This window comes from Diabrotica undecimpunctata, chromosome 9 (assembly GCF_040954645.1).
Source record: "Diabrotica undecimpunctata isolate CICGRU chromosome 9, icDiaUnde3, whole genome shotgun sequence".
NCBI classification, from domain to species: Eukaryota; Metazoa; Arthropoda; class Insecta; order Coleoptera; family Chrysomelidae; genus Diabrotica; species Diabrotica undecimpunctata.
In genome coordinates this window covers 118,567,182-118,711,360 of record NC_092811.1, presented here as the reverse complement: position 1 = coordinate 118,711,360, position 144,179 = coordinate 118,567,182, and the positions used below count along the sequence as shown (strand labels likewise).

General features: G+C 33.3%; 4 protein-coding genes and 1 long non-coding RNA gene across 10 annotated transcripts in view; 2 read left to right on the top strand and 3 right to left on the bottom strand.

Annotated features, from left to right (window-relative positions):
• Rcc1 (Regulator of chromosome condensation 1) overlaps positions 1–30,280 on the bottom strand; it is a 42,265-nt gene extending 11,985 nt beyond the window's left edge. Inside the window, exons 1-7 of one of the 2 annotated variants that reach the window (XM_072544825.1) lie at positions 30,105–30,280; positions 29,961–30,048; positions 28,426–28,625; positions 24,954–25,136; positions 9,656–9,872; positions 383–532; positions 9–281 (exon numbers count right to left, since the gene is read on the bottom strand). In XM_072544825.1, the coding sequence (XP_072400926.1) occupies positions 9–281; positions 383–532; positions 9,656–9,872; positions 24,954–25,136; positions 28,426–28,625; positions 29,961–30,033 (1,096 nt within the window). In that variant the 5' untranslated portion in view covers positions 30,034–30,048; positions 30,105–30,280. Of the gene's footprint in view, positions 1–8; positions 282–382; positions 533–9,640; positions 9,873–24,953; positions 25,137–28,425; positions 28,626–29,960; positions 30,049–30,104 lie in introns of both variants that reach the window. The other variant, XM_072544824.1, reaches the window with a different exon arrangement.
• LOC140449929 (uncharacterized) lies at positions 23,272–24,769 on the bottom strand. Its single transcript, XR_011951926.1, has 3 exons — positions 24,468–24,769; positions 23,969–24,077; positions 23,272–23,916 (listed from the first exon to the last, which is right to left on the bottom strand). It is a non-coding gene; the product is annotated as an uncharacterized lncRNA (long non-coding RNA).
• A 3,660-nt stretch (positions 30,281–33,940) lies between the features above and the next one.
• Positions 33,941–46,571, top strand: LOC140451077 (uncharacterized). Of its 4 annotated transcripts, none has more exons than XM_072544799.1 (2): positions 33,941–34,369; positions 44,187–46,571. In XM_072544799.1, exons 1-2 carry the CDS (start codon positions 34,129–34,131, stop codon positions 45,674–45,676), a joined length of 1,731 nt encoding a protein of 576 aa, XP_072400900.1. In that variant the 5' UTR covers positions 33,941–34,128; the 3' UTR covers positions 45,677–46,571. The 4 variants fall into 4 exon arrangements, with proteins under 4 accessions (XP_072400900.1, XP_072400896.1, XP_072400897.1 ...); XM_072544795.1 differs by lacking the exon at positions 44,187–46,571 and adding an exon at positions 40,146–43,724; XM_072544796.1 differs by lacking the exons at positions 33,941–34,369; positions 44,187–46,571 and adding exons at positions 34,400–34,467; positions 40,146–43,724.
• Positions 46,572–64,491: 17,920 nt separating this feature from the next.
• Positions 64,492–136,909, bottom strand: LOC140451068 (glycerol kinase 3-like). Of its 2 annotated transcripts, none has more exons than XM_072544787.1 (10): positions 136,305–136,909; positions 115,430–115,522; positions 101,929–102,146; positions 100,066–100,281; positions 99,775–99,885; positions 89,231–89,487; positions 78,173–78,353; positions 77,862–78,030; positions 73,437–73,523; positions 64,492–64,805 (listed from the first exon to the last, which is right to left on the bottom strand). In XM_072544787.1, the coding sequence occupies exons 1-10, from the start codon at positions 136,534–136,536 to the stop codon at positions 64,714–64,716; spliced, it is 1,656 nt and encodes a 551-aa protein (XP_072400888.1). In that variant the 5' UTR covers positions 136,537–136,909; the 3' UTR covers positions 64,492–64,713. The 2 variants fall into 2 exon arrangements, with proteins under 2 accessions (XP_072400888.1, XP_072400887.1); XM_072544786.1 differs by having other exon boundaries at positions 115,430–115,525; positions 136,305–136,907.
• Positions 136,910–141,525: 4,616 nt separating this feature from the next.
• On the top strand, positions 141,526–142,248 carry LOC140449928 (uncharacterized). The gene is made up of 2 exons (XM_072543344.1): positions 141,526–141,788; positions 141,985–142,248. Exons 1-2 carry the CDS (start codon positions 141,660–141,662, stop codon positions 142,099–142,101), a joined length of 246 nt encoding a protein of 81 aa, XP_072399445.1. The 5' UTR covers positions 141,526–141,659; the 3' UTR covers positions 142,102–142,248.
• The last annotated feature ends 1,931 nt before the right edge of the window (positions 142,249–144,179 follow it).

The following is a 144,179-nucleotide window of genomic DNA, read 5'->3' as shown; positions in this document are numbered from 1 at the left end:
TCTCTTACCTTCTTCAGTCACAGCAAATGATGTCGCGGATCCACAAGCAACGTTTACCACCTTCTTTCCTTCCAGAGTGTCAACAGGTTTCAACTCAACAGCATCTTCACAGTCCTTTCCTAAACCTAATCGTCCATAGTCTTTTCTACCTATTGCATGAACCTTACCATCTAAATCCAAAGCTATGGTATGGTGCTGCCCACTGCTGATTGTATGCCAGTTGTATTTGGAAAAGTCTTTTGAAAGTGTCGGCATAAAATAAGGATTGAGTTCCTTTAGTCCTGAAAGAGTAAAATACTCATTCAATATACTGTATATAAATAGGAATGAAACTGACCTATATAATTAAAAGAATAAATACGAACATTTCTTTAACTCTTACCTAATTGGTTGTAATTGTTGAGTCCAAATACATACATATCTTCACTGTTGGCTACTTTACAGAAGGTCCCATAATTTGATGCCCAAATGTTATCAAAATGTAATCGTAAACTTGCTTTCAGACTAATAGGTTGTGGTTTTAGAAGTTTTTCTGAAAAAATACTCTTCTTTCTCATAAAAGGTGTAAAAATCATAGTTTAGTTAAAGCAAAAATTAAAAATACATGCAAATAGAAGAAAAAATGCCCATAATATGGTTAGTAAAGCCCGTTCTACATTGATCCCATTTATGGTGTATTACTTATTAGGCATAAAAAGTGTAAATAAAAAATAGAATGCATTCGATACAAATTCAGATTTAGCGTTGATACAAAAGAGGACAGGATAAAAATTGTTCGCAAACACTGCCCAATTTTTATGAATGTTAAATGACTCAACCAGATATGCACATACAAAGATGTGAGAATAAACAAACATACAGGTTGTATCAATACAAAAGCTCTACAAAAGCTGACAAATAAAAATACAAAAAATAAGATTCCTGGGTGTAGATTACAGTATTGTGCGAATTAATGGAATCATTGTGACATTTTTCAATATTCACAGTTGGCAATACTGTCCACACGTTTAAACCTGACCAAGCATTAAAAACATAACCTTACTTTTCTCTGCCTTTTATTTGAGGGTGTTTTAGGACATTCCCCACTAAGTTTGTGTTGTTTTGTACTATTTCGTGTTGTTTTCGGTAATTAGTGAATTTGTTTCGTTTAATTCCATCATGGATATTACGCCTACAAAGCGTAAAAAGATTATCACTTTAAGTGAACACACTTCTATGTCACAAAGAGAAATCGCAAGAACGCGTGGAGTGAGTTAGGGGGTAGTAAGCAAGATTTTGAAGCGTAAACGAGAAACAGGATCAATGGATGTGAAAAGGTTAGGAAAATGCGGAAGAAAGAGAAAAACAACACCAACAGATGAAAGATTTTTACTTCGAACGAGCAAATTGGACCCAAGAAAAACAAGCCACGAGCTCCAACAAGATCTAGCAGCATCAGGTGATTCATGACTCAACTGTTCGAAACATACTTTTAAAGAATGGTAGAAGAAGAAAAATACTCTTAACTGGTCTGGCGAAAAGTAATATTTACAGATGAAACTCACTTTATAATTCAGCGACAGCGGTCGAAATTTGTCAGGAAGTCTGACAATAAAAACCAAAATGTTTTGGGGACGTTTTTCATACATAGGGGTTGGATCTTTGGTACCAATCGAAGCCATAATCATAATGAACAGCCAAAAATACAAATCCATGTTGGAACAGCGTTTGGACACAGAACTCCAAAAAATGGGAGCCCCAATGAGAGTCACAAGTCAAAGCAAATGATGGAATTTGGAAATGGAAAAATAAAAAGATTAATATTTTAGATCGGCCTAGTAATCGGCCAATCTTAATTTTAAATTCCTCTGATTTTATCTCAACAAGAAATTATATATATATATATATATATATATATATATATATATATATATATATATATATATATATATATATACACTCGCGATCATAAAATCCGGGTCATCTTGAAAATTTCAAGTTTCTTAAATATTTTTGCCTCTGGTGCAGTAATAACCTTTTTTTTTGGCTAATGTATTTATTATTTGTCATCAATGTTTGTTTTGAAAGAAAAAAAATGGTTTTTTATTGTTTTTATTGAAAAAAACAGAAAACAAATCAAATTGTTGATAAAACAGACATACGAAAAAAATGGAAAATACAGAACGTGGTAAAAAATCAATGAAATTTCAATGACCAATATCGTGTATTGCCTCCCCTTGCTCTAATAACCTCTTGCAGACGATGGGGCATACTCTCAATTTTTCTCCGGATTACATGTGGTCTGTTATTCCACTCTCTCACTAACAGATCCTTAAGCTCCTGTGCGTTGATAGGAGGAGGTGTATGGGTTTGAATACGTTTCTTCAAATCGTCCCAGAGATGTTCGATGGAATTCAGGTCCGAAGACCTAGTTGGCCAGGGTACCCTCGTAATTCCAACTTCTTCCAAGTATTACATACTGATCCTGGCAACGTGCGGTCGCACGTTGTCCTGCATAAAAACGGCATTTTCTCCAAGCCCTGCCATACCTTCGTGCAGTTAGGGACCCATTTTCGATGAAGGTAATTCTGTGTGGAAGTCGGAAGATATACCTCCCCAAGCTATGACCGAGCCTCCACCAAATGGCATTCTTGGGGCATTGCAAGCTTGTGAAAATCGTTCACCGGTTCTCCTCCAAACTCTTAACCGTTCATCGGATCCAGTTAGGCAGAAACGGGATTCATCTGAGAATAACACTTTGCTACAATCGTTAATTCCCCAATGCGCGTATTGTCGAGCAAAAGCTAGTCGTGCAACTCGAGGCACCCGGCGAAGTGGCGGTCCTCTAGCCATTACCCGAGAAGATAGTCAAGAAGAACGAAGTCTTCTTCTGACTGTTGCAACACTAAAATTGCGATTTCGTACTTCCTCTAGGCGATTTTGTTGCATAACCGCAGTTGAGGTCCGGTTTCGTAAAGCCTGAAACACAAGGAAACGGTCTTCTAGTGCCTTGGTCGTTCTTCTTCGTCCAGAGCCAGGTCGCCTGGTTAGCAAACTTGCCTCCTGAAAGCGTTGAAGCACTCGTTGAACCGTAGAAAGGCTTACGCCAACAGTTCTTGCGACTTGCCGTTGAGTGTGACCGTCTTCCACAAGTGCAACAATTTGTGCCGTTTCAACAACAGTCAAAGGCATTTTTGTCAAAAAATAAACACAAATAATGGCACTAATAAACACTAATGGTGGCAATAATAAACGTTTGTCCGTTGCATTTGAACAGAATGTCGAAGTACAAAAGAGACATTTAAAACAAGCGGAGTTACAGGTAGCGTTCATTTTGGGAAGTGTGCACTTTGCCGCGAAATCGGCACTATTGGAATTCTTTGTTACAAAGGAAATCGCAACAAGTATCAGAAACATGCATTACTTTGTATTTGTGTTATTATTATTTACGATAAAGCTCGTTAAAAATGAAATATCGGTGATTTTCAAGGTGACCCGGATTTTATGATCGCGAGTGTATATATATATATATATATATATATATATATATATATATATATATATATATATATATATATATATACTAGATATACTAAATTATTATACAAAATATACCTGCAGGCAACAACCACTGTCAGATTACATACTAACAGTAATCGCATAAAAATAGAACGGGGGGTTAGACAAGGAGACCCAATCTCACCTAAACTTTTTAATACGGTGCTAGAACATGCTTTTAAGAATTTGGATTGGATGACAAAGGGAATAAAAATAGATGGAGAATATCTAAACAACTTACGTTTCGCCGATGATATACTTATAATAGCTGAAGATCTAGGTATGGCAAGAGAGATGGTACAGGAACTCGTGGCTACAGAAAGTGTAGGTTTAAATATAAATATCTCGAAAACAAAAATCATGACCAATTTGGTACCCAACCAGAACATCAGTATTGGTGGGAAAGAAATAGAACTCGTAGATATATATCAATACCTGGGACATGAAATTATGATTGGCAGGGATAACCAGACTCATGAACTGAAGAGAAGAATCGGCCTTGGGTGGGCAGCATTTGGAAAACTGAGAGAAACTTTTAAAAGTGAGCTGCCCACGTGCCTAAAGAGAAAGGTATTTGATCAGTGCGTCCTCCCAGTCTTGACGTACGGAGCAGAAACACTTACCTTAACAAAATCAGCACCTACCAAACTGAGAGTCACGCAGAGAAGAATGGAGCGGTCCATGTTAGGAATAACTCTGTGAGACAGAATAACCAACGAAGACATCAGGAGAAGAACCGGAGTGACTGACATCATCGAGAAGATAGCCAGACTAAAATGAAGATGGGCAGGACACATAGCCAGAATGACAGATGGGCGATGGACAAAGAGGTTATTGGAATGGAGGCCAAGGGAAGACAAGAGAAGCGTCGGTCGACCACCTACAAGATGGACTGACGATTTAAGACGACTCAATAAAAACTGGACGAGAGCGGCGCAAGATAGATGGGGTTGGAAACATAAGGAAGAGGCCTATGTTCAGCAGTGGACTCTTGAGGCTGGATGATGGATATATATATATATATATATATATATATATATATATATATATATATATATATATATATATATATATATATATATATATAATTTAACATTAAACTCCGCCTTAATAACAAAAATAGGAGCAGCTTTCACGCTTGATTTCCTGAAGTTGCTGATGAGTTCAAATTGAATAAATAACATAATTTTAATAACATGACAAAAAATTTACCCAATAATTGTTATTATATATAATTATAATTCTTTATTTTTTAGAATTATTATTATTTGTTGAAAAAGACATGTTCTATGAGGCACTAGACCGAGAGTACGATGAGTGCCCAAAAAATAATAGCAGGAGACTTTAATGCCAAAGTCGGAAGAGAGAATATATTTTCGCCCACCATCGGAAAAGAGAGCCTACACGTAGACTATAATGATAACGGTCTCAGAATCATAAACTTTGCGATGTCCAAGAACATGGTAATAGCTGGGACACGATTTCCCCATAAAGATATACATAAGGGAACTTGGAAATCTCCTGATAATGAAGCGATTAACCAAACAGATCATATAATCATCGAATCAGACACTGCTCTAACTTATTAGATGTTAGATCTTTTAGGGGAGCAAACATAAATAGTGATCACTAGTTAGTTAAAGCATGATTTAAAGAGAGAATATCCAATTTAAAAAAGGAGATCGGGAGAAGGAGAGAAAAAATCGGCATTAATAAACTAAAAGATCCTGACATTGCAAATGTATACAGACAGCAAATAGAAGATCAAATAAGGACAGAAGACTTAGAAGAAGAAGACATTAACCAACTATGGGCAAATATACGAGATATTCTGTTACAGAAATCGGTTGAAATATTGGGCAAAACCAAGTCAGAAAAAAGAAATCATTGGTTTGATCATGAGTGCGAAATGGCTACAAATAGAACGAACGCAGCATATGAAAAAACCATCGATGCAGATTGTACAAGGAGAAAGAAGAAGAGTATAGACGTCTTAGAAGAGGGAGAAAACGTATCCATCGACATAAGAAGAGAGAATACGATCAAAACACTCTCAATGAGATACAAAGTTTATTCGATAAAACTGAAACGAGGAAATACTACAAATCCTTAAATAATAGCCACCGAGAATTTAAACCACGATTAAAAATTTTAAAGGCACTAACGGTGAAATTCTACAAGATAAAAACTCAGTTCTTTAGAGATGGGCACAACATTTCAGCGAACATCTAAATATAAACGATATTGAAGAAGGTTACAACATATACAATCAACAAAATCTACAACGTCAACTACACAGTGAAGACCCAACAAGAGAAGAAGTGTCAAATGCCATCCTAAAACACTTTTTTCCGCAATCCATAAACTAATAGTACTTATATGGCAGAATGAATTGGTACCAGAAGAGTGGCTAAAGGGAATAATATGTCCGTTGCATAAAAAGGGTGGTCAACTGGAGTGTAAGAACTATAGAGGCATTACTCTGTTAGCATCTGCGTATAAAATCTTCGGAAATGTATTGTTTGAAAGACTTGAAACATTTTACAAAGGATATTGTTGGTCAATATCAATGCGGATTTACTGCTGGAAAGTCAACTACACATCAAATTCAAGCACATTGTCACTACAATATAACATAGATACACACCATCTCTTCGTCGACTTCAAAGTAACCTATGATATGAAAACGACAGTAAAGATTCCATTTCACGTACAAATCGTCTATGTATCTGTTTATGCGTATTTCGCTTTAATAAAGCTCATCAGAACAGTTATTCATAGGCGTTCTCAACGTGAAAAATAGATCATTTCTGTCTTTGGGAAGCAACGATAAAATGGCTTCGAAACGGACGCAATAGCGACATCTGATATTAAATCCGTAAAATAGTTTCGAAACACAATTCAGATTTCTGCTTTAATCTGAACCTTCTATAAATGCAAGGTATAACAGACGTTGATAAAGATGTTAATAGTGACCTATGATAATAGTATAAAAAGAACTGCATTATATAATGCAATGATAGACTTTGGGATCCCACTTAAGTTAGTTAAGTTGACCCAACTAACAATGCAAAACGTAAGCTCATGCGTTAGAATTGAAGGAGAAAAGTCTACGTTCTTTGACATTAATAATGGTCTAATGCGCTGGCGTGTCTCCTCTTTAATATTGCCGTGGAAAAAGCAACCAGACAATTAAATATTAGAATGAATGGAACTATTTTTAATAGATCGACGCAAATTCTCGAATTCGCTGACGATATAGTTATAGTGGGCAGAAGTATGAGAGACATGGTGCAGTGTTTTACCAGGCTTGCGGACGCAGCAAGTGAATTAGGACTTGTGGTAAACGAGGAAAAAACCAAATTTATGTTGGTTTCTAAAACCCCCCGAAATATCCAACAGAGAATTAAGCATATTATATCATAATTATATCATACCTTTGAGCAAGTCAAAGAATATATAAAATCTTAATAAGACCGGTTTTGATGGGGCTGAAACGTGGACTCTCAAAATAATGAAATACAGGGTGTCTCAGAGTAGATTTTAGTATTTAAACTTACCTTACGCTGACCCTGTTCGAAATTCCATGTAAACGATGTGTCAGCCGTGTAGTCGACGAGTGCGGATTTCAGTTACCATGGAACAGTGGACGAAAACGCAGCATGCCTACGTGAAAACGTGATGCACCAGCCGCGATGTTAGTGCAAGCATGGGTAAAGAAATTTAGAGAAATTGTTACAAATGTGAAACATCTAGGCAAACCAAAAACTATTCGAACTCAAGAACTGTCAATATTGCAAGAATTCGACGTGCTGTAAATGGTAATCCTTGACGTTCACTTCGCAAACATGCACAATCGCTAAATTTGTCTCGTGCTAGTATCCAGCGTATTTTAAAGAAAGATTTAAGTTTTCACCCTTACAAAATTCAGTTAGGCCAATATTTGAAAGAAACTGATCACTTTCGACTCACTTTCACCTTAATGGATATGTCAATAAGCACAATGCTCGCTACTGGTATCCTCACGGTTTGGTATGGCATGTCTGCGTCAGGGATCATCGGACCCTACTTTTTTGAAGATTCTAGGGGACGCACGCTAACTGGCAACGGTGCACGATACGCTTCCATATTTTGGAATTGGCTACGTCCAGAATTGAATAATTCTACAGGGTATAATCCAGGCAATAGATGGTTCCAACTTCAATAAACACCCTAAGAGAAATGTTTCCAGGCACACTGATTTAACAAAATTGTGATATTCGCTTTCCTCCAAGATCTCCTGACCTTACCCCTTAAGATTTTTTTCTGTGGGGGTATCCACCAGCCATAATCAAAGATCTGAAGCAAAATATTCGCAACGCTATTAACAGCATTCCAGTGAATATGTGTGAGAGCGTCTTTCCCAATTTGCGATCCAGATTGCAAGAGTGCTACGAGCGAGATGGTCAACATCTAACCGACGTGTTATCTAAGAAATAAAATCCGCATGTTCTGTCTGTCTATTTTCGTAATAAATGTTTTTCTAACAGGTTCTGAAACAGAGTTTTATTGATTTAAAAACTAAAATCTACTCTGAGACACCCTGTACTTCTTGGTATTTTTGAGAGAAAAATTCTTAGAAAGATTTTTGGGGCCGTAAGTGTAAATGAACTATGGCGTCGAAGATACAACTTTGAACTATATCAGTTATACACCGATCCAGATATTGTGAAATTCGTTAAAGTGCAGAGACTTAGTTGAGTTGGACATATTGCTAGGATGTCAAATCACGAATACACGAAGAGATCAACATTTTCAAGACCAGAGGGCACAAGAAGTAGACGACCACGAAGGAGATGGATTGATGATGTGGAAGAAGACCTACAGATTCCAAGGGTGAGAAGATGGAGGGAAGTTGCCAGGAATCGACAGGGGTGGCGACTTCTTTGTGAGCAGGCCAAGATCCACAACGGATTATCGTGCCACTTATGATAATGACTTCTTTAAAATAACTTTTTATACCATAAAAGTGTAGTATTAATAATACAATAAACCAATAAAAGTAATTTACATAGATATAAAATGGATTAAATCTATTAAAAAAACGACAAGTTGATGGCGACTTCCGCTCTTACCGGAAGTAATAACGAGCCATTATTTGAAACGTGTAGATCTATACAGCGTTCCACGTTAAGAAAATAACATTAGGCTTATGGAGATCAGTGTTGCCAAAACTCTCAGGCATGCGGTTTACTAGATTGTCGATATATTTTTCGAATTTCCATTTTCAATTAACATTTAACTGTAAAGTCAGAATAACAACTGAAGAACCACAAAGCCTTATTATCATTGTGTACTCTCAGAGAACGACATAAAATCGCTGACATACGTACACCGTATTATTTTAAGTTGCAATTAGTAATTAGATATATGCATTCCAAGCGGTCCGTTTATTTGCTTTTGAATCTTTAATAGCCGGCAAAGTGGATGATTTAACTAAGCAATATTTTCTACTGATTTCTATGATTCATGGTATATGATATTCTTACCGAAAAACAAATAAACTGTCGTTACTATAATTAAAATAAGATAAAATAAAATTATCTTTTGTAAATACTATTTATTTAATTAAAATCATTTTCCCTACTTTTCATCTCTTGTTTCGAATGGGCACTTTTGGTTAATTACGTTAAAAAACATTAATTTAATAATTCATGTTTGTGAAAACGAAAATACAAATTATATACAACCTTGAATCGTGCTTGTGTTCGTTCATCGTGGCATCGCTGCGCTTCTATCGTCCATAAGAAATACATGGCCCTATCTCCGCAATGTTATTTTCTTAACGTGAAACGCTCTATAGAAAGTCTAAAGGTGTATTTAAACAATCAGCATATTCGATATCCTCAAATGTGAAAAATCCTCAAATTACAACATTAAAACACGAGAGACTGTGTCAATCAGCATATCAATGAATATAGAAAAATAGACAGTCTATTACTACAATCGTTGCTAAAATAAAAGTAAAGTAAAAAAGTAAAAGTAAAGTTCCCAAAAACCGTATCCAAAAAAAAACAAAATAGCCACCACCTAAAGAAAAAAAAATGTCCTTTCTCTTCCGTACCTATTTGCCCCTTACCAATTCCGCTCCTAGCATTTCTACTACTTCCTCTTTCAGTAGTCCTGCCCAATTGGCCTTGTTCTGCACACCCACAAGTGTACACATCACCATGATTTGTCAGAAATACAATATGATCCGCACCCGAGGCTATTTTTTTAATAAAGACATCTTTAATGATTTCATATGGTGACTTCTTGTTGCCGTTCAACGTCATGCCCATATTTCCATGAGAATCCTGAAAAAAAATGCTAAAAGTGATATCTACATATCGACGGTGAAGGATCAATATGTCCTATCTAAAAAAACGCTACTTGTCAGGAGAGCGAAAAAATTATTTTATAGATATAGTTTTAATGGACGAGGTACGAAAAAAAACACGTCAATTTTATTTTTTTAATATGGTTTTTTTGTAAAAAGGACAGTTTAAAAAAAATATTTCTTGTAATACTTTTAAAAGATAGGATAAATTGAAATAAAAGTTTGTGATACGTAGGACATATTACAATTCATAATTGTACCATCTAATATTATAAAAAATAGTTCCAGAGTGAAACTATTTGGCGCATAGGATATTTGGCGCATATTCTTGTATCTAATTGTTCTTATATTAAGAACAGAATCTATCTACCTATTAAAAAAACTCAACATTTTGCAGTAAATAACGAAAAACTAAAACATAACATTGTATTTTTTAAACTAAATAGGTACAAGTCAAAAATAAAATAGAAATTTCACATAGGCAGAATTATAAATTTCAGTATTATGACACTTCACGGCCAATACGGAATCCATCTTTGTTACGAAAGTTTTACTCTGAATATGACAAATTGTCGTAAAAACTGTGACAATCTTCTGGAATTACCGATTTTAATTCCTGTAGGTGTTGCCATTTCGATTTAGGAATTTTACACCTTTGCGTGTACAGCGGAGGATAATTTTCAATTGGAGGATACTTTTTAGACCTTATTGGTAATTCAGTGAATTCTGAGCTAGAATGATCCAGTTTTACCTTGATAACGCCCTGTGGATCATAATTGATAACCCTGATATCCATAAGTACCGGATCTTTTGCTACTCTACCTGGTCGTATCGATGAATATCTCAGAGGGTTTGTATAATTTTTAAAGAAACTGAACTTACAGTTTATTGCTTCATACGGAGATGGGTTTTTTCTGGCTTCTCTAGTAATACCAATATAATCGCTTGGAAGCTTAATTTCCCGGTTTTTTAATTTTCGTTCAATACAGGCATGCACTGAATCGACTTCCATCTGGGTATGCCCAACTTCCAAAAACTTTTGAATAATTTGTACATTATGCATTATGCTAAAGTTTAGCAAAGCGTTGGACATAACACAATTTCTATTTTGCGCCGTACATCCGTCCGAATATATGATTATCGGTTTTCTATCATCAGTGAGACAGTATTTGGTAAGGTAGTCTATAAGGCAAGACGTGAATGTAGAGGCTACCAGTTGATTGTTCTGGTCCTCAGAAAACCAGTAACAAGTAGCGTGTTTTGTAGCTACGTTATATACTGTGATGTTATGGCAGCACAATTTTGTTTTATAATAAAAGGCATTTGCCTGGGTAAATGGTGCAAGTTTTACAGCCTGAACATCGAGTTCCAGGGTGATTTGACTGCCAATTGCTGCTTCGTTTTTATCTTTGTCTTTTGCAGCTCTAGCTGTATCCTTTTTGTTAATATGATCCTGCCAAATATTCTCCATAATATTTCCACTTCTGTAGCTTGCACACGTATTACATTGATCCTTTTTCGTGGGCAAAATTGAAATATTTTTCCATAGGTTCCAAATACAATTTGGAGGAGCATTTTCTAGCATAGTGTGAAGGCATTTTTGGGAGGGCATTTAAAAAATTGTCTAGAAAGTCTATGTTGTCTAGTAGTTTCTGATCAGTTTTGTACTGTTTACCACCTGGAGCATGAGGCATTTCAAAAGAACTTTGTTTAACCCAATATTGTACCATCCGATACTTAATTCCAAGCGTGTCTAAAAACATTTGTCGGCAAGCCTGTAACTGTTCTTGTCCATTATTTAAATGGTACTGTAAAGTTTTGGTACGTCTGGAGTCATCTCGATGAACAGTATTTTTTATTTTATTAATATGCTTTACATGTGCTGCAACAAAAGCATGTCTTTGTTCCCAAGTTATTTTCTAAAAATGCTCGAAAATTCTTTTTCTAACGTCTTCTGAAAACTCGGAACAATACCTAAATTTTGATTTTCTACACACTTCTTTGTCACAAGTGGGTTGCATGTGACGAGCATCTTTTTGTTTCAACTGTTCATACTTTCCTGTTTGCCCTTTCATGAATCCCAAATAAGGTTTCCCTTCCATTCGGAGTTTCTTATTTTTGTTTCTTTTCCATTGGCTAGGATCAGCAACATTTCTTCTTTTACGCCCTTCATTAATATTGTGATTATTGGGATCAAGCTCTGCTTCAGAACTGTCTGTAGAATTTTCATCAGATCCTTCGCTATGGCTATTATAAACAGGATCATATTCTGAACCATCATTTGATGAACTTCTGTTTACAAATATTTGATTATCCCTTAGATTTGTATTTGAAGTTGACGGTCCTTCAATACTTAACTGCTGATCAGCTGTGGGACCTTGAACGTCATTTGACAAATCAGTATTTGTACTTGATGGTTTTACTGCACTTAAATGTTGATCAGTTGCGAGACCTGCTTTTTGATTGTCAGTAGTAGTTTCATCAAGTTGGTCAAGAGCTGGATTATTTTCTGCACCGTCTGTAGCTTTGTTTGACGAATCTGTTTTTGAAGTTAATGGCATTGTTTAAATAGGACTAGTTAGCCAACGCAATGTATAAATTTGTTTGATTCTAATTGAGACAGTCACTAGATGTCACCACTCTTTCTGTCTCAATAGATTTTAATATACCATTGTTTGTTTGATATACATTATACTAGATGGTGCTATGTGAAAAAGTTAAGGACTAAACTAAACGTCCATTTTTGATCCACTGAATTAAATTCACCAGCGTTGCAATATTTTACTGACATAGTAGCAGCAGGTTTACTTTAGTACAGTTTACAAATAAAAATGTTACAAAAAACAGACCGTGAATCACAACGTATTCATTTAAAATAGAGTTATTACTATCAACTAGTAAATATCGTGTCGACTAAAATTGTACATAAACGTACTGTGGCTTCTAAATCTTCCTATATCTAAATAAGTTTAAAGAATTTAAATATTTTATTTTATTTGGAAGTGTATTACAAAAATTTGGTCCGAGGTAAGTAAAACATTTTAATTACATGTGTTTAAAACATAAAAAAACATTGTATGAGAAATGAACAAATTAGGTATTTAGAAATAAATTTTACCGGATAATACATACATTCGATAATATTTGAAAAAAGTGATTTTAAATTAAAATAATGTTACTTCCATAATAAATAAATGGTTTTTTACAGATGGCCGGAAATATTTGTTGTTATTACAAATGTGGTTTATCACCATACAAAATTCATGGATTAAGAATGTTCAGATTTCCGACAAAAATCCTTCGCCTTGTCAAAGATGGATATTACACTCTGGTAAGAAAATAGAAACTTTTTATATATTCTGTTATTTTACACCGTTTCAGTTACGTAATTAACTTGAAAAAATGTTTATTTTTTTTTTCATTCATCATTTTTTATTATCGCCAGGGTGCACTCGTCATATTCGAGATGCATTAATTTGAATTTTACGTTTTCGTTGGTATTATAATTATGATATAATAAACTTCGGAAAAACAAATTAGTGAGTAAAATCAAGTTAATAAACATAAACAAAGTATTAGATATTTAAATATGTATTTATTTAGCTATCTTTAGTTATTGTATTGAAAAGTAGAAATAAGTTCATCTTTATCATAGAACTAATTTATACAAAGGTCCATCTGGGAAAAAATTATTCGCTTCACGTAAAAATTTTATACAGATATTTGAAGGTTCTAAAAGATATATGAGGGTTAGTTAATAATAAATCTGTGAAGACATACAGGTGATTTTGGCTATAAACGTTTTTTATCCAGTTTAGAGAAAAATAGTTAAAATAAAAATTGTAGATTCAAAAAGTTCTTCCATTTGTGAGTTTCTAAATTAAAATATATAAAGAATTCACCAAAATAATTGCAAAAAACCCTTGATTTTGCAGAAATTTATAAATTTTGTTTGTTTATCGTAGAAAGCGATTATGTAAACAACTTTTTGTTGACCTATCCCAGTTTAAAAAAAAATATGTTTTACAGAAGCCAAGATATTGCAAATTTTGCAATCGCGCTTCATTTTGAAAAAGTTCAAATCTAAAAAAAACCGAGCTCAAATGGTTCTCTATTCTACTTTTCCGAAGCGGTATTTTACGAATACCATCATTTTAACGGGTTATAAATTTTTACTTCTTTACCGCATATGCCATATGTAAGTTGGAACGCACAATTCAGATCTTCATTTAGGGCCCCTTCAATTTTCAGCTCTTACTGTTAATAGACAATGGAAGTATGATTTTAAGAATAAAATGCTTTGGTTTTAAATAAAATGCTCTCTTGCCTAGTAATGGTCATAGAAGATTCTGTTTTTTTAGAAAGTGTGTTTTTCACCAGTTTTTCATAAGCCTCTAAATAAGTTTGTTGCATAAACGATATCAACGTTATTATAAATGTTTATAAACAGAATAAATAACCTATAAACTATTTGCTCTGATTGATATTTAGCGCACTTTATTAGTTATTATAATTTATAAATAACTGCAAAAATAAGGTTTTTTTTGCAACTATTTCGGTTAATAGTTTCATGTATTTTAATTTGAATACTCTCAAAAATTACATAACTTTTTATGATCTACAACTCTAAAAAAGCTGAAAAAATCTTAAACAGGTATTTAAAGTCTCTAAAAGGTATATGAGGGGTAGCTGATGACAATTATGTAAAGACTCCAGCTAATTTTGCTTTGCTTTTTTATTAAACAATCGTAAAAAGTGAAAAAAGTTTATGCGCATAAAACGTTTCTTATTCATGTTAGAGATATATGGTTAAAATAAAAGTTATAGATCATAAAATGTTCTCTAATATTGAGATTTTTATAATTAAAATACATAAAGAATTGACCGAGATAATTTAAAAACCCTTATTTTTAAAGTAAAATTTATAAATGTTAATATAAATATAAATAATATAAATATAAATAACTTTCTTTTTTGCATAACGATATGTAATACAACTATTTAAAATTATGGCAGTTAATGAGTTTTTAAAGTATGCTAAATATCATATAGAACGACCATACAGTTTATTATGAGTTATTCAATTTGTTTATCCAGGAGACCGATTATTTAAACAACTGTACTTGTCCAAACAGTCACTCTAGGGTTATTTTGTAAATAGATATCGATTTTTATGTCTTCGTTTTAAATTATTAAAAAAAAAAACATCAAGGTTATATTAAATTTGTTTTTAAACATCAGTTTGAAGAATAACAAATTTTTAGCATATAAAAATTTCTAATAACTTTGACTTTTTTATGTCATACACTTGTATGTAGGCTCAATATAAAGCAAATAAAAAAAAACATTTAAAAAAAATCCAAAACCTTCTATGGCCCAGAGGAAATCAAATAGCATTTTTTTTCTTGTTTAAGAAATTGCAAATATTTTCATTGTTTATTAACATTAAAAGCTGAAAATTAAACACATTGTAAAAGAATATCTAAATTTTATAATTCGATTTATAAATGGCATACACAGTGAAGAAGTAAATTAGTTTTGAAACATTAAAATAATGGTACTCGTAAAATATCGCCACAGAAAAATGCAAGGGAGATCTGTCCGCTGCAATATCTCAGCTTGTTTCTTGTTATTGGTTATGGACATTTCTGTTTTTTTTTTCATTGTGCTTTTACACCAGCTTTTTATTGAGCCTACGTACAGCCGTATGACATGAAAAATATCAAAAGTAGTATAAATATTTAGAAGCTAAAAAGCACTTTTTCAAACTGCATTTTTAATAAAATGTTGAAGTTTATAAATAAAGCTTCAAATAATCGATTCAAAAAACGTCAAATAACTGTCAAAGGTTAAACACCCTTTTTAAAGTTCCTCACGGATTTTAAAGATTTAAACAGTGTTAAACAGATAAAGTAATTCATCGACGAGTTAACAATACGAAGCGAAGTTCTTTAATCACAATGTGATAAGAAGACGAGTATCAAATTTGGTTTTATATTTCAATAGTCGAATTTAATTGCGGCTATATTGGTGTAATTAAAGAAAACCAGTGAAAATCCCAAGAAATAGGTGAGATCCTTTTTTTCTTTCTTTCCAGTTTGGGAGAGGGTCCATTAGGTACTCACATTTAGGTATTGTGTTACGGTCTGGGTAACCAGGACTACACATCATGAACAGCAATTAAATATTTACATTTACACAAAACAACTTCAATTCCATCCCAAAATCATATGTCGTTGCCGCAGTCTCTAGACCTCCTTCCCGTTCGTTTTCTAAAAGGGGACAAGTTATTGTCATGCACTCCATTTTGAATACTGTTTTATTTAAATATATTAAAGAAATTGCTGAAATAGTTTATCCAAAAAATATTACTTTTACATCTCGCATTTCGAATAATCGAATTTGCATTTTCCTCACTTCTACCGCCATCGTTGATCAACTAATACACCGAACGTCATAATTAATTCCACCGTCATCTTTATCTGCAGGCTTCTTTCTGCGACCAAAAGAATCCTTATTTCAAATGTATCTTCTTCCATCCCGCATTCACTAATCGAGCAGTCCCTAAAAAATACGGAACATCAGATGATCAATAGGCATATATTATGAGTTTTACTAGGGTAACATTTGTAATAGCTGACAAGGTGAACTTAGAAATACAATCTTCTCTGTTAATTAACCATGAAAATACATCCTTTAAAATATTTTTATTCTCTGACAGACTAAAGTGTTTTCTTTGTAAGCTTACGGGTCGTACCGTGGAGTCTGATTGCAAAGTCTCCAGTTGACCAGATCACACACTCATTGCAGCTAATGCTCCTCTCTCTTCTTCATTTTCAGCTGACTCTAAGGAGTCCTTAATCCTGAATCCTTACCTTCATCAAAAGAATTTCTATCTTCGGAAATTGAGTCCATCTCCGTTAACTACATACCCATCCTGGCTGCCATTATGGATTTATCCATCTCTCGTCGTACTAATTCAAAGCGCATGTTGGCAGTAGGACAAAAAAGGGGACACTTTAATGACAGTCCTCCTGATACTCCTACCATTCTATCGTCATCCGGTATTCTTGCTCTATTAAGTTCTTTTCCTCCGTCGACATTTTCGATGCCACCCAAACCAGCCAAAAAATGTCCAAATCTAATCTTTGATTGGATTACTCGATGAAACCTTATTATATTTCCGCTATAGAAATGATTTACAAAGATAATCCGACTAATTTTACACTCAATTCCACGCAACTTATTACATTTCTTGAGAACTCTTTTGTATGTATCACCCCACTATAAGAAGCTTAAAAATTCTCCAACATAGATGGTATTCAAAAGGACTTATTGCAGCTCTACATAGGTACAAGGAAAAGGTCACTAAAAAACCGTATCACTAGAATCTTAAAAAAGTTAAAAGAACAGCCTACCTCCGACTTACAAGAGTATATATAAGTGCATCCTCTGATAAATCTTCTGATGTCAAATCTAATCACAGCATACATGATAAATAGAATTTTTCTCTTTCTCTCACATTTATTCATTTTTTCTGCTCTCTGTATATTTTTACTTCATCTTTTGCCAAATTTAGACACGATTTTATTTAATTAAGTAAGAAAACTTTATGTACTTCAAATACTAGCCTAAGTCCAGTTTGGAAAAAAAAATGTTAATAAAAAAAAGAGACAGCCAAGATTCTGGCAGAAAATTTAAAATAAAAGTTTTGCAACAAATCTGGACCTAACCATATATACTCTTTTATTCCTTCGCCCTTTCATTATTCATCCTCAGTTTCACAAGATACCAATTATCCGAACTCTCGTATAAACTATTTCGAACTAAAAGCTGCACTCAAATCCTATAAAAACAGAAAAATTAGGGTTTTCTAGAATTATATTGAAAAATTTCTCGAAAATTCCTTAGGCACCAACGACCCTCTAAAGTCTAAATGAAGCCAGTAAATTTACCACTGACATACCGCTGACAATCGTTAATGAAAGATCTTGCCCTAATCTATACTAAGATAAAAGAAAGATCATTACAAAAAAAATTTGTTCAAATCCTTTATAAAAGGTACATAAATTAAAAAACCCAAACGGGCTATGTCATGAAGACAAATCGTTTTCGGAATCCATATTCCATCATCAGTGTCTAGGTGTACATTTTTTGAGCCACTAAATATCTGAGTAAAAACCCGTTAAAAGTTATATGTTACAATTTAGTTTACTTTATTTTGTCTTATATATTAGGATGTTAAAGTTACCAGTGGATATGATAACTCTACTCTCATTTATAAAAAAAACTGTTTCACAAATCCAAGGCAATAAAACTAACCTTCATCCTATGAATTTAGTCATCCTTCATTCCTATATCCTAACTATTTCTCCTATCATCTTCAACAACACAGTTATCTCTGACAGTCAATTCATTTCCGCCACACTCGCTAATAGGGTTGAAGACAGATTCAATCAAAGTAATATGGCTTTTACTCCCAGTTCTTTACGCGCTCAATCTTTCTCCACCATCTCGTCAACTCCACACGATGTCAAGTTTATGAACGCCTTGTTTACCCTAAATAAACTAAAATTTACCTTGTTTTCATGTACAAAATCTGCTGATGATCTCGATGATATCTCTTATATATTTTAAAAAAATCTCTCTAATACATCTCTCTCCAAACTTCTCGAAATTTATAACCTTATCTAGAACACACAAAAATTCCCAGATGTTTGGCGCAATTCTATAATCATTCCAATTAAAAAACCTGACCAGCCCTCTATAACTCCAATATCTTTCGTCTGGTTTCTCTTACTTGTATTACCTGCAAACTTCTTGAAACAATGATCAATGAAATACTCACGTGGTTCGTTAAACAGTATAATATTATTCCCGACGCTCAATCCGGCGTCCGACGTAATCGGTCTACTATTGATAACTTTTTATTTTTCAAACACACATTTCTTAAGCAATCTATAATCAACAAGATGTCGTAGCAACTATATTTAACGTTGAATGGGCATTTTATTCAATCTCCAGAAAAGCAATCATTGACAAAATCTTCCACTATAATTTAAATGGTAATATTTTCTCATTTGTAAAAAAATATCCAATTGAAAGAATCTTTAAAGTCCTTGCCAAGGGTAAACTTTTTCGATCTCTTTCTCAAAATTAAGGTGTCCCTTTAGAATCTGCATTAAGTTTAATTTTATTCATTCTTGCCATCAACGAAATTTGCCTCCCATCAAATATGTTCAATACGCTGATGACCTAATCATTTACTGCCATCTTAAATCTGTCCCATCCTCATATAAACTTATACAAAGTGTAGTAAAACTACTTCAAGATAGATCTAACGAACTTTCCACTCCCTTACCCCAAATTTTATTTAACAATTCTCTACTTTCTGGTGTTAATTATTGTAAAATTCTCGGTTTTATGTTTGACTCCAGATTAAATTGAAAAAATCAAATCTCTGAACTTAAAATCAATTGTTTTAAAAGGTTGAACATTTTTAAAACCCTCAGTCATCTTCAATGGGGTGCCAATAAAACTACTTCTAGGTCTGAGCGCTTTTCGCTTTAGTCCTATTGAGAGTGTATACCGTGAATCTAATGAACTTTCTCCTACCCTAAGACGATAATCACTTCTACTTTCGTATGCTGTATCAACATCTGCAAATCCATTTAATCCCTTTCATTCCCTAATTGCCACAATGCCGTCTTCTTCCACTAACAATAACCAACACCTTATCATAAAACCTATACCTCAATTAATTTGTCCACTACTTAAAAATATTGACCTTTTTCTGACTAGTTCATTTCCTCTACCTTTACTTCCCCTCTGGGCTAAAGATCTCCCTTCAATATATACCTCACTCACTATTTTTAACAATCTTGAATTTTCTAACCTTCTTATAAAGAAAGCATTTTTAGAATTTAATTCTCTGTACAGATGCTTCTAAAACTACCACTGGTATTGATTGTGCAGTAACCACTAAACATGAACTTGTAAGATCATCTCGGTTACCCTTAATATGCAACGTTTGCACAGGTGAACTATATAGTATTGTGGGCTTTTAAATGCATCTCACATCAAAACAGACATATTGTAATTTGTTCAGATTAACTTTCATATATCCATTTAGTCAATACAATTTTCACTGAGCACCTATTAGTTCAAAACATTCATGACATATACCAAAATCTCTCTGCTTACGATGTAACAGTCTCTCTCATATGGCTGCCTTCTCACACCGGAATTACTGGTAATAAAACAGCAGATCATTTTGCCAAAGAAGCTACCAACCATGGGGTGACTGAAGTCACTCCAATTCAACTAGCTAACGAATTTTGAAATTCGTTTTTAAAAAGTCGGTAGAGGATACTTGACAAAACTTAGAGCAAAAGAGCAAAACAACTTTTCATAAACTTCAATCTTTTATTGGTCATCTCTCCCTAGACTTCATAACTAGAAGAGAAGCATCGACTATTACAAGACTACGAATCAACCATACCAAACTTACCAACTGCAAACAATTCACCAACCTGTATAAAGCACTGGACTTGAAACCTACTCTAAGGAACTAGAGAATTGTCTACCTCTACCTCAACTGTAAATTGTATATGTTGATTAAGATACTTGAAAATGTTGACTATTTCAATAATTTTGTGTTTAGGAAGTGCCAAAACTAAATCATCTACATATCTTTAAAAAAAGGAATGAAAAATGTGCAATTGTTGATACAATCACTGATAACATCATCTATGACATAGCTACTTAGAATAGGTGAAAGACTAAATTCCATAGAAAGACTACCAAAAATTTGTTTTTGACAAAACACTCTTTTGACTTTTGGTCAAGCTTTCGGAATTCTTTTATTCCTTCTTCAAGACACTGTAATTAGAAGAAAGTGTAAATATTTACAACATATCTCAAATTGTCATTACCACTTACTAGTCGTTGAGATTATTTTTGTAAAGCTACGACACTCAACATTAAAAACACACATATAAAATATAACATTTAAAATAATGGACAATATACATTTTAAAATTTAGTTGGAAAGTTAAAATTTTGTTAGTAACATCTTTTCATGGTGTGTTTTGACTGATCCATAGAGAACAGAAAAAAAAACAAAAATAGTGTGATTAAAAAGTAATTAGGAGTTCTTGCTACTACTACTACTTCCATTAATATAATAGCAAGAACTCCTAATTACTTTTTAATCACTGTATTTTTGTTTTTTTTTTCTGTTCTCTATGGGTCAGTCAAAACACACCATGAAAAGATGTGAACAAAATTTTAACTTTCCAACTAAATTTTAAAATGTATATTGTCCATTATTTTAAATGTTATATTTTATATGTGTGTTTTTAATGTTGAGTGTCGTAGCTTTACAAAAATAATCTCAACGACTAGTAAGTTGTAATGACAATTTGAGATATGTTGTAAATATTTACACTTTCTTCTAATTACAGTGTCTTGAAGAAGGAATAAAAGAATTCCGAAAGCTCGACCAAAAGTCAAAAGAGTGTTTCTATAACATCCCGACCAAACCTACTGACTGCAGCCCTAATAAACTGTGTTGTTTGTATATATATATATATATATATATATATATATATATATATATATATATATATATATATATATAAAAGAGGTTAGTCTTTGTATGTGGGTATATTTTATTTTATAAAAACCCTTAAAAGGGCAACATTACAAGCACGAACGTTTTCGGAACAACTGTTCCATCATCAGGTTAAAATGCAGGTTAACATGCCTGAGCCACCAAAATATTTGGGTAAAAACCCTTTAAATTGAAAAATGTTACCGAAGAATGTACATGATGTTTATAATATTATATGATGTTTAATATTTTAATTAGATTTTACTTCAGGTAACATACACCCATGCTTAAGTGAGTTCCAGTGTCCGGAGAGTAAACCTCTTCAAACGGACTACGGTTGGCAACTCTAACGTAGTCCGTTTGAAGAGGTTTACTCTCCGGACACTGGAACTCACTTAAGCATGGGTGTATGTTACCTGAAGTAAAATCTAATTAAAATATTAAACATCATATAATATTATAAACATCATGTACATTCTTCGGTAACATTTTTCAATTTAAAGGGTTTTTACCCAAATATTTTGGTGGCTCAGGCATGTTAACCTGCATTTTAACCTGATGATGGAACAGTTGTTCCGAAAACGTTCGTGCTTGTAATGTTGCCCTTTTAAGGGTTTTTATAAAATAAAATATACCCACATACAAAGACTAACCTCTTTTGTTATACGTGGTATACATAATAGCTTGAGCCGACTTGACGTACAGGAATTATTTTCCTTGTGGATATATATATATATATATATATATATATATATATATATATATATATATATATATATATATATGTTTAAACATATATTGGCATAACTGCCAAGTTATTTATATTTTGAATACAGAACTTAAATTGTCTTTTTACTTTATTGTGCAGAAAGTTGCTTTTTTTCCAGTTGTGTTAATAATAATATTGTTGTAGGTAATGCTGCATTGGAAAGTCTGGAGCTACCCGATTAAAAAAAAATTTCTATGCAGTAAGCATTTTGACCAAAAATATCTAAATGCAAACCAAAAAAATATATTGAGGTAGAAGAGGAAGGTTTGTTAACGACACCACGCGTTTTTCATACGTATTCGATAGCAAAACAACCATCAACCAGTGCCAATAGTGTTTCGCACTACATACATTGCTTATTTTAGTTCATGAAAACAATGTTACAATCAATTTCTATAACTATTAATGTAAACAATTTTGTTTTGTTTTTTTACCTAGAATTATTATTTCGTTAATATTGTCTATGTGTAGATATTAGAACTTTGATTAGTGGTATATAACTATTAAAATAATGCGAATTTAATTTTTGCAATATCTATCACTTTGTAATTTAAAATTATTTCATTAATAAACAGCTCAGATCGGCGAGTTGATTGAAAAAAACATTCTTATTTATGTAAACAGAAATACAAAAATTGTGTTTATATTATAAAATACATAAATAAATAAAATAAAGGATACTATTTATTAAAGTGTTGTTAATTATTATTCCTTTTATCCCAATACATAGATTAATTTGTCCCTAAATATGTGTTGCCTCTTGTTGTGGTATATCGATGTGTTTATTTGTTTCAAAACCATTATCAAAAAACCATACCCATAAATTTACTATATTTTCAAACGTCATTTTAAAGATTAAAAGATTGAAAATTTAATTTTCTCAAAACATACATAAAACCATTGTTTAAAAATATTTTCTTTTTTAAACAATTATAAAACTTAAGTCTTGACTAAAAAATAAACCTCCGCATGAGTGTTCTAAGACGATAGTAATCGAGTGAATTTCAATTAAATATTTAATCCTTTTCTAGCAAATCATATAACCAAATTAAATGTCTGGTAAACTAATAAAAATTAAAAAAAAAGTCAGCATTTACCTACTTCATTTAAATAGATTACTAACCGATTTAGATTTAGCAAGTCTCAAAGTACAAAAACAATTTGAAATATTCGCTCGAAATAGTTATCTTTCACCAGACGTATACAACGATAATAACAATAAGCATTTTATTAAAGTCTTATATTTTCTTCACAATCTGGCATCCGTGTACAGGTTTGCATTAATTATGAGACAGGTAAAAATATACTCGAATAGAATCCTGCACTGAATTAAGTTTCTGTTAATAGTTTTTTAAATTTATGACTAGAGGCCGCCATATGACGGCAGAATCAAAGTCAAACGTTTGTTCCATAAGGATTGTCTAACTAGTCCTATTTAAACAATGTTAATGGTTCTACAATAACTGAATACTGATCTAAATCTTTTCCGACTTTAGGACTGTTAGTAACGTCTTGAAGGATAATATTGTGTCCTGTTATAATCGGATCAACTGTAATAGGTACATCCCGACTTGTTACAGATTCCCCCAAAATAGTTATTAAAGTGATCGTTTCAGTAACGTTGATTTCATCAGTTGCCTAAAAAATTAATTAAGATATAATCAAGAATTGCTTTGAAGAGTATTAGTACCTTAGTCACAGTTTTGGCTAATTGATCGCTTGATGCTATCTGTAACTCTCTTGCCATTTCAATAATTTTTTTTCCTCTCCCTGATGGATGCATTCTTTTAGTAATCACCCTGTAAATAATTACTTATTATAAATCAAAAACCCTTACGTACTATTGTACAACAAATAGAGTGGTAATTATTTATTAATTTACAGTAGAGTATTTTTTAACTGTAATATACATACAGCCAGATTTGTCCCAGATTAATTTTACCTAGGTTTGTTTTATAAGATTACAATACATAATTAAATTTTATATGGACAAAAAGCATAAAGTCCTATCTGGCAATGTTCTTATGAGTGAATTATTAGCAGATATAGTTTCTGATAAAACGAAATGTCCTATCTATCTCTAACCTAACCTAATATATCTCTTAATATAGCTAATATTTAGAATTTTAACGGTAAATCAATACTACAAGTATACTATTTGCTTCATACTATTTTTATTAACAACTTACCAATATCGTGAACAAAAATAAACGTAAAAATAAACGTTTTTCTACAGAAAACTTCGACAAATCACCAGCATGTACTTTAGTTTATGGAGAGAAGACACTAAATGCTTAGATAGGATTATTTACTTGCAGATCTGTTGACGCTAGAGATAGTACAACTTGAAATTAGATGGTACGATGCGATGTTGCCTATTTCTCGAAAAAATATAAACTTTGTAAGACATCATTATCCTTTTTAATAACTTTGCGCCAAAAATCTCAATTTTGAAAAAAAAGGAAGATAGGACATATTGATCCTTCACCGTCGATATGTTAGTTGTATATGAGGACTAGAACTAGTATAAGACTCTGCTTCAAGAATATGTATTTTCAACATCATAATTGCTTCTATAGTCTCGTACAGATGCCAGGATTTGTATAAAACTATAAAATCACTCAAAATCAATACAAAAATATAGTAATAAAAAAAAACATGAGAATTAAACATACCCTAAAAGTACCCCAGGCGAATACCCGCCCATCATCTAAAAGTGCAGCCGTGTGTGAATCTCCAGCCGATATCTGAATTACTTTTCCAGGCAATTCCACCTCTCCGGCTTCAAATTCTGCATCCTCCTTACCTTCTGTAACTCTACCCAGAGCTCCTTCATCATTACACCCAAAAGTAAAAACCTGAAAAAGAATGTGACACTTAAGAACTGTAAACAACAAGGTTTTCGTGAGACATAATTTTTTTGGCCATTCAGCCAGTTATAACAAGTCTAGTATAAATCTAAAAAGAATTCCAAAAGTTGGTCTAGTATATGCTTTAATGAATATGTTACAGATATTGATGCTCAATTGAAAGATATTCCTAAATCATTTTGGAAATATGTTAATGATAAACGTTCTAGTCACAGTTTACCAAATGCCTATGTTTTGCAGGGATCAGTCTGCTTCTAATAAGCAACAAATTGCTAATTGATTCATGGACTTCTTTCAAACTGGCTATTACCCTGTGATTAATAACCTTCAGATTCAAAATATCCTCATCAATAACAATGTTGGCACAAATTATAATGTCTCTAAAGTCCCTCTCATTGATATTTTTGATTGCATAAGTTCTGTTCCAAATAAGAAACTACCTCTGGATCTGACATTGTTCGAAATTGTCTTTTAAAAAAGTGTTTAAACTGTTACCAGGCCATTACATACTTTATTTAATAGCTCATTACAGTCATCTTTATTTTCTGATATTTGGAAGGAGAGTTTTGTTGTACCAATATTCAAATGTGGTTAAAAAAAAAAAAAACATTGAAAATTATCGGAGTATATGCAGTCTGAGTCTGCAATATCTAAATTATTCGATAGTTTGATAGATAAACAGATATCTTGGTTTTGTAGTGGACTTATCTCGGGAGTCTCAGCATAGTTTTTGTGCAAAAAAATCTACAATTTAATATAGAGGAAGAAGAGGAAGACAACCAGATACTTAATATAGAGGAAGAAGAAGAAAACTCGGAAGACGAAAGCTATGAGGTAAGCGGAGCAGACGAGAGGGAGGAGGATCCACCAACGATCCTGGAAGTTAAAGACGCTATAAACAAACTAGCCAGAAACAAATCACCCAGAATAGATTATATAAAGAAGGTGGCCACAATACCATAATAGCACTACAGCAGCTTATAAAAGAAATATGGATACAGAAGTCCCTTCCCAATGATTGGAATATTGGAATACTTTGCACCATACACAAAAAGGGAGATATCTTTGAATGCTCTTACCATCGAGGAATTACGCTCCTAAATGCAGCGTATAAAATATTCTCCAATATACTATGCCATCGTATGGCACCATATGCAGAGCGAATAATAGGACAATACCAGGCTGGTTTCAGAGGTGGTAAATCAACAATTCATCAGATTTCAACCCTGAGAATTCTAGAGAAAACACTGGAATACGGTGTAGACACGCACCACATATTTATAGACTACAAGGCAGCCTACGACTCTGTAAATAGACGAGAATTGTTTAGAGCAATTATAGACCTAGGAGTACCAAATCAGTTGGTTAGTCTAACCAAACTAACCCTTGAAAAAGTTCAATGCAGAGTACGAATCCAGGGGGAACTCTCTGAACCTTTTAAAACAAATAGCGGGCTACGTCAGGAAGACCCACTCTCCTGTATACTATTCAATCTAGCTCTGGAAAAAGTAATACGTACGTCACAAATCACAACTACCGGTTTAATATATAACAAATCTGTGCAAATCCTAGCACTAAAGGAAGCGGCTACAAAAATGGGTTTAATAATAAACACCAATAAAACGAAATACATGAAAATAGGTACGCAACCACAAATACTACGGCCACTTGTTATAGAAAACGACGTCATCGAAGCAGTTAACGAATTTGTATACCTGGGAACGCTCGTCAATACTGAAAATGACACTACCGCAGAGATGAACCGCAGAATTTGCACGGCTAATAGATGCTATTTTGGGCTTAATCTCCTTTTTAAATCTACAGTTATATCAAGAAATACAAAAGTAAAACTCTACAAAACAATAATACGCCCAGTCCTAACATATGGTTCAGAAACCTGGACTTTAACAAAAAGCAATGAAAACATGTTGGGATGTTTCAAAAGAAAAATACTAAGGTGAATCTATGGAGCAGTAAATGAAAATGGTGTCTGGAGAAGACGATACAACTCCGAACTCTATAGAATATACCAGGAACAAGATATCGTAAAACACATTAAGATAGGACGTCTGATTTGGGTAGACCATGTAATGCGGATGGAGCAAACTGACTCAGCTAGAAAAATGCTCCTTGATAGACCTATTGGTCAAAGAAGAAGAGGAAGACCCAGAACAAGATTCCTAGATAACATAGATCAAGATATGAGAAATATGGAAATATGTGCTTGGCGGAGGAAGGCGATGGATAGGGACAACTGGAAAAAAATTCTTGGGGAGGCTAGGACCCACACAGGGTTGTAAATGATGATGATGAAATCTACAACTACTAATTTACTTTGTTGTCATTCTGAGCTTATGAAGCAAATCGAGAGTCGAAAATAGGTGGATGCTATATATACTGATTTCAGTAAAGCATTTGGTTATGTTGATCATCAAACTCTTCTTACAGAATTGCTTTCTGTGGGATTTAATATCCATAAAGAAGGTAATTGAATAGTACTTTCTTTTCTGTCCTTCTATTTATTCCATGAAGTGATAGATTGCTGTTATTTCCCCCTGGAAAATTGTGACAATAGAAAGATGAATGTCTGGAAGAAATGTTTGGAATACAATCTGTGGTATGATGTTAAAGAACACTAATACAGATGTTGGTGAAATAGAAAGTAATGAGAGCTACATTTATTATTCACAGCTTGACAGTTCTTAATAATTTCATTCAATATATAATTAAAATTAATAGAATTTAAATTATAACTACATGATAGGTCAAAATTAACCTTTCCAAAGTTTGGCTAACTAAATTTTTATGTTTTCTAAAATTACCAGTTCTGATATCATTATTTCTAAATGTATTGATATTTATTATTAAATCCTCACTAATCTTTGGACTAGAAGGTATATCAGCATTAAAATAAGTTTGATTCGCTCTGTATACTCTAAACATCACTTGGGAAGATTGAATCAGGTGCATGTGACATTGCCAACTGTACCCAAAGAAGTGAATGGTGGCTTTATTATGCTTTTCATATAATTATAAAGTAATTAACAGGTACCACTGTGCTACTGACAGAGTAAGTAATTATGTCAACAATGTGCTGGAGTTAAATTAGTGAAAATGGATGTCCTGAGCTGGATCTTTATAGCCGGTGCTACAATCATTAATTCTAGTATGACATAAAAGTTATCATTAAAAGAATGGAAATTAAAATTGCTGATCATCATAAATGTTAGTTTTAAAATTATCCACTAACTAAAACCAATTATAAGCAACTACTTACTTTTCCATCTTTAGTTAAACAAACTGTGTGCATACCGCCAGCACAAATGTCAACAACTTTATGATCTAAGGGCACTGCAGCTGGTCGACTTTTTTCTAGTATATCTGGTCCTAGTCCTAATTGTCCCACATCTCCTGCTCCTGTGACTAATACTGTGCCCTCCACATCAAGTTCTGGCAAATGTACACTTTCTAAGGTAACTGAAATATGAACAGATTAACTATCATTCAGAAAATTACTGTCTCCTAAATTTTTGCAAAATATAAACCAACTAACAAATTCATTGATGTTGACTCACATGTATTATAGAAATAACAGAATATAACTAAAAAACAATCCATTTTGTAAGAGGAATAATAGAAACATTCATAAATTTCCTCCAAATTAGATTGTTAAAACTATAATAGAACTAATCAACAAAATTGTAATGACTTAATTGGCATATTCTATATTCTAACTACAGAAATAGGTAAATATCATATTAAATTGTAAGTAGTTATGGTTTTATCAACAAAATCATTCACAAAAATCTGTGGGCAAACTTACAAATATGACTACCCAGTCATTTTATTATTTTTATTGGGAATAAGCCACAATTTTACTTTAAAATAAGTATATTTCATCATCAAGACCTTTCATTCCTGGTGCAATGTTTGCGGCTCTTACTTAAAGCTCTTTATTTGCTTATTGTGGTGAATCACACCACATTCTTCTTGTGAATTGTCAGAGTGTATTGGATGACTTGGCTTTTGTTACAATTTTCTTCTACTCGTTTCGATCTGTGCATAGTTCCCTACAGTTTCTCACTTTCAAAAGCTGTTGTATTAACTACTACAAAAATAATAAAATAGATAATCAGTCTCATCTAGTTTTTAATATGAGAAAGGCAAATGTATTCTAATCTATCATTATTTTTCGTTTGTATATTAACTTTCATTTGAAGAAATATACTTTCTAACGCCACACAAAAAATAAGTATGTATCTTTAAAAATAATTAATTAATATTTTGTAATTTGAGAATTATTTCCAAAGTGAAAATCGAAACATCGAAATAAACTTATCTTGAAGTAAAATTGTGGCTTATTCTCAATAAAAATAGTGTAAATTTTATTAAAATGCCAGAACAAAATCGCTTCAGAACAATACAAGGTTACTAATCAAATGTGACCATAAGGTAATTATAGGAATTAGTAGGAAATATGCCTGTTTAGTTTGTTCAAAACATTTGCAATTGCGTATTTCCATTTAAAACTTATTTACACCGATTTAAAACAAGCACAAAAATATCGCATAGGCTTTAACTTCTAGTTTCTGGCAGAAACAGTATGACTTTTGATTAACTACATTTGCTGAGTAAATTGTTAATCTTCTATACCGCCTTTTATTTGAAATTAAGGTAAAATGCATTGCAATTAATGAACCAAAATATTTCATCGAAAAATATGTGTACTATAAAAAAATACCCTAGAGAGTTAACACTAAGGGGGTACTTAACCTAAAAATATATATACCCATATAAAATACTAGTACTCACATTTAGCTCTTTTGCTTTTGGTATGATGATCATTTTTGTCTCCGGAGGGCTGACGACGTCTTTTATTTGCCATATTTGTGTAAAAATGCTACAATATCGTAAAGTTTAAAGCATGTAAAATGTTAGGTTAATTAAAGAACTCACCTAACTAAAAAATGAAAAACAACAGGAACAATGGTACTTCTGGCCACAAAAAATTGCAATTAGTACAAATTATGGAAACAAATATATGTTACAGGAATAAAATCCATATAACCAATTTGTACTAACCGGTTTTTATGAGACGTCAAAAACCGTTACGTATTTTGACATCTGTCAAAATTTTTCTTCTCACTTATGTTTTAAGGTACTGGATTTGTGCTCCGATGTATGCTCCGTGCATCGAGCATTGTCTTTTTGCTCGATGGCTCCGTGCTCCATCATGATACTGTTTATGGACCGTGGAAGTGATGACGTAGATTTGATTGACATCTGTCAGTTTCACTTTCCAAACAAACCTTGTTTAGTGTGGATAATTTGTATTTTTCGTTATTTTTTCATTTTTTTTACAGAATCTTTCCGCTTTTTGCAATATCTAAGTATTCTAATAGTTACTACAACAAGTTTACAATGTTGTGTAAATAATAAAGCATGTTGTTTTATAAAAATAGCAATAAAATGCATGTATCAATAAAGTAAGGTTAGAATGTCTTTAATTTAAACTTTTAAACTATATTTCATAGAAATAGAACACTGAATTATAATGGTATTATCGTAAAAAACACTATACTTAAAAGAAAAAGCAGCAGAGGAAGCAACATGTTAACTTTATAGAAATTAAAAAGTCTTGAGATTGGACATTCCAACGTGTTCCAACTTTTGTTTGGAAAGGTATTGACAGTTGTGACGTCACACTTCCACTGTCCATTTCAATATATTATGGTGTTGGTTGCTGGTGCTGGTCATAGACAGCATAGATAAAATAATATAATATGGTATACTCGGTTCGCTATTCCCAGTCCGAACTGTCTAGTGAATTTAGTAATTATTTTGAAGTTATACTTCTATACGTGCGCTCCACGTTGGAAATTTGTATGGGAGTGAATCTGTGAAATCATTACATATGTAAGATAATGAGTAAGAGAGAGACAGAAGACATATTTTCTCTCTCTTCCTCTCTCGAATATAAAAATGTTCCTTTTGTATATATATTTAATATTATATATATATTATATAAAGATATATATACATATAATAAAATATTTATTAATATTATTATGTATGTGATATGTTTTGTATTATTTATTAAATGTTCATAATTATATTATTCTTTTGTATTTCAAAATAATAATCTCAATAAATCACTGTATGATCCAGAACTGTCAATTTTGAAATACATTTGTGTTATGTCATCGGTAGTGTAGTAGTCAGTATCCCCGCCTGTCACGCGGGAGACCGGGGTTCGATTCCCAGTCGGGGATGACTTTTTTATTAATATTATTACATTATTGTCATTTTTAAATACTTATGAATATTGCAGTTTAATTTGTATTGTATTATTATATTAATAACAAAATAAACAATGAATTTTACTGTAGAGTATGTGTAAAAAAAAAATTGCATTCAACTCCTTTCATACAATAAGTTGTTATTAATTCTGTTTCTCTTTCTGCTATGTCTTACCTATAGAATTACATATGTAATGATTGTGCAGATTGACTCCCAAATAAATTCGTAACGGCGAATGCGTGTATAGAAGTGTAACTTCCACCGGCAGTCCCACTGGATTGCCACGCCACACCCGTTTGTTTTTACTATTTAAATGGGAATAAGCCACAATTAAAGGTTAAAGTACGTTTATTGACGTTTCAATTTCCATTTTCAATTTTCCACATTTTTTTGCGAAGGTAGTTGCTTTTTGGCAGACAAAAAGTGGCTGAAAATTACTATGCAACCAAGCACACGTACTCATAGCCAATATTAATAGTAAACAAACTAAATAGTAAATAAAATAGAACTTTGCGAATTACCGAAAATCAATATTTATTTAACTGCACTATATAATAAATAGATATGTTAAATTGTAACAACTAAAATATATTTTTTAAATATATACCATACTACCCAAAATTTGATGGGTTTAGTATACACTTCCACTATTTAGAATAATTCTTCTTTCTTCTTAAGAAAGAAGTCTGCAATAGTAGGATACCTGAGCTATTAATACTGAGAAGTAGGAATTGTTGTGTTGTATGTGTTGTGTTGTATGTCAAAATATGCCCGAGCTAAGCCTAAGCGAATGGACACTATACTGTGGAATGGAGTTTAATAAACTCAGTCCGAACGGTCCGAACTGCTAGTCAATTTAGTAATTATTTTTTTGCGAAGTTAGTTACTTTTTGACGTACTAAAAGTGGCTGGAAATTAATATACAACCAAGCACATGTACTCATAGCCAATATTAATAGTAAACAAACTAAATAGTATATAAAATAGAACTTTACGAATTACCGACAATCAATATTTATTTATCTGCACCATATAATAAATATTTATGTTAAATTATAACAAGTAAAATATATTTTTTAAATATATACTATAGAGTACTACAGCTGATCGTTCAAGGGAAAATAGACAGCAGAAGGGGTCCAGGGAGGAGAAGACACTCGTGGCTCCAAAACTTGCGGCAATGGTTCGGATTGTCATCTGCTGAACTATTCAGATCTGCCGTAAACAGGGTCAGAATAGCCATGTTGATTGCCAACGTTCGGAACGGACAAGGCACATGAAGAAGATACTGCCAAAAAATTTGATGGGTTTAGTATGCACTTCCACTATTTAGAATAATTCATCTTTTTTTAAAGATTTTTAAAGAAAGAAGTTTGCAATAGTAGGATACTTGAGCTATTAATACTGAGAAGATAGGAATTGTTGTGTTGTAGGTTTCCGACAGCGACAATGAATAATGAATCTGTCAAATTATGCCCGAGCTAAGCGAATGGAGTTCAAGAATGGAGTTTATATATCACAGAATAGGGAGTATTCTGTGACATCTGTGAATATATTATAATATGGTGATATATGGTGCTGCTGATGGTGTGACGTGGTGTGACGGTGTGGGGTGCAATGAATACACTCATAGCACACTACCGTGTATTCATTCAATTTTCAATTGTACCATGTTGTGGTTCCACCATGGGTTCCACAGTTTAACCACAAATATGATGATGATGATATAATATGTATTCATTGTACCATGGCACACTACCACCGAACAACGTGTATTCATTCAATTTTCAATTGTACCATGGTGTGATTCCACTATGGGTTCCACAGTTTAACCACAAATATAATATGATGATGATGATATAATATAAATCGTCCTATAGACGATTATATAAGGTTTGTTCCAACACAACAAAAAACCGTCACGTAACAGTTACGCTCCTGCGCACTAAACAAAAATATGATCGTTCATCTCATCGTCCTTCCGACCGTTCCAACAAAAATTATGATCGCCCAGTGACGGTTTCGTGACGATAATTTCAGTAATCTGGCAAATGCATGTACTGGTTGGGATCGTGGTTGGGATGACTTGCGCACTAGGATTTTATTCTATTTCTTTAAATTTGTTGGGCCTAGATTAACTTAGATTTTGTATTAAAACAGCAAATTTGTTCAGAAAAAAGAAGTTAGGTTAATGATTTTATCACATGCTTATGATAGACTTATTATTTATTTATATATAATTTGTTTCTCGTTATTTATAACTTTATAAATATAACTGACGATGAAGGAATTAGTGATTTTTCTGATTATTATAGTAGTGAGGATGATTTGGAGCTATTACCCGAACCTAGGGTGAAAAACCAGAATTATTTAGGTAGATTGGTCTTTATTTTAAATTTGTGTAAACTACTGATTAATAATTAAATAAATAAAATAAAAAAATAAATTGTCACCAAATTATGTCAGTTGTCAGAAAATCGTTCAAACATCAGTTTACAAATTACCGTCATCAGACGATACAAATGATGAACATGCGCATTAAAAACGGTACAAGTAGTTTCGTGACGGTTTTCGGACCGTACAAAAATTGCGTGTTGGAACAAACCTATAGGTTTGCTCTTAAATTTATTGTAGTGATTTTTTTGTGTAAACATAAAACTGAAAAATTGAATGTAATAAAATGGAAATGAAAGAAGAAGCTACTGAGAAAACTTGTAAAATAGAAACAGATAATGAAACGCCTGATGGTCCTTTGGATTTGGATGGCTTCAAAATTGAAATTGAGGAAGAAATTAAGACTGAAAGTGCATACGACGCGTTTGATTATATAGACTCAAATGTGTTCTCAGTAAAAGCTGAAATAGAACAAGATGAACATAAATTTACACTATTTGAAGAAACGCAAACAACAAATGAAGAAAGTAAGTAAATAATATTAATTATTACAATAACATGATAACAAATTAAGATGAACATAAATTTACACTATTTGAAGAAACGCAAACAACAAATGAAGAAAGTAAGTAAATAATATTAATTATTACAATAACATGATAACAAATTAAGTTGGGTAAGTGCGTTATTACCTTAGGTTACAAAGTACATAATATACTACAGTATGAGAATATTTGTAGCTGATTTTAAACATTTAATGAAATAAAAATTAATGGAGTTAGATATGATTAACGACACAGAGTTGGTCTGTGTCGTTTTAACTGACAAGAACCACATGTTCAAGTCGAGCAAAGAAACATGCTCTTTACGTACTAAATTTTATCCAATTTCATTGACCTAGAGTCTCATTAGAATTTAAATTTGGAACAATGTAAAACCGTATATTGATGTCACAGCTACAATTTTAGTGTTAGTTTCAACTACAAAAGAAGGCACTGCAGATGATCTGATCTAGATCGAAAATGTCACGTTATGCTACTTTATAAATTTTGACAACACTTTTTAAAAGTTTTAATTCTATTTTGGGTGGACATTGAGTAGTATTGCTGGATCTGGATTGTCCAATGTAGTAGCAAAGAATATGGAGGCATTAATTAATTTAATTATAATTCTTTGGTAGTAGAGCATAGTATATAGAATAGAATATTAGATAAAGCTGAAATAATGAAAATGTAATGTTATTATTAGCACTTTGCGTTTCAAGGATCTACATTATCTGATAATTCAGTTGTTTTTTGAAGAACTTCTTGGTGTTTAATTGTGTTTATATAGTGGTACTTTATTTTTATGAATTTAGAAATCCAGTACTTGCATTAGTAGGTTATTGATAAATTGGGGAAATGGCTAAAGGTAGTGATGTAAAGTACTTAATATTTCCAAAAAATGAAGATTTCAGGGCAAAAGTCAAATAAAATATGTATTTGTTTTATTAACAAACTTGTGTGTGGGAGAAACATTCTTGTATTCACATAGTATCAATTAGAGTTGGCCAAACGCAGTATATTGATGAAGTAAGACAAATTATATTACTTTAATTTAATTGTTCCTTGTGAGTTTTTATTGTTTGAAACCAAGTAGTAGTTTTTATGGAAGGTATGGACAAACTCAGTGGAACTTTCAAGAATTTTGAATAAGATTCAGAATACATTTATAAAATTATTGAAAAAGTATTGCTAGGACATATTTACAACAGAATTCTATTTCTAATCCAAAAATGTCATGGAGGCCTCCTGTAACAAAGAGTTTTTATCCTCCCTTAATAAGAGTAATAAGTTTTTACGATATCGCTGTTTCCTGTATCACCACCATATTGTATATTAGTAAGTAGCAGCGTAGGTTCAGTAATAAATCACAAAAAACACTTATTGTTTGTACTGATAGTTATGTGACATAATAATGAATAATTAATTAAATAATTAAAGGAAATTTATGTAAAATGTGATTTTAAACAAATGTTATTTTACAATAATTACTGAAAACTCTGACAATAGGTTGATATCACTAATGAGGAGACTGTAGCTTTTTATCATAAGAAAAAAACAGTTGTGGAAATTGACAATTCATCATTATTCTGTTTGGTTTTTGACAACCTGTTGCTCTATCCTGATTTTTAATATCCCTAAGTCAGACAGTTTAGAAATTATGTTGTTTTCGTTCATAGTTGTCCAGCCTAAGTTGCTGTGTTTTAATGAATGTTAAAAATTCAAGTCCATTAAAGCATTGGTATAATTCGAAGTTATATCTTTTGTGCATATCCCTTAGTTGTTTATAGCTCCAAATATTTTGTGGAGAATTTTACTTTTGAATATTCCCAAAAGCATCCTTCTATGTTAGAGTCCATGTTTTAGTCCTATATGTGAGGACCAGCCTCAGCAGTGTTTTTTATATAATAATTTTGTTCTTTGGATGTTTCTTCAGTGAAATAGTTTTTGGAGTCCATAGTATGTCCTATTTGTAAGGTTTATTCATCTGTTTAATTTCGCTTGTTTTGTTGGTAGTAGTCACCAGCGAGTCAAACTATTTGAAGCTGTCTACACATTCAAAGATATAACTTCCAAAGACTGCTTTTTTGTTCCTCATTTGCTATAGGATTCTTAGTAACCAACTTTGTTTGGTCTTCAGTGATGAGTAGCCTGTGCCTAGAATGAGTAGTCTTGCCACCTTTTCCAATACTATACTCTGTTTTTTAACCAGGCGGAGTAAACTAAAAAGACAGATTCACACCCAAAAAAGTTACTAGAAGAGTTACCAAATACATCTTCTTTTTTTGTTGATTATCTCTGCCTTGCGGTAATCCAGTAATCAGTATCGGACACCTTCACACATTGATTCCAATCTAACTTTGATTGTTTATGTTTGAATAATAATTTTTCGAATTAACTTCCAATATATATTATTTAGTATTTCTAAATACAATAAAAAAATGTTGGACTGTTATGAAGAAGTTGAAGAATTTTTAGAGTTTATTTATCACATTATAGAAGAAAATCGTCCGGAACGTATATGAAAGCGATATATTCGTGATAAAATGATATCTAAAATCCAATGGAATTTTACAATATTACTGTTCCAGTCTGCTTATATTCTAATACATGTTAAAGTAATGTGCTAATAAAATTAGCACATTACTTTAGTAAGTCTTGATTTTAACAATAACTATTCTGCAAAACTAACCTGTTGCCTGTTTTATTTTTGCTACCGTGGCTGTTATTTTCATTCCAGAATTATCAATTTTGATTTATTTATACATGGTTATAATGCATTGTTTCTCATTTGAAGATAAATGACCCAAATGTACACGGCGTTTTTTAAGTGGAGAGGAATAATTACCACTAGTACTAGGCATCAAATCCATTAGTTATCTTAATAACACTAATATATCGCTAAATAGTTCTGAAAAGAACTGTTTTTATATAAATACAAACGAAATATCTAAAAATGTAAGGAATAACGCAGAAAACACAAAAAATCGTCGATATAAATTTTGAATTTTAAAATTTCACAAATGTCATTAGTGTCAAAATGTCATAATTTAGTGGAGTAAACTTGCCTGCGGTTGGACCAATTACAAACAAGCATTACGGCGCGGAAAATTTGAATTACTCCTCCTGGTTAAAAAACAGACCATAGGAAATATTGCTCAACATCTCACTTGCTACTTCCTATTATGTCAGTGTCATCAGCATATGCTAAGATTTGTATTGATCTATTGTAAATAGTGTCACTGTCTTTAATTCGTGTGTCTAGGTCTGCCTTTTTCAATGCAATATTAAATAGGAGGCCAGCCATGTTATCCCATAGGTCTCAATCCGCCTGTTATCTCAAAGGTTCTAGAATTCTGTTCCTGTATTGTAACACTTGCTTTTAAGCTAGACATTGTCATTCTCATTAATAGGAAAAATCATGCTGGTATACCAAACTCATGCATTGACTGGTATAGTACCATTCCTTGACATTGTCATACTTGGCCTTGAAGTCGATGAATAGGTGATTGGTTTCAATGTTTTTTTTAAGAATCTGTCTTTATGAATGAATCTGGTCAATTGTTGATTTTTCTGGAGTGAATCCAGACTATTGCCGACTGGTGTTAAGCTATAAGGAATTGGATCAGATAGAGGAATAAGCCTAAGGAGGTCAAGGAAGGGTCAACTTAGGCTGTGAATGTACTTTATTCATTACATTCCTTTGTCTGTTCCAATAAAATGTTTATAGTTGGTGTGTATTTTAGGTTGTTCCCAGGAGGAGAAAAAAATGAAAATTGTGGAAAGGTTACAATTATTATCTCATAAAGGAAAATATTATACAGCTTAATATGCTGAAGGAAAAATATTAAATAAAAATATGAAAGTTAGGGGTGGACAGTGTGAAATTTGTTCAAAACAATTTACCACTATAGGTAATTTAAATATACATTTGAGAAACACACTGCAGAAAAACTTCACAAGTGTGAAATTTGTTTTAAACAGTTTAGTGAGGTAAATATTGTGAAAATACATTGGAGAGTACACACTGGAGAAAAACCATACAAGTGTGAAATTTGTTTTAAGAGGTTTGGTACAAGAGGTAATTTAAAAACACATTTGAGAGTACACAGAGGAGAAACACCTTACAAGTGTGATACTTGCTTAGAACAGTTTAGTTCTACAACTCAATTGAAAAGACATTTAAGAACGCACACTGGAGAAAAAACTTACAAGTGTAGAATTTGTTTAAAACAGTTTACTACAATAATTTATTTAAAAACACATTTGTGAATACACAGCGGAGAAGAACTTTACAAGTGTGAAACTTGCTTAAAGCAGATTGTTACTATAAGTGATTTGAAAAGACATTTAAGAATGCACACTGGAGGAAAATCTTACAAGTGTGAAATTTGTTTAAAACAGTTTACTACAACAATTCATTTAAAAACACATTTGGGAACACACAGCGGAGAAGAACTTTAATTTACTTGTTTAAAACAGTTTACTACAATAATTCCTTTAAAAACACATTTGGCAATATACAGCAGAAAAGAACTTTACAAGTGTGAAACTTGCTTAAAGCAGATTGTTACTATAAGTGATTTGAAAAGACATTTAAGAATGCACACTGGAGGAAAATCTTACAAGTGTGAAATTTGTTTAAATCAGTTTACTACAACAATTCATTTAAAAACACATTTGAGAACACACAGTGGAGAAGAACTTTACAAGTGTGAGACTTGTTTGAAGCAGTTTACTACTACAATTTACTTGAAAAGACATTTGAGAGTGCACACTGGAGAAAAGCCATACAAGTGTGAGATTTGTTTTAAGAGGTTTGGTACAGGAAATAATTTAAAAATACATTTGAGGAGAACACAGGAGAAACACCTTACAAGTGTGAAACTTGTTTAAACCAGTTTGTTACTTTAAGTCATTTGAAAAGACATTTAAGAATACATACTGGAGGACAACCCTACAAGTGTGAAACATGTTTAAAGCAATTCACCACTACAAGTCATTTGAAAAGACATTTGAGAACGCACACTAGAGAAAAACGTCATAGCTGTGAAATTTGTTTTCGGCAGATTACTGCAACAATTAATTTAAAAACACATTTGAAAAGACATTTGAGGGTGCACACTGGAGAAAAACCATATAAATGTGAAATTTGTTTTAAGAGGTTCAGTACAGCAAGTTATTTAAAAACACATTTGAGGAAACACACTGGAGAAACAACCTTGGAGATGCTCAATGGGCTAATGATCAAAATGGGGTTTATTCATCTACAAAGATATATACTATACAAAGTTCCAAATATCTTTTATGTATTTGTGGACTGCAAAATCTGACAATAGCAGCCACCTTCATATAACAGCAAGTAGTTCTTTCATTGTTATGCTGTTATTGACAGTTTTTACTGTAGATCTGAATATTCCCTTTGTTGCAAAATACATGGTTGCGAAAAAGTAAACAAAGGACATTTTTCAAAGTGTAATTTTATACAAACGTTTAAAATTACTAATATCTCTAAGAAGGTTATACCTCTAATTAATGGCATAGTAGGTACTATGTAGTAATATCAGCTTTTTAACATAATAGCAAAACAGTAGTAGCAATTGGGGTTGCCAATTAGCATTAAGCAGTAAGGAATAAGATCTAATGTAGAAATAAGCATTGAAAGGTCAACTTGGGCTAGAATTTTACTTTATTATATTCCTTTATTTTTGCAATAATTTCTTCGTCCTACGAAAATTTTCATAGTTGGTTTGTATTTTAGGTTGTCCCCACGAAGAAAATAAAATGAAAATTATGGAAACGATACATTCATCACCTAAAGAAAAATATACAGGTCAATACGCTGAAGGAAAAATATTAAATACAAATATGGCAGTTCAAAGTGGACAAATACCTAACAAATATGACATTTGTTTCAAGCAATGTTCTCAACAAAACTTAAATCGACATTTGATGGTACATGCCGAAGAAAAACGTTATAAGTGTGAAATTTGCTTTAAACAGTTTCCTACTACAAGTTATTTGAAAAGTCATTTGAGAACGCACACTGGAGAAAAGCTTCACAAGTGTGAAATTTGTTTTAAACAGTTTTGTACAGCAGGTAGTCTGAAAATACATTTGAGACTGCACAATGAAGAAAAGCCATACAAGTGTGAAACTTGCTTAAAACACTTTCTTACTACGAGTTGTTTGAAAAGACATTTGAGAATGCACACTGGAAAAAAGCTTGATCAGTGTGATATTTGTTTAAAACAGTTTAGTGGGGCAGGTCAATTGAAAAGACATTTGAGAGTGCACACTGGAGAAAAACCATACAAGTGTGAAATTTGTTTTAAACAGTTTACTGAAGCAAGTACTTTGAAAACACATTTGAGAGTGCACACTGGAGAAAAACCATACAAGTGTGAAATTTGCTTTAAGCAGTTTAGTATGGCAAGTCATTTGAAAACACATTTTTTAAGAATGCACACTGGAGAAAAACATCACAAGTGTGAAATTTGTTTTAAACAGTTTACTGAAGCAAGTACTTTGAAAACACATTTGAGAGTGCACACTGGAGAAAAACCATACAAGTGTGAAATTTGCTTTAAGCAGTTTAGTATGGCAAGTAATTTGAAAACACATTTTTTAAGAATGCACACTGGAGAAAAACATCACAAGTGTGAAATTTGTTTTAAACAGTTTAGTGAAGCATATAGTTTGAAAATACATTTGAGAGTTCACACTGGAGAAAAACCATACAAGTGTGAAATTTGCTTTAAGCAGTTTAGTATGTCAAGTAATTTGAAAACACATTTTTTAAAAATGCACACTGGAGAAAAACATCACAAGTGTGAAATTTGTTTTAAACAGTTTACTGAAGCAAGTACTTTGAAAACACATTTGAGAGTGCACACTGGAGAAAAACCATACAAGTGTGAAATTTGCTTTAAGCAGTTTAGTATGGCAAGTAATTTGAAAACACATTTTTTAAGAATGCACACTGGAGAAAAACATCACAAGTGTGAAATTTGTTTTAAACAGTTTAGTGAAGCATATAGTTTGAAAATACATTTGAGAGTGCACACTGGAGAAAAACCATACAAGTGTGAAATTTGTTTTAAACAGTTTAGTGAAGCATATAGTTTGAAAATACATTTGAGAGTTCACACTGGAGAAAAACCATACAAGTGTGAAATTTGCTTTAAGCAGTTTAGTATGTCAAGTAATTTGAAAACACATTTTTTAAAAATGCACACTGGAGAAAAACATCACAAGTGTGAAATTTGTTTTAAACAGTTTACTGAAGCAAGTACTTTGAAAACACATTTGAGAGTGCACACTGGAGAAAAACCATACAAGTGTGAAATTTGCTTTAAGCAGTTTAGTATGGCAAGTAATTTGAAAACACATTTTTTAAGAATGCACACTGGAGAAAAACATCACAAGTGTGAAATTTGTTTTAAACAGTTTAGTGAAGCATATAGTTTGAAAATACATTTGAGAGTGCACACTGGAGAAAAACCATACAAGTGTGAAATTTGTTTTAAACAGTTTAGTGAAGCAAATAGTTTGAAAATACATTTGAGAGTTCACACTGGAGAAAAACCATACAAGTGTGAAATTTGCTTTAAGCAGTTTAGTATGTCAAGTAATTTGAAAACACATTTTTTAAAAATGCACACTGGAGAAAAACATCACAAGTGTGAAATTTGTTTTAAACAGTTTACTGAAGCAAGTACTTTGAAAACACATTTGAGAGTGCACACTGGAGAAAAACCATACAAGTGTGAAATTTGCTTTAAGCAGTTTAGTATGGCAAGTAATTTGAAAACACATTTTTTAAGAATGCACACTGGAGAAAAACATCACAAGTGTGAAATTTGTTTTAAACAGTTTAGTGAAGCATATAGTTTGAAAATACATTTGAGAGTGCACACTGGAGAAAAACCATACAAGTGTGAAATTTGTTTTAAACAGTTTAGTGAAGCATATAGTTTGAAAATACATTTGAGAGTTCACACTGGAGAAAAACCATACAAGTGTGAAATTTGCTTAAAACACTTTTGTACTTCTAGTGATTTGAAAAGACATTTGAGAATGCACACCGGAGAAAATCTTCACCGTTGTGAGATCTGTTTTAAACAGTTTAGTAAAGCAGGTAATTTGAAAATGCATTTGAGAGTGCACACCGGTGAAAAACTTCACAGTTGTGAGATCTGTTTTAAACAGTTTAGTAATGCAGGTAATTTGAAAATGCATTTGAGAGTGCACACCGGTGAAAAACTTCACAGTTGTGAGATCTGTTTTAAACAGTTTAGGAAAGCAGGTCAATTGAAAAGACATTTGAGAGTGCACACTGAAGAAAAACCTTATAACTGCGAGGTTTGTTTTAAGCAGTTTTCTCAGAGTAGTAATTTGAAACGCCATTTAAAAGTACATACAGGAAAAGATCGTAACCGTTAGAATGCGGCGTTATGCGATAGCGCTGCATTCGTTAGTAGCCAAAATGTGATGAACTGTCACGTGTGTATGGCAAGAAAAAAAAAACAAAATAGAAAAGTGCTTCTTTACCTGGATAATTTCACGTCACGTTCTAAAGTTTCAGTAAAAGTGTTAAAATAGTTATCGTGGCACCTAAAACTACTTCACATTGCCAGCCCTTAGATCAAGGAATAATTCAGAATTTCAAATTGATTAACCGAAATTTCATTAAAAGTGTTCTAGCGTTTATTGGTAGTTGATGTGATTTCGAGAATTGCGAAAAAACATAAATTGATCCAGTGCACTTATATGGATTACAGGTGCTTGGAAAAAAGTATCCTCTGCTACAGTTAAAAAATGTTTTTCCAAAACCAACTTCTCTGATGTTATCCAAGAAGATCCACACTTTGATGAAGAGGACAATATACCCCTTGCCAGAAGATCTTCCTACAGTCCGTAACGAAGTTTAAATTTAGATGAATTTGCCTTTATTGACAGTGATATACCTAAGAGAGCCCTAACTTTAGTATTCCGGACATTGTTGAAGAACTGCGCAATAATGAAGAAAAAGATAATTCTGCCAATAGTAACTTGAACGAATGCGAAACTCCAAAATCCAGTTTTTTAATATGAACGAAGTGCGTGCAAAATTGAGAGACTTAGAAAATTATTTATTGTGCAATAACATTGGTAAAATTTTTACGGATGCGTCACAAATTTTACTTAAATGTGAAGCTGAGGTTCTTGATTAAAAACTAAAAAATGTAAAACAAACAAAAATTGACACATACTTTAAAAAAGCTTAACATCTATTTGTTTCCTAGTGTAGTATAGAATTATGTTTTGCTTTAGTTAATAAAATATACAAAGTTTCAAATATCTTTTATGTATTTGTGAAATGCAAAATCTGACAATAGCGGCCACCTTCATATAACGGCAAGTAGTTCTTTCATTTTTATGCCGTTATTGAGAGTTTTTAGTGTAGATCTGAATATTCGCTTTGTTGGAAAATACATGGTTGCGAAAAAGTAAACAAGGGACATATTTCAAAGTGTAATTTTATACAAACGTTTAAAATTACTAATATCTCTAAGAAGGTTATACCTCTAATTAATGGCATAGTAGGTACTATGTAGTAATATCAGCTTTTTAACATAATAGCAAAACAGTAGTAGCGATTGGGGTTGCCAATTAGCATTAAGCAGTAAGGAATAAGATCTAATGTAGAAATAAGCATTGAAAGGTCAACTTGGGCTAGAATTTTACTTTATTATATTCCTTTATTTTTGCAATAATTTCTTCGTCCTACGAAAATTTTCATAGTTGGTTTGTATTTTAGGTTGTCCCCACGAGGAAAATAAAATGAAAATTATGGAAACGATACATTCATCACCTAAAGAAAAATATACAGGTCAATACGCTGAAGGAAAAATATTAAATACAAATATGGCAGTTCAAAGTGGACAAAGACCTAACAAATATGACATTTGTTTCAAGCAATGTTCTCAACAAAACTTAAATCGACATTTGATGGTACATGCCGAAGAAAAACGTTATAAGTGTGAAATTTGCTTTAAACAGTTTCCTACTACAAGTTATTTGAAAAGTCATTTGAGAACGCACACTGGAGAAAAGCTTCACAAGTGTGAAATTTGTTTTAAACAGTTTTGTACAGCAGGTAGTCTGAAAATACATTTGAGACTGCACAATGAAGAAAAGCCATACAAGTGTGAAACTTGCTTAAAACACTTTCTTACTACGAGTTGTTTGAAAAGACATTTGAGAATGCACACTGGAAAAAAGCTTGATCAGTGTGATATTTGTTTAAAACAGTTTAGTGAGGCAGGTCAATTGAAAAGACATTTGAGAGTGCACACTGGAGAAAAACCATACAAGTGTGAAATTTGTTTTAAACAGTTTACTGAAGCAAGTACTTTGAAAACACATTTGAGAGTACACACTGGAGAAAAACCATACAAGTGTGAAATTTGCTTTAAGCAGTTTAGTATGGCAAGTAATTTGAAAACACATTTTTTAAGAATGCACACTGGAGAAAAACATCACAAGTGTGAAATTTGTTTTAAACAGTTTACTGAAGCAAGTACTTTGAAAACACATTTGAGAGTGCACACTGGAGAAAAACCATACAAGTGTGAAATTTGCTTTAAGCAGTTTAGTATGGCAAGTAATTTGAAAACACATTTTTTAAGAATGCACACTGGAGAAAAACATCACAAGTGTGAAATTTGTTTTAAACAGTTTAGTGAAGCATATAGTTTGAAAATACATTTGAGAGTGCACACTGGAGAAAAACCATACAAGTGTGAAATTTGTTTTAAACAGTTTAGTGAAGCATATAGTTTGAAAATACATTTGAGAGTTCACACTGGAGAAAAACCATACAAGTGTGAAATTTGCTTAAAACACTTTTGTACTTCTAGTGATTTGAAAAGACATTTGAGAATGCACACCGGAGAAAATCTTCACCGTTGTGAGATCTGTTTTAAACAGTTTAGTAAAGCAGGTAATTTGAAAATGCATTTGAGAGTGCACACCGGTGAAAAACTTCACAGTTGTGAGATCTGTTTTAAACAGTTTAGTAAAGCAGGTAATTTGAAAATGCATTTGAGAGTGCACACCGGTGAAAAACTTCACAGTTGTGAGATCTGTTTTAAACAGTTTAGGAAAGCAGGTCAATTGAAAAGACATTTGAGAGTGCACACTGAAGAAAAACCTTATAACTGCGAGGTTTGTTTTAAGCAGTTTTCTCAGAGTAGTAATTTGAAACGCCATTTAAAAGTACATACAGGAAAAGATCGTAACCGTTAGAATGCGGCGTTATGCGATAGCGCTGCATTCGTTAGTAGCCAAAATGTGATGAACTGTCACGTGTGTATGGCAAGAAAAAAAAAACAAAATAGAAAAGTGCTTCTTTACCTGGATAATTTCACGTCACGTTCTAAAGTTTCATTAAAAGTGTTAAAATAGTTATCGTGGCACCTAAAACTACTTCACATTGCCAGCCCTTAGATCAAGGAATAATTCAGAATTTCAAATTGATTAACCGAAATTTTATTAAAAGTGTTCTAGCGTTTATTGGTAGTTGATGTGATTTCGAGAATTGCGAAAAAACATAAATTGATCCAGTGCACTTATATGGATTACAGGTGCTTGGAAAAAAGTATCCTCTGCTACAGTTAAAAAATGTTTTTCCAAAACCAACTTCTCTGATGTTATCCAAGAAGATCCACACTTTGATGAAGAGGACAATATACCCCTTGCCAGAAGATCTTCCTACAGTCCGTAACGAAGTTTAAATTTAGATGAATTTGCCTTTATTGACAGTGATATACCTAAGAGAGCCCTAACTTTAGTATTCCGGACATTGTTGAAGAACTGCGCAATAATGAAGAAAAAGATAATTCTGACAATAGTAACTTGAACGAATGCGAAACTCCAAAATCCAGTTTTTTAATATGAAAGAAGTGCGTGCAAAATTGAGAGACTTAGAAAATTATTTATTGTGCAATAACATTGGTAAAATTTTTACGGATGCGTCACAAATTTTACTTAAATGTGAAGCTGAGGTTCTTGATTAAAAACTAAAAAATGTAAAACAAACAAAAATTGACACATACTTTAAAAAAGCTTAACATCTATTTGTTTCCTAGTGTAGTATAGAATTATGTTTTGCTTTAGTTAATAAAATATACAAAGTTTCAAATATCTTTTATGTAATTGTGGACTGCAAAATCTGACAATAGCAGCCACCTTCATATAACGGCAAGTAGTTCTTTCATTTTTATGCCGTTATTGAGAGTTTTTAGTGTAGATCTGAATATTCGCTTTGTTGGAAAATACATGGTTGCGAAAAAGTAAACAAGGGACATATTTCAAAGTGTAATTTTATACAAACGTTTAAAATTACTAATATCTCTAAGAAGGTTATACCTCTAATTAATGGCATAGTAGGTACTATGTAGTAATATCAGCTTTTTAACATAAGAGCAAAACAGCAGTAGCGATTGGGGTTGCCAATTGGCATTAAGCAGTAAGGAATAAGATCTAATGTAGAAATAAGCATAGAAAGGTCAACTTGGGCTAGAATTTTACTTTATTACATTCCTTTATTCTTGCAATAATTTCTTCGTCCTACAAAAATTTTCATAGTTGGTTTGTATTTTAGGTTGTCCCCACGAGGAAAATAAAATGAAAATTATGGAAACGATACATTCATCACCTAAAGAAAAATATACAGGTCAATACGCCGAAGGAAAAATATTAAATACAAATATGGCAGTTGAAAGTGGACAAAGACCTAACAAATATGAAATTTGTTTCAAGCAATGTTCTCAACAAAGCTTAAATCGACATTTGATGGTACATGCCGAAGAAAAACGTTATAAGTGTGAAATTTGTTTTAAACAGTTTTGTACAGCAGGTAGTTTGAAAATACATTTGAGACTGCACAATGAAGAAAGGCCATACAAGTGTGAAACTTGCTTAAAACACTTTCTTACTACGAGTTGTTTGAAAAGACATTTGAGAACGCACACTGGAAAAAAACCATACAAGTGTGATATTTGTTTAAAACAGTTTAGTGAGGCAGGTCAATTGAAAAGACATTTGAGAGTGCACACTGGAGAAAAACCATACAAGTGTGAAATTTGTTTTAAACAGTTTACTGAAGCAAGTACTTTGAAAACACATTTGAGAGTGCACACTGGAGAAAAACCATACAAGTGTGAAATTTGCTTTAAGCAGTTTAGTATGGCAAGTAATTTGAAAACACATTTTTTAAGAATGCACACTGGAGAAAAACATCACAAGTGTGAAATTTGTTTTAAACAGTTTTGTACAGCAGGTAGTTTGAAAATACATTTGAGAGTGCACACTGGAGAAAAACCATACAAGTGTGAAATTTGTTTTAAACAGTTTAGTGAAGCATATAGTTTGAAAATACATTTGAGAGTTCACACTGGAGAAAAACCATACAAGTGTGAAATTTGCTTAAAACACTTTTGTACTTTTAGTGATTTGAAAAGACATTTGAGAATGCACACCGGAGAAAAACTTCACCGTTGTGAGATCTGTTTTAAACAGTTTAGTAAAGCAGGTAATTTGAAAATGCATTTGAGAGTGCACACCGGTGAAAAACTTCACAGTTGTGAGATCTGTTTTAAACAGTTTAGGAAAGCAGGTCATTTGAAAAGACATTTGAGAGTGCACACTGGAGAAAAACCTTATAACTGCGAGGTTTGTTTTAAGCAGTTTTCTCAGAGTAGTAATTTGAAACGCCATTTAAAAGTACATACAGGAAAAGATCGTAACCGTTAGAATGCGGCATTATGCGATAGCGCTGCATTCGTTAGTAGCCAAAATGTGATGAACTGTCACGTGTGTATGGCAAGAAAAAAAAACAAAATAGAAAAGTGCTTCTTTACCTGGATAATTTCACGTCACGTTCTAAAGTTTCATTAAAAGTGTTAAAATAGTTATCGTGGCACCTAAAACTACTTCACATTGCCAGCCCTTAGATCAAGGAATAATTCAGAATTTCAAATTGATTAACCGAAATTTCATTAAAAGTGTTCTAGCGTTTATTGGTAGTTGATGTGATTTCGAGAATTGCGAAAAAACATAAATTGATCCAGTGCACTTATATGGATTACAGGTGCTTGGAAAAAAGTATCCTCTGCTACAGTTAAAAAATGTTTTTCCAAAACCAACTTCTCTGATGTTATCCAAGAAGATCCACACTTTGATGAATATGACAATATACTCCTTGCCAGAAGATCTTCCTACAGTCTGTAACGAAGTTTAAATTTAGATGAATTTGCCTCCATTGACAGTGATATACCTAAGAAACCCCTAACTTTAGTATTCCGGACATTGTTGAAGAACTGCGCAATAATGAAGAAAAAGATAATTCTGGCAATAGTAACTTGAACGAATGCGAAACTCCAAAATCCACTGTTTTTTAATATGAACGAAGTGCGTGCAAAATTGAGAGACTTAGAAAATTATTTATTGTGCAATAACATTGGTAAAATTTTTACATATGCGTCACAAATTTTACTTAAATGTGAAGCTGAGGTTCTTGATTAAAAACTAAAAAATGTAAAACAAACAAAAATTGACACATACTTTAAAAAAGCTTAACATCTATTTGTTTCCTAGTGTAGTATAGAATTATGTTTTGCTTTAGTTAATAAAATATACAAAGTTTCAAATATCTTTTATGTATTTGTGGACTGCAAAATCTGACAATAGCGGCCACCTTCATATAACGGCAAGTAGTTCTTTCATTTTATGTCGTTATTGACAGTTTTACATGGTTGCGAAAAAGTAAACACAGGACATTTTTCAAAGTGTAGTTTTATACAAACGTTTAAAATTACTAGTATCTCTAAGAAGGTTATACCTCTAATTAATGGCATAGTAGGTACTATGTAGTAATATCAGCTTTTTAACATAAGAGCAAAACAGTAGTAGCGATTGGGGTTATCAATTGGCATTAAGCAGTAACGAATAAGATCTAATGTAGAAATAAGCATTGAAAGGTCAACTTGGGCTAGAATTTTACTTTATTATATTCCTTTATTTTTGCAATAATTTTTTCGTCCTACAAAAATTTTCATAGTTGGTTTGTATTTCAGATTGTCCCCACGAGGAAAATAAGGTGAAAATTATGGAAACGATACATTCATCACCTAAAGAAAAATATACAGGTCAATACGCTGAACGAAAAATATTAAATACAAATAAGGCAGTTCAAAGTGGACAAAGACCTAACAAATATGACATTTGTTTCAAGCAATGTTCTCAACAAAAATTAAATCGACATTTGATGGTACATGCCGAAGAAAAACGTTACAAGTGTGAAATTTGCTTTAAACAGTTTCCTACTACAAGTTATTTGAAAAGTCATTTGAGAACGCACACTGGAGAAAAGCTTCACAAGTGTGAAATTTGTTTTAAACAGTTTTGTACAGCAGGTAGTATGAAAATACATTTGAGAGTGCACACCGGAGAAAAACCATACAAGTGTGAAATTTGCTTTAAGCAGTTTAGTGTGGCAAGTAATTTGAAAACACATTTTTTAAGAATGCACACTGGAAAAAAGCTTGATCAGTGTGATATTTGTTTAAAACAGTTTAGTGAGGCAGGCCATTTGAAAAGACATTTGAGAGTGCACACTGGAGAAAAACCATACAAGTGTGAAATTTGTTTTAAACAGTTTAGTGAAGCAAATAGTTTGAAAATACATTTGAGAGTTCACACTGGAGAAAAACCATACAAGTGTGAAATTTGCTTAAAACACTTTTGTACTTCTAGTGATTTGAAAACACATTTGAGAATGCACACCGGAGAAAAACTTCACAGTTGTGAGATCTGTTTTAAACAGTTTAGGAAAGCAGGTCAATTGAAAAGACATTTGAGAGTGCACACTGAAGAAAAACCTTATAACTGCGAGGTTTGTTTTAAGCAGTTTTCTCAGAGTAGTAATTTGAAACGCCATTTAAAATTACATACAGGAAAAGATCGTAACCGTTAGAATGCGGCGTTATGCGATAGCGCTGCATTCGTTAGTAGCCAAAATGTGATGAACTGTCACGTGTGTATGGCAAGAAAAAAAAACAAAATAGAAAAGTGCTTCTTTACCTGGATAATTTCACGTCACGTTCTAAAGTTTCATTAAAAGTGTTAAAATAGTCTTCGTGGCACCTAAAACTACTTCACATTGCCAGGACCAAGGAATAATTCAGAATTTCAAATTGATTTACCGAAATTTCATTAAAAGTGTTCTAGCGTTTATTGGTAGTTGATGTGATTTCGAGAATTGCGAAAAAACATAAATTGATCCAGTGCACTTCTATGGATTACAGGTGCTTGGAAAAAAGTATCCTCTGCTACAGTTAAAAAATGTTTTTCCAAAACCAACTTCTCTGATTTTATCCAAGAAGATCCACACTTTGATGAAGAGGACAATATACCCCTTGCCAGAAGATCTTCCTACAGTCCGTAACGAAGTTTAAATTTAGATGAATTTGCCTTTATTGACAGTGATATACCTAAGAGAGCCCTAACTTTAGTATTCCGGACATTGTTGAAGAACTGCGCAATAATGAAGAAAAAGATAATTCTGACAATAGTAACTTGAACGAATGCGAAACTCCAAAATCCAGTTTTTTAATATGAACGAAGTGTGTGCAAAATTGAGAGACGTAGAAAATTATTCATTGTGCATTAATAATGGTAAAATTTTTACGGATGCGTCACAAATTTTACTTAAATGTGAAGCTGAGGTTCTTGATTAAAAACTAAAAAATGTAAAACAAACAAAAATTGACACAAACTATAAAAAAGCCTAACATATGTTTGTTTCCTAGTTTAGTATAGCTTTATGTTTTATATTAGTATAATCAAGTAATTTTTCATTTATGTATAGAATGTTTGCTTTAGTTAATAAAATCCCAAATATCTTTTATGCATTTGTGGACTGCAAAATCTGACAATAGTGGCCACCTTCATATAACGGCAAGTAGTTCTTTCATTTTTATGCCGTTATTGAGAGTTTTTAGTGTAGATCTGAATATTCGCTTTGTTGGAAAATACATGGTTGCGAAAAAGTAAAAGTACATTTTTCAAAGTGTAATTTTATACAAATGTTTAAAAATTACTAAAAATTCTAACAAGGGGATACATCTAATGAATGGCATAGTACTATGTAGTAATATCAGCTTTTTAACATAATTAGAATTATATACTCAGGGATTCTACAGTATACACTGCCTTCCCTCGCTCAACCGTTTCCATCTGTCTCTCTTGTCCCATTCTCCGTCGTTTAGGCCTCTCTTAGTCATGGCGTCGTCTACTTGGTTCCTCCCGGATTTTCGGGGTCGTCCTCTTTCCCTCCTTCCTATGGAGCTCCATTCGGTTATTCTGTTAATCCATCTGATATCAGTAGTTCTTCTTACATGTCCATACCACTTTAGTCTTTTTTGTTCTATGTAAGTATGTCTGTTTCTATGGATGTTCTTTGCTTTATTTCGTCATTACTTCTATCCATTCTTGTTACTCTGCAGCATCTTCGCAGGCATTCCATCTCTGTTGTTACTATCTTACTGCTGTTTTTCTTGTTTATGATCCAATTTTCATCCCCATATGTCATAATACTTCGCACTAATGTTTTATAAATCTGTGTTTTTGTCTTCATATTTAGGAGTCTATCCCACCATACTGAGTTAAGTTGTCGGATTGCTGTTCTTGTTTGTCCTAGTCTTTGTGTAATTTCTTCCTCTGTTGTTGCCTTTTTCGTGATTATAAACCCCAAGTATTTGAATTTATCCTTTTCTTTGATTGTTACGTTGTCATCTATCTGTAGATCTTCTATGTCTTCTTCACTTGTAGATAGGTACTCTGTTTTCGCGAGGTTAATATCTAGGCCAGCCTTGGTATATTCTTTTGTAGTTTCTTCATCATTTGGCTGAGGTTGTCTTGGTCTTGTGCAATCACTACTTGGTCGTCTGCAAAGATTAACGCATATAGGTATTCGTTCGGTACCGGTACTCCCATGCCCATGCTAGAATTTTACGTTCTTATATTCCTTAATTTTTGCAATAATTTCTTCGTTCTACGAAAATGTTCATAGTTGGTTTGTATTTTAGGTTGTCCCCACGAGGAAAATAAAATGAAAATTATGGAAACGATACATTCATCACCTAAAGAAAAATATACAGGTCAATACGCTGAAGGAAAAATATTAAATACAAATATGGCAGTTGAGAGTGGACGAAGACCTAACAAATATGAAATTTGTTTCATGCAATGTTCTCAACAAAACTTAAATCGACATTTGATGGTACATGCCGAAGAAAAACGTTATAAGTGTGAAATTTGCTTTAAACAGTTTCCTACTACAAGTTATTTGAAAAGACATTTTAGAACGCACACTGGAGAAAAGCTTCACAAGTGTGAAATTTGTTTTAAACAGTTTTGTACAGCAGGTAGTTTGAAAATACATTTGAGACTGCACAATGAAGAAAAGCCATACAAGTGTGAAACTTGCTTAAAACACTTTCTTACTACGAGTTGTTTGAAAAGACATTTGAGAACGCACACTGAAAAAAAGGTTGATCAGTGTGATATTTGTTTAAAACAGTTTAGTGAGGCAGGTCATTTGAAAAGACATTTGAGAGTGCACACTGGAGAAAAACCATACAAGTGTGAAATTTGTTTTAAACAGTTTAGTGAAGCATATAGTTTAAAAATACATTTGAGAGTGCACACTGGAGAAAAACCATACAAGTGTGAAATTTGCTTTAAGCAGTTTAGTGTGGCAAGTAGTTTGAAAACACATTTTTTAAGAATGCACACTGGAGAAAAACATCACAAGTGTGAAATTTGTTTTAAACAGTTTAGTGAAGCAGGTAGTTTGAAAATACATTTGAGAGTTCACACTGGAGAAAAACCATACAAGTGTGAAATTTGCTTTAAGCAGTTTAGTGTGGCAAGTAGTTTGAAAACACATTTTTTAAGAATGCACACTGGAGAAAAACATCACAAGTGTGAAATTTGTTTTAAACAGTTTAGTGAAGCAGGTAGTTTGAAAATACATTTGAGAGTTCACACTGGAGAAAAACCATACAAGTGTGAAATTTGTTTTAAACAGTTTAGTGAAGCATATAGTTTGAAAATACATTTGAGAGTGCACACTGGAGAAAAACCATACAAGTGTGAAATTTGCTTTAAGCAGTTTAGTGTGGCAAGTAGTTTGAAAACACATTTTTTAAGAATGCACACTGGAGAAAAACATCACAAGTGTGAAATTTGTTTTAAACAGTTTAGTGAAGCAGGTAGTTTGAAAATACATTTGAGAGTTCACACTGGAGAAAAACCATACAAGTGTGAAATTTGCTTAAAACACTTTTGTACTTCTAGTGATTTGAAAAGACATTCGAGAATGCACACCGGAAAAAAACTTCACAGTTGTGAGATCTGTTTTAAACAGTTTAGTAAAGCAGGTAATTTGAAAATACATTTGAGAGTGCACACTAGAGAAAAATCTTACAAGTGTGAAATTTGCTTAAAACACTTTTGTACTTCTAGTGATTTGAAAAGACATTCGAGAATGCATACCGGAGAAAAACTTCACAGTTGTGAGATCTGTTTTAAACAGTTTGGGGAAGCAGGTCATTTGAAAATACATTTGAGAGTGCACACTGGAGAACAACCATACAAGTGTGAAATTTGTTTTAAACAGTTTTCTCATAGTAGTAATTTGAAACGCCATTTAAAATTACATACAGGAAAAGATATTAACCGTTAGAATGCGGCGTTATGCGATAGCGCTGCATTCGTTAGTAGCCAAAATGTGATGAACTGTCACGTGTATATGGCACGAAAAAAAAAACAAAATAGAAAAGTGCTTCTTTACCTGGATAATTTCACGTCACGTTCTAAAGTTTCATTAAAAGTGTTAAAATAGTCTTCGTGGCACCTAAAACTACTTCACATTGCCAGCCCTTAGATCAAGGAATAATTCAGAATTTTAAATTGATTTATCAAGAATTGCGAAAAAACAAATTGATCCAGTGCACTTATATGGATTACAGGTGCTTGGAAAAAAGTATCCTCTGCTACAGTTAAAAAATGTTTTTCCAAAACCAACTTCTCTGATGTTATCCAAGAAGATCCACACTTTGATGAATATGACAATATACTCCTTGCCAGAAGATCTTCCTACAGTCTGTAACGAAGTTTAAATTTAGATGAATTTGCCTCCATTGACAGTGATATACCTAAGAAACCCCTAACTTTAGTATTCCGGACATTGTTGAAGAACTGCGCAATAATGAAGAAAAAGATAATTCTGGCAATAGTAACTTGAACGAATGCGAAACTCCAAAATCCACTGTTTTTTAATATGAACGAAGTGCGTGCAAAATTGAGAGACTTAGAAAATTATTTATTGTGCAATAACATTGGTAAAATTTTTACATATGCGTCACAAATTTTACTTAAATGTGAAGCTGAGGTTCTTGATTAAAAACTAAAAAATGTAAAACAAACAAAAATTGACACATACTTTAAAAAAGCTTAACATCTATTTGTTTCCTAGTGTAGTATAGAATTATGTTTTGCTTTAGTTAATAAAATATACAAAGTTTCAAATATCTTTTATGTATTTGTGGACTGCAAAATCTGACAATAGCGGCCACCTTCATATAACGGCAAGTAGTTCTTTCATTTTATGTCGTTATTGACAGTTTTACATGGTTGCGAAAAAGTAAACACAGGACATTTTTCAAAGTGTAATTTTATACAAACGTTTAAAATTACTAATATCTCTAAGAAGGTTATACCTCTAATTAATGGCATAGTAGGTACTATGTAGTAATATCAGCTTTTTAACATAAGAGCAAAACAGTAGTAGCGATTGGGGTTGCCAATTGGCATTAAGCAGTAAGGAATAAGATCTAATTTAGAAATAAGCATAGAAAGGTCAACTTGGGCTAGAAATTTACTTTATTACATTCCTTTATTCTTGCAATAATTTCTTCGTCCTACAAAAATTTTCATAGTTGGTTTGTACTTTAGGTTGTCCCCACGAAGAAAATAAAATGAAAATTATGGAAACGATACATTCATCACCTAAAGAAAACAATACAGGTCAATACGCTGAAGGAAAAATATTAAATACAAATATGGCAGTTGAAAGTGGACAAAGACCTAACAAATATGAAATTTGTTTCAAGCAATGTTCTCAACAAAACTTAAATCGACATTTGATGGTACATGCCGAAGAAAAACGTTATAAGTGTGAAATTTGCTTTAAACAGTTTCCTACTACAAGTTATTTGAAAAGTCATTTGAGAACGCACACTGGAGAAAAGCTTCACAAGTGTGAAATTTGTTTTAAACAGTTTTGTACAGCAGGTAGTATGAAAATACATTTGAGAGTGCACACCGGAGAAAAACCATACAAGTGTGAAATTTGCTTTAAGCAGTTTAGTGTGGCAAGTAATTTGAAAACACATTTTTTAAGAATGCACACTGGAAAAAAGCTTGATCAGTGTGATATTTGTTTAAAACAGTTTAGTGAGGCAGGCCATTTGAAAAGACATTTGAGAGTGCACACTGGAAAAAAACCATACAAGTGTGAAATTTGTTTTAAACAGTTTAGTGAAGCAAATAGTTTGAAAATACATTTGAGAGTTCACACTGGAGAAAAACCATACAAGTGTGAAATTTGCTTAAAACACTTTTGTACTTCTAGTGATTTGAAAACACATTTGAGAATGCACACCGGAGAAAAACTTCACAGTTGTGAGATCTGTTTTAAACAGTTTAGGAAAGCAGGTCAATTGAAAAGACATTTGAGAGTGCACACTGAAGAAAAACCTTATAACTGCGAGGTTTGTTTTAAGCAGTTTTCTCAGAGTAGTAATTTGAAACGCCATTTAAAAGTACATACAGGAAAAGATCGTAACCGTTAGAATGCGGCGTTATGCGATAGCGCTGCATTCGTTAGTAGCCAAAATGTGATGAACTGTCACGTGTGTATGGCAAGAAAAAAAAACAAAATAGAAAAGTGCTTCTTTACCTGGATAATTTCACGTCACGTTCTAAAGTTTCATTAAAAGTGTTAAAATAGTCTTCGTGGCACCTAAAACTACTTCACATTGCCAGGACCAAGGAATAATTCAGAATTTCAAATTTATTTACCGAAATTTCATTAAAAGTGTTCTAGCGTTTATTGGTAGTTGATGTGATTTCGAGAATTGCGAAAAAACATAAATTGATCCAGTGCACTTCTATGGATTACAGGTGCTTGGAAAAAAGTATCCTCTGCTACAGTTAAAATAAGGTTTTTCCAAAACCAACTTCTCTGATGTTATCCAAGAAGATCCACACTTTGATGAATAGGACAATATACCCCTTTCCAGAAGATCTTCCTACAGTCCGTAATGAAGTTTAAATTTAGATGAATTTGCCTTTATTGACAGTGATATACCTAAGAGAGCCCTAACTTTAGTATTCCGGACATTGTTGAAGAACTGCGCAATAATGAAGAAAAAGATAATTCTGGCAATAGTAACTTGAACGAATGTGAAACTCCAAAATCCACTTTTTTTTAATATGAACGAAGTGCGTGCAAAATTGAGAGACTTAGAAAATTATTTATTGTGCAATAACATTGGTAAAATTTTTACGGATGCGTCACAAATTTTACTTAAATGTGAAGCTGAGTTTCTTGATTAAAAACTAAATAATGTAAAACAAACAAAAATTGACACATACTTTAAAAAAGCTTAACATCTATTTGTTTCCTAGTGTAGTATAGAATTATGTTTTGCTTTAGTTAATAAACTATACAAAGTTTCAAATATCTTTTATGTATTTGTGGACTGCAAAATCTGACAATAGCGGCCACCTTCATATAACGGCAAGTAGTTCTTTCATTTTATGTCGTTATAGACAGTTTTACATGGTTGCGAAAAAGTAAACAAAGGACATTTTTCAAAGTGTAATTTTATACAAACGTTTAAAATTACTAATATCTCTAAGAAGGTTATACCTCTAATTAATGGCATAGTAGGTACTATGTAGTAATATCAGCATTTTAACATAAGAGCAAAACAGTAGTAGCGATTGGGGTTGCCAATTGGCATTAAGCAGTAAGGAATAAGATCTAATGTAGAAATAAGCATAGAAAGGTCAACTTGGGCTAGAATTTTACTTTATTATATTCCTTTATTTTTGCAATAATTTCTTCGTCCTACGAAAATTTTCATAGTTGGTTTGTATTTTAGGTTGTCCCCACGAGGAAAATAAAATGAAAATTATGGAAACGATACATTCATCACCTAAAGAAAAATATACAGGTCAATACGCTGAAGGAAAAATATTAAATACAAATATGGCAGTTCAAAGTGGACAAAGACCTAACAAATATGAAATTTGTTTCAAGCAATGTTCTCAACAAAACTTAAATCGACATTTGATGGTACATGCCGAAGAAAAACGTTATAAGTGTGAAATTTGCTTAAAACACTTTCTTACTGCGAGTTGTTTGAAAAGACATTTGAGGACGCACACTGGAAAAAAGCTTTACAAGTGTGAAATTTGTTTTAAACAGTTTTGTACAGCAGGTAGTATGAAAATACATTTGAGAGTGCACACCGGAGAAAAACCATACAAGTGTGAAATTTGTTTTAAACAGTTTAGTAAAGCATATAGTTTGAAAATACATTTGAGAGTGCACACTTCAGAAAAACCATACAAGTGTGAAATTTGCTTTAAGCAGTTTAGTGTGGCAAGTAATTTGAAAACACATTTTTTAAGAATGCACACTGGAAAAAAGCTTGATCAGTGTGATATTTGTTTAAAACAGTTTAGTGAGGCAGGTCATTTGAAAAGACATTTGAGAGTGCACACTGGAGAAAAACCATACAAGTGTGAAATTTGTTTTAAACAGTTTAGTGAAGCAGGTACTTTGAAAACACATTTGAGAGTGCACACTGGAGAAAAACCATATAAGTGTGAAACTTGCTTAAAACACTTTTCTACTTCTAGTGATTTGAAAAGACATTTGAGAATGCACACCGGAGAAAAACTTCACAGTTGTGAGATCTGTTTTAAACAGTTTAGTAAAGCAGGTAATTTGAAAATACATTTGAGAGTGCACACTGGAGAACAACCATACAAGTGTGAAATTTGTTTTAAACAGTTTTCTCATAGTGGTAATTTGAAACGCCATTTAAAAGTACATACAGGAAAAGATCGTAACCGTTAGAATGCGGCGTTATCCGATAGCGCTGCATTCGTTAGTAGCCAAAATGTGATGAACTGTCACGTGTGTATGGCACGAAAAAAAAACAAAATAGAAAAGTGCTTCTTTACCTGGATAATTTCACGTCACGTTCTAAAGTTTCATTAAAAGTGTTAAAATAGTTATCGTGGCACCTAAAACTACTTCACATTGCCAGCCCTTAGATCAAGGAATAATTCAGAATTTCAAATTGATTTACCGAAATTTCATTAAAAGTGTTCTAGCGTTTATTGGTAGTTGATATGATTTCGAGAATTGCGAAAAAACATAAATTGATCCAGTGCACTTATATAGATTACAGGTGCTTGGAAAAAAGTATCCTCTGCTACAGTTAAAAAATGTTTTTCCAAAACCAACTTCTCTGATGTTATCCAAGAAGATCCACACTTTGATGAAGAGGACAATATACCCCTTGCCAGAAGATCTTCCTACAGTCCGTAACGAAGTTTAAATTTAGATGAATTTGCCTTTATTGACAGTGATATACCTAAGAGAGCCCTAACTTTAGTATTCCGGACATTGTTGAAGAACTGCGCAATAATGAAGAAAAAGATAATTCCGGCAATAGTAGTGTGAACGAATCTGAACCTCCAAAATCCACTTTTTTTTTAATATGAGCGAAGTGTGTCCAAAATTGAGAGACATAGAAAATTATTTATTGTGCAATATATATATATATATATATATATATATATATATATATATATATATATATATATATATCCGGTATTTTAGGCGTCACGCCCTTCCGGTAGGGATCTATGGAGGAGTATCACCGAGCCGCAAGCCCTTATCTCTTGCCGTACTGCTCCACCATAAGCAGATCAGACACCAGCATATTATAGTCTAAGCCGCAGATTCATCTAGAATTTTAAACTGCTGCGTTAGACTTTTTGTTTTTCTGTACACCGAGCTGGGGACCGAACCCACATCCACTGAACCACTCGCAGTGAAGCGAATGAGAAGCCGGCCGCCCAGTCCGCTTGGCTATCTGACCGACTATTGTGCAATAATAATGGTAAAATTAATTACTATTTAAATGGGAATAAGCCACAATTACAGGTTAAAATACGGTTATTGACGTTTCAATTTCCACTTCGGAAATCGTTCTCAAAATACAAACATAAACGTATTTTAACCTTTAATTATGGCTTATTCCCGTTTAAATAGTAATTAATTTAAAATGCCACAAGAAAATAGCTTCAGAACAATAATGGTAAAATTTTTACGGGTGTGTAACAAATTTTACTTAAATGTGAAGCTGAGGTTCTTGATTAAAAACTAAAAAATGTAAAACAAACAAAAATTGACACAAACTTTAAAAAAGTTAACATCTGATTTTTTTTTCTTGTGTAGTATAGCTTTATGTTTTGTATTAGTATATTAAAGTAATTTTCCATTTATGTATAGAATTATGTTTGCTTTAGTTAATAAAATATACAAACCTCTAAATATCTTTTATGTCTTTGTGGACTGCAAAATCTGACAAAAGCGGCCAACTTTTTAAAACGGCAAGTAATTCTTTCATTTTTATGCCGTTATTGACAATTTTTACTGTAGATCTGAATATTCTTCGCTTTATTGCAAAGTACATGGTTACGAAAAAGTAAACAAAGGACATTTTTCAAAGTGTAATTTTAAACAAATGTTTAAAAATTACTAAAAACTCTAACAAGCTGATACCTCTAATTAATGGCATAGTACGATGTAATAATAGTAGCTTTTTAACATAAGAGGAAAACAGTAGTAGCGATTGAGGTTGCCAATTGGCATTAAGCAGTAAGGAATAAGATCTAATGTAGAAATAAGCATTGAAAGGTCAACTTGGGCTAGAATTTTACTTTATTATATTTCTTTATTTTTGCAATTTCTTCATTTCACGAAAATGTTTATAGTTGGTTTGTATTTTAGGTTGTCCCCACGCGACAAAGACCTTACAAATATAAAATTTGTTTCAAGCAATGTTCTCAACAAAACTTAAATCGGCATTTGATGGTACATGCCGAAGAAAAACGTTATAAGTGTGAAATTTGCTTTAAACAGTTTCCTACTACAAGTTATTTGAAAATACATTTGAGAACGCACACTGGAGAAAAGCTTCACAAGTGTGAAATTTGTTTTAAACGGTTTTGTACAGCAGGTAGTTTGAAAATTCATTTGAGAGTGCACACTGGAGAAAAACCATATAAGTGTGAAACTTGCTTAAAACACTTTCTTACTACAAGTTGTTTGAAAAGGCATTTGAAAACGCACACTGGAGAAAAACTTCACAAGTGTGAGATCTGTTTTAAACAGTTTAGTGAAGCAGGTCATTTGAAAATACATTTGAGAGTGCATACTGGAGAAAAATCTTATAAGTGTGAAATTTGTTTTAAGCAGTTTCGTGTGGCAGGTAATTTAAAAACACATTTAAGAGTGCACACTGGAGAAAAACCATATAAGTGTGAAATTTGTTTTAAACAGTTTAGTGAAGCAAGTACTTTGAAAACACATTTGAGAGTACACACTGGAGAAAAACCATACAAGTGTGAAACTTGCTTAAAACACTTTCTTACTAAAAGTTGTTTGAAAAGACATTTGAGGACGCACACTGGAAAAAAGCTTGATCAGTGTGATATTTGTTTAAAAGAGTTTAGTGAGGCAGGTCATTTGAAAACACATTTGAGAGTGCACACTGGAGAAAAACCATACAAGTGTGAAATTTGTTTTAAGCAGTTTAGTGTGGCAGGTAATTTGAAAACACATTTAAGAGTGCACACTGGAGAAAAACATCACAAGTGTGAAATTTGTTTTAAACCGTTTAGTGAAGCAAGTACTTTGAAAAAACATTTGAGAGGGCACACTGGAGAAAAACCACACAAGTGTGAAATTTGTTTTAAGCAGTTTTCTTCCGCAAATATGTTGAAAATACATTTGAGAGTCCACAGTGGAGATAAACAAGTGTAACATTTGTTTGAAGCAGTTTTCTTAAGCAGTTAATGTTAAACTGCATACGGGATTGCACACGAGTAAATCTGACAAGTGTGAGATTTGTTGTAACCAGTTTGACTGAGTGTATGGTTCATACAAGAACATAAACTCGACTTAAGACTTAATAAAAAAAAAAAAAAGAAATCCTATCAAGAATCGAACAAGCAAGGGAAGCATTCATGAGCATGAAAACATTTTTTACAGGATCAGGCCTTAGTCTGCAGCTTAGAATCCGAATGATCAGATGTTACGTTTTTTCTGTCTTACTGTATGGCTGTGAAAGTTGAACAATGGACTCTGAAATAGAAAAAAGAATAGATGCCTTTGTACTGTTGCTTCCATAAAGTCCTCGTAGACACACCGTCTCAGGACTAGCAACTTCAACGTGGAGTCATATGTCGCCATGTTACCTAATCCAACGGTAACTTTACCATCCTAATAATTTATAAGATATAATGTCAAACAAATATAACTAATTATTTGTTAACGGGTTTTTACCCATATATTTGGTGGCTACATTCATGTACTCCTAGACACTGATGATGGAATGATGGATTACGAAAACGTTTTGTCTAACACAGCCCGTTTGGGTTTTTAAATATATACCTTTTACAAATGATTTTAATTAATTTTTTTTTGTATAAAATTCACTTTCCGAAAAAAAGAACACTTTCTAAAACTAATGCTAAACAGTATAATATACAGGGTGTTTGCGATTTCTGTTGGTCGGTGATTTGATTTTTGTCTTAATATTTTCTATTTTTTTTTTTTTGAAAATTATGGAGAAAATTATTATCTGAGAAAACCTTGACCACAACCTTTGGATGGCATATTTGCTGCAGTTCTCAATTTTCTTACTATATACTAATATCATTTGATTCAAACATGAACTGCGATTCGGTTTGAACTAGTTCATTTCTTGAAAATATGCTATCCAGTGGTCTATTCTCAGTACTGAGTTTGTACAAGCCATCATTATTAATTTCGGAAACAATGGCTAATACTTTTCTCTAATACATACCTCTATCAATATCCGGCACTCGAATCAAAACATTAGTCCCTTTTTTAAAGGAGCAAATCTTTTATGTGACTCACATCATCTTCGATGCCTGAACTCTCATCATTTTATGATTCTGCTCTCTCATTCAATATTCTCTTACTTCTTTGGATTAACTGATCATTGAAACTGCCGTCAACTTTGAGTTCTTGTATATTGGGTGCATCTTCATTATTTTTGATCAGGTTATTATTGTTCGGAATTTCTAAAGATTCATTCATATATTTGTCTTGATTTTCTAAATTCTCTTGGCAGGGTTATAATAAAACTCGTGTTACCGGTAAGATTTGATATGCGATTTCTGTATTTCCTTTGTGGGTATTTCTTCTTCTTCTGCTAGTGCCTATCCTCTATGGATATTGGCTACCACAATGGCCCATCGTATTTTATTAGCAGCTGTTCGAATCAAAGCAGAACTTGAAAAGGCAGATAACAAAAATGTCAACTCAGAAGTGATGCCCGAAATAAGCCACGAAGGAATAGGAAGAGCAGTAAAAGAAATGAAGCGCTGGAATCCTAGCAGAAATGCTGAAGGAAGGCGGAGAAGAAGACATATATTATCTAAAAATACTATTTAATTAATTTTGTATTCGAAGGCAACATACCCGAACAATGGAATATTGCTAAAACAATACTAATACACAACAAGGGAGGAAACTAAATGAGATATAAAGAAATATGGATGTAGAACAAGAATACAACCTCAGAACGATAATAAAAAATTGCTTATGATGTATTGGGAACAGAAAACAACGGCAAAAAACACCACGAACCACCATGGATGACAGACATTAGACATTATCAGAGCCAATAAAAGTAACTAAAGGACTAAGACAAGGATGCAGTATGTCACCCTTACTGTTTAATTTATATATTGGGACAGCCCTTCAAAATTGGAAAAAACACTGCCAGGGAATGGGAATCCCCATAGGAAATGACGTAGTGTTCTCCCTGAACTTTGCGGATGACCAAGTCGTCCTAGCTCAAGATTCTTATGATAAAGCGTCTATACAGATAATGTAAAATGGGGGTTACAAGTCAGCATAAAGAAAACAGAATATTTAGTTATCAATTCAGATGCAAGGTTTGAAGTGTTGATAGACGAGGACGTGGAAATCAAACAAGTGGAAAAATTTAAATATTTAGGTGCACTCATTGCTAAGAACGGCTTGGGAGAAACCGAATTAATCAGGGACGTAAAATTGCAGGATGTCTGAACTCTTTATGGTGGGATCGCAACATTTCCAAAAGGAACAAAAATAGAATAGGGCAAACCATGGTTAAATCAGTTCTTTGTTACGGCTCTGAAGGATGGACAATTAATGCGGAGCTGAAGAGAAGATTGTTGGCAGTTGAAATGGGTTATTTGAGAAGAAGTGCTAGAACATCAAGGCTGGAAAGGAAGACCAACGAATCTATAAGAAAAACGGTCATTGACAGAATAGAAAGAAGAGGTTTAAAATGGTTTGGACACCTACTGAGAATGCCTAACGAACGTTGGGCCCAAAAACTTTACAGATGGAAGCCCCCTGGAAGAAGAAAAAGAGGTAGACCTTGACGCTCATGGAATGAAGGAATTAGAAGAGCGATGGAATCGAGAGGTTTGGAGGAGGAGCATGCCTTGGACCGTGAGGATTTGAGGAGGAGAACGGGAATACGGCGATAGCCGTCTCCAAAATGCATTATATTTACAAGTTGGATCCTGTAATATATATATATATATATATATATATATATATATATATATATATATATATATATATATATATATATAAACAGTTATTTTTAAATTTTCATCTAGTTTATTGCTTTATTTTCAAAAATAAACCCATAACAAACAATATAACAAAAGAGTGTAACAAAAGATAAGTACATGAATATTTGAGTTTAAAAATAAGTAATTGTACATACTAAAAAGTGGTAAAACAATAAAAACAAGACAGTCTATGGATTTTTAAAATCACACTATTAATACCTAAAAATAATTTCATCTCAGCTCTGTTACGCCAATAAGTCTGCAACGGCCAACATTCCGAAACTAACCATAATGTAAATACATCCTGGAAGACTCGATAAGAGACGGTAACGTTCCTCTGAAACAAAAAGAAAAATGGTTAATATGTGTCTGAAAAATACATGGAGTTTTTGTTACTTTTAAATCTAATATACTCGAAATCACGTTAGATGATCGGTTTGGGATTAAGCGATGATAAGTGGGTCACAAAAAGTTATTTTAAAATTTAATTCAATGTTACTTGAAAAGTAAATTATATAATTTCCTATATTTTACGTTCAGTAGGACATATGTCGGACTTTTTTCTATTAAAACGATTAAAATGAATATTTATATAATTTATTACAAACAATATTTGCTAATGACATTTTAAAAATAGCAATCATTTATTTTATATGCTATACTAATTATTAACCAAGAATATTAAACTATCAAATAAATTAAAAGATAAAGTAAATTTAAAACATAAATTAATCAGTTTTATTACTTTTATGCTTTTAAGTTTTATTACTTTTAGTTTTATTAATCACTACAAGGGCGGTAGTATACATCCTACGTTTGATTTTGATATCATCGGATTCTATTGCCTCTGTACGGATCTGTACTAATAATTCTTATATCAAAGGTGTCTATTCCAATACAGTCCTCTCTCTCTATAACGATACGCAAGGGACCGGGAATTTTCATCGTTATAAGGAGAGATCGTTATACAGAGAGTGTCAAAATTCGGTACTGCAATATTAATAATACTGTACTAAATAACCTATTTTAATTTAAAAAAATTGCCTGCTGAGGGGTCGGAGCTGGTTCTGGCTCTGCTTCCATTTCCGAGTCACCGTTTTCTTCTTCTTCGACACGAACTGCTTGGAGGATGTCCTCGTCAGAAAGTCCAGATGTTGTAGCTACTGGCATGTCATCTTCATCATCAGTTAATCATTGATCTTCCAGCCATCCTGCGTGTTTGAAGGAATATTTTATTGTATTGCTCGTCATCTCGTCCCAGGATTTACTAATCATTAGGATGACGTCAAGAATGTTTAGTTTAAGATCGCCATTATTCTCAACCAATTCCATCAAAAGTCTTCGCCTGTAATGGCTTTTCAAACTCTTGGTGACACTTTGGTCCATGGGCTGAAGGACACTCGTTGTGTTTGCTGGCAGAAAACAGAGTTCGATGTTTTGAAGGTCGCGCAATACAGGATGAACAAGACAATTGTCTACACTACAAGCAAAGAATCTTTTTCTCTTTAAGCTCGATATCACACTTTCTTATCGCTTCTTCAAAAATTTCCGAGGTCATCCACGCACTCTTGTTTGCTTTATAGGTCACCGGTAGATTTTTAATGTTTTAAAGCAACGCGGGTTTTTCGACTTCCCTATCACTAACAATTTTCGCTTCATGAAGAACCTTTCATGTTAGCGTCCACTAGAACTGTAATGCGTTCCTTAGAGAGCTTTCCACCAACGCATTTCCAATTTAAATTTTAAAGTTCTGTTTGGTGTCATTTTAAAAAACAATCCAATCTCATCCGCATTGAAAATGTCGTCTGACGCATATCGTGCCTTCAGTCCAGACCACACGTTTTCTAGATAATCATCCGTTACGTTTTTGTTAACATCGCGAGCCTCTCCGCTGATTTGCCCGTAGTTGATCTTGTGCCGCAGCTTCCACTTGCTCAGCAAACCCTCAGATGCCTTGAAATTCTCAATTCCAAGTTCAGTTGCAAAAAACTCAGCTTTTGTTCCGACCACAGGCCCAGAAAGTGGAATATGGTTCATACGCTGCTGCTGGAACCCTGAAGCATAGCGCGATATAAATCTTCATGCTGAGGTTTCTGCAACTTCTTCCTGCTACCGCCCTCCATCTCCGCTTTAAGTCACTTTTTTCTGTCCTTCCATATCGTAGCCACAGTTGACTGAGACAGCCCCGTCCGGCGAACGACATCCGATTGCTTTTCACCTTTCTCTATTGCTCGAGTTATCGATAACTTTTCCTGCACCGAGAGCACTTTACGCTTTTTCGAAAACATGTTGACTGTTGACACACTAAGACACAATTCAAACTGGAAATGAAAAGTCGTCAATACATGACAACATGTGTGGGATAACAGTTAGGTAGGCCGCCCGAACAATAAACGTGAGTCACTTAATTCTCTGATAAGAAAGAGTAGAATGGGTGGCCGCATTCCTTAAGCGCAAAACAAAACAACCGCTGGACAATGACCTTACCACTCGTGACTCAGGTAGTCTGAACTTTAAACACAATAACACATTTGTCATCAACTATTGAACGCTAAAAAGTTATCGATATAAAAAGGGAACGATATCGGTATAGAGAAAGAATTAATACATTGTTCTTATGACAAACCAACCAACGTTTACTATTTTCATCGTTATAGAGAGAGACTACTGTATTTGTTAATATATCTATCAGCTTGTCTTGTTTTATTATATCAAATGCTTTATGATAATTATATGTCATTGTTTTGGTCAGTATTAATTTCTATGGTTTTGGTCACTATTAACATTTTTTTGTCGAGGTAGTCGACTAATAAATTTATTTATTAGCAGAAAAATCGCTGTCCCGTCCCGCAGCAAAAATCGCTATCCCGTCCCTTACCGCGGAACAAAATGTAGGAAAAAGTGATGTGCCGCGTGAATCCCAAAACTTGACCAATATTATTCGCTTTTTATTTAAGCTATTTTAATATCATAAACTAAACTACATTTTTTTCTTTGCACTTGTTGGACTTCATGGGGTTTTAGGTCAAAATGTGCTCTGATTTTTCGTTGCTAGACAAATAAAAATACTTTAATAACGATAAGGTTTGAATGTATTTATCGCACTCAACTAATTTTTAAAAATTTTCCTCCAAGCCCGGCATCCCCCCAAAAAAAGTTCATGCCCCTTCCCGCCGAAAATCGGTCCTGGATCCGCCCTTGGTCCTTATGGCATGTTCATATTTATTTATTATCAATTTGGGTTCAAGACTAGCGGCTACTAATTCGCTCGTTGTGGTGAAATAATCAGAATCGTTTTGGATACTTTCATTTGCCAATCGTCTTATAGTTGGCAAAGAAATTTCTAATGCAACAGCAACACGCTGAAATAAAGAGCAGGTAAAACAATTTTATTTTCAGCGTAATTTTAAACTTATTTCACGAACAGCAGAAATTGTTAATAAAGTTTGTCCTGCTTCCTTTTCTAATTGAAAATAGTTAAGTCATTTGAGTATCACTACTTGTTACTTTTCCGTATCTTACTATATTTTTAAAATATTTTAATTAAAAAATAAATATTCCAAAACACAAAATAATGGATAGCGCTGTGAAATATTGTCAAATACTGACCTGAACGACAATGTTCCCTTCAGTCTTTGACACTTCGAAAGGATGGCCAACATGGATGAAGTTTTACGTCAAATGTTCGTAATTCACGTAATTTATTGGCTATAGAAAGCGCACATTTTAAATAACAACGAATCACACGTAGGTTAGGAATATATCGCTTATGTATGTAACGCTGCAATATTAATGCGTTAGAAAGAAAACAAAAAACTATGACGCACATAAAAACAAAAATAAAATTAAATATCAAGAAATTAATAAACAAATAAAACAGAAAATAAAACAAGCTAAGGAAACATGGATGTCCATTAAATGTGAAGAAATTGAGGAATGTGAGGCAAGGTATGACACTTTCAACACACATAAAAAGGTTAAAGAAATGATTTCAGGAAATCGTAACAAACCAATCGGGATATTAACAAATGCAGATGGTACCACTATAACTGAAACGCAAGACAAATTACGTAGATGGAAAGAATACATTGAACACCTATTTTATGAAAAAAAAAAGTAGAACAATTAGAAGTTGACGGAGAAATCACGGGACCAGAAATAATGAAAGAGGAGATTATTTATGCCATAAAACACACAAAAAGTAGAAAAGCTCCAGGACCCGATAATATACCAATTGAACTATTGAAGATAATTGTTGAAGATAATATTGATGTCTTGGTAGACCTTTTTAACTCCATATACAAGACGGGACACATACCCAAAGAATGGCTTCTCTCAACTTTTGTAACGATTCCAAAAATCACAAATGCAATGACTATCGGACAATTGCATTAATGAGCTACACATTGAAAACCTTCCTTAAAATCATACATAACAGAATCCACATGAAATTAGAACAAGAAATAAGTGATTCACAGATGGGTTTCAGAAAGAGTCTAGAAACTAGAGAAGCATTATTCGGAGTCAATGTTCTGACACAACGATGCCTGGATATGAATCAGGACATATATGATTGCTTCATAGACTTCAAAAAAGCTTTTGACATAGTTCAACATGAAAAGCTTTTAAGTATTCTTAAGACCAAAAACATAGATAGTAGAGATCTACAAATTATGTATCAAAATTAGAAAGCAAGAATAAGAGTCGAAGGAGAACTGACAGAGGAAGTAAGTATGCTTAAAGGAGTTCGACAAGGGTGCATACTTTCACCACTCTTATTCAACGTCTACAGTAAAGTGATATTTCAAGAAGCTTTATTGGATATTGTGGAAGGTATTTTGGTCAACGGAAATAGCATTAATAATATTAGATAGACGATACGGTCATATTTGCAAGTGACATGGAAGATCTACAGTACATAATACAACATGTATACAATGCATGTGAAAGGTACGGACTGCAAATGAATCTCAAGAAAACGAAATCAATGATATTCTCAAAAAAAAACCACAAAATGTAGATAACCTGATCATCAATAATACAACGATCGAAAGATTAACAACATATAAATATTTAGGAACGTGGCTAACCCAAGATGGGGATCAAACAGAAGAAATCAGATCTAGAATAGAAATGGCAAGAAACACGTTCATAAAATTGAAGAACTTACTTTGCAACCGTAACCTTAATCTAGAGATCTGCACAAGAATGCTACGTTGTTACGTTTTTTCTACTTTACTATACGGCATGGAAGCGTGGACAATAAAACAGTCTGAAATTAAAAAATTAAACTCCTTTGAGATGTGGTGCTACAGGAGAATCCACAGAATATCGTGGACTGAAAAAGTAACTAATATAGAAGTGTTACAAAGAATGAAGAAAGAATGTGAAGTCATAAAAACTGTTAAAATTAGAAAGATCCAATATCTGGGTCATATAATAAGGAGCGAGAAGTAGGTATTACTTAGATTAATTATGCAAGGGAAGAGAAACCAAGGACGACGCAAAATATCCTGGCTAAGAAATTTGAGAGTAGTTCGGTTGCAGCTCATTAGAATTATTCAGAAGCGCGACCAATAAGATTAAAGTAGCGATGATGATTTCCAACCTCGGATAGGAGAAGGAACCTGAAGAAGAAGTGACGCACTGAAAGAAGGCTCTGAGAAACACTTTACTTCACTATCAGAGTCCTCATCATATCTGAATTATCTATGCGAATTATTAGAGGTATCACCTCATTCACAACTTGCTCAGTTTGAAAGGACTGAAGGTTTAGATCTTCCGTATGTTGTAGCGTTTTAAATTTTATAATACGTCCCTGTTCGTTTATCTCGTCAGTACGCATAAAGATTGCCATAAAATCTGTTTTTGTCTTTTAAGAAAATCCTTAATGCGTAAATAACGCTGGATATATTTTTTGTCTACGTGTACTTTCAAATCCCATAACCTTTTGTTACAAAGTCAGGTAGAACTCCGGTTTAAAAACTACGTGCTATTTTCTTAATTTGAATTATGTTATATCTATTTCGACAAGTTTTTGTCGCCTAGAGGATTATATTTCATGATGCCCCTTAATATAAAAAAGAGTTTTTATTTGTCTTTCGTCGTTAAAACGCAATAAACTGTAATATTTAAAACGTTGTTTTTGTCGCTTAGAACGAGAGTCCGAGGGATATTTGTTTGTTTAGGTCTGGTAAACACAAAGGAAAGAGTTATTTTATGGCGTGGAATTTGTAAAATTTAACGCAAAAAAAAAGGTCGACATTTAAGTTCCAAGCGAGGCAGACGTGCTAGAAGGGGAGTCAAGCAAGATAGGTCAGAGTAGAAAGATGTTTGAGTAATTAGGAATCGCGAGTCGATTCAATTTTTTTTGTGTTATGTCTTAAGACCGGTTAAAGTGATAATACTCTTTGCATAATGATGTTTAAAACAGAGTAATCACCATAAGATTTGTGCACCGGCACTGAAGAAATTTTGTAAAATGAGTATATAGGATGTCCCCGTCGTCAGGTTGATTTCCTCCACCAAGTTCCTCTTTCAATCGTTCCTGCCTAAGTATGGAAATGGTTTCCTTTTGTTCAAGTTGAGAGTGTTTTGTCCTTTGCAGCTCCAATCCCAGAGATAGTAGCAAGTTTTTTTTTCTTTGAAGTTAAGTGAAATTAAGGTAACAATTAACATTTTAAATTTTAAAGTAAAGAGAGACAATTTTTTTTGACAATTATTAATAATTGCTTTCATTAAAATTTAAAAGGATTTGTAATATTTAATAAATTGTAAATTTTATGGTTTAACTTAGCTATCATTTTAATTGTTTTTTTTTTATTTAATGTTAACATATGACAACTAGCTTTATTATTTTCGATATTTATTTGTTTTAAAAAAAGGTTAATCTCTGTGCGGTAACATTTGTAAGTTTTTATAGTATCTCCAACCCTTTGTAAACGGACACATGTAAGTTTTTTTATTCTGTATTTGGCAACTATTTATATAGTATTATAGTTTATTCGTCTTCCGGGTTTGGACCGTGTCATTTGTGAGTGACCCAAAAGTGGGTTCATCTCGACGTTTCGCTACAATTGTATGTAGCTTCTTCAGGAGAACAAAAAAGAAAAAGAAACAAAAGACAGGAAGATGGGTAGTTAGCAACGGTAACTCAGTTACTCAACGCAACCAGAGGCGAATACTAACTACCAAGATGGGCATTTGGTCACAGTAACTCAACTACTCAACGCAGCCAGAGGTGAAAACCAAATGCCAGGACAGGGATTCACGTCCAACAGCTCAGAACACTAACGCGTCGAGAGGCAGGGAGTGAATCCCGTCCTTTGTCGGGATTTGTCAGGATTTGTCAGTAGTTGAGTTACTGTGACCAAATGCCCATCTTGGTAGTTAGTATTCGCCTCTGGTTGCGTTGAGTAACTGAGTTACCGTTGCTAACTACCCATCTTCCTGTCTTTTGTTTCTTTTTCTTTTTTGTTCTCCTGAAGAAGCTACATACAATTGTAGCGAAACGTCGAGATGAACCCACTTTTGGGTCACTCACAAATGACACGGTCCAAACCCGGAAGACGAATAAACTATAATTCTGACTCTGGCCGTGGAAGCCTACGATTTCATTTTATTTATATAGTATATTGTTTATGCCATTTATGTGTTGATAACTGTTTGTATGAGACAAAAATAAACGTTTTGATTTGTTTCTCTGATCCATTTTTTTATTTATTTTAGAAATCTCCTAACCCTTTATGTATTTTTTTATTTTAGGATAATTTTCCTAAATCCAGCAAGTTTAGGATTCTTCGAAGCGGCGTCGTTTCCTTAAAATAGCTAGAAGCCCTTTCTTGTTGTCTTAATTGCCCATTTGTCCAGGAGATTTATGTAAGTATCCTTTTGTTTCATATTTTGGTAGATACCCCAATCTCAACCCCCTTGCCATTTGTCGTTCACTTATTCACGACCCCAGCTCTCCAGCAACCCCCTGAGTGCCGTTCGCATAGTAGCGTTTATTTTGCTTGCCCTATCTTCGCCCCCATAGTTTCTGTCCCCAATTTTCTACCCTATATTCTTACCCTGAAGTAGGCAATATAATTTTCGTTACAATGTCTAATATAATTTTGCCAATTTTCTGTCTTTATTTGTTTTAGTGATTCTTTCCATAAACTAAGAACCCTAGCGTGAAATGTTGTTTTGGATGCAAGCTTGTCATAGTATTTTTTTGCTACACCCCAAACCAACCCAATTGAATTGTGTATGTGTTTTGTACAAACTTACGATAAATGAATGAATTGAAAAGAATTTTAAAAGTGTAAAATATTCAATTTCCAGTTGAGCGTTTTCGGTTTACAAAGCCCTCTTCAGAGCTTTGGTCAAAATTTAAAAAGTAGCAGGGATCCTGATAGTTTTTAGCTGCAGATAGTTTAGCTACTAAATAGGGATCCCATTGGTGAAAAAATCAAACATTTTTTTTCTTCAAAAGTTAAAAAACTTCGAAAGGTTATGGAATATAGTCGTTAACGACCTGATTCATGGGTATTGCAGCTAAGGAATCTGTGATTGAAATTGTGAGCTGAAATTCTTTGGAGGCAAATTAGAAAAAAAACTAATGAGGTCAACTATATAGTCTGGATTCCAAACTCAATTGGAACACTAATATTAACAACATAATCAACAGGGCTACGCCACTTTTCTGGAAATGAGCGCATGAAAATGAACGAGCAGATTTATTGGCAAAATAAGGCTTGAGAAAAACCTTTATTTATAGGCTCATAACCACCAGTTGTGAGTGGCATCACTAAATATGCTACAAGAAACGAGTAAGTAACTGGGTAGAAATCATCAAAGGAAATGGAGAGTCACTCAAGGGCAAATCCGGACTAAAAATATAATCAAGAACATACATGAAAAACTAGCCTGAACTAAGAAGAAGCTGTTACTAATTAACACAAATAAAAAGTGATAAAATGTTTACCTGTCATTATCTTAGATTTCTTCGGTACGGCCCACCCTAACGACCTCTGAACCGCCATTTTCCATTTGCTGTATCTGTAATCTCTTTCTGTAACAAAAAGTAATTGAAGTTAAGTAGAGAGATAAAAATACATAATACAATAAGTTTGTTTCTGCAGTAGTTGGAAACATAGTTTAATTTCAAATTCCAACTGGTTGGTCAGATGTTCTTTCAGATTGTCGACCCTTTTCAAATAGTCATTCTGGTTTGAAGATTATTTTCCAACTAATAGTTTGACGCAGGCGTACTAAATATAAATAAATAAGGTTTCATAAGATTTCTTATTCTTAACCTGTAAATATATATTGTAAATATTTTTCATCATCATCATCATCAGTGGCGTTACAGCTCTTTATGAGCCAAAGCCTTCTTCAGAACAATCCTCCATTCGCCCCTGTCTCTGGCAACTCTTCTCCATGCTCTAATTCCGATAGACTTCAAATCATTTTCTAGGTTGTCTTGGCACCTAAGTCTCGGTCTTCCTCTTCTTCGTTGTCCGATCGGCCCTCTTCGGTCAAAAACTTTTCTGACTATGGCATCTTCCTCTCGTCTGATTACATGACCTATCCATCTGAGGCGTGCTACCTTAATGAATTTTACAACGTCAGGTTCTCCAAACCTTCTATACAACTCAAAATTGAAACACCTGCGCCACAAACCTTGTTCTTTTATGCCTCCATATATTCGTCTTAGTATTTTTCGCTCAAAACGTTTGAGCAATTCTTGGTCATTCTGTGTTAGTGTCCAAGTTTCTGAACCATATGTTAGCACTGGTCTTATAAGTGTTTTGTATACAGTCAGTTTAATTTTTCTAGGCATTTTTGAGGCCATCTGTCTTCTTAAGCCATAGTAACACTTATTGGCGAACACTATTCTTCTTTTTATTTCTTCACTGACGTTGTTATCTTTGGTTAGCAGCGACCCTAAGTATATGAAGGTGTCAACACCTTCCAGTTCTAGGTCATCAATTATTATTCGTGTAGGTGTCGGGTTGCTTGACCTAGTGCAACACATATATTTGGTCTTTTGAACATTTATATTTAGTCCCATTCTGTGTGCAGATGCTCTTAACGACCGAAATGCTTCAGTCAGAGATTCTGTGGACCTACCTATGATGTCTATGTCATCTGCGTATCCGACAATTTGTACTGATTTGTTAAAGATAGTACCATTCGTAGTAATCTGCGACTCTCGAATTATTTTTTCTAATGCCAGGTTAAATAAGAGACACGATAGTCCATCACCCTGTCTTAGTCCATTTTTGCAATGGAAGGGTCTTGAGAGATCGTTTTGGATTTTTACCATGCTCTCTGCACCTGTGAGTGTAAGTTCAGTTAACCGGACAAGATCAAATGGAATGCGAAATTCTACCATAGCAAGTAGAAGTTTATTTCTATTAACGGAGTCGTATGCGGCTTTGAAGTCAACAAATATGTGGTGGGTGTCGACGCCGAACTCTAGGGTTTTTTCAAGGATCTGCCTCACTGTAAATATCTGGTCCGTTGTTGATTTATTAGGACGGAAACCGCACTGATATCCTCCCACTATTTGTTCGGCGTAGGGGAGGAGTCTTTTGTACAATACGTTGGACAACACTTTATATGACATATTGAGTAGAGTGATGCCTCTATAATTATCACACACCATCATGTCTCCCTTTTTGTGTATAGGACACAGTACACCTAACTTCCAGTCTGTGGGTGTTTCTTTCTGTTGCCAGATTGCAGTTATCAGTTTATGCATGTGTTTCATGAGGGGGTCGCCGCCATTTTTGAAAAGTTCGGCAGGGAGATTATCCGAACCGGGAGCTTTATTATTTTTCAGTGTTGCGATGGCTTCTCTAGCTTTATACCTTTTTATTCAATATAACTTAGTGAAAAATATTTACTTAGTAAATATTTTTCACTAAGTTATATTGAACTGATTATTTATTAATTATTGTTCAATTCCAACGTCTGGTGTATTTACATTGATTATTCTTTATTGAATAAATTTTTGGACTAAATATCCAACATGCTAATTATACGTGATATAATTATATTATGATTAAATTACTTATGAAGTGAAAAACTATATTTCAGGAATCTTCTGAAAGTTCTTCCTCTGATGAAGAGGTGTTTGACATTGAAGAATTGTTTTCGGATGAAGATTTGTTACAAATTCTAGATGAACGTATAAGGCCTAAAAATAAGAATTATCTTGAAGAAACGGTGTCAAGTTGCAACGATTGTGAATTTATTGAACACTTTCGTGTTAGTCGTGTTGTTGTTGAAGATATTGCAAACCACTTCAGATATTCACAATATTTTCATTACCAAGCGGGAGGCAATGGAAAGCTTAGAGAATATGAACAAACATTAATATATTTATGGTTCTTTGGTCACCAGACTGCATCTGCAAATAGAAATTGAGAGAAACTTTAGGTAAAACAATTTTCCAGGTGTTACTGGAGTATTTGATGGGAGCCACATTAAAATAGACAAACCAACAAATGATCTAGACTCATACTTAAACAGAAAACATTATTATTCTATTCAGGTAATCACATACTAATACATATCTTATAACCTTAAAAACTGAGTAGAATATATATATATATATATATATATATATATATATATATATATATATATATATATATATATATATATATATATGTATATATATATATATATATATATATATATATACAAACAACACAGTTTATTAGGGCTGCAGTCGGAAAGTTTGGCCGGGATGTTACAGAAACACTCTTTTGACTTTTGGTCTAGCTTTCGGAATTGTTTTATTGCTTCTTCAAGACACTGTAATTAGAAGAATGTGTAAATATTTACAATATATCACAAATTGTCAGTGCAACTTACTAGTCGTTGAGATTATTTATATAGCTATGACACTCAATATTAATAACACACATATAAAATATAACATATAAAATAATGAACAAAATACATTTTAAAATTTAGTTATGATAGTAAAAATTTTGTTTGTGACATCTTTTAATGGTGTGTTTTAACTGATCCATAGAGAACAGAAAGAAAAAAACAAAAATAGTATGATTAAAAAGTAATTAGGTGTTCTTCATGTTATATTAATGGAAGTAGTATATTAAACCTGTCTTGATGGTATGCAACATGTTTTGTATGTAGGTGTATTATGGTGTATATGTAAAAGTAAATCTTTATTTTATTTTTGACGTTTTGTCAGTAAATAACAATAAATGTTGCTCAGTTTATCTTTGTCAAACTTTTTATTTATACAAGACGAATTGGATTTTATGAAATATATTTCCAAGAAAACACGTTTTGAATGTTTTTTTCCTTTGTCAAAATACAGGAATCCTCGAAATTAAATTCATGTTTTAACGTTAATGCATGTTCTGTGAGCGCACATGCGTTTATTTTTTTGGTTTTTATGTCGCTGCGATGTGAGATCACTCTACTGCGAAAATTACGAGATGATTCTCCGATATACACGTTTTTACAATTGGCACACGATATAGAATAAACAACATTCGGTGACTCCTGTATTGTGAAAGGATCCTTTGTCTTTGTGTACAACTTCGATACCGTTTTCACATTCTTAGTTGCAATTTTTAAGCCACTAACATTTTTTAAAATGTTCATTAGCTTAGGTGTGAGAACTGGAATATAGGGTAGGCAACCATACGTTATTTTAGATTGTGGTAGCTCTGATGTGATGTGTTGTGTGTCAATGTCAGTGTCAGTTGTCGGACCTCATTATTATCAATGTTTTGGTTGCCAAAAAATTGCAAAGGAAAAGGAGAACCAAAAATGAGTTTATTCAAAAGCCCTTTTGTATAAACTATAAAAAAAACAATTCCGAAAGCTAGACCAAAAGTCAAAAGAGTGTTTCTGTAACATTCCGGTCAAACCTTCTGACTGCAGCCCTAATAAACTGTGTTGTTAGTTGCAAGTAGTTTGTGACCACCAAAGAAGAATATGGGATCTTGTCGATGGGCTTTGGTTTACAATTATAAACTCCTGTAAATCTGAAACAAATGTAACCTTTAAATGCGGTTTAGAAAAATGTGTTTCATTATTATTTTGTTAAACTTTCAGTTTAGACGAAGGTATTGTTTTGAAAAAAAGTAAGTAGTACTTACCTTCCATATTAAAAATATATTTCTTTGATTAAAAAATGATGAATCTCGATATTAACCAAAAATGTTAGGTTAGATTAGATTAATTTAATTTCGATAATCAGCAAATCGTTCGTGAATCATAAATTTTGACTAGGTCAAGAAACAGTCTAGTTTCACTGCACAGAGTGCATAGTTCACAAACGGTAAGTAAACCACTGCAGAAACAAACCTAATAGCTTTTCCAATGTTCTTTCAAGCATACTATAAGGAAAAAATCTTACCACTTTCAGTCGATGTGGGAAGGAATGTATTTATTGGAACTAGTTGACGTTCTTCTGAATTAATATCCCATATGTCGATACCTTCAGCAGCACCAGCTGCCATGGCAGCACCGATAGCTGTAATGTCTTCTGATTCGGCGCGTATCACAGGTATTCCACTTATGTCGGCCTAAACAAAGTAAATTGGTATCAAATTGTATGAAGTGTTATTTGTTGTCATATAAACATTAATGGACGATCCATTCTGGTGTAACAGCGAAAGAAAAAATGTGTAATATTGTGAAGAAAACCGTCAAATAATTATTACTTACTTGCAATTGCATCAGTAGATTATTTTCCGACATCTTTCCGTCTACACGAAGCTTAGTCAAAGGTATTCCACAATCTTTGTTCATCGCTTGTAAAATATCCCTGGTTTGGAAACAAATAGCTTCCAGAGCCGCTCTTATGATGTGTTGTTTGGTCGAGAACGCCGTTAGTCCACATATGATCCTATATAGCAACAATTGTGTTCAAACGTATATTGTCATATTTGTACAAAAAATTATAAATGTAGGCTAGGAACTACACAAAATATTACCCTAGGACGCTATTGTCAACAGTTTAAACGACAAGAGATGATATATTTTATTTGCACATCATTGTATACATTCACAGTTGATAACATATATTCCAACAAAATATTTTTTGGGGGCAAAGGTAAACAACAAACATTTTAATTCAAATTAAAATTGAGATAAAATACTAGATATCAGGGAAACACAAACAATATAGAAAATAATGAAAAAATAACAAAAGAATTAAAACAAATAAACATTAATAGGCCAGTTCATTAATTTTTTTACTTGACACAAGTGTATAGAAAGGTTTGACAGTTGAAATGTATAGAATGAGATATTACAAAAAACTCTCATCTAGGGATTCATCAATTTTTTTAGTGGAAATATTTTTAAATAAACAATTAAAACGTCAAACTTATTATCTTGCTCATAACTTAAAAACTTGTCTATTTAGAGATTTGAACTTTTTCAACAGAACTTAAAAAAAAAGAAGATATACAAAACGAGATATCCTAAATTAAAATCGGTTAATAAACAGACAAGTTATTGCAAAATAAACAACAAGATCGGTGGTTTTAAATATTGTTAATAACTTTTTTATTATTTATTCAAATTTCTTTAAATGTAGATGAACTTGAAGGTCTTATAGTGTTTGAATTGTGTGCAAAAGATGGGCAAGACCTGTTGAATAGTTATTGCGAAATTTAATTTGTTAATAAGGTTTGTTGAAAAATGATCCAATTTTCATAGGCTGGTAAAGATAATTTGAATGGATCTCAATAATCCGGGGCTTATTTTTTTCTTTAAGACGAATACTAATGACCTATGGAAAAAAAAGACCGCGTCGCGCTGAGTTGCGCGACCGCTATATATACATATTCAATGTACCCGATATAACGGTTGCATCTCTTCGTTCACAATATAAAACGTCGTTATAAAAGAGGTAGAAAAAAATGAAATTTTAACAAGGCAAAATTTTATTGCACCATTATTTATTATTACAGCTGCATTTAGGATAAAAAATTAAGAAATAAAACATATCATTTATATGAAACTTACATTTTTTATGAAAAAGTTCTCTAATGCTAAAAAAAGTCAGTTATTTTCTTCTGCACAACCCTTTCCGAAAGATAAAGTTTTTCTGTAATGTCCTTAATAATCTGAGCTGGTTCTGTGGTAGTTGTGGATAGCTCCCCGAACTGGTAAAACCTGGATATGGTCTCAGCAGATCTCATTTCTTCTTGGATTGTAGAACAATTAACGCCGTCTTCTTCTTCTTCTTCATTATCTTCATCAACATCCATTTCCACATTTTGCACTTGTTCCACAATTTCTTTATCACTTAAAACTTGAAATGTTTCTACCTGATCGTCTACTGAAATGTAGGAGTCAATATCAGTTCCAAACTCTCTCTGGTTTACATTAAATTTTTGTATCCACTCTGACAAAGGCATTTCGTCATCCTCGTCAACATCCTGAACATTGTGAGAAACTACAGTCAATTTAGCTCGACGAAAGTACTTAAAAATTGTCACTGACGTAACCGCACTTCACGAATTGTCTAAAAACTGAACTGCATCAAGGATGGATGAATAGAATAGAATTTATTTACTCAATATACAAAACGGTTATATGTTCACGGGTCCTCCATTAGCCATACAAAAAATCAACCTTTTCAAAAGCTTGGGATGGGCTGCACAGTTGTCAACTAAAAGAAGAATTTTTCTTCTTTTTTGAAGAGAGTTCCTTGTCCCACTTTCTCAATTTTTCTTCAAAAATAGCAGGTCATCCACTCTTTTTTGTTAGCTGTGTAGTTAACAGGTAGTGTTTTTATGTTTTTGAAACTTTTTGGGATAAAAACTTTTCCCAATAACAAAAGCTTTCTTTTCTCTGTACTTGTCATGTTTGCACAAACACAAGCCGTGACTCTTTGTTTTGAAAGCTTTCCATCGACACATTTTTGATTTTTGAAATTTAAAGTTTTGCCTGGCGTTAATTTGTAAAAAACACCAGTTTCATCGCCATTGGATATTTTCAGCCTTGTATGGTTGCCTTAGTTGTACCATGTGTTTTGTAACCAATCACCTGTCACGTTGCATTGCATTGAGTGTATTGCTTTAAACCGATCTAGCCAGCCGTTAGAGCATGTGAAATCTTCACCAAACAGTTTTCCGAACTTTGTAACTTTCTCCTTTAAAAGTGGCCCGGACACAGGAATATCAGAACTGCAACACTGCTTGAACCATTTGAGTAGAGCTGAATCTACATCACCACGAATGCACTTCAAATATCAGGATCGAATTGTTTTGTAATGCACCTTTGTCCGATTCTTCTCGATCGACGATGGTAATACAATAAAATGTTGAAGTCGTGGAGTAAAAATTATAGTTTTATTGACAGCTACTAATAAAATTACACTCTAGTTGTTGGTTAGGTAACTATCTATAATAGACTGCGCTCAAATGAGCTCAAATGCCCAATTTATAATTTCACAAATAATGTATACCTCAGCACAGAGGTTAGTGCTTCTATCATACTAATAAACTTTGAACTATGAACTTACAATACAATTTAATCTAGGCCGTTATTGCAACACTTAGGAAGTTCAATTAGAAAATATATTATTCCTCAATTTATTAAGTCTGCAAGTTGAATGGGCTCTATTTATTAAAATATTACTCGATAAGTTTCACAATGTCTCAATTATATACCGTGAAACCATAAAGGTCAAGAAGTTAAGAATAATGTGAGATTAAAAATTAAGGGATTAATTTGTGATTGAACAAACTAACTGTTCTAAAATGACTCACTGATAAATGAGAAACCATAAAACTGTCAAGGTCCCATAACTGTACACAGAAGGGATAATCGGGCTTTCTCACATTCTTGGAAGGAACAATGCCGCAAAAACCGGAAACGCATTACACTTTATTCTTCATAAAATAAGAAACGACAACCTACTGTAAAATTTTATGATGCTATAGACGAGGCTTACTTTATTTTTAGCCGACAAAACCGGGTTTTCAAGAATAGTTTTCGGCCGGACCTATTAAAAATTGTCGTTACAACCGAGATGACGTAACTACGAAGGCCGTAATATCCAAGTTCCACTGTATATAAAAACCGCGCTGATATTAATTGAGTTTAGTTGATAAGATTATCATACTGTACTGTACTATAAGCTAATAAATAAATATATTTACATAAATTAAAACCGCTCGTTTTATTCTTAAACACATTACAGTGGTGTTACGGTGTGAGGTAATTTATTTATTTAAAAATAAATTCAACAGTGTCTTTTGAAAAGTATTGTTCGCCGGGAACAACAGCGTAGTCCAGTAGTGATCTTTGCAAGAAAGAACATTTAAAAAGTACGTGTGTGCCTGACCAAAGATGCGGCTTGCATAACTATCAGTGCACACAGTTCGACTGTATTTTTTATTCAAGGAATATTACTTAGTCACGGAAAAGCTACTTAGAAGATGGGTCAATGATGCAGAGGACGACCTTAGAGCCATGAAAAGTAGCTGAAGCCTAGAATGGAAAAATATTACAAAACACCAAAAGGATTGTAGCTCCACGACAAAAAGTCAATGTTATGCTGCCAGGTTATAAATATGACAACAAGTAAAACGATACGGACATTTGTTTCGCGTTGTCTATAGAAAATGTCACACCGAGAGTGCAGTACGGCTAATATAGGAATGCACAATTGCCGGATTTCACGCCTTGTGCTTGGCGATACAAACAGGTCAGTCACAGAACCGTACCCAGATCTCTACGCCGGGCTCTGTTATTTATTATAAAATAATATATTGATAAAATAATTGCCTTCAAGTAGCCAAATAAGAGGCATGAATTTGAATAAAAAGACCTTAAGTTTTTAGCGAGAATTTTATTATAAAACTGTATACTTTATTAAACTAACAAATGTATTTTAAATTACATTTCTTGATAGCTATAAATATACCGGGTGGAACCTCCGGTAACTCGATTTCCGTGCACCCAGCCCAATATCCAAGAAAAACTTTTTCTTTTGTAAATATGTGAAAAATTATCAGGAACGGGAATATCGAAAAAGCTTTGCACATTTTTTAATCCCGGCGATGTTATTAAAAAAACAAGTTGCGCACTTGAATCACTGCGAAATTTTAACACCTACTATGAAATTTTTTTTTGTGGAATTCTGAAGTGCAGTTTTTGTCCTTGTTAAAACATAATGCAGTCTCGCATTTTTTACACATAACATAAGTTTACCTAGTTCCTTGGCATAGCAACCTGGTAGTTTTCAGCGAAACCTTGTGTTATTTCATATGGGATAATGGTTTTCCTTGCCCACACTTCACCATATGAGCAGGTATAAGGTTTATAGTCAGGGGCGGCTGGTCCTATGAGGCAGGTGAGGCAGTGCCTCACCAGTATCAATCGACTATTTACGTTCTTTAACTACAATTTAACTTTTTGGAATTTTCTAAATAACTTTATTTTCATTATGATAAAAAATTAAAATATGTACACCCCTGATGTCTTATCTTTGTATATTTCTTCATAATCTACGGACCGGACAAGGGACAAGCTTAAACCACAAAATATTAAATAAACAACGGCTCAATTTTCCGCGCCAGCTTCTAATATGTATATCATATGTGCATCTCATTCTCTCTTTAAAAATTATAGCCGCCGAGGCAAGCCTCACGGCATTGCTCTGTCTGACATATTAGACATCACATTATCTAGCGAAATTCAACATGATTTATTTATTTTCTGCCCACGATTTCACCGAACAAGAGAGGCATGCCGCTTGCCGCTCTGGTTTGGTGTTTTTAACTAGCAGCGTTGCCGTTTGGGTACAAAGGTACCCAATTCGCTACATTTTTTCCCTCGGGGTATAAAAGTACATTTTAAATAAAACATAGATTTTTATTTGAAAATTGTAATAACATTGTTATGTTGTAGTAGAGTATTTTCCTTTAGTAGATGGTACTATACATATTGTTCTATTGTTTTCCGATTTAACAAAAAATATTTTTTTTCTATGCATTTACCAGATTGGCAACATTGGTACATTTTGGAACATTTCTATTTCTGCAAAATTGTTGTAGTAAGAGTAAGTAGTAGTTAAATTACTTCCTGTTGACCTCTTTGTGCGGCAGGATCACGTTTGACGTATCTCGTGTTGTTTTTCATTAAAAAAACAGTAACATTACATGTTATATAATAAGTGCAATTCTAATTAAGTTTTTTTAATAATTTTGGTGGGTTTGTTGTTTGTTTTTGTCTGCAGGATTTTCGGTTTTAGTGAAAAATGGATTTAGCACCGAGCACTTCGTCACAACTTTCCCAGGTAAATGTAAATATTCGTAATACTTGTGATCTCGTAAATTTTTTAGTCAATCAGCAGAATTTTTCAAGTCATTCATATGAAGATAAATTATATATAGTTAAAGTCGTAAAACAACCTATTCCAGATTTAAGTAAACATCTTGTTTCTATCGGTGGAGTCGGAAAACCAAATCGGGGATTTCAAAATGCATGGTACGAAAAGTTTGACTGGCTTACGGGTAGTATAACATTAAATAAATTGTTTTGTTGGCCATGCATTTTATTTGCCACAGCTAATACTAGCGACAAAGTTTGGTTCAAAAGTGGTTATACTGATTTGAAAAATTTGTCTCGGAGTCTATTGTTACACAATAAAAGTTCTCAACATATTACATCGAATTGCAAGCTTACTCTTATGAGAAAACAAAAGCAAAATATCGCCACAGCACTAGACAATTCGCGTAAAATAGATATTGAAAATTTCAATGCTAGGGTTAAAGAAAATCGGCAAATTTTAAAAAGCCTTATAGATATTACGTTACACCTCTGTATGCAAGAGTTACCGTTTAGGGGGCATGAAGAATCTAATGAATCTTTAAATCGCGGGAATTTCAAAGAGCTAGTTGTTCTTGTTAGTAAATTTGACACTAATTTAAAAACATTTTTAGAACATGATAATGACTCTAGATCAGTTTTTTCTGGGACATCTAAAACCATACAAAATGAATTAATCGATTCAATTGCTTTTGTTATAAATAAAAAAATTGAGGAAGAAATTTCAAAATCATTATTCTTTTTCTGGCAGGTGGATGAGACTACTGATATAAGCTGCCATTCACAACTATCCGTTATTTTTCGATACGTAATAAACGATAAACCAGTCGAACGATTCATGGGATTTTACGATGTAAGTTCCGGGCGTTCTGCTCAAGATTTATTTGAATTTTTATCTACCAAATTTCGAAAGTTCAACTTGCATAGTAAATTAGTGGCTCAGACATACGATGGAGCTTCTGTAATGTCGGGAGAAGTGAATGGTCTACAGGCAAAAATTAAATCTATAGCGCCTCAAGCCATGTTCATTCATTGCTATGCACATGTATTTAATTTAGTTTTAAGTAACGCATGCAGTTCAATTCAACAAGTTAAAGTTTTTTTCTCAACCTTATCCGGTTTTTCTTCATATTTTTCTAAATCTACAAAGCGTACCCAAGTGTTAGAACACATTGGAGGAAATCGTATACCTTCTAATGTAGCAACTCGCTGGAATTTTACTTCACGCGCAGTTCTCACAGTTAATAATAATAAGGATAAATTACTTGAGACCTTTGATTTTATTATTAATAGTCGCGATTTTGATGACAAAACAATAAGAGAAGCAGTAGGTTTAAAAGCTTTTTTAGAAGATCCTCAGAACATATTTTTTTTAGAAATATTTTCGTTGATTTTTCATCAAACTGATACTGTTTTTTCCATTCTACAAAATAGAAATACAGACATTGTTAAGGCCAGAAATTTACTTCAAAATACCCTAAGTAAAATACGTGAATTTAGGAGTAACACTACTTATTTTGATACAATTTATGAAAAACTGGATACCGCTGCGTTACACTCGAAACGTCGTCGTAAGGGAGTTGAAATGACTGATAAAACTCAACAATTAAGGCAAATTTTTTTTGAAATTCTTGACATTATAGCAACCCAAATAGAGGTTAGGTTTTGTGACGTTGAAAAATTACATTTCTTTGATCTGTTGAATATATCAAAATTTCCCATTTTTGCTAAAGAATTTCCTCACGATCTATTAAAAAACTTGACAACGCAGTATAATATTTTTGATATAAATCAACTAAAAAGTGAGTTATCCGCTATGTACGGGAATGATATAATAGAAAATTGCGCAAGCCCTTATGAAATGTTAACTTTTTTTCACGATTATGATTTAAAACTTTGTATGCCAGAAGTTTTTAAATTATTATGCATTTGTGTTGTTTTGCCAGTGACAAGTGCTTCTGCAGAAAGAAGTTTCTCCGCGCTAAAAAGGATTAAAAATTACATCAGAAATACAACTGGACAGACACGATTGAGTAATATGGCAAAAATCTCAATTGAAAAATCATTTATAAAATCACAGGATGAGAACGTTTTTATAGACGATGTAATAGATCATTTTGCAGAACAGAAGTCTCGCAGAATTCCTTTAATTTATAAAAAACTTTAAATTTTAGAACTCAGTTTTCCTTTTAGAATTTATATTTTTTGAAGTTTTTCTAAAATAATTATAATTTTTAAAAATCGTGAAATAAAAAACCAAAAAACAAAATTTAACCCTTTGTTTAAGTTTATTTAACGTAAACACCCTCACTTTATGATGTCACAAAATCGACCTTCCGACTAACATCTTACGACGAGAACGATCAATGGAGATATGCTAGACCGAAGCTTCAACTGAAGGGATATGTGAGAGCGTGAAGAAGATGGCACTAGATTAGCAGTCGCCATTTATAACACTTACTAACAAATCTCCCAGATAAAAAATACCTACTAACCCCCAAAAAAATATAAAAATCCCAAAAAAATTAATAAAAAATATAAAGATTCAAAAAAAATATAAAATAATAAAAAATTCACAAAAAAATTATAAAAATAAAAAAAGGCCACGGGAGATGCCACCTAGATCCTTGAGGCTACAACTTGGCCGCTAACCAAGGTGCAGGCTCGAGGATTAGAGCTCCCTCGTTTTTCGTTCGCTTTTATCTCACGATACGAGATTTCATGATAAACCGGAGTAAGTCGCTTAACGACACCTTGGGTATCATTTAAGTTACATTTATGAGCACCCTATTACACATGGTGCTCATAAATACAGCTCAATCGCGGACTTTTTCAAAAAGCAGTCAGCCCGTATGTTGCACCTTCAGTGCACATAAGGGAGGGTGGAGGAGGGCTTAGGAGAGCTTTGAGGTGAGGATGACTTTTGTTGATCCGCGCGCGTATCGTCAGAAGTCCTTCTCACGCCAAGTCATTGTTTGCTGGCGCGAGCAATGCCTCCTTAGCCGGGTATGACTGGAGCAAAGAGAAGCTAACCATAATAATAATAATTTTCCTTAAGTGTAGTGTGCCTCACCATCTTGTACTATCACGAGCCGCCCCTGTTTATAGTGTAAGTTATTTAACATTATATTATATTTATACTTTATTAAACTAACAAATATATTTTAAATTACATTTCTTGAAAAGCCCATACTCTGATTGGACTGGTAAATGCATTTTATTGGTTATGCAGTGTAAAATAATCGAGGTTACTCACAGATATTCAATTAATTATACTAAAGTCGTCCTCTACATCCGAGATGTCGGATTCGCTTTCGCTACTCTCCCCTGTGTTCGCGTGTATTATCAATTGGTCTACGTCATCTTGCAGGTTGTCCGCAGTCCACATCTCAGTTTCCGTTTTCTCAACAACATGAGTGACATAATTGCGCCAATTTTGCTCTGTGACGCGTGCGAAACCGTCGTCGATCAACTGGCGTACCTCGTCGTTTTTAAAAGTGGTATTATGGGTACCTACATATCGCTTAACTTGGTTCCACACCATTTCTATAGGATTCAATTCGCAGTGATATGGAGGAAGCCTTAAAATATAAACATGATGTTGTGAAGCATACTCATCAAGATGATACTTATCGTATTGATCTTTAAAAGCACGCGCTGCTTCTAATAGCTCGGATTTCAAATAACAATCCTCGAAAAAAATGTCTTTTTCCACTAACCATTCCTTGATTGCAGCTTTATTCCAGGAATTGTTAGGGAATCTCTCTTTACGGGAGTGGTACGATGCATTGTCCATTACAATGACATTCCTGCGACCATTATTTGGTAAATTTGATATTAATGTCTCCTTAAACCACGACTCAAAATATGCGGCATCCATTTCATCGTGATAGTCGCCATCATTTTTCTTTGCCAAAAAAACGCGCTGAGTGCCAGGAAGGAAACCTCCTGAAAAACCTGCATGCAATAAAACATATCGTGGACCTCGTTTAGTAGGTGCTTTTAAGCCAGTACTTAAACCTTTGAGAAAAGCATCACGACTGTTTTGTATCGTAGTATCGCACCATTCGTAATTTATAGATTGGCCAACATTAACCCACGATTCGTCCAAATATATGATATTGCAATGGTCTTTTCGCAAACGTCGTATAGTTCTCAAATAATTATGGCGCCAATAAATAATATCCTCTCGCTCCACCATGATGCTTCTTCGGCCACGTTTCTTATAAACAAATCCAATATATTTCAGAAGTCTGTATAAAGTAGAAAGAGACAACGGCTGTATATTCTCATTACCTTGTATGAAGTTATGTATATGCTTTAAGAATGGCGGCAAATTTTTCATGAAAAATTCACAATGAACAATTCTCCGTAGAATACTTCTTACACCCTCGTCATATGTGAATATTCTAGAATTTGATTGACACACTCGTTTTTTACGTTTTTTTGGCGATTTCAACGTTCCACTTCTTTTTCTTTTTTGAAATTTTAAATGCTTCTTTCGCTAACACCAGTCATCAACGAAGTACGTCTTACAGCAGCACTTACATTAAGTTGTTCCGTATTTTGTAAAAAACACAACACATTTAACACTACGAGTTTAGCGCAACCGTTAAATAATTCACCGGATTTAAACTTATGGGACTCCATGCTCTCTGTTGAAACTCGGACTAAATTTTGAAGTGTAGTTTCGTTTTCCAAAAGCACTTTCACCCCCTACCCATCCTTAGGATGGGTAGGGGGTGAAATAGGGAAAGCTTGGAGTTTATCAAATACTAATTATGACAAACAAGTTTATGGCCATATTTAGGTGATTATGTTAATGATGGTAATTTGTAGCAGAAGTTTTACAAAAGAAATGAAGACCTATTTATAGAAACAACATAACTGTATTTTTAATATTTTACATACAATAGAAAATATCTAATTTCTATGAAAGAATTGGAAATTTGAATATTACATATAATATCTATAAATAATATCATTTCCAAGTTTCCAAATTCTTTCCTAGAAATTATGTAGGTTTTTTCTATTTTATGTAAAACATTAAAATTACAGTTATTGTATGTTGTTCTTGTAAAGAGGTGTTCAAATGTTACTCTTATGAATATGATTCAATTGTATATCTCATGTTGACGTTTTATATGCAAAATTCATAGTTTTCGTTGTCAATAACTCATTAATGCCTTTTTATTCTACTGTATACGTATACATGATATAAAATATTTTACTCGTACTGCCGGCAGATGCATTTTATCCAAGCCGGTCCTGTGAGACAATGAGCAATCAACAGCTGGAGAAAACCGACAACCCTGCGCGTTTATTCTCCATAAGAAAAGCATTGTCGTATCTTACCCGTACTGCACTCTCAGTGTGACATTTTCTATAGTATACATAAAATATTTCAATTAATATATTTTCAAACTTACACACCCTCTAGCGTCTTTTCTCCAATATGGAGCATACAGTCCTTTGAAAGCCGGAACGAAATACACGTCCCCGGTATTGAATACTTCTTGTGCGAGCGACTCGGTGTCCTTATCGACGTCCTTCAGGAAGCCCATATTGTCCCGCAACCATTTTATCGCCGCTCCAGCAACGGCTACGCTACCTTCCAAAGCGTACACCGCCGGTGAATTTCCAAATTTATAAGCTACCGTCGTTACTAGACCGTGCGTTGACATCACTTTCTGCAAAACATTTTGATATTAAAAACGAATTATTCACACATTAATAATAAGTGTAAAAGTTAACTTTCTCCAATTACGTCACGTGTGATAAAACTAACTACCAAAATTGTTAATAATCAATCAGTGGCGTACACTAAAAAATAATGTACAAACAATTACTTGCATTTTATATTTCATATTCACACTTTTCTGTTGAAACTTTATTCCCTTAAAATACACTGCGCTCCAAAATTAACGCATAATTTTAAAATTCTTATTTTGAGTTGTAATGAAAAAATTTTTGTTTGTTCTTTTCTGCTTTATGGTTGTTTTAGAACATCTTAAATAAAAAACTTTTCTTTTTTTACAAAAAATGTATTGAAATTAAGAATATAACATCATAAATCTAAACATCTAAACAAACTAGCATTATAAATTAATGACGAAATTGAAATTAAAGTTGCAGAATATACTAGTACCGTGTACTAGTATCGAGTATTGAATCCTCTGGCATTTATTACTGTTTGACAACGATCTCTCATAATGAGCATAATCGTTCTGATTTCTTCTTGATCAATTTGATCCCAAATTTCAACCAACCGCAAAAACAGTTCATCTAATGTGTTTGGTGCATTGGGTAGTTGTCGTAGTCGTCAGGACTTCCCGCAGGCCAATCCATGGCAGAAATTCTAACCTCCTGACGATACTGTGCACAATTCTTGCCGTTGTAGCCTGGCATTATCTTGCATAAGCATGAAATTATCCCCAATAAATGGTGCAAATGGCACGACATGCTCTTCTAAAATATCTGTTGTATACCTCTGCGATTTAAACCGACCGCGATCTATTCTAACTGATTCCGTACGAGCCTCTAAATTAATCCCACCCCACACCATTACCGAGCCGCCGCCATACTGTACAGTCCCTACGGTGTTACACTGTGCGTAGCGTTCCCCAGGCCTTCTATACACTCGGTTTCTCCTCTCATCAGAAAAAAGACAGTACCTGGATTCATCGGTGAACAATATTCATCCCCAATCGTCATTATTCAAATCAACATGTTTACGAGCAAAATGCAATCTCTGGGAAGACACAGTAAACAGCGACGCACAAGCCCTTTTAGGAGTTCGTGTATGGATAAGACATCGAGCAAAAAGACAAAAGAGGGAATCTAATTGTTATGAAAAGGCGACCAAAAAAGTGGCCTCTGATGGCGGATATATCCGGAAATGCGAATGCGCCAAATTTAAATTTTCGGACACTTATTAACAGTAGCTATAAAATAGTTTTCAGAATGTGTCATAGACGAGAAAATTTTAATTAAATATTAACGATAACAGTCTAAAATGTGAAACAATTGTTAAAAAACTCAATATAAATAAGATTTCATGTGACAGTTGGGACAAATAATAACATAACCCAACTAAATTTGATTTCTTAAACAAGGAAAGACTCTCTTTCCTTGTTTAATTTGGCCTCTCAAGATGGCACTTCCTGTCTAACAATATTTTTGCCCCCACTACCTTTACATTCCCTCTTTTGTCTTTTTGCTCGATGGTATAAGATCAGCCACAGATAAGCAAGGGTGGAGGCAAAAAATAAAGGTGTTAATTAATCACGCTGTTTATTTTATTAAATATAGTTCTATTGTTGTTCTGCAGGGCATGAATACCTAGCATAACTGAATGAATTGTTCAAAATTACTTTGTTTGTTATAGTATCATCTATTTGCTTTGCTAAATCCTCTTTGCATAGAAAAGTATACTTATTTTGTAAGATAATAAAACCAAAGTTTATGTTGATTCCATCCTAGTAAAACGTCCTCCTCCTCCTAAGTGCCTTCTCTGTTGAGGTTGGTGATCAAGATGGCAAATTTCTCTCTGTTCTGGGCTTGATGAATTAATTCATTTCCTTTTGTGTGGGTCCAATCTCTGATGTTTGGTAGACAAGATTTTTTCTTTCGTCCTAAGCCCCTTTTACCTTCAATCTTGCCTTCTAAAATTGACCAGATGAGGGCGTGTGTTCATTGCTCTCAGTACTTCTTCATTCGTAGTTCTGCTGGTCCAGCTTATTCTTAGCATTCGGCAGTACATCCACATTTCAAATGAATTTAATTTGTTGACGTCATACTGTTTTAATGTCCAGGTCTCACAGCTATATATAGTAATAGAGACCACACATAACACTTTAGTGTTCTCAATCTTATTGAGACTGATAGCTTGGGGTTACATAGCATTTTACGCTTACGTGTGTTTTCAGCGATGCTTCAGTTAAGGTCTATGACTCCACGCCATATAAAAGAACGGAGAATACGTAGCATTTTAGTAAAAGAACTTTTATTTCCAATTTTATATCGTGGCTGTTAAAGATTTTTTTCATTTTGACGAAAGCTGATCTTGCCTTCTCGATCCTTATCTTAATTTCCGTCGATTGGTCCCACTGTTCATTTAAGTTTGCACCCAGATAACAAAAGTTGGTGATTTGTATTATAGGTTGTTGGTTAACTAGTAATTGACCAGGTGGTATCCTATTTTTGTTTATAACTATGTATTTAGTTTTTTTGATGTTAAAATCAAGCCCAAACCTGCTACTTACTTCTGCCACCCTGGATACAAGTGTTTGCAGACCTTTAAGACTGTCTGCAAAAATGACAGTATCATCAGCGAATCGACTATACCTTAAATAATTTCAGGAATTTTCATAGACGATATGTACTCCTGTTAAAACACGTAGTCTTTTTTGTTTAAATCAATTCTTCTTTAAATTAATAAAACTCTTAATGGATATACTCAGTGTAAGAAATCTAAACAGTCGAGCTGGGTCCCCTACGAGGTGAAGCGGCAATAATTTTTTTTTTAAATTTGTTTAAATTTAGTACAATTTAAATTAATTTGAGTATTAAGACAGTGAGAGTTTTCATTTTATTTTATATCTATTTGATCTCGGCATTTGTTATATATGATAGGGTCCGAAGATCCTTCTACGGATTTTTCGCCCAAAATATCTGAGTTTTATTTCCATTGCTTGTGTCTGCTGCCTGAATTCTCCCTTTCATCCTTTTAAATAAATGCAGTCTTTAAAGCTTCTATGGTTATAGTTCTCTAGAAGTTTGTCTTTTACTGACTCCCTCCTTGTAAGTTTTTCCGATTGATCTTTGAATCTTTGAGGATCTACTTGTCTTTCCTCTTTCGGTTTTTCCCAGTTTATTTTGACCGGTTCGTCCATAATTTAGTGTCGTTCCATTTCGGCATGTCTAGTCCGTTCCAGATCCTCAGGAGAGTAACTAAATGTTCATTACTTTGTTCATTAAATTTTACTAATCATTCCTATGTCACTTAGAAACCTGATTACATGTTATTTAAGTGCTTTGATAGCCGCTTGACATTATTTTATAATAATTACAAGCGGATAACCGCTTGACATTAATTTCTTGTCCCAAATATTTTTGTCCGAATTTAACTAGGCGTATCTTCCAATAGCATGAGTTTTTACTTCAAAGATGCTTGAAATTTTTCCGAGGCTTTCTGAGTGTTTAGTTCTCAGCCCGTACATTCCTACCCCACTTCGTTCTACTGTTTTACAGCTGTACTGTACCACTTAACGACATTCTTGTTTAGCTAAGAAATGGTATATTTGTCATTAGTTCCACCTGATAAATCATCTAATTACGTATGTTCCATTGTTTACTGAAAGATATAGTCGTTAATTATCTACTCGAACAAACATTCTCGCGCGTATATCTTCTTTTTTATTTGCATCGCTCATTTTATATTTAGAAAACCACGACAGACATTGACCTTCACTATTGTATTTTTGTGTGTGGGCTTTCACTTCTGGCAACAAATATTGGCATTATTCTACCGTATTCACATGCTTCTGACGTACCTTGGCAAATATATATCGGGCGATAAGTGAACGTGTCATATATTTACGTATTTGGGAAAGGTGATAAAAGGATATCTTTCTGAACATTTTTAAGACAGCTTTGTGTGGAACTAAACTCTAATAAAGATGCTTTTTCTTACATGGAGCAATTCCTAATATTTCAGCAAAATACCACCACACCTCTACTTATAATATTCTACTTCTAAAGGACACTAGTACTGGTATTCTTCATACCCCTTTCTATACAGGCCACAGCCACGACTTACTGAAGGATAATCCCGTGAAAATATTTGACCCACCCTTATATTATTTTTTTATTCTAGATGTTAGGCATGTTCTTACTTGATTTTAAGGCTGTATTATGATTTGGTATAAGACCGATACAATGAAATGAAGAAGAAAACTAGAAAGATAATTATGACCTCCAAAAATGAGATATGGGATAGAAGGTGCAGAGAGATAGAATCTTATATTGGAGGACGACAATGCACTGAGGCGTGGAAGTTTATAAACTCTGTTAAGAAGCCGACTAACGAGAAAGTGATTCTAAATCCCATAAATCCCGAGGATTGGACACATTATTACAAACATCTATTAAATGAGAACAGAGACGAATTTAAAGAAGATATGGATTCATCAAGAATCGAAATTCTGGGAGAGCATATTACCATAGATATCAACATAGTTCAAAAAGCTATAGCAGGGATGAAGAATGGAAAAGCAAGTGGACCAGAGGGAGTAACTACGGAATTAATAAAGAATGGCTCAGAGAAATTACACAGAATGATCACGGTGATATTTAACGAATATATTAACGGACATCCAACACCAGATGAATGGAAAACAGTATATATGACCCCAATATATAAAAAAGGTGACAGGAGAAATTGTAAAAACAATAGAGGGATATCGGTCACAAGCTCAATGAGTCGACTATACGGTCGAATACTACGGGACCTGATAGAGGAAGATTATCAATCGTCCGAAGACGAAGAACAAGGAGGATTTAGAGCAGGTCGTTCATGTACAGATAACATCTTCTGTCTTAAACAAATTATAGAAAAGAAAATTGTGACAAATAGAGAGTTACATATGACTTTTGTAGATCTTGAGAAGACATATGACACAGTCCCGCTAAATAAACTATGGGAAGTCCTGGGCACATCAAACATACATCAAACATTGGTTAGTGCTCTCAAAGATCTATATTATGGTTCAAACTCCCAAATGAAATTCGGAAACCTCTTAGCTGAAAAATTTGCAGTTACTAAGGGTCTCAGACAAGGATGTTGTATCTCTCCGACTCTATTTAAGATTTATATCTCTGCAGCTCTGAAACAATGGAAAAGGAAAGTCAAAGGAATGGGTATACAATTGAACGATCAGGATTACATATATACTTTATAGTTTGCAGATGATCAGGTGGTGATCTCAAATGACAAAGATGACATGGAATATATGCTTAGAAAACTAATTGAAGAATACCAGAAATGGGTAGATTAGAAAAGACAAAATACCTCTCAATTGGAGCTGAAGCAGAACAACTCGATATCGATGACAATCAAAAAATAAATCCATGCAACGAATATAAATACCTGGGCGTCATCTTCGACCGTAGTGGAAAAGACGAACAAGAAATAGAACATCGAATTGTACAAGCACGAAGAGCTATAGCATGTTTGAACGGAGTTCTATGGAGTAAAGAAATATCAAAGAAAAGAAAATGGAACATCTATGAGACAATGGTTAAAACTAGCCTACTTTATGGAGCTGGGACATGGAGAATAACCAAAAAATATAAGAAAAATGTCGAAGCCACGGAAATGGATGCCATCAGAAGATCGATGAGAATATCAAGAGCCGACAGAATACGGAATGAAGTGATAAAACAACAAATGGGTATAGAGGGCACTATAGTTGAGGATATTGAGAGAAAACAGCTCATATGGTATGGGCATGTGAGCCGAATGGGGGACGAAAGATTGCCTAAAAAAACGATGATGTGGCAACCCCCAGAGAAGAAGAAACGAGGAAAACCACCACAGAGCTGGAACCTGGGAGTTAGGAAAGCGATTAGCGCTCGAAATCTGGACGAAGACCTAACTCAAGACAGAATACAGTGGCGTTTGGGAGTCGGACAACGTCGTAAGACGTTATAAAAAACCGAATATATATATTATGATTTGGACTTATTACACTTATTAGCAGCTGAAGGAAGAATTGACTTCATGTGTTGGGAGACCAACTCCACTGTAGCGAATGCCTATTAGTGGTACTAGGATCACGATCTGAGAGCAACCCTTAACAGGATAAGAAGAAGGGTCGGTTTTCTTAAATGCGTTATATAGGAAACTTGGACAGAAGCAAGCTAAGACACTGTAACACACATACAAAACGCACATACGCAACTTTGAATGAGTACAAAGTCAACATCTACGCTCTGATAAGTCCGAACTTCATACAAAAGCTGCTGTCTTTGGAAATGAGTATTCTGGTAAAGTAAATTACAAACAACGGGACTTCTCCTCCTTAATATTTCTACTATCGAACATCGCAAACATAGTTGAGTGGCTTTTCTCTCTGAGCAGGAGCTACACCCTAAAAACCACCCAAAGCCAAAATATCTTAGTCCAAAACATCCTTAAAACTCCATACTCATCCTTCAGCTATGCATTTGGCAGACATTCTAAAAACACTTAACCTCAATCAAATTGCTGAGCTCTGGCAGCAACGAGCTTCCTGACATGGACATGTTGAAGACAACTTCCCTTTAGTTTTGAAAGTTAGTACCTTGTTTAAGCTTAGGCTTCTTCAAAGAGGGGCTGCACCATTTTTTTTTTGTTGCAGGAGCTTTTGAGGAGGTGAGTTGCTAGTGGGTAGATTTGGGTAACATGCTGCTAGTGGAGCAGGGGCTTTGAAGGTGGTAGTGTTTGTAGGAAAGAAGCATCATGAAGAAGAGTTTTTGGGTAAGCCAAGCTATGAGCAGAAGGTACCTCTGGTGTTACCCAATATCTGCGATATTTCAGAGGGGTTGATTCTAGGGCGTCATAATACTAATCAGGAATTTCGTTACCAGCGAAGTGTAGAAGCTTCGCTGGAGGGAATGAAACTTTTGTTTGGGGAAGCCTGGTGAGTGTCCTAGGCGATGGCAAGGAATCTTTAGAGTTTGTTTGGCTCTGTTGTTGGAGCCAGCTTATGTATCTTCTGCTGAGAGTGCGGATTCTATCCTTTATTGTTGGAATGTTCGCAACTTGGTGAATGAGTGATGACGGATAATGCGCATTTTTCCTCATGCACTTTCTTAGGATTTTTTAGGATTAGTTACATGCCTTGTACTCAATAATTGGCTGACGAAAAGTCTTGTAGGTGTCAAGAGAGTTTTATTTGATGTGTAGCCAAATTTTCCAGATAGTGCTCCTAGGAGATTAGCTCTTCTTCTTGTCCTGTCTAGGGTGTTATTGATGTAGATATTCCAATTGAGAGTCCTACTAAAATGAACTCCCAAATAGGACACCGAGTTTCTGAATTCGAGATTCTCTCCGAGGAGGACTATCCGGTCCCCTCCAGCAGTGAGGAGATCTGAATAGGATAAAATGAGTTTAACAACTCCCCTTTGTTTCCGTCTTCAATAAATAGCTCAATTCGAGTAATAAAAGGGAAAACTCTCAGTTGGGTTGGCTGTAAATCATAGTTTAAAAAAACTTTTGATGTAACTATATACCATTATACATCAGAAGTTTTTTCTTCTTCTTCAAGTGCCATCTTCGTTCCGAAGGTTGGCGATCATCAGGGCTATACGTATTTTCGAAACTGCTGACCGAAATAATTCGTTGCTGCTACAGCTATACCATTCCCGTAGATTCTTTAGCCAGGAGTTTCGTCTTCTTCCTATGGACCTTTTTCCTGTTATTTTCCCTTGCATAATTATTCGAAGCAGTTCATATCTTTCGCCTCTTGTAATGTGTCCCAAGTATTGTAGTTTTCGTTTTTTGATCGTAAATATGACTTCCTTTTCTTTATTCATTCTTCTCAAGACCTCGACATTTGTGACTCTCTCGGTCCATGATATTCTCAGGATTCTGCGATATATCCACAGTTCAAATGCCTCTAATTTTTTGGTATCAATTTTTTTCAACGTCCATGACTCCATTCCGTAGAACAACACAGAAAGTACGTAACATCTCATGAGGCGAAGTTTCATTTCAAGGCTCAAAACTCTCCAAAATTTCCGCAGAACACTCTCTTCATTTTAGTGAATATGGATCTGGCTTTTTCTATTCTTATTTTGATTTCTGCTGAGCTATCGTTGTCTTCATTTATAAAAGTGCCTAAATATTTGTATTTGCTAACTCGATCGATAATTTCATTGTGTAAATATAAATTTTGGACATTTTGTGTTGATTTCGATATTACCATAAATTTAGTTTTTTTTTATGTTCAAAGATAGTCCATATTCTTCGCTGCAGTCTGCTATCTTATTCACCAATGTCTGTAGCTCTTCAAGTGTTTCTGCGATCAGAACGGTGTCTTCGGCAAATCTCAGATTGTTTAATCTAACACCGTTTATTTTAATACCTACGGATTGCTCAGAGAGTGTTCTATTCATTACGTCTTCGGAATAGAGATTAAACAGGGTTGGTGACAGTATACACCCTTGTCTCACACCTCGCTTTGTTTCAATTTCTTCAGTGGTATTATTCTCTACTCCCACTACTGCTTTCTGATTGTAGTACATATTTGCTATTAGTCGAATGTCTCGTTTATCTAAATTCTTTTCTGTCAGGAGTCTGATTAGGTGATCATGCCGCACTTTATCAAAGGCCTTGTTGTAATCTATGAAACACATGAATACATCATGATTTATGTCAAGACATCTTTGAGACATAACGTTCAGCGCAAACAACGCCTCTCTTTTTCCAAGTCCATTTCGGAATCCAAACTGGGTGTTATTTTCAGTTTTCTGTGTATTCTAGAGTGTATAATTTTCAGGAATATTTTCAGTACATGGCTCATCAGACTGATTGTACGGTAATCACTACATTGTTTGGCATTTATATTTTTTGGTATAATAACAAAGGTGGATAAAAACCATTCTTGTGGAATTTTTCCTGATGTATAAATGCTATTGAAAAGTTCAACTAAAATGTGAATCGAGTCTTTTTCGAGTTTAAGGATTTCCGTTGGTATTTAATCTGGACCTGGGGCTTTACCATTTTTCATTCTTTTTAGTGCGTACATTACTTCTTCTTCCGATATTTCTGGACCTTCGTCTCCTTGTATGTTACTTAGCTCAGATTGTTGTCTATCATCTGCAAAGAGTTCTTCGATATAGTTTTTCCATGTCTTCAACTGTTCTTCTAGTTCTGTTATTATGTTTCCGTTGACATTATATAGGGTATTTGGCTGCTTACGTTTTTGTGTACCTGCAAGTTCTTTCACTTTTTTATGTACATTAAAAATATCATGTTTTGCCTGCAATTGCTCTATTTCTTCACATTTTCTTTTATAAAAATCTTCTTTTGCTATTCTGATTTCTATTTTGATTTCTTTCTGTATTTGTTTATACCTTTGTTCGTTTTTTCCTTTCATTATTCTCCGATTGTCCATGAGAAGAAGGATCTTATCAGTCATCCACCTTTGCTTTATTTTTGGTTTTTCTTTAGTCAGAATTTTCTTTGCAGGACCTGTTATCGCCATTTTTACGTTTTGCCATTTTTTATCTATGTTTTTCGTTGGCTGAGATGTTTCTTTTTCATGAAGTATTTTCAAATTATTATTAATACATTTTTGCAGTTTCTCCTTTACCTCCAGGTTACATAAATGACTGAAGTTTTTTATTCCATACTAACTCACTTTGAGCTTTTGCATGCGTATAGAAAGGGACCGGTTTTTTGTGGTTTTTAGAATCCATTGCACAATTATAGCTGTCCACAGCTACCTTCAATGCGTTCACGAAAAGTAATCATTAAATTAAAAAAAATCTGAAAAGAACCGTTACTTTTTCTAAACCATCTCTTCTCTGGTCTTCACTTTGATCCTAAGGATCCCAGACCAACCGCAAGCAGTGGTAGAAAATTTCTAACACCAATGCCTACACCCATTACCCAGAAACCCGTGCTGAAGAGGTAAAAAAATTTGCCTAATCGGAGCACCTTAAAAATATACCCAGCTCCATCCAATACACCCAAGAATACAAAGGACATTGCATCACGGCTAGTCCAGATACAAAGTTCTTATACATATTTTGATATAGACATAATTCAATAGATTTCCCGAACGGTTACTAAGAATAGCATCGACATCAAGACTAACAAAATATTTAATTAAAAATATTTAAGACATGATTAATTCGCACATATACATCTGTAACAAAATAGACTGATTTTTAAAAGTGCGTGTGTTAATAATTGTAAACATTCTTACCTGAGTACCAGTATTATATAGGAGAAAACAACCACTTCTATACGTATTTTTTGCTTGGCCCTCTTTCAGACATCTTTGGCCCAAAAGGGACGCTTGTTGGTTTCCTAAAACCTAAAGAAAAAAAATTTATTTCAACCAAAACCCAAAGAAAAAAAATTACTTCAACCAAAGTAAAATCATTATTGGAGATATTATTTAATCGTTTATTATCATTATCGATCTCGACATCTTCAAATTACTCCCAAAATCTAAAAATTCTGTCTAATCTGCTGAGAATAAAGACATACATACCCCTGAAATGTACACTCCTCCGAAGGGCCAGTCTTCTGCCACTCTACCGTATATTTCTGAACTGCTTTTTATTTCTGGTAAAACATCTTCAGGTATTTTAAAATACCTTAATAGATACGGGTCCCAATTTAAAAGATCAATGTTCATGAGGAATGTTCTCGAAGCGTTGGTAACGTCTGTGTAATGTTTGCCACCTTTTGGACCGCCGGTTAAATTCTACAAAACATTTGAAAAATAAAAAAAAATATAGTACACATAGTTTGGGTTTGGTAATAACTTTGGAACCATAGAAGCACTATTTAGCATTCAAGTTATGGTACGGTTTTATATGAGTTTTATTGACTGTAAGAGGACTTTTGATCGAGTAAGACATACCGAAATGGTAGATAGATATATATTGATGATAAAAGACCTTTGAGAAAAGAGGACATAGAACCAATTCCATCCATACACTGAGAGACAATCAAGGCCGTATGAAAATCGACGGTAAAGAAGTAACTGAAGAATGGAAGGAGTATTTTAGGTACCTTCTAAACATCATAGAGAAAGAACAGCACAAAGAAGAGATCTATATCACAGCGGACATGCCCGTCAAAAATCCCTCATTTGAAGAAACCCAAAAGGCCTTAAATAAGCTGAAAAATCACAAAGCGCCGGATACGGACGAGATACCAGCAGAACTTCTGAAGTATGGGGGAAACGCACTACATCACCAAATCCACCAGCTAATAACGCACATATGGTTAGAAGAAAGGATATCAGGTCGATGGAAGGAAAACATAATAGTGCCTATCCACAAAAAAGGGGACAAAACAAAATGCACGAATTATAGAGGAATTTCACTCAACACGGCATATAAAACCCTCTCAAACATCATTCTTAGTAGACTAATCCCTTATGCTGAAAATGTGCTAGGCGAATATCAAGCCGGTTTTAGGGCAAACAGATCAACAATAGATCAACTATTCACGCTGAGACAACTTCTAGAAAAGGGATGGGAGTATAACAGACCCATACACAATCTTTTCATAGACTTTCGACAGGCATATGATAGCGTAGAAAGAAGCCAATTATGTTAGTTTTCAATAAAGCATTGGATAATATTCAAAGTGGTATCAATGAATGATGGGTAATTTTACGTCAACTATGCAAAGTTGGTCAGGAGACCCCTCTAAAATACATATGATGATTTACCAAATTTCAACCTTCTAATTCGGAGTCCGGTCCTGAAAATGATAGACAGAAAGTAAAGGTTTGGACACTATCTCATTTCTTTAAAGAAGCTCGAATTAAGGCATCTTAAGAATTTCATGGGTGGACCTTATGAATAATGTTGAGATTACAAGTAGAATGACGAAGGAAATGCGAGACCGTTTATAGAATTAAAGAGCATAAATCAGAATATAGGTATTATATCATGACAACTGAGCAGTTATCTTGTTACAACTTTTCTTTAGGGCAAGGTGTATGGAAAAAGAGTACCAGGGAGAATTTCTTGGCTCCAAAACCTGCCAAAATCGTTCAACACGGCTACAACCAAACTATTCCGCAAGAAAAAGAAATGAAACAATTTTATATAATCGCTACTCAAGGTCAAGCTATCTGTCAAATGAAAGCCCTCAATTAGTGAACTAATTTAGGCTTCTCATCCAATTTTTTTAATGGATGATTCTAGAAATATTCTAAAAATTAAAATTATAACACGTAAGTACGTGATTTCATTGCCGAAGTAAACAAAACACGGCGGCTCAATGGTCTAATGACATGATTCTTGCTTTGGGTGTGGGAGTTCAAATTTCAGTTGGGCCCATTTTTTATTTTATTGATAGAATAGTTTAATACGTGTAATACAAAATTACTTACCCATATGATCCAACTATCGACTGTACCGAAGAGACAGGTTTTGGCTTTCATCGCTTTCCTTACTTGAGGCACATAGTGCATAAGCCACTTTATTTTAAAGGCGCTAAAATACGGTGATATAGGAAGACCACAATGGTTTTTGAAGTAATTAGTATTTTGTTCAGGTACCTTGGCTAAAATCCTGTCTACTGTCGAATCTGTCCTTATGTCGTTCCATACTAAAATTTATAATACAAATGTTAGAGAAAACAGAAAGACGGTCTTAGATTTAATTTCAATGCAGAGCATCTGCCATCCGCTTATACGTATTTCAACCTCATTATGTATCATCAGAGCGACAGAGTAAATCTGATATAGCAAACTCAATTGAAAAGTTCTACGCCGATCTGTATCGTTCCAGAAACGATCCAACTCCTCAAAGCAGAACTTGAAAAGGCAGATAACAAATAATGTCAACTCAGAAGTGATGCCCGAAATAAGCCACGAAGAAATAGAAAGGGCAGTAAAAGAAATAAAAAGGAATAAAGCTCCTGGAAGCGATGGAATCCTAGCATAAATGCTGAAGGAAGGCGGAGAAGAAGCCATCACATATCTAAAATTACTATTTAATAAATGTCTATTCGAAGGCAACATACCCGAATAATGGAATACTGCTAATACAATACTAATACACAAAAAAGGAGATACCACAGACCTGAAAAATTATCGACCAATTTCACTTCTTTCACAACTTTACAAAACCTTTATAAAGATTATTACAAACAGGTTAATAATTAAATTTGACAGATATCAACCAGTAGGACAAGCCGGATTTAGAAAAGGGTACAGCAGCTGTGACTATCTATATACTTTGAAAATCCTAATAGAAAAGACTAACGAATACAATCTCCCATTATGTCTGGCTTTTATAGATTATGAAAAAGCTTTTGATAGTGTAGAACTGTTGGCAATAGAAGAAGCATTAGTCATCAACAACCGGACCGACCCCAGGTACAGAATATTAATACATAATATTTACGAACAAGCTGAAATCACAGTCACGTTGGGCAATGGAATCGAAACAAGACCAGTAAAAATCAACCGAGGCGTAAGACACAATATCTTCAAAATTATTTACAGCTGCCCTAGAAGATATCTTTAAGTCAATAGACTGAGAAAATAAGGGAATCCCTATTAACGGAAGATACTTGAACCATCTTAGATACGCAGGTGATGTAGTACTAATAGCCGACACGTGGAATGCATTGAATACGATGATTGAAGAGCTACACACAGAATCCCTAAAAAAGGACTGAAAACGAATTTCAGCAAAACTAAACTAATGTCAAACAAAGATGACAAACCTATGATAAACATTCAAGGGAAAGAGATAGAACACGTAGATGAATATACATATCTGGGCCAAAATGTCAAGGTAAGCAAAGAAAATCAGACTACCGAAATAAGCAGACGTGTAAAAATGAGATGGACAGCATTCGGAAGACTCTCAGTGGCGCACCCCCCCCCCCCCGACCCTATTCTGACACTGTTACTTACACATTTTATGAACTCAAAATAGAGGTAACATCATAAAAAAAATTTTGGTGACCAACCAAAACCCCCCCAGAAGCAAATTCTAGGTGCGCTACTGAAGACTCTTATATGTACTTAAAAATAAAAATATACCTTAAAGACTGCGAACCAAAGTGTTTAATTCCTGTATCCTACCTGTACTTACATATGGAGCTCAAACCTGGACATTCACTAAAATAAACATGGAGAAGATCAGAAAAACTCAGAGAGTTATGGAACGACAGATGCTGGGTATCTCACTCAAATACCATAAAACCAATGAAGACAATCGTAATAGAACAAAAGTAAAAGATGCTGTCGAACAGGCAGCTAAACTGAAATGGAAATGGGCTGGGCACAACGAAAGTCTTAATAATGGCCGATGGAATAAAGAAATCGGGAATTGGCGGCCATATGAAGCCAAAAGACCACGATGAAGAACGCAAATGCGCTGGAGCAGCGATATTAAAAGAACTGCAGGACCAATGTGGAAACAAACGTCTCACAGACAACAGAGATGAATGGCTAGAATTAGGAGAGGCCTATATTCGGCAATCCGAATAGAAAGAAGGGCTTAAAAAAAAGAGCGACATATGCAGGGGCTTCGCCAAGTATGAAATCTTAGGATTTCTAATGTTGTTAGAGAAAACATTTTTGGAAGCATAGGACTGATAAAACAATACGAACGACTGAAATGACTGTGATGGCAGATCGTACGAACTGCAGATTGTATATTGTATAGCTGTAGGTATATACATTATATATGCTCCACTCTAATACCGCTATGTATAGTTGTTAAATCAGTTTCCTCATCTCCTACTCACTCTCTTTCATTCCATCTCTCTTTCACGCTCACATACTACGTGGAGTGTATTGATGCTGTTTTTTTCAAGATCTTTAGAAAACATTTAATCTTGGACTTTCATATCTTACTTTAGTTTCCATCACTGGCGAGACGTCCATGTAACCATTGTTACCATTGGTAACAGTTAAAAAAATCTCGCAAATAAAAATTTCATTTATATTTTTTACCAATAGAATAGCAATTCAATAAAAAGCCAACTAGACGCACGAAAATATTAGCGAATTTATGGGACTGGGTTGCAAGTTATGTTGTTACCACTTTTGTTTGTGGATACATTTGCTGGTCTATCGGCTATCGGTCGGAGCCGAATCGTGTCTGAAACTTTTGAAAGCGAGAAAGAGTGGGCGCGCTCGGGATATTAGTAGGCTTGTTATCAGTTTTTGTTTTGGTTACTTAGAGAGTTAGTACCTATTATACAGTGTGCGTGCAATTAAACATGGATGAGTGCCGCTGCGTAATCGATCAACTACTTGAAAAGTCATTATCCTTGTATAATTTTGAACAAAAAAAAGGAGATTATTGAAAATGGAAGACCAACACCTACTTTAAACAATTTAAAAAAGGAATCAAAAAAATCAGTTCGATATTTTAAATTTAATTGGTACAATGAAAATTCTTGGCTATGTGGTTGCAAGAAAAATAAACTGTATTGTTGGCAATGTCTTCTGTTTTCTACAGAAAAAAATGGGTTGACCAGCGGCGGTGTCCACGATTTAAATAGCTTTAGAGTTTTTAAAAGGAGACAAGAAGTTTCTCCGTTACATGTAAGATGTATAGCCAATTTGATCCAGTTTGGCAAAACAAGAATCGAAAGTTCTCTTAACCAAGCTCTTAAAGCACAGCTGTATCCGTGCAGTGATCAAGAAAAAAGAAAAGGAAGAAAGACAGCTGGACCAACGCTAAAGGTAAGAGTGAATGATGCTAAAAGGTGAAGCTAGAAAAGTGGGTCACACTGTATGAGTTAGAATGCGTGAATCAGACTGTGGGGAAGGAGGAAATGCCCATCTGGGAATGATGCCGAACTAGGAGCGATGAGTGTCTTCTACGCGCTACCTGGAACGAGACAGGGAGCCTCCTTGCTGATGAATAGAGTGTGAATGTGTATCAATGGAGAATGAATGAATAAAGGTAGTGCTTTGGAAGTGATGCCGGTCTTACAGCGGCCATTCCGCTTCCGGATCGCTGGATGACAGAGGAGGGTCTGGTTTAGCAGGTAGGCGTTTGGCGTAGACTCGGCGACGAGAGGGCATTTTAAAGTACCTCGGGAACTATCGCCGGGAGTACGAAAACTTAGTCAGGCGGCGTCCTGGACTGAGATGTCTTTTGAAGATTCCAGACCCCCCCTCTATAAAGACGAAAAAAAAAGGTCATTTGGATGGCGATAACTCTGACAATCGAGGCAATTACAAGGAATTGTGAACATTGATTGCCAAAAAAGATATCAAAAGTTTTGCCAACATCTAGAAATGTCAACTGTTTTTTCGGGAGTTTCAAGTGATGTACAAAACGATATTATTGAAGCCGTATCTACATTTATGATTGATGAAATTAAGTCAAAAATTACCGAAGCAAGTTTTGTAGCTGTTATATTGGATAAAAGCACTGCTTCAAACAAGTCACAAATTTCTGTGGTATTTAGATATCTTTGCCCCGAGGGTGATGTTTGTGGAACATTTTTGAATTATGATGAAAATTAAATTGATTGTGAGTAAGTCTCTTATTTTATTTCTTTTACCTATTTAATTAGGAGCAGATAGATGAAACTCAGTTTGGCTTCAGAGGAGGCATGGGTACAAGAGAGGCATTATTTGCGTTGACGGTACTCTTGCAGAAATGTCGGGAATATAACAAGAGTGCATATGTATGCTTCATAGACTTTAGGAAGGCCTTTGACCGAGTGCAGCATATGAAGTTAATAGATGAATTAAAAAACATCAATTTAGACAAAAAAGACATTGAGTTCATTAAGGCTATATACTGGAACCAGAAAGCAGTAGTAAAGGTGAACGATATAGAAACAAATAATATACCGATTGCGAGAGGGGTTAGGCAAGGATGCGTCTTGTCTCCGACGCTTTTCAACGTGTACTCACAGGTCATATTCAGAAAAGCCTTATGGGAAAGAAAAGAGGGAATAAGAATTGGTGGAGAAATCATAAACACCATGAGATTTGCAGATGACACGGTAATTATGGCTGAGAGTATAGAAGATCTACAAACTTTACTAGATGCAATAAATAGTGAATGCATTCAAATGGGACTTGACATCAACACAGATAAGACCACATTTATGATAGTATCAAGGAGTCCAATAAATAATGAACAACTAACTCTTGGTGGACAGCAAATAGAGAGAGTGACAAAATATAAATATCTGGGAGCTTACATCAACACAGAATTAGATCCAGACCAAGAGATCCGGGTACGAATAGAAATGGCAAGGGCAGCATTCTTAAAATTCAAACAATTGTTCTGTGACAAAAATCTGAATATTGCGCTGAGACTGAGGTTTGTTGAATGTTACGTCTGGTCGCAACTATTGTACGGGGTAGAAACATGGACACTAAAAGCGCAAATAGTTAAAAAGATTGAAGCCTTTGAACTTTGGATATACCGGAGAATGTTGAGAATCCCATGGACTGCCAGGGTCACCAATGAGGAAGTGCTGAGAAGAATGGGTCGAGACAAAAAATTGTTGAGAACGATAAAAGTACGCAAGACTGCATACCTTGGACACATACTAAGAAATAATAAATATAGCCTTCTGCAGGTCATCATGCAGGGTAGAGTCGATGGCAAAAAGGGAATAGGTAGAAAGAGGAAGTCATGGCTGCGAAATATTCGAGACTGGACAAACATGACTGTAGACGAATTATTCCACGTTGCAAAAGACAGAGAAGCTTTTAAAAATGTGGTCGCCAACCTCCGTTAATGGGGACGGCATAGGAAGAAGAAGACCTATTTAATTGCACAGACTTACGATGGTGCGGCTGTAATGAGTGGGCAACACAACGGCCTACAAAAACTTGTTAAAGATAAGTATCAAGATGCAATTTTTGCCCATTGTTATGCGCGTAGACTCAATTTGATTTTACAGCAATCGGTGGAACATATTAAAGAGTGCAAATTTTTTTTTAACGTTATCAGGTCTTGCTGCATTTTTTTCAAAATCGTCCAAAAGGGCTGCTGCTTTGGATAAATTAGTACAAAAACGTTTAACCAAATTTGCAGCAACAAGGTGGATTTATACTTGTAGACTTGTTTATTGTATTCGTTCAGAGCTTCTCGAACTATTTAAAGAAATGCATACTGACACAGCAACATGGGATGGAGAGACACGAATTAGTTCGAAAGGTTTTTTTGCAAGAATTTGATTTTAATTTCTTTTTAAGTTTATTTGAGGTTATTCTACCAAAATCAGAAGTTTTGTTTGATATTTTAAAGAAAAAAATGTATGACATTGGATTTTGTACGAGAAAATGGATTTCTCGAATTTTTGCAATTAGAGCGGAATAATTTTGAAAGTCTATGGTCAAAACAAGAAGATTTTGTAAATGATGATGTCTCCAAAAACAATAAGAGACAACGAATTACCAATATTACCGATGATAAAGAGACGTCTTATCGACGACTTTTTTTTTAATTTTTGACACAATGATTATTCAACTTAAAAATAGGTTTTCTGATTTAAAGAGTGTTTGGCACTATATGATTTTGACAATTTTAAAAATTATGCCAACAAATTCTCCGATAGCGCCTTTCATCAACTCTTAAAGCTATATGGACAAAAATTTGACACAGTAATGTTAAAACAGAATTGACAGTTCTTTATAATGATCCAGACTATATTTGTTCCCTCTTTAATGACATATTAGAGGTTACACAAAGAACGGTACTAGGCTCGGGCTTCAGTCTGGTAGAGGTATCTTGGTCGGGGCTCTTATTACAGCTCAAATATAAAGAATCAGTTAGAGAAGTACTGAAGATAAAGGGACGAGAAGTTAGAATATAAAGAGAAGAGAAGTTAGAAGATAAAGAGAAGGGATGTTAGAAGATAAGAGAAGGGAAATATTTGGGCACCACCCTATTTTTAGAGGAACAGGCAAACCTTAAGACATATAGAATAAGATAACAAGAAAGGTAAGGTACACTTAAGATAATCACGCGAGAATAAAGTAAACCGTGAGAGAAAATATATTATGATTGTGCGGTACACACTTAATATTTCGACACATATACACTGGTTATATGATAAAACAAATAGTAATATAAATTAATAACAATGTAATTAGGGCAGTCCACAAGGATGTGTAGAACGCTTAGTGGAGATTGGCAATAGTGACAGATTGGCTTAGATGTAGAATTCATTAGGTGACCATGTGTAAATCTGATTACGTATTGGTCACACCAGATTTACACATGGTCACCTAATGAATTCTACACCTAAGCCAATCTGTCACTATTGCCAATCTCCACTAAGCGTTCTACACATCCTTGTGGACTGCCCTCATTACAATAAACGACGCCAAGAACTGGGCCTGAAGGGCGACATCACAGATATATTATCGAACCAGAGTCAAGTCATCACAGCTATCCAGTTCCTGAAGCTAGAAAACTTACTAAATAATATATAACTATAGTATATTATAATATGTAATTGTAACTTATATATAATTGTATCCACGGTGCCTCGTGCTAATGGCCGAAGCTGTCACAAGCACGTTAAATTAAATAAAAAAAACAATGCCTGAAAGAGATACACCATGCACAAAAATATAAATTTATATCATAACAAAAAAATAAAAGGCAAATATTTGGTCAACAAAGTTATATTGAGGTATAGTAGTCAAAAAAATGCACTATAACAATAATTTTTTTGCACAGTTAAATGGCACGAGATAAGTGATTGAACAATTTATTATCGAATACAACAAAAAATATCTTTTTTGAAAAATATTTCTGAATAATGTAATATTCTCAACAATAGAAAAAAAAACAAGGAATATTATAATTGTCAATATTCGTAAAATAAGTTATTATTATGCCTTGAGAATACGTAAACATTTACTAAGTTTTTGATCGTGATCACCTCAAATCTACGCATAAGATTTATCATAAATATAACCTACATTAATATAAAACAAATGGTTCGTAACTTATACGTATATATTATACTGTAATTTTATACTGATAAATAGTTCGTTTCGAGTTAAAGTAAACATCCAAACGTAAGGTACACTGGACTGAAGAAGTCGTAAATCAACTTCTTACGATTTAGGTAGCGAAGATGAGCTTTAGTCAATAAAAATTGTCGGTACTGACAATACAACAGGCAACAGGTAGACACAGGTAGTGACGTTCGTTTATAGAACGCTCTCAATAAAAGCACTTGACACGTTGTCCTCGCAACAGGTACTTGGGACTGCAGGTACGGTATCGAATTACGATCTTCAATCCGTAATCTCTCAAATTTATTTAGCCAGACAAACGAGAAACAGCAGGTAATACAGGTAGCAATGAACAGTAGAGACAAATGAAGAGACGAAATAAAGCGACGAATGAAGAGACGGATGAACGTAGAGACGAATGATAAGGATAAATGTAGAGACGAATGATCGGCCAACAGAAGTGACTTCGTTTCTTCGAATTGGAAGACGTCTGTGTGACAAAAGAGAAAATAGTTAATATAGGAATCACTGTGTGAAGATATCTTATATAGATAAGGGTGAATTGAAAATACACTTACCGTCGTTTGATGGAGACAAACCGCTTGTCACAGGAACCAACTCGGAAATGAATTCGAATTCTGATCTTAGCCAAGCTAAGGATAAAAAAGAGTGGGAGTATTGGCTGAAGAGTGCCACGCGAAAATGATATTTAAAGGGCAAGGCTAGTGTGGTCATTTTTGTAATCTAACCACTCTCTCCTGATAGGAATTATAATTTCACCGAAAACCAACCCCTCTGCTTTTCTTAGAAGGTGGGCAGTTTATTTGACAATAGAAGCTGATCTCTTTGTTACTATGAGCGTTTCACGTTAAGAAAATAACATTAGGCTTATGGAGATCAGTGCTGCCAAAACTCTCAGGAATGCGGTTTACTAGATTGTCGATATATTTTTCAAATTTCCATTTTCAATTAACATTTAACTGTAAAGTCAGAATAACAACTGAAGAACAACAAAGCCTTATTATCATTATGTAGTCTCAGAGAACGACATAAAATCGCTGACATACGCACACCGTATTATTTTAAGTTGCAATTAGTAATTAGATATATGCATTCCAAGCAGTCCGTTTATTTGCTTTTAAATCTTTAATAGCCGACAAAGTGCATGATTTAACTAAGCAATATTTACTACTGATTTCTATGATTCATGGTATATGATATTCTTACCGAAAAACAAATAAACTGTCGTTACTATAATTAAAATAAGATAAAATAAAATTATCTTTTGTAAATACTATTTATTTAATTAAAATCATTCTCCCTACTTTTCATCTCTTGTTTCGAATGGGCACTTTTGGTCAATTACGTTAAAAAACGTTAATTTAATTCATGTCTGTGAAAACGAAAATACAAATTATACAACCCTGAATCGTGCTTGCGTTCATCGTGGCATCGCTGCGCTTCTATCGTCCATAAGAAATACATGGCCCTATCTCCGCAATGTTATTTTCTTAACGTGGAACGCTGTATAGGAAGGGTTCCTATTTAGCAAATGATAGATAAAAAGAGCAGAAAACATTTGGCGAAATATTTCATTGTTAAAAAAAGCGTGACAAATCGCTCGTTGGTTTTGGGTTAATTTTAAGGCTTTTAACAAAATATATAGACATAGGCGACGTGAAAGTAATTTCCTAAGGGGAATAATTTAAGAAATTTTAAACAGGCTTCATATTAAAAAAAAATGTACAACAATTGTATCAATATTTAAAGTCTTCGGAGCTTGATAATGCATTTCCGGAAGCTTTTAAATTGGCAAACCTATTTTTAAAAATTCCGGCTACAAGTGCATCTGTTAAAAGAAGTTTTTCAGCAATGAAACGGGTTAAAACATGCCAAAGAAATACCCAATTGCGAGATCGAATGTCGTCACTTTCTTTAATTTCCATTGAGAAACGCTTGTTAAATGGATTAATGACAAAACCCTCTTTCTTCGATTCTGTTATTAACATTTTTGCAAATAAAGGAAATCGCCGAATTGAATTAAAATATATCGCAAAAATTTTATATGTATGTATGTATGTAAAAATTGTCACTATTACTTTGACTTGTCTAAAACAAAACTATTTTTGTATATTGACTAAACGAATTCTATTCTATTCTATGCCATACGTAATGGCATCGAGAGACATTTCAAACGAACAAAAAATTTCGTTGATACCTCTCACACAGTTTGTTTTATTTAAATTTAAAGATTGGAACCGCTTAGTTAAAGACCTGTTATAAAAATTACTTTATAGTACTATAAAAAAATATTGCAAAAAATTAAAACAATAATTATAATGACCTAAATTTATAGCAACTGTAGATACTTTTTATGATCTGATACCAATTATACTGCGTCTCACGTTTTTCATTCAGTACGGGATAAATGGGAAAATAGAACAGTGTTCTCAATAGTTGTTGATGTAACTATAATAACTTGAATTTAATTTTATCTGCTGCATTATTTTGAAACCTGTTTTTTAAACTGCGGTTGGCTCATTTCGTAATTTCCAACCTTTATGACAACTACAAGGTCAAGCATAATGACTTTACAATTCGAATAATAGGTAATTAAAAAAAGTCTAGTAAACATCGCGAATGCTGATAAATCAACTTATATTTTTTATTTTACCTTCCTCTCACAATACTTATTCCTAGATGTTACCCTTTTTACTAAAATGTTTCAATAATAAAAGCAATATACACTGGGGCGCAAAATTAACCGGACACTCAGATTTTTTTTGTTGGTGTTTAGATCAAAACTTGTTTAATTTGTTTGAATTGTATTTTATACTTTATTAGCGATAACGTTTTTTTCTAGTTTGAACCTGTTTAGAGGTTTTGTGCGAACAACAACACTCTTACACATACGTTTTGTTATTAATGTGAAATAGTCGCTTAGTATTAATTTAATTTTATTGTGGTACTGTACCTGATTATAAGTTAAGCTGTATATTTTTGTACTGTCTCCTGTTTAAAACTTGCATTAAAAAAATTATGACACCAGAAGAAGTAGCACAAGCTGTTGCTTTACAGGGAGATGGGCGGAGCATTCATTACATCGCAAATGCTTTAGGAATTTCTCGAAGTACAGTGTTTGATGCAATACAAAGATTTCGGGAAACAGGACGAAGAACCACAAGTCAAGTTGAAGATCGCTTTCTTAAGGTCGGTACACATATACGAGCCAAACGGTATGCATACGGTATGCGAACGCTATATTCGTTAATGTGTACGGCAGAAAAAACCGCTTGCGTACTGTTTCATCGTGACTCGATCGTACATTTTCAGCACCAGTACTTGTTCAACGATTAAATGATGTCCATAGAAACACAGTTTCCGTTTATACCGTTCGAAGATACTTCGGCACCCTTTACACTTCACTCGCAAACATCTTAATTGGGGTGTTGACGATTGGAGGGCTGTGCTTTTCACGGATGAATCAAGATTTAACAGATACTCATCAGATGGGCGGCCTAGGTTATGGAGAAGAGCTGGTGAACTTTATCAGTAATGTTGTTTTACTCCGAGCGTTCAGTTTGGTGGAAGTGGTATAAAGATGTGGGCAGGTTTTTCCCTAGAGACTCATACAGAACTTATTACAATTCAATTTTAACGGTCAATGGTATATTCATCAATGTTTAAAAGATCATATAGTGCCATTTGCCCCATTTGTTGGAAAAAACTTTCGTCTGATGCAAGATAATGCTCGTCCATGAAGTTGGGATTCGTTTATTACCATGGCCCCAAAGAGTGCAGACTTAAATCCACTAGAGCATGCATGGGATATTATGGAACGACGTATTAGACGTAACCATGGTGAGTTTAAAACCATGAATGATTTGGAGCAAGCAGTTCGTGACGAATGGGAGTAAATTCCTCAAGCAGACTTTGCTACCTTAATCCGAAGTATGCCTGATTGAATAAGAGCCGTAACTAGTGCTCGTGGAGGTAATACACTCTACTAAATATCGTTTTCCATAAAAAATGTTTGTTTAAAAAAATAATTTTTGTTTCTTTGCAGATTTTCCAATTTTTCGAATTGTTTATTGTTTTTTCTGTGTAACATTCTTGAGTTGTAATAAATTGTACTTTTAAATTTTGTTTATTATTAAATACTCAATTGAGAACATCTTAAACTTTTTTAAACGCCAGTTTTTAAAAAAAATCTGAGTGTCCGGTTTCATTTATTTGAAAATAATATTTTAAATGAATTCGTTGGTACCTAAAAAAGAGCAATTACAAACTAACGTAGGTTTTGCAGATTTTGAAATTTTTCGAATTGTTTATTGTTTTTTCTGTGTAACATTCTTTAGTTGTAATAAATTGTACTTTTAAATTTTGTTTATTATTAAATACTCAATTAGGAACATCTTAAACTTTTTTAAACTCCAGTTTTTAGAAAAAATCTAAGTGTCCGGTTTCATTTATTTGAAAATATTATTTCAAATAAATTCGTTGGGAGCTAAAAAAGAGCAATTACAAACTAACGTAGGTTCGTTATTCTGATGGAAAAGCATCTTTTTCTTTAATAAATGGTGTCGTTAACATACTACCTGTCATCTGTTGCGGATGGAAGAACAGAGTCGCACCATTAAAGTAGGATTTATCCTACATGTTATACATCTCAGGTCGATTTGACTGTTTGAACGATAATCGCAACGTGTGTGCTTGTATAGTTCAACCAGTCATACGATGCAGTTAAGGCTTGGACACACTCATCATGCAGCCTTTCGATCCAACTACGATCATGCTGCCAGACGACTGTATGACAGGGGAATTGACTGTATCTTGTGAATGCCGCAGGCCACACCTGTCCATCGCGTGACCAATCCTACTCCCACTCGCCTCCGTTGTCGTCTCCGATCATACACTGAGACTGCCGACTATTCGTAGGCTGGAAATCTGCACGACAGGTGTGCCCAAGCCTTAAGTCGTAGGAAAGTATAGCGTGCTTAAAAATCTGTCATACAACTCGGTTGGATATACGACAATTTTGAACGTGTGTATGTATTTTGTGACCTTAGTGATACGATTTCAATGCAATGAGTATTGTAGCAAAGATAAAGCTGATTACATCTCTCAAATATGCAGAGAGATAGAGGAACATGGCTGTCGAAATGAACCGAGGTATTTATTTCAGAAGATCAAACTCCTTACCACTGAATTTAAATCTCAAACGTGGTCTGTAATAGATAAGGAAGGTAATCGAAAGACCGATACTGACGAAATATTGTAAACATGGCGAAACTACTGTGGCGAGCTATATAAAAATAACGAGGTACCAGCAGAACATCGATGATGCTGCCGTCTGACTACCCTAGAGAAAAAATCGATTTACCAAGAATTTATACGCCGTAGAAAAAAATGTTTCAAATAAAAAATATAGCTGAGATAATTTTAAATAAAAATGTTTATAAGCACTTTTTATGTAAAATGAACCGTTTTCTCGGAAACAACGCTTGAAGTTATGCGCGCGAAATCAATTTTAAATAAAATTTGTATCAACTTGACGGTAAAAACTCGATATCTTCTGATCCGAGTGTCCTATCGACAAAAATCAAAATGCGTTTCAAAGGTGAAGAATGCAGCTTTCCTAAGCAATTTTTGCATTTTTCCGCAAATTAAGTCAGTCTCTAGAAAGCTGTTAAATAAATAAACGTTGCGCGATTTTTGCACTTTTTACGATTCTCATGAGATCTATAAAATTTGTTACTTCCATTGACCAGTCGCTGTAGAATTTCCATGGTCAGGATGTTCCATGTTCTACAGACCAATCTTGAAATGACTTCAAGATTGACCTGTTGAGTCCTTAATAAACGATATTATTCAACGAATTCCCGCATTTAATTGTACTTATTTAAATTATAAATACCTATTGCATTGTGTAAGGGCTCCCCAGTGGTTTTATCCCAGACTATCGTCGTTTCCCTCTGGTTGGTAATACCTATAGTTACGATGTTTTCAGCTGCTGAAAAAAAAAAACAAACCATAGTTACTAATGCAATAATAATATAAGTAATCTACTATATAAAAATCTCTATTTCCCTATGTCATGCCATTACCACAAATAAAGAACTTACTTAATATAAATATACAGGAAGTTCGAAAAATATTTGAAAACCTGAAGAACAGAAAAGCAGCAGGTAAAGACGGGATACCAAATGAATTACTGAAATATTGTGGAGCAGATTCTGCACTGCATCATGTAGTGGGAAGAATTAAAAGATCGCTGGATAATAAAGAATCCACCCTAGGTATATTCATAGACATTGAGGGAGCGTTTGATAAAACCACATTCCCAACTATCACCCAACAGCTCAACGTCAGGAATGTTCCCCCGGCTATAAGCGAATGGATATTCAGTATGCTCTCTAATAGAGCAATAAGCATAAATGTAGAAGACGTTTCTGTTAGAGGCATGGTTACGAGGGGGTGCTCTGGAACATAGTTCTAAAGTAGAAACCCTCAATTTAGAAGAGTGATATCATAGTTTAAACGCGGAATATCCTCAAATTTAAATGTACACAGCGGCCCTCGAAAACTGCCTGTTTTCTCGATTGCAATTTGCGTTTCCTCATAAGAAATTACAGAATATATAAAGTAGTATATTTATTTGTGCTTCTCTATAGTAGACTTGACCAGAAGTTGTCGAACAGTGTAGCCAATTCTTGTTCACAAGTAGTAATTATGGTCATACAAAACCTGTATTCTTCCATGCAGCGATTATTACCGTCATAAAAATACAAAAAAACCTGATCTTTTCAATAATAAAAATTAAGCACAAAATTGTAATGAAATAAATTTTATTTATATGTTCCGTTTCGTTACATATTTAAATTTATAAAATAAAAATCGATATTTTAAAACAATATTTTTCAATCGTTTGGCAACTTTGGAATTAGCGACGGAACCCCGTTTCAATTCAGATCCACAGAAAGCCGTCAAACTAGTTTTTGTCGAGCGGGTGCACATCAACAATAGGATATTTACATTGGCGTATCTGAGAGTAGGGTATTTTATGCGATAAGTTTGTGTTATTGATAAAACGTGTTATTGATAATACGAGTGTTATAGTTTGTCGTTTTATAGTAAATGTTTAGTTATATTCTGTGATTATTTGGTTTGAGTTTTATTGGAGTTGGACGAAAAACCGAGTTGTTCCAAGAGAAGACTGCAAAATTCTGATGTTGATTCCAAAAATGAAATGCCGCAAAAGAGACGTCCGAAGAGAAGGTAATTATACGAAACGTTTATGAAGCAATTGTCGGCAGAAAAATGGAATTAAATGTTAGCCAAGCGGTCGACATTTGTAGCAGTTTAACAAAAGTATCCGTTAGCTGTATTTATCGTGTACTTAAAAATACATCGGAAAATAAAAAGCAAGAAAAAGGTAAAACTAGAGGTAGGAAAAGCATTGTTTTGGATGACGAGACAAGGAATATTATACGTCGAAAAATTCATTCATTTTATTTTCGGAATGAAATTCCAACACTGAAAAATATTTCTCAAGAGCTCGAAAACGATGACTCCTTACCCAAGATATCTCGTAGAGTCTTAACCAGGACCATGCGTGAAATGAACTTTCGATATGTAAAACTCAACAGAAAAAGTATGCTATTAGAAAAAAATAAAATTATTGTGCGGAGAAGAAAATATTTAGAAAAAATACGCAAAATTCGCAGCACTGGACGCAAAATATGTTATTTGGATGAAACCTGGATTAACCAAGGTTGGAAAAGGTCATACAGTTGGAAAAGTTTGGCAAGATTTAAATGTCAAAAGTAAACGCGAAGCATTTATAGAAGGCTATATACAGGATTAAAAGCTCCATCAGGAAAGGGACGGCGTTTAATCGTCACCCATATAGTTGAAAAAAACAGGTGATTATTAAAGAAATTGAAAGGGAGGATTCAAGAATGGCTTACAGAAAAGGGGATTGCATACGAAGAATCAATGCTCAAAATTTAGCTCCTTGACATTGCACGGTTAAGGAAAATTGAATATCTTAAATATGCTGTAGATGAAACTGCAAAAGATTATGGTGTCAAAGTTCTGCGTCTACCACCTTATCATTGCGAACTTAATCCCATTGAACTTATCTGGGAGCAAGTGAAAGGAGATGTAGCACGCAATAACAAAACGTTCAAATTAAACGAAATTAAGAAACTTTTGATTCAAGCAATCCTCCATGTAACTCCAGCGAAATGGGCTAAATGTATAGGCCACATAATTAAAGAAGAACATCGTATGTGGGAACTTGACACTCATATCAAAGTTTTACGAGAGCCAATTATAATTACACCAGGTGGTGAAGATAATGACAGCGATAGCAGCACTGCATCTTCAGGTTTAGACAGCGAATAATATTTTCTAATAGTTTAATAAGAACATCAGCATAAAAAAAACCAAAAACAAAAAAAAAACGAGAAGAACATAGTAAGTGTGTATAGTGTTTGTGTTTAAACACATCAAACATTATTTTTATTTTGTTTTTATAGAATTTTATTTTGTTTTATAGGATTTTATTTTGTTTTGTTTTATACTGTTTAAGTGTTTTGTTCATTTTATTTAATAAGACAATATGGCTCTTGGCGAACACCCATTTAAAAAAAGTATCGCGCCACAAGACATACCTCTGGGGTGGTGTGGAAACTGTCTTAAAATTTGTTTTAAAAAAATTTCATTGTGTAACTGTTTAAGGACGGGTCACGTCAAAAGACGTTTTAGCGTAACTTCCGCGACAGCCGGTTGGCATCAGTAAACTTTCTGCAAAATTACTTCTTTTTTATAGCTTTTTGTTTGTGGCATTCTGTATTTTTAGGGGAATGTAGGGAATGAGCCACAAAATATTTATTCATATGTTTATTTATTGACGTTTCGATCTCTATATCCAGAGACCGTTTTCAATTATACAAATGATAGTACTATTTATTTTCTATGGCTTTTCGCTTGTCGTTCTGTATTTTTAGAAATGATATTGGGAATAAGCCACAATATATTTATTCAAATGTTTAATTTACGGACGTTTCGATCTCTATAAAGAGACCGTTTTCAAACATACAAATGACAGATATATTTATTTTTCTATAGCTGCTTGTTTGTGGCATTCTGTATTTTTAGGGAGAAGGTTGGACATAAGCCACAATATATCTATTTACGTGTTTAATACATTGACGTTTCGATCTCTATTCCGTTTTTAAAGATAGAAAAAAAAAGAAAATAAACAATATAAGAATATAAAAATATATAATAATAAACAAATAAAATAAATATAACTACCATTTATATCTTTGAAAGCGGTCTTTGTATATAGAGATCGAAACGTAAGTAAAAACTTGTAAATAAATATATTGTGGCCTATTTCGAACATTAATATTTGAAAAATAAAATATAATTAACGTTAAAATAAAAGTAAGTGTACGTCACTGGATTTCCAAACAGCTTTCCACATTTCTGGGCCTTTAAACGATGACTCACTCTCTCAAATAGTGAAATTATACCATAGATACCCTGGTTGACCAACTCAGCAGCAACGGTTTCTACACAATAGCCTATGCAGACGATATTGCTGTCCTGCAAAGCGGTAAGTTTGAGAACAAACTATGTGAGAGATCACAAGTTGCTCTCTGACTAACAGAAACATGGTGCAAGGAACACTCACTATCTATAAATCCTAAGAAAACAGAGATGGTCCTCTTTACCAGGAAAAGAAGAATCACGGGCATAATACCCCCAAGAATTCTGAACTACAGTCTAAATTTTTCTGACGAGGTGAAGTACCTTGGTATTACCCTTGACAGGAAGTTAACATGGAACTAACACTTAGATGGTAGAGCTAAAAGAGCATATATTGCCTATGAGCAGTGTCGACGAACGGTCGGACGCACCTGGGGCCTCACAGTCATTAACCTCACAGCCATATTCTTCCATTTTTTGTAATGTTTTATATTTATAATTTGTACTTCTGACTTGCTATAAACCTTGTTGTAACTTATAGTCAAATAAACTATATATGTATCTATCACAAGAAGAAAAACAATAGTTAGTATGTAAGTAATAAATATGTATGTTTTTTTTTTGGAAGTCACTGTCCAGACATAAAAATTATAAATATCTTTATGATTGTATATTTAAAAAAATTAATGATACTTTATCAGCAAAAAATAGTTTTCCTTTCAATGAGCTCACAAGGTCGCTCTAGTATGACATTGTATCTTAGTTTCGCGATATCAAAACTAAAATGCACTATCATAATGCTCGTGTGCTAATAATAATTTAAGAATTCTAGATAAAAATGAATATAATCCAAATATAATAAACACTTTAGCATGATTTATGGACCAATTTTATTGTCAATAAAATATGAAATTGTTGATAAGAGTCTCATTATACGATATAATAAATTATTATTATTATTGCGGATTAAAAAATACCTCACGATTGTCGTAAAAGTGTTAATCTTCAGTGCTAATAAAATTCTCATAATTAAAAACAACCAAAATCACGAGTGATAAGGAGTTTTTGTTCAAGATTTTTATCTATACACGAAAAAAACAATATGAAACATACTACAAAGGTTAAGCACTTTTTTCCTTTACAAAATTGTATAGATTTCATAATAACTATGAAATCAAATTCTTTAACATAACCTTTCAGAACGGTTTCCAAGATTAGATTACAAAAATTAGACAACTTAAAGGAAGCTACTGGCCAAAGTCGTAGATGATAAGGACAAAAATCTGCATAGGTAGAAAAAGTCCACTAGAGTTGTTTTCCAATCAACAAGAAAGATAAAAAACAATTCAAAGCACAACAGGCCTTTAAATTAAGGACTTAGGTTAGAATTGCGATTAAATGACACAAAACTAATAAGGATGCGGCCAGTACTAGTTTAATCATGTTATTTTTAAAGTTCTCGAAGACGACCAAATTAAATATGTTACCGAACTATCGAAAAATATACAGTGGGTTGCAAAATTATGGAATACCTCATTTGAAGGGTTACCCAATTCTTTATTCATAGATACAGTGTGACTCATTTAGATTGGAAACACCTCTGTAAAATTTGAAGTTGTTAACCGATTTTAACCAACTTTTTTTTTAATGTCATGTAATAAAAGGTCTATTGCGGGACAAAATATGAAATATTTAGTTAAATTTTCACGGCAGTCTACGATACTTTTTCTTCGTCGAAAATGGAGAATTTTTATAAGCGATTTTTTTATTAAAAAAATTTCTACGCCACTGGATTTAGAGTGGCTTCAAATAGCTATGACAAAAATTTCATTAAAATATATTTATTAATAACGAAGTTATGACAACTTAAAATTTTAAAACTTACTAAGAAAAAACTCTGTATTAACGTTAAAAAAAAAACACTATTAACAGAAACATGGAAACATAATTTTAGTTTAAATCCTAGCTGCCTTTACCAATCCACCATCTAATTGGTTACATTTGTCGTAGCGTTTATGAATATTTCTAATTACATTTCTTAGTTGTTGGGGAGTAATTTCTGCACATGCCTGTCGAATTCTTGTACGAAGTTCGTTTACGTCTTTGCACGGGTTTGGTAAACTTTTTGTTTGATAACTCCCCAGAGAAAGAAGTCTAAAATTGTGAGATCTGGAGGGCCAATCTATCAACGGACTACCCCGGCCTATCCAACGGTTCGGAACATTTTCATTTAGCCATTGTTTCACGGTTCTGGCGTAATGAACAGGACACCCATCTAACTGGATATACAAATTTAATCGTTCATTAATTGGGAGCTCATGAAGAGTATTCCACAAGTCGGTATTTAAAAATTCTAAAAAGTTCTGTGAGTTCAAGTTTTCTTCAAAAAAGAAAGGACCAATAACTCGCTCGTTCAGTATACCACACCAGACATTGATTTTTTGAGAATACTGGCTTTTACAGTTTATTATCCAATGAGGATTATCTGCTGTCCAATAGCGACAATTCTGTGATGATACTTCTCCATTTGTAGTGAAAGTGGCTTCGTCGGTAAACAACACGTTTTTTAGAAAATTTATATTGTTTAAATATTCCTCTTGGGCCCATAAACAATATTCTAAACGTTTTGCTTCGTCGCCTTCTTGTAATGTGTGTAAGAATTTTGGTTTGAAAGGTTTAATATTATTTACCTTAAGACATCGCCGAATACTCTCTCGAGGCACATTCAAATATAAACTGGCATTCCTTAAACTGGCATTAGGGTTATTTCTGAAATGATCTAAAATGATTTGATCATTTCCTCTTCTTCTTTGTAACGGGTTATTTTTTAAAATTAGTTTTGATACTCTTTTTGATATTCTATTTATTTTGTTTACCGTACCGCAACTAATATTAGGACGATCCACATGTCTGTCATTAAATATTGTACAAACTTCTCTGGCACTTCTATCGTTATCTCCCAAAAGACGTATAATTTCAATTTTTTCTCTCAAACTTAATCTTGCATGACACAAAATATTATTAAAAGAATTTGAAGTAAATATTGTTGCAGATATTATGGATAAATTTATGCTAGCACTGAAATTTATATGACACAAATAATGTTATACAGTAATATCGTTGTCATGGCAACTGAGATTTTAAGTTGTAGCATGTAAAGTTAATAATAATGTAAGTGCGTTACTTGCATTAAATTTTTATGCTATTTTAAACATTTTTTTGTCTAGTAGTGGTTTATTATTAAAATTATTTAAAAAATAATTAGTTTTATGGTTATCTGTTGATACAGGGTGTTCTTTTTTGACTCGTAGCTTAGTGAGTTTTAAAATTTCAAGTTGTCATAACTTCGTTATTAATAAATATATTTTAATGAAATTTTTGTCATAGCTATTTGAAGACACTCTAAATCCAGTGGCGTAGAAATTTTTTTAATAAAAAATCGCTAATACAAATTCTCCATTTTCGACGAAGAAAAAGTATCGTAGACTGCCGTGAAAATTTAACAAAATATTTCATATTTTGTCCCGCAATAGACCTTTTATTACATGACATTAAAAAAAAAATTTGGTTAAAATCGGTTAACAACTTCAAATTTTATAGAGGTGTTTCCAATCTAAATGGGTCACACTGTATAAACATTAACTATTGTTTATACAGGGAGGCAAAAAAAAAATATAATTTTTGAATTAAATTAATTTACCACCATTCGCTGATATGCATATTTCTACCTCTTGGCGTCCTCAGAGCGAACTCATGGTAAGCTCTAACGAAATAAAATATTTTCCATCTATAAAAGTAAATATTTAAAAATATTTACCGACAGACGCTAAAGCGACATCTACTAACGAGAAGTTAGATAGGCTTTTCTGTATCATGTCTGTAAGTCAAAACATCACAAAGCCTGAACTACCAAAGGTATCCCCGCATATCAGCCAAGAATATGCGTTCACTACTGTACATCAAAAACTTTACTACCAACGTCTTTGTCATTGAATATATCACCAAGTACAGAGAAACCTATCTAAAACTTATCAAAACAGCTAAAAAAATGTATTATCAAAATCGTCTGGGAAGCTCTAAAAATGTTGCAAAAGAAACTTGGTCCATAAATTATCTTCGAAATAAAACTAACACAGCTCAAACATTTTCTTTTCCAAACCCTGAAAATCTAAATGAATACTTCGTTAATTTGAGTAAAAATATAACATCAACTATTTTGCCACAACAAGATCCTATTTCCTGTTTCAAGACCAGTTGATAAATCTGAACTGATCCAAACAATCAATAGCATGGACTATCCATAAAAATTTTCTTAAATCTCCCAAAAATTGGATTGGAAGTCCTGGTCTCACTAATTAATGATTCCTTTGAAAAAGGTATATTTCCAGAGTGCCTAAAGACAGCCAATATTATTCCTCTTCATAAGGGTGGTGAAATATCGAATGTCAGCAACTGTAGACCTTTGCCTTAATACCGGTCCTATCCAAAATTATTGAGAGACTTATAAAACCCCGACTTATGTCCTTTCTAGTTGAAAACAACATTTTATCACAAAGTCAGTTCGGCTTTTTATCTAATAAATTTAAAAGTGATGCTGTTTTCTGTACTATATGAGGTCTATCAAGCACTAAACAATAATCTTTACACTGCCACTGTTTTTGTGACTATACCAAAGCTTTTGGTTGTGTAAATCACGATATTTTGATAAAAAAACTAAATTTCTACCTAATTCAAGATATTTCTTTGAATTGGTTCCAATATTACTTGGGGAATAAAGAACAACTAGTTAGATCAAGTGATATACTTAAAAAATACTTGGAAAAATTTACAACTCATTAATATTGGTAAGACAGAACACACAATTCCAGAAACATTAAAAGAACCCTATGAGATTAATCAGTACTACACATCATGCATCCCACATCTAACAATCAATCAAAATACAATTGACAATTATTTAAATACTGTACCTAATCGCGAACAATTTACCTTTACTCCAGTATCTTGTGATCTAGTGCAAAAATTGTTATATACTATTAAATCTAATGCTCTAGGTTCAGACGGTTTAAACTTAAAAATGTTGCTTCAATGTTGCCCATTAATCATTCCTTATATAACGCATATAATGAATTGTTGCCTCTCGAGTAACTATTTTCCAGATGAATGGAAAAAAGCATTAATTAGACCCATACCTAAATGTAACAATCCAACCGAATATAAGGATCTTAGACCTATTAGTATTCTGCCTACTTTATCAAAAGTATTAGAACGCATTATGCAAATGCAGCTTGGTGATTATATTTCTAACAATAATATCTTAACTGATTTTCAGTCCGGGTTTAGGCCATTTCACAACTGTGAAACAGCACTCCTTAAAATAACTGATGACATTTTGAGAGAAAGAGATGTGGGTAAGGTTACCATTTTAGTTTTGATCGATTTCTCTAAGGCATTCGACACTCTCAATCATTCACTACTCTGTGCAATTTTGAAGTCAATCGGCTTTTCCATAGATGCATTGAATATGGTTAAGTCATACTTGCATCACAGGAAACAGAGCGTCAAAGTAGACGAAAAAAGCTCTGATTTTCTAAACATTTTGTCAGGTGTACCTCAGGGCTCAATCTTAGGTCCAATCTTATTTACTTTATACACCACCAATATTGATACCTCCTTGAATACCTGTAAATTTCATCTCTATGCAGATGATACACAAATTTACCACTCATTTTACCCGGTTGACAGAGCAAGTACTATTGAGATTGTTAATCAAGATATTAAATCATTGATTGCTTGGGCAAGAAATCATGCGTTAAATATAAACTCTAAAAAAACTAATCTGGTGGTTTTTGGTCCAAACAGGGTGTGTTTGGAAATGAGTAACATCATTGAAATAGTTGTTAATAATGAAATCATTAAACCTGTAACTAGTGCAAAAAATCTAGGTTTAACTTTAGATAATCACCTCAAATTTACAAAACATATTAACACCTGTGTGAGTAAAGCATTTCTCAGTCTAAGAACAATTTACCATAATCGCCGCTATCTGTCATACAAAGTAAAAAGAATATTGTGCGAAAATCTGGTACTATCAAAATTTAACTATGGAGATGTTGTGTATGGGCCTTGTATTAGTTCAGATGACAGGAGAAGAATTCAGGTGGTTCAAAATTCGTGTCTTCGTCTGATCTGTGGTGTAAGAAGACACCAGCCTATTTCTCACAAATTAAAACATGTAAAATGGTTGAACATGGAAAAGAGAAGATTTCTACATGCTGCTTGTCTTTTCCACAAAATTATCAAAAACTCTCTACCAGCATATCTTTTTAAAAAAATTATATACAGAACTGACATACATAATGTTAATACAAGATATAAAAAAACAATTACAGCTCCGCCACATCGTACAGAACAATTCAAAAATTCATTTACATATCAAATATCAAAAGTATATAATGGATTAGCTAAAGAATTAAAATTAAAATCGATTCTATCTGTTAAAAAATCTCTTAAATCTAAATTGCTAAGTGAGTAACACATGTGCAACTATTTGATGACCTATTATGAAGTATGTATAAACTGTGTGATAGTTTTTGTACAATATTTAAATGTTAAATGTTTCTATTGGTTATGGTTTTTAATTGATTGTTACATAACATGCAATTATATATTTTTTTTTTCTCTCTTGCTTAAGATGAAAAGCAGAGGTACTGATTTCTTGAAATCAGCACCAACTGATCTTCGGCATTTTTTCTTTCTTATTGTATTTTATGCATATTATAAATTATATATTTTGTGTATTGTATGAATTTGAAGGAAAAATAAAGACCTTTATTATTATTATTATTATTATTATTATATTGACTCTATTCACAAAAGGATTATATGTGGAGTACCACAAGGTTCAGTATTGGGTCCTCTACTTTTCCTTATCTTTATAAATATCATCACCAACATAAAAATCGATAAAATTTTTTTCTTTTTGCTGATGATACTAGTATCACCTGGAGGAACTCTAATATTGCAACTCTTCATGCAACTATAACTTCTGATCTACTAAAAATAAAAACCTGGTCCGACTCTAATTTACTGTTTTTTAACGTGGCTAAGACAGTAGCATTATCGTATAAAGGAGCTCTTCAACCCTTGCTTCTTAATAAAAACCAGACCAGTATCGTCAATTCTGTGAAATTTCTTAATATCACTTCCTGATGTCCCTTCATATTACTTTGTTAAGTAATAAACTAGCCTCAGCATGCTATGCAATAAGATCTGTTTCAAAGGAAATCAATTTAGCATCTTCCAAAATAACATATTTTTCTTTGTTCGAGTCTCATCTTCTATATGGTCTTCCTTTTTGGGGTTCTAGTACAGCTGTCTAATCTGATGTTTTTAAATTACAAAAAAGAGCAATACAGTATCTTTTTAGCCTCAGTAGAATAACACATTGCAGAAGCTACTTCAAAAATCACCGAATTTTAACTCTTCCCTCTTTATATATTTTAGAAACTGTTTGCTTATTTCGTAAACACCTACATGTTTTTCCATCAAGACCTAATCATGACTACTCCACCAGAAATTCAACCTTTGATGTGTATTTACTGATCCCGTCCACTGAGTTAGTAAAAAAATCTGTATTATATTCGGCAAAAAATTATACAACCCTCTCCCTTTCTAACTTAAATCTGCAACTTCTTTCCTTAAGTTCCATAAAATGACAAAAGCCTATTATATTATGCAGTGGAAGAATTTCTTAACGAATAACTAAGAAATTACAGTACCTACGTTTATGTACAAGTAACTAAAGTATTTTCTTCATATAAATGGATAGATGATTTTTTTCAAATAAATAAGGACTAAGCACCGAGTCTTGGTGGTGCAATCCTACTTTCACATGAAATTTATCAGTCTCTCCCACAAGTGCCCTAACACTATATCATATGAGCGTTTGTTTCTTTATTCCTGTATTTTTCCATCAACTGCCTCATAATGAAAATTGCGTCTGTTGTTGATTTGCCTTGCATAAAGCCAAACTGATTATCAGATATTTCGGTTTCTTTACGTATCCATCTGTCAATAATTACTCTCTACCATATGTTCATGGTGTGATTAAGTAGTTTTATGGCTCTGTAGTTTGTACATTAGGGTGTCCCGAAAAATTGCTTTTGGTTTTTGTTTAATAGAAGACCTCTTGAAATTGGGGTAATTGCTCGTAAATTATCACAATAATTTAAAAAAATTATAACAATATATCTTTAGGGTTCTACCGAACTTTAAAGTTTTGAAAAATTGTCATTTTTATAGTAATATTTCATTATACTTAATTTGGCATCCTGAACTAAATATAAAACATTATTTAATGCAAGACCTCTTAAAATTTATGTAATTGCCAATAGATTATCACAGTATTTTTAAAAATAAAATAAAAATATATCTTAAGGGTTCTACCGATCTTCAAACTTTAGAAAAATTGTAATTTTTGTAAAATGACAATTAAAGTATAATGGAAAGGATCCATCCAACTCAGAAATATATGCCATTGTTTCTGAAGAAGTTATTAATATTTGAACAAAAGCTTTGATTCCAATCATAACTAAGGAACGGATTATTCAGTTACTAAAATATTATTTCGAAAAGTACCTCAGTTCGAAAATACACCCCAAAAGCAAACGAAATAACAGTTTTGAAAACAAAGTGAAGTATTTTGTATAGTCAGCTGAAAAGCTTTTTGACGTTACTGCTTGTAAATGTATTTCTATTGAATCTTGTTCATGTTTAAAACATAAAAAAGTTGCCATCAATGATAGAGACTTTCTGTTAGATCAAAGAAATGACAGGAAAATGGTTATAGGCGTTGTTGATAAGAAAGAAACTGCCAGATTCATGAAACGACAGCAGATAAAAATAGAAGAATCAATGAGGGCAACAAAAAAGTTGTGTGCTACTCAAACGACCGATTTTATATCAGCCAATTGTGATGAAGAAGCAGTGCCTGACTCTTTCTCAACAGAAACACCGTCGACTTCCACGTTTAATAGAAATACGTTGCGGTTGCCAACAGTTGCTAAAGTGAGTGATAGATACGGTTTATCGATGCGATCTGCTGCTGCTGTTGCTTCTGCCGTTTTGGTTGACGTGGGTTTGGTTTCTACCGAAGATCTGACACTGATTATTGATAAAAACAAAATCCACAGAGCTGTATGTAAAGCCCGAAGAGATGCTTCAAAAGATGTTGCAGGTATTGTTGTAAATAGCATTTACTTTGATGAACGAAAGGACAAGACCCTGATAAATGAGAAAATAGGGAATCGTTACCATCGCAAAGAGATTTTGGAAGAACACATCTCATTGTTATCAGAACCCGGATCAATTTATTTGGGATATACAACGCCTAGTCGTGGCACTGCAAATGGAAGTTTTACTTCGATCACAACTTTTTTTGAGGGTCAAAGATGGGACACCCTATTGTACATTGTTGTACATCTCCCTTGTTTTTATAGACAGGTACTTTAATCTCTAAATATAGAACATATTATTTTTAACAAACATAAGTGGAATATTACAGATATTGACTAAAAAAACATTTCATAAATACAAATAACCAAAGTTGACCGGGTACTGTTTACTATTATTGTAAAATCACTTATACTGTTTATTATTGAAAAATTCAATGGATAAAGAATAGCTGGACTCTGAACTGTAGTATTTAGTTATCATTACAATACGACATTATATTTTGGTATTGGTGACAGTAGATAAGTACCATGAGATAAAATAAATTTATTAGTGACACTCTTTAACACAAGCAACATCTATATATGGGTGTTTCTCTGCTATCGGGAAATTTTTCTTTAAAAAACCCGCACATTTGCCTCCTGGTTAAGGCGTGGACAATTTTATGTAAATCTGTGACAGCGGACTGTTGAAGCTATTCAGGGTAATCTTTTTATGGACAAAAACAATTAAAGCGTTTATTTGAAAAACAATACATGTCCATTTTTTTGCAAATTCGACTTTGTTGTTCGCATAGAATAGTAGTTTCTTTATCAATCTTCACTTGTGTAAAAATCCAAGATGTCCGAAGTAAACTACATAGAAAATTAGGATAGTTTTATAAAAATAAAAGATGTCCATGCGGTTTGTTGTAAAAGCAACATTTTTCCCATCTTAGTCAACGGTCATTGCTAAGCGTGAATGATATTGTCTATAAATTTATCAGTTGTGTGCGTTCTTTGTTATTAACCCATTTACGGCCAAAGGTGCGTAAACGCAACCTTTATTGTTAATTTTTTTTTGGCCCGAAAATAATTTTTTTAATGTTTTCTTTTTATTGAAGTAACATCTCAATAGATTGAGGTATATAGTATCATTTTTCTTTTGACAAAAATATTACTTTTTATATATTTTAAGATTATTATAATTTTGCATAATTTAATGATTTATGCACATCTTCATACAAAAAATTTTTCCGATACTAATTATAAACTTAATTCATATTTTGTATTCTATAATTATAAAAATATGTTGAAATTTTTATTATTCTAAAAACTTATTCATTCATACTTTAAAAATAAGGTCTATAATTGCATGTTTATACGATGGATTCGTATACGCACCTTTGGCCGAAACCATATTATATTTTTTTTCGTAGACTAAACAATCTGAAATTACGATCTCGTCAATAGTCAATACACTTCATTCCCTATTTATAAAATTGCTGTGTGCTGTAAACGTTATATTTGCTTTTTTATATATATTGTCACCAATTTTTGAAATAATTAACCGAAAGTTTGCACAATTTGGAGTTTTTGCAAAAAATCTTTCCATTGACGAGGAAATGGTTCCATTGACGAGGAAATGGTTCCATATTTCGGGCGACATTCGTGCAAAATGTTCATCCGTGGAAAACCTGTTAGATTTGGTTTTAAACTATGGTGTTTATGTTCCGATACTGGTTATTTGTTCAAATTTATTCCATATGGCGGAAAAACTGAGAAAACAGATAATAGTTTTAGCTTAGGAACGGCAGTTGTTTTGAATTTACTTTCGATAGTTAAAAACCCACAGCAACATAAGGTTTTTTTCGACAACTTCTTTACGTCATATGCTCTTTTTGGACTATTGAAAGAAAAAGGATTCTTTGCAACAGAAACAGTAAGGGAAAATCGCACTGCTAAGTGTCCTCTAGAAGAAAACAAAATTATGAAAAAAAGGAAAGAGGTTCATAAGGTAATGGCACCAGTACCTGACATTCTTAGATTACAAATTAACTTATAATTTTTTACTGACTAAGATAGATGAAGAAAGTCACAAGAGAACATTTCAGTGTGACTATTACTACTTATTTTTTATAAATATCTTTAAAAAAATCGAAAAGTTGTTTATTTAAGATTTTATTTTTAATGTTTTTTGATAAAATACATGTTCCCCTATAGATGACAGATAAAAATTGAAGGTCACCAGTTGATGACAACACAAGAACCCTATAGGTGACACCTAAATAAACTAAAATATAAATATGAAAATGCAGCATTATTAATAAGCACATAATACCTATTCAAACAAAGATGTAAAAACTTAAAACTAAAATTACTGAATATATAACTTCTTAAATTTAAACACATTAAAACTTCTATTTATGACAAAAACTACAAGATTTTAAAACATTTCTTTCAAATCGGAAACTGGTGCTTGAAAAACATATTTAAACCTATCACCAGATTGCACCACTTGTGGATTTTCTAATTTTCCCAAAATTTGATTAAAAGCTACTGTGGACACATCATCCTCAACAGCCTTAAAAGTTTGTTTTGTAGTATCAATAGATTTGCATCCCATAACTAATAATTCGTTCTTAGAGCATTTTTTCTGAACAATGCAGACATATTTAAATCTTTGGGAATTTCTTTTCCCTCCCATAAATGACACTAGAATGAAATCACCACTTTGTAGTTCACTTAAATTTTCTATTGTGATTAGCTTTTGTATATCTTCAGCACCTGTATCTTCGAAATCCTCATTCCATCCAGAATTTTCAGACTCTGCATACTCTATGTCACTAACATCACTATCTTCTGATGCTGACTCAATCTTATTCTTTTTCTTTTTTAATATTTTTTCAGCCTTAGCTTCTTCTCTCTTTTTTTTTCTCTCAATTTTAATTTTTTCCTGTTCTTCTTTTACTTGTTGTTTCTTTTTATTGTATTCTTGCCATGAATCAGAGGTCACAACAGATGGTATCTTTTCTTTTCCTTTTATTTAAAGATTCCTTGCTCGTTTCCGGCCAGAATAAGGCCCTTTTAAAAGGTGATGGAACATACTGACCTGCTTCTATGTTAATGTTTATGTTAACTGGTGTTGATGTTACTATTGGAATTTTTTCAGGAGTAGAATCTTTTACAGGTGTCGAGTGAATAACTGATACATCTATTATATTTTCTAATTTATCAGGTATATTTTCTTTTTCTTCTACGTTTTCCAGTCTTTCCATAATTGTCACGTTTTGTACTGTCTGATCATCAACAAATGTCCGTTCTTGATATTTTTGAGATGATGTCACATAATCGCAAACTTTCTCCCAAATTTTAAATAGTGATTTGTCTTCATTGTTCTGAATACCTCTCACAAAATCTGAAACTTTTTGTTCGCCAATAAGTTTGCTTAATGTTAACTTAAAGGATATCCAATCTACGTTGCCTAAGTTTTCTTCCAGAGCTAAATTTTGAATTGGTTCTTGAAGCAGATTATTCTCTTCAGTAGGTGGTGTAATTTTAGTATAATCCACTGCATTTGGGTTCCATGGCACCAAACCGCATTTACGAAAACCATTTTTTGCAATGTCTGGTGTAATCTTTGAATTTATAATTTTTTCTAGCAGTGGTGCAAAATTATGTTTTTTTAATTCAGACATATTGTTTTCTAATCTCCATTCCAAAACATTTTCTTTCCAGGTACCCTTTAGAGATTTAAATATAGCTACATCCAGTGGCTGTAACAAGTGGGTTGAATTTGGAAATAATGCGATTAATATTATACCCTTATCAATACAAAAATTACTTAGAGGCAAAGTCAGGTGGGATGAGTGTCCATCCACAAATAAAATAATGGGCAAAGGTATTTTGGCAACTTCTGTCAGCCAAGGAAAAAACACATTGGTGATATATTCAAAAAATCCTTCAGCAGTCATCCATCCGCTCTCTGAGCGACCTATTCCCCACTGTTTTGGTACACTCTCCGCCAGAACTGCTGGAATTCTTACATATCGGAATATGACCATTGGTGGACCAACACTACCTGCAGCATTACATGCTACCAAAACAGTAAGACACTCTTTCTCATCATTTCCAACAGCTTGGTAGACAGATCGGTCACCTCTTTTTGCTAGAATTTTTTGTCCTTTTGGATTTAAAAAAAAAGGCTGATTCGTCAGCATTAAAGACCCTGGTAGGGTCTTTGAGGATATCACAATAATTTGATTCTGAGAGAAAATCGTAAACTTCAGTGAACCAGTTTTTAATTTGTTGTTCAGTTACATTTTTTCTGCTGCTGGTAAGATTTTGGCAAACTCTTTGAGAAATTTCTGGATGCCTTTTTAAAAATCCGTAATACCATTTCTTTCCAATTTTGTAGTTTTTTAAGTTCAGAGGTTTACTTAATTCTATCGCCAATTTTCTAGCACTTACGATTAAAATGCTTCTTGTAATTGGGAATTTTCGACTTGCCATTGATATTATCCACTGCACTAGCCTATTTTCTTCCTCTGCAGTAAATATTGGATTTGGACCCATTCTTCTTTCTACTGGATTTTTGCCTTTCAATTTGTAGAGTAAGGTAACTCGTGGAACTTTATGGAGTCTGGCAGAGGTTGCCGTAGGCATTCCATTTCGGCAATCTACCAAAGCTGCTTCCATATCTTCATGACTGTATTGTAATATTTTTTTTGGCATCCTTTTAAATCTATAACAAAAAAAAGCTGTCACGTATTGGAACCCACATTTTCTGATTGTAACCAATACCTGACACTGGGTGTCATGTACTGGTGTCAAAAAAATTTTACATGAATTCTAGTTACCTAAAGATGACACCCCTTGTATCTGGTTTATTTCAAGGTTATTTACTAAAATTTATTAATAAATAAGAAAATAACTTCCAACCCCCACTAGCATTAGTTCTTAATATGTCTAAACTTAAATAAAAAGTACCAAAAAATATTAATAATGTTTTCTTACCTTTTAGTCACTCTACTAACAAAAAAACTTTAAGACGATAGGACCATGCATCTACTTGTGAAAACAATTAATAGCCATCTTGGATTCAGAAATAGCAAACTACTTTTAATGCTCACTGATAGATGGCACTAACAGCAAAGAATTAAATTTATGCCAGAGAAGATTTCTGTAATTTTAACCCTTATTTGATTGAATTTATTTCATAAGTGTCACCTATAGGTGCCCTGTCCACTACTGGTGCCATTACCTTATATATGTGCATTCGATTGAAATTTAGAAGTTTTGGTGACAAGATGGAACGATAATTCAGTAGTGACTGTAATGACAAATACATGTGACGTTTTATTCCTTATGCAAACTAAACGTTATAACCGTAAAGAACACAAAGAAATTCTTATCCCTCAGCCTAATGTAATTCACCAATATAACCAATACATGGGTGGAGTGGTTCTGCATGATAATGGCATTGTGAATTACTGTATTAAAATAAGAGGAAAAAAGTGGTGGTGGCTGTTGTTTATTAACATGATTGACAGTATGGTGATCAATAGTTGGAAAATTTTTAAAATTGCGAATGATTCTAAAATTTCCCAGCTGGAGTTTCGTTCGAGATTGGTTCTTAACTTATTAAAATATAGTGGACATGCAGAGAATAGTGAAGAAACCGCTACATCATTGTCAAACTCAGAATATGGACGTCCATCTAAATTTGCTTTACCAGATGAAACTAGATTCGACAATATTGGCCACATTATAGAAAGAGACGATAATAGTGCAAGAAGAAAATGTCGGATGTGCAATAGTAATACTATTTATTTATGTAAAAAGTGTACACTGCATCTACACCCTGAATGTTTCGAAAATTTTCATCTTAAAATTTAATTTACAGTTAAGATACAATATGTTCCTTTTTTAAAAATTGTATGCGTATTCGGCCAAAGGTGCGTATACGCACCCACCTGTTTTTCCTTTCATGAGAAAAAAAAATTCTTTTTGGTTGTAAATTTGTCTTAATGTATGTGTTTTTAATCCAATCTAATAAATCAATTGTCAAATTTCTCTTTGTTGATTGTCTCGGCCCTTAATGGGTTAACAGGTAATGTTTGTTTCTTTTGTATTAGAAAAATAGTTCAGCATGACGGAAACTGTTCAACACAATACTTCTTCTTCTTCTTCTTCTCGTATTACTACAACCCGGGGTGGGTTTTGGCTGACTGCACATCTTGCTTCCATCTTGAACGGTCGTCCATAATAGTTGGGTCAGTGGGCAGCCCCATTGTTCTTAGATCTGACCATAAACAATACCTCTAATACCATATATCAACACAATACCTCTAATATTATAGATGATAGCATTTGTGAAATTTGAACTGTAGATCAATCATGAAAACGGAGAAGTTTATCATTCAGAAGTTTTAGAAGGGAAATCATAAAGCAAGCTAAAATACATGGAATTGCAGACAAAACGCATAAAGGTGATAAGGATGTTTTAGCCCGAACAGCAGGAAATGACTGTGGGTAAGTTTTTCGATAATAACAAGTTGTTTTATCAATGCTTATGACTTCAATCTTGGTTGTAGGTAAAAACGTTACTGATGCTTCTATGTAATAACACAAGAACAAAGTTCTGACTTACTGCATATGTTTAATAATATGAAGACCAAAGATGAGCAGCATTCATATTTATCAAGCCTCATAGGCTTTACTTCTGTCCAGAGATGACTCAGTTGTCTTCCAAAAGCTGCTTTATTTAACCACAGTACTACTAGTGACAGTGGAAATGAAGATACAAACAAAGATTGACATCAACAAGGTCCACCACATGTAGCTTCTTTTATGTATAAAATTCGACTACCGGGAAAAGACATAAGATTTTGTGGCAAAGCTCTTCATAGTATTTTCAATGTTACTGAAATGCAGATCCGTTGAATTAGAAATAGCTTAGCAATTAATGGATGTTCTTCAAAAGATGCTGATGCAAGCTTAAAAATGGGCCTAAGAAGACACACTCTGCTGATATAGAAAACATAATAGCTCGCATTTCTTAATTCAAAGGCCGCCAAAGTCATTATACACACAGACTGGACAAAATCTTTATCTACCATCAGAATTAAATTTAAAAAATATGTACAGAGCCTTTAAAGAACTTCACCCATAGTCCAAGGTTTCTTACTTTGTTTATTATAACATATTTCTAACTCGACTTAACATATCTTTTTCTTACCCCAGAAGTGACACTTGTACATTATGTGAATTTAACTGATCTAGCAGGTTCCGTGTTTTGTGATAGAAAATTAATTGTATCTGGAAACTGTTCTATACTTAATACTAATAGTATTATCAATATTTGACCAGAGATCTCAAGGAACCATATGGAAATAACAATTTACTAACTAATAACATCAATTACTCTAAATCTTGGATAAATGTTTTTTAAAGAAACATAAAATAAAGAAAAATGGAAGCAGAGTATTGTAACAAATGTACAATTAGAAATACATATAAAAGAAAAAATAAAATTGGGAATAGTTAATTATGAGCCAAGAAATCAATGCCAAGAAAGTGTTTTAACCTTGTTTTATAAACCTCAAAAGTATTTATTTATAGTTTATCGAACTACTGAAAAGAATTAATGGAATGGAGGGACATTTAAGTTTGTAAAAATAAAATTTAAATGTGGTTTATGATAAGTTGTATTTAATCCCCTTATTCTGAACATTTTCTGTACTTTACTGATGTTGCCTATTCTGTAAAACTGAGGCATCAAAATTCTCAAATAAAGCCCAAAGTTCAACTAAACTCAAAGCATTTGAAATTAGTTATATGAAAAATATTTAACGGACTGGTTGATCCCATAAACAGATAATGATATAAAATGCTAAGCCCTATTTAAGATAATAATCACCTGAATTAACAAAAAGTTAGATAAATCCTAATCTAATACATTTTTGAAGACGACAACAGTACTGAGATTAAAAAGTTGGACTTATCATTACAATTTATACAATTAATTCTTTAATACTATCATCTAAATCATTACAAGAATTATTCTGCAATACATACCTTCAGAGCCAAGGGTTTTGGCAACATTTTCCATGCAAGTTTCTACAGCTCTGAGGATCTCTCTGGGATCTTGCTCTGACCATCCTTCTTGGGGTACAGCTGTTGTAATGTCTACAGTGTGTTTGGCTATTTCTTTTGTATGTTCGGTCCGAAACACACAAAACTGTACTGTTCTGGTACCTGCATCTATCACTCCAATCAAATTCTGTTCCATGTCCTCGTCTTGATTCATTTTTCAGTGAAAACAAACTAAATTTTGTGTAAATTCTGGGGTTTACTATGAACCCTTTTTGCGGCAAACGTTTAGTGTTAGATCAATTAATCACATATCCACATTATCTGCACTTCATGAGAATCCACAGTAGCTATCGGAACATAATTAGAATAAATAATCTTTCGATATACGATTCTAGTTATCAATTGTATAACCAAAACACCTGCATTGCTTACTTGCCAAATACGAAATATATTGAAAATGTTTTTAACGTATACTGAGGTGTCTACATCTACGGAATAAATGAGACTGTGTAAAAGTGGACTAAAGCTTTGTTTTACAGTACACAGTACATTATCATATTTATAAAAAGAAGGAAATTCCAAAAATCAAAGTTCAAGTTCAAATATATATGTGACTTATAGACTTTCATAAAATTTGTCAAATTTGGTAGTGTCTATGCACTGACTGGACGGAGAAGGAAGAAATACCTAAATGTTATTTTCATATATTGAATACAAATAATGTATGTATAAGTCCTTCCTTTTACTCTAGATTTTAGTATAGCCGTATTTTGTCATGCTCTTTCCTGGATATTGTTGAAAAACAGTTAAGTTTCTTTATTTAAATATTTAATAGTAATTTTTTAATCTATGCTGTGCTTCTAATGCTACTAATGCTTAACTAGAAACTTGTCCAATCTAAGCTCAAAGTTTGATTACTTTTTCTTTAAATTCTCTTGTTACTGGTGGTTAATATTATGGGCGAATAGTGTTTTAGTAATTAACAATGTTAAGATAATTAACTGAAATATTATTAACGATATAATATGTGAATAAAATATGTCGAACAGAGAAAAGAAAATAAGACGACAGTAATATACAGAAAATGGAAGAGAGTTTTAAAAACAACTATATAAGAGAAGCATATAAATATCTACGCAATTTAAGAGAAGGGTCAAACCCCCATCAAATCTATGCAGAAATCAAGAAGGGCAGATAACTAGCAATCCAAGAGAAATCAAATTAATCTAAAGAATTTATTTCCAAATTCTTTTAGGGACGCGAGGAAAGGAAGGGCATATGGGCATGCAACACCTTGAGGGAAGAGGTCAAAGAAGCAATATGAACACAAAGGAATAACAAGGCTCCTGGTATGGACAATCTTCTTCTTCTTCTTTTGGCATCATAACCCTGGATGGGTCTTTGCCTGTCTGGCTATGTCCTTCCATTCAGATCTCTCTTGTGCCCTTCTTCTCCATTGTCTTATGTTCATTGTTTTCAGGTCGTCTTCCACGTCATCCAACCATCTCGTTCTGGGCCTTCCTTTTTTTCTTCTTCCTATGGGCTTCCATTGTAACATTTTCTTTGTTGTTTTTGCATCGTTTTGACTCTGCACATGTCCCAGCCATGACAGTCTTTGACTTTTCACAAATCTTACAATGTCATAACCTTCATTTAACTCATTAACTTCGTCGTTTCTCCTGATTCTCCATGTGCCATCTTCCTCTTGTACCGGGCCATATACTTTCCTCAGTATTTTTCTCTCGAATGTCCTGAGTTGGGCTTCATCTTTTTTCGTCATTACCCAAGTTTCACATCCATAGGTTACTACGGGTCTAATTAGTGTTCTGTAGATAGTCATTTTGGTTCTTTTGTCTGGTATTGACAATATCCCTTCTAAATTATAGTGGTGAATACTTAGTAGGTATGACAAATGCATGCACTCGTAAACAAGATTTGGAACGACGAAAAGACCCTAAGAGTCTGGAAAACCGCGATTATAATGGCCAATCTATAAAAAGGAGAATAAACAGAAATGCGAAAATGTATCGAGGCATAACACTCATGTGCACAGTTTACAAAGATTTTACTACATCCTCAACAATTAACTGAAAATATTGTCGGGGAATGTCAAACCTGTCTTCTACAAAGTCTTCGATATGAAAGATCTATAAAACGGCTACACACCTAACGATTTATCAAACTGCATACAGTACTGCATCGGTTAAAACTACCGCAGTAACGATAAATCGTCACGTGCGTAGGCAAATTGGATGCTGCGCAATACGTAGTAGGAGTGTTGTTCGCAGTACGCTTCCATAAAATATCGTAACAACGATCGTGTTTGAACGCAAGTTGTAACATGTGTAGAGTCTTGACTACGGCAGTATTGTTGTTGATAGCCAGTTATTGGGACATTAATCATGGACATTAAACAAAAAAAATTCTGGGAAGAGTTTATTGAAATATATAGACAAAACAGCTGTCTATAGAATGTAAAATCAAAAGACTATGCAAATAAAATAAAGAGAATCTCAAGTTATGATATTTTATTTAATAAATTTCAGGAACTGTTTCCAGAAGGGACAAAAGATGCAATGAAAAAGAAAATAAATAATATAAGAACATCTTTTAGGCGTGAACTGAAGAAGGTAAGATCCATTAACAATTATTATTATATCATAAAATTGCGTCTTTTGATTTTTAAAAGCTTTTATTTAACTTGTAGTGTATGTATCTATGTATGTATGTAAAGGTGGAAAATTGTAACGCTAATTTGGCGCACCACATATGTACTGTCGGTGACAATACATGTTTTTAATTTTAAAAATTAAACATCCGCCATTTTGGATGCGCCATTTTGAATTTTTTGATTTATGAAGCGACTTGCCTCAAACTCGAGATATAGAGGTTTACATTGACGCTGATTAAAATTTTTTTAGCGTTAGCGACGCTAAGTCTATTCATTTCATTAAATGAAATGAATAGACTTAAAAACATATCCAACGAGAACTAAAAAATAAAAAATAAATTTATTGTAAAAAAATCTTTTTTAAAAAAGCTTTTATTTCAATGCACTAAAAAGACGAAAATAAATTTTAAGAAGAATCTATTTATAACATTACACAATTTATATTATATAAAAGCTTGTCACGAGAAATACCAATTTTATATAAAAAACATAATCGCTCCGTGCGTGACTGACGCGACACCTACCGCCTTCATCTGACAGTTTCGGACCTACCAATTTTCAGGTTAAACATATGACATATGTTTGACATTGTTAAATACATGTGAAATTGACAATTATTAATAATTAAATTTTTAATTATATTTTTTTAGTTTATGTACAAAATAAATGTAGTATTAAAAACTGGGTTTCTCAAAATTCATCATAATATATCTTTTCAACCACAAACGGAAAAGAAAGGGAAAAATCTAGTACTGGCAAATCAAGTTTTTCACGTGAAAGAGCATATATTTAAAAACAGTAATAGTAAAAGTTATAATATAAAAGTTAATTAAAGTCATCAGACACTCTGCAGTTAGCTTGAAGCCTTATGAAATATCATTTAAGGTAAATTATTTAAATTTTTCCTATTTCAATTGCATAAAAATGAAATTATGTGATATTTACTTTTTCATATTAATAGCATGGATCCATCTTTTTCTTTTCTCTAATTTATATGTAATCTTTGGGAACCTATAAAAACTACACTTTCTATTTTTGCTATTATTAGCATAATTAAATACGCAATATGTATTTGCACACATTTTTGATAAAATTTATGCGTAAAAAGGTAGAGCCAATTTTGTCATATTTCGCCGCTACGCACGCTGGCATCGTTTCAAAGTACCCCTACCATGATCACGCACGAAGCGAATTCTTGTTTATCCACACAGATAAATTTCGCGACAAGCTTTTATATAATTATAAATTGTGTAATGTAATAAATAGATTCTTCTTAAAATTTATTTTCGTCTTTTTAGTGCATTTAAATAAAAGGTGTTTTTAAAAAGGTTTTTTTACAATAAATTTATTTTTATTATAATTCTTTTAAGCTTTTATTTTTTTTATTTCGAAAAAAAAAATTATTTAACTTGCAATGTTTGTATGTATATTTGTACGGATAAATTTTCCAACTGATTAATTTTAAAGCAGTTGTCCTCAAACGACTGAGCTGAAATTTTGCAAACATGTTTAGTTTGGATGACAATGCATGGTTAGTTGTATATTATTTAAATTAAAGCTTTTTTAAATGTTTCTTTTTTACTAATAACTTATTTTTTAACAAAATTATTTATTTTAGGTTAAGGATTCTAAAAGTACAGGATCCGGGGCTGATGATATCTATGAACCTTCTCTTTGGTATTATGACCTATTATTTTTTACTGCAGAAAGTGAAACAGGAAGAAAAGGAATATCAAACGACGAGGATGAGACTAACATGGATATGGAAATAGATAAGGTAATTTACTCGTATTAACTGTTAGAATAATATTTATTTATTTATATATTATTTCACCATACGGTCTTGAAAGGAAACCCTACCGACAGTGTTAAAATATTGTTTATAGACTTCTCTTACATTTTTTGTAACAAAAGTAGCATTTGACTTCTTTGTTTTTTCCAAACTTATCATACCGTTACCAGTTTGCTGCCTCCATTGACCTGGTATTATATCGCCAGTGTTAATATTTTTACGATCGACACATTTTTCAGTAATGTAATTACTTTTAGATGTTTTTCGCAAAAAGTTGTGCAAAGCACAGCATGCCAATATTACAATATCAATTTTATCCACACTTATATTGATAGGCTGTAGAAATATTCGAAACCTTGAAGCTAATATTCCAAAAACATTTTCCACAACTCTGCGAGCTAGACATAAACGATAATTAAATATTTTTTCATCGTAAGATATGTTCTTTTGAGAATATGGTTTCATTACATTTTCCATAAGTGGAAAAGCTTCGTCCCCAATAAAAACATATGGCTAATCAACAAAAATTAGTTACAAATGTAAAGCTTTGTTTTTAATTTTCATCATTTTGTCCTAACTTTTTTATACTATGGTCCTAACATTTTTCCACAAATAAATTTTTCATATGTTAAGGACTACGAATAGTCACTTCCAAAGTTAAATAACCCCTATCGTCAGTTGTCACGTTGGCATTGGTGGGAGTGTCTGAGGTACTTCTATTTGAACCAATTAAAAACTACTACATACTCGTGACCTGCACAAACACACACCTTCGAAATCAATGATCTTATTGGCTAATATCGTCAATGACATTTACGTTCTTACGTTTATAGACGTCAAACAGTAACCTCACTATTTTAAAAAATGAAAACACATGGAGGAGGATTGCGAACCCTGTAAACGCAGAGAAATGTCTTCAGGACATGGTAATCAAGAACTTACAGATCCTGTGGAGGAAATGCTAAAAAAGACCGGTTGTATTAACCTGCATTATAAAGTACAGGTACAAATTTTATAAAGCTAAATACAACTACTTCTAAAATGGTTTAAAATTTACACTTAATTTCCAGTAACTTTGATTAATTTTTCATCAATCGTCTATATTTCCCATAATCTTATCCTTTTTTGATGCCTTGTATTTACATTAATTCAAATTAGAAACCAAATTGATCAAAAGTAAAAAAAAAATATGATTTTAGGACTGCATATCAGAAACTAAAGATTGGAGACAGTGTCAAAGTCAAGTAACTGAGTTCAGGAAGTGTATGCAACAACATCAAGAATCAAGAAGTAAAAGTGGCACCCAAAATACCTAACATCATTTTTTTGTGTTTTAGTTTTCTGAAAAGACTTGTGTTAAACATGTTTAAGTCCTTAATATCTAGTCTTCAACCAACAAAAATGGTAATAATATTACGAACTGATATTAACATGGGAAGGGGCAAGCTAGCATCCCAGGCAGCTCATGCTGCTGTATTACTATATCAGTCATCAATAGAAAGTAATAATTCACATTTAAAATCATGGTTAGCAACAGGACAACCTAAGATAGTTTTAAAAGTAGAGACAAACTGTGAAGAAGTGCTTAAAGATACTTACCACAAAGCGAAGAATATGAATTTAAACACTTGTCTGGTTAGAGATGCAGGGAGAACTCAAGTGGACATAGGGTGCTTAACTGCTGTTGGTATAGGACCCAATAAAAAATCGGACATTGATGAAATTACAAGTTGTTTTAAATTATTGTAAATATTTATGTAATAAAGTTGTTAATATTGTTTTTGTTGTGTTTATTTATCTTATACTTATGTAACGTAGGCTCCCTCTATAACGAGAACTGAAATGGCAGACTAATTACCTCATTATAAGCTGATCTCGTTATATCAGACAACAATAATACTATGCATACATATAAATATGTAGTTTTCTAAAACATTAACTTCCTATAGTGTTTTTTTGTATGGCGTTTTTGAAAAAAAGTTGTTTACTTTTATTGTCAATGATATACATTAAAACAAAAAAGAGTTGTTTACTTTTATTGTCACTGATATATGTTAAAACAAAAAATCTGTACTTGCATTTCTTTCCACTACATAATGTATAAAGCGTATTTTCAAGGATAACATAAACTATTGCTTCTGCAATTGGAAGAAGTCTGTCATTTTTGACTGCTTTAAATTGTCCAGTATTATTCTATCTATCATATTTTCTAAATATGTGAGCTGTATGTTTCTTCATTTGCGTTTTGTCTTTGGATAAAGTTTTTTACAACATTAAAGCACTTTCTACATCTTGTCTATTAGGACCTTCTTTCGTAGATTCACCACGATTGTCTTCTCCTTCGTCACTGACGATAACGCGCTCCGGCGGATTTATTACTTCCGCGATAATTTCACTATCCACCGGAAGATCACAAACAATGACGTCATCATCAAAGGCAATGAATTCAGCAAACTCGTCATCATTGTTCAGTTGGGTTAGTTTTTGACCTTGCTGTTGTAACCTCAACCAATCTGCTACAGGATATTCATCTATTCATGGTTTTTTATCTACGAGTGTCCACGCTTTGTGGATAAAATTTATGGCATCTAAAAAAGTAACAGGGGATTCACTACGGTTTTCCACATTATTCGGGATTCGCTTAACTAAAAGTTTTCTGTAGTGAACTTTAAGGGACCTTATGATGCCCTGATCCATCGGTTGCAGATGTGCAATTTGGGGGTAAAAAAAGAAGTTGAATGTTTTTTAAACAGTTAAAACAATTACAATTGTCAACAATTAAAAGAATCTTTCTATGTCTCATTTCAAAAGTTCTCCACTAAAAATCTCTGCTGTCATCCACGATTTTTTATTAAATTTATATGTAACATTAAGCTGATTCACACCTCTAAAACATCGTGGTTTTTGAGATTTCCCAATGACGACTAACGTCCTTTTTTCGGAACCGGACATGTTGGCACACGCGAGTACAGTTACCCTTTCTTTTGATAACTTGCCACCTATACACCGTTCATTTTTTAATTTGAGGATCTTATCGGAAGTAAGTTTAAAAAAAGTCCCAGCTCGTCAGCATTTAAAATATTATCGTCACTGTAATTTTGTCTTATTGCAGGCCATGACTTCAACCAGTTATCGGTGACTCCTTTGGAAACACTCTTTGCTTCACCGCAAATTTTTCCACACGTTATATCGTGCCTGGCCTTAAAACGGCTCATCTACCCACTCGATGCTTTAAAATTCTCATCGCCCCCTAGCGCCTGCGAAAACTGTGTTGCTTTTTCTTGAAGCAGTGGTGGTCCACTTATTCGAACATTCGCGTTTAAGGTAAACCATTTGACCATTGCAGTATCGAGTTGCGGCACGTAGATTTTTCGATTTACCGAAAAAAGACGAA

What these genes read in the sequence shown, in the direction of transcription:
- LOC140451077 (XM_072544795.1), top strand. Translation starts at nt 34,129, where the DNA reads ATGGAAATGAAAGAAGAAGCTACTGAGAAAACTTGTAAAATAGAAACA. An exon ending in GCAAACAACAAATGAAGAAA is followed by an intron (nt 34,370 to 40,145) that starts GTAAGTAAATAA and finishes TTTGTATTTTAG; the next exon opens with GTTGTCCCCACGAAGAAAAT.
- LOC140449928 (XM_072543344.1), top strand. Translation starts at nt 141,660, where the DNA reads ATGGAGGAGGATTGCGAACCCTGTAAACGCAGAGAAATGTCTTCAGGA. An exon ending in ACCTGCATTATAAAGTACAG is followed by an intron (nt 141,789 to 141,984) that starts GTACAAATTTTA and finishes ATATGATTTTAG; the next exon opens with GACTGCATATCAGAAACTAA.
- LOC140451068 (XM_072544786.1), bottom strand. Translation starts at nt 136,536, where the DNA reads ATGAATCAAGACGAGGACATGGAACAGAATTTGATTGGAGTGATAGAT. An exon ending in TGGAGAAAAGACGCTAGAGG is followed by an intron (nt 78,354 to 89,230) that starts GTGTGTAAGTTT and finishes GTTGCTATATAG; the next exon opens with GATCATATGTGGACTAACGG. An exon ending in GAAATCTAAGATAATGACAG is followed by an intron (nt 64,806 to 73,436) that starts GTAAACATTTTA and finishes TTTTTGTTTCAG; the next exon opens with AGGAACGTTACCGTCTCTTA.